The sequence below is a fragment of the Mixophyes fleayi genome, chromosome 2 (genome assembly GCF_038048845.1).
Source record: "Mixophyes fleayi isolate aMixFle1 chromosome 2, aMixFle1.hap1, whole genome shotgun sequence".
Lineage (NCBI taxonomy): Eukaryota > Metazoa > Chordata > Amphibia > Anura > Limnodynastidae > Mixophyes > Mixophyes fleayi.
This window is the reverse complement of record NC_134403.1, coordinates 76,252,441-76,396,619: the sequence shown is the minus strand read 5'-3', so window position 1 is coordinate 76,396,619 and position 144,179 is coordinate 76,252,441. Positions and strand designations below refer to the sequence as shown.

General features: G+C 42.3%; 1 protein-coding gene across 4 annotated transcripts; it reads right to left on the bottom strand.

The window, feature by feature from the left end:
- Positions 1-62,420: 62,420 nt before the first annotated feature.
- On the bottom strand, positions 62,421-116,508 carry POU6F1 (POU class 6 homeobox 1). Of its 4 annotated transcripts, none has more exons than XM_075199315.1 (12): positions 116,140-116,508; positions 97,622-97,729; positions 95,697-95,790; positions 94,877-95,057; positions 92,351-92,460; positions 90,559-90,784; positions 83,121-83,371; positions 78,803-78,931; positions 78,016-78,234; positions 75,582-75,714; positions 66,424-66,592; positions 62,421-65,041 (listed from the first exon to the last, which is right to left on the bottom strand). In XM_075199315.1, exons 3-12 carry the CDS (start codon positions 95,748-95,750, stop codon positions 64,696-64,698), a joined length of 1,818 nt encoding a protein of 605 aa, XP_075055416.1. In that variant the 5' UTR covers positions 95,751-95,790; positions 97,622-97,729; positions 116,140-116,508; the 3' UTR covers positions 62,421-64,695. The 4 variants fall into 4 exon arrangements, with proteins under 4 accessions (XP_075055416.1, XP_075055415.1, XP_075055419.1 ...); XM_075199314.1 differs by having other exon boundaries at positions 97,622-97,710; XM_075199318.1 differs by having other exon boundaries at positions 83,121-83,368; positions 97,622-97,710.
- Between the last annotated feature and the right edge of the window lie 27,671 nt (positions 116,509-144,179).

Here is a 144,179-nt window from a genome sequence, read left to right as displayed (position 1 = left end):
AATTACTCTATTCAATTCAGGTGTAAAGGAAAATGTGGAAACCTTGGAGCTTGGAAAAAGTGTGAGGGGCTATTGTCTGAGTAGTATTACGTCCGTAAGTACGTTGACCCCATAGTTGAAGAGAGGTACATCCAGCAATGCCAGTCCAGTAATATTCGGACTTGAGCAGGCATCCTTGATAATGATTATCATTCTTGGGTGGGTAAGGTTTTAGACCAAACAAATAGCTGAGCGTGCTCTCACGTGCCTCAGTGATTATATCGAGTAGGACTAGTTCTCTTTCCACTAAATTATTATTATTATCATTTATTTGTTAGGCGCCACAAGGTATCCGCAGCGCCGCACACAGTACTAACAGTAGACTATACAGGGTGAAACCATACAGAACAATGAACAAAAAGTACCAATACTTCAGAAACTCCGGCCAGTCATATGCAGTAAAGACGGAGTGGAAGAACAGGTATGGAGACAGGAGGGGAGGGGGCCCTGCTCATACGAGCTTACATCCTAAGGGAGGGTAAACAGACCAGGCACAAGAGGAGCCAGTTGAAAATATTCTTGAGGTACCCGAATTATGGGTGGGAGGTCACTAGGGGAAAAGTACAACACCTAGGTCCCTTAGTCTGGAGTCTCCCAATATTTTGCAAGCCGATCACTGTTTCACGTACAAAGAAACCTGAGTATTTGGAGACTGGGAAGAACGAGCAGACAATAGCCCGCCCCACAAGTGTTAAAGAAAGGAAATGTTGATATTATTGGAATGTATATTGTAACTCAGGTTTATGATGTTATTGGTGAACATGAAATGTTTAAATGTTGTCGGAGCTTAAAGACATGCTTTGGTCGGATGAACTTGTCAGACATGAAGAACTGTAGTAGAGTATTCTGTATAACTGATACATGTTCTATTGTACTCTGTGCCCCTCCAAATAATGTATTACATGTTTGATTGTACCCTTGAGGGGCATACAAAAAAAGGTTATCTCCAAGCTCCAGAGGTATACGGTCTATAGTAAAAGAAGAAATTGTTTTGAAGATTAAGACTCTCACTTATGATAACTTGTTTAGATCTACAGACAGCGTGGTCATACACCAAGGGGGACTTGCATTACAGAGCAATGAAACGTGGTACTGAGATCCTGTATATAAAATCTTTAAGGTGATAGTTTATTATACTATCAAAGGGTGGAACTGTCGAAGACGTATAATTGGATGAACGAAAGTATATTGGTTAACATTGTTTTATCATGCGATTGCACTCAGTACGCTACACGTGGCATACTGCGATCGCACGGTAAAATACGCATGCACACACTCGCATTACAACATTTAGTTATTTATATAATTCATATTCATATTGGTTCGGTTATACAGTGATTTATGAGCAGATAGTATTTAGTTTATTATTAGTTTATATATTATGATTATATATATACACTTTAGTGTTATTTAAGGTTCAGGTTATAGGAAAGGTGTCATGTCTGGTATCATATTAATCCCCTATTCATTAGCAGTTGTCCGGTTCATTCGCCAAAGAGATCGCACATTGTATACTCTAGTTAGTGATGTTAGGGAATAAATACTTGAAGTAATACTGACTATAAAATGCTAATAGACTAGTTGAAACTGGTGCCTTAGGCGGGAACAGTCAGAGCACAACCCCTGGAGAGATGACCCCCACCTTTGGATATTTTGGTTTGAACTGGCCCATAACCTGCAGCACTCTGGACCTTCCTGATACCTGGACCAATAGAAGCAGGCCACACCATCTCCATTGTTCTCACTGTAACACTGAGTGTATATAATAACAGCTCTCACTGGCCCTCCTTAGTCTCTTCTGACCACAGTATTCTGGAGTGAAATACTGTGTGCTGGTGCCAGTGGGAGCACAGTGCGAGTGCAAGCGAGCACGGTATGTATGTATCTTTTGGTATTGGCTGTACTGTATTATAATCATGTATTGAATTGTTAAATTTTGCATCTGCTAAAATAAATTACTTTGTGCCTTGGAAACACAACACAATTGCTTGGGCAATGTTTATTTGAAAACGATAGAATTACTTTAATACAGGTGAAGTGGATGGAGATGATGGAGTCCACAGAGGAGTGGTATAAATACAGGCACAACAATTATATAGGCTGATGGTCAGCAGCCAATGAGTCACTAGGAGAATAGGTGCTCTGTGGTATACAACGAGAGGACAGAGGCTGTCACTATGAAGTACTCTGGAGATGGTAATGGAAGTACTGGAGCAGCAATAGTTCAACACAGCCAGAGGCTGAAGGCTGACTGGAGTGGTGGAGGTAACTCATAGTAACAGCTGATGAGTCACAGAAAGAGTAACGGCTCTGAGCGGTAGCGATGAGAGAACTGAAGCTGTCACAATGAAGTACACTGGAGATGGTAATAGAGGTACTTGATCAGCGATAGTTCAACACGGCCGCAGGCTGAGGCAAACTGGAGTAGTGGAGGTAACTCGTAGTAACAGCTGATGAGTCACAGATGTAGTAGCGGCTCTGAGTGGTATAGATGTGAGAACTGAAGCTGTCACAATGAAGTACACTGGAGATGGTAAGTGAGGTACTGGAGCAGTGAAGGGTTCAACACGGCCAGAGACTGAGAGCAGACTGGAGTAGCGAAGGTAACCGTGGTAACAGCTGATGCAGGGCCCTCTTAACAACATTTTGGGCCCCCGGGCAAAGCAGTGCACCGGGGCCCCTATATATATATATATATATATATATATATATAGGCCCTGCAGCCCAGGGGGCCCGTCAGAGGCAGCGAAAAAAAAAATCCTGAAGAAAATACTTACCTTGCGGTCAGCTGACGATCCGGCTCCCTCCCTGGTCTCCTCCATGCTGCGCTCCACAATGGATGTCGGGCGGGCGTGATGACGTCACGCCCGACATGCACTGCGAGCGCAGCACAGAGGAGGAGACCAGGGAGGGAGCCGGATCGCCAGCTGACCGCAAGGTAATTATTTTCTTCAGGATTTTTTTTTTCGCTGCCTCTGACGGGCCCCCGGGCACCTGCCCATTGTGCCCAGTGGGAGAGACGACCCTGAGCTGATGAGTCACAGATGTATTAGCGGCTCTGAGTGGTAGCGATGAGAGAACCAGAGCTGTCACGATGAAGTACACTGGAGATGGTAAGAGAGGTACTGGAGCAACGATGGTTTAGCACAGAGCACGAACTGAGAGCAGACTGGAACACAGGCAAACCACAAGGAGAACAGGAACCAGAACCACAGGCTGCAGGAAGTGAGCTTGAAGAACAGGCATCAGACAGGTGAATCCAGGAGGTTTAAATAGTGCTCCAGAAGTGCTTAGCCAATGAAAAAGAGGGAGGAGGTCCTGAAGTGCAATAGGCTTGCACCTGCACAGATCTGAAAGTAGCTGAATGAATGAACCGGAGAATGTCTGATGCTGGGACATGGCAGTTTCCAGATGAATGGACTGCAGGTAACGAGACAGGTACTATCTGTGGGACCGGAGCGTTACACATGCTGAGTGTAATGTAAGCTCTAAAAGCCATCCCTAAAATTAGCGTATTTATACCTGTAAAAAGGTGCTATTTCTGGAGTCTGTTATTGCTCTCTGTTAGCACTGAGGATCCAGTGGTGAGGTAAATATGCTAAAGTTCATTGAATAACGAGTCTCATTGATTTCCACTCATAACGGGTAGTTTCCAGTTTAAACCCAGCTGTATTTCAATATCCGCTCAATATACTCTGATACACATAGTATAATACAGGGAATAATGATAATCACATCATGAAAGATTTTCCACAGTCTCCTTTAAGAAAATATGTATTCTTATTAACAATAGGTATTTTCATTAACAGTCGGCCTTCACTATGTGTGTATCTCAGATTTCCCAGATTTCATTGTGTGCGATATAGTTACAATTCCCGTGTTATCTAGATTATTTCAGACCACCACCAGTGTACAACTCCTATAAGGAAAGCTCATGGCCCAATGGTGGCCATTTTTAACAAAATACATGCCCCAATTGTTTATCAAAACAAATCCACAGATTATGCACTATTTGGCACAGTATCTATACTGAATGGATCAGTCCTAATTGCCTGTGTTATCTCAATACGATTCCTATCAGACCTCAAGGTATGTGGATTGAGTACACTGTATACAGTATTTTAAATGCAGTACAAATACAGTACTAATCTGTTAAATGAGTACAGTATACCATTAAACCTTATAGACAACCATGTAACAAGCATATTACACAATACAGTCCGTATTAAACTATACAACCAGTATTAGAAATATTAATATTAAAACTAAGCATACAGTGCAACCTTTGTAACTATAGCAACAATTCTTACTACACTTCAAGAATACAAGTATACTAAAGTCCCATTAAACTATATTTCATCTCTACAAAACATAACAGACTTAAGTAATAAGCACCATAATGAACTTCTAAAATCAATAATAGTACAGTACTTACAAGTCCACAGCCCACAGCGTGCCTTTAACATCCCTTTATGGAGTAGGGGAGGGGAGTTTCTATACACCTTTGCAAAACTACATATTGTGCATAATCCACACACATTATATACACAGTCAAACTCCTAATTCCAAAGTACAATATAACTATCAAAATCTTTTTTTCCCAAGTCACCGTTTCTGCACAAACTATTTACAACTCTATTACTAAATTCCATTACAATTAACAATTTACCACAAAACACTGTTCGTCTTACACATATTTAACCATTATAAATCTCCACATGATCTAATAATTCTACAGCCCAGAATGGCTTATGATGGCTTATGAACATCATGGACAATGGTCCATGATGTTGAATGAGAGTGAATGTGTGTATGTCTGTGTCCAGACAGATTCTTAAGGAAGTGACCAACAAAAGGAGATTCAGAATCTGTTGTAAGAGATGTTAATTACAAATGTCTCTGTATGGATATAGCCCATGTACAGGATGTGTGCTAGACCTATTCAAATGTACCCAAAAGAACTTGTTAAACAACTCTGTTTGAATAAAGCTTAGATATAAGGTGGGGACGAGAGTAATGTCCAGGGCCTTTGTGTGAATGGAAAATTAAATGCTGGAGCCACTACTTTTTAATATATTTATTAATGACCTTGGTGATAATTTAGAGAGCGAAGTTTCCATTTTTGCAGATGATGCCAAACTTTGTAAGATAATATAATCAGAGCAAGATGCAGTTTCTCTGCATAGGGACTTGAATAAACTGAAGGATTGGGCAGCCAAATGGCAGATGAAGTTTAACATAGTTAAATGTAAGGGTATGCATTTAGGGATCAAAAACAAGCACGCAATCTTAAATGGCATAAATTTAGGAGAATCTAAAATGGAAAAGGATTTGGAAGTGCTAGTAGACAGTAGACTTAGCAATAGTGCTGCTCAATGTCAAGCAACAGCTGCAAAGTCCAATAAAGTATTGGCATGCATAAAAAGGGGCATAGATTCAGGGGAAGACAGTGTAATTTTGCCACTATATAAATTGTTGGTAAGACCTCATCTTGAAAACAGAGTATAGTTCTTGGCACCACTCTATAAAATTTACATTTTGGAACTAGAAAGGGTTTAGAGAAGGCCGACAAAATTGATAAAGTGTATGAAGTCAGTAAGTTATAAAAAAAAAGGGTTCGTGTCAGACACTGTCCCTGCAAGCACACTATGTGCCAAAGATGGCTGCATTCCTTCTCCCACAAGCGCATTGAGTTGCTCTTTCTGTTTTCGGCCCAGCAGCGTGGGCGCATGCTCAGAACGATCATATCTCCGTAGCTAGGCAACCGAGACGCCTGCTGCCTCTTCCTGGTGGCGGTCAGCTGTTCCTTACCACCGATTCCATTGTCACCAATTAGGAGTCACCTTACACTATATAAAGTCGGCTCTGGCACTGCACCATTAGGGTGCCAGAGAGTATCTAGGTCTCCCTATGCTCCGGCGCAACTGTTTGCTTCCCAGCATTCTGCTTAACTTCCTGGATTTTGACTTGGTTCTGCCTGACTGTGCTTTATGATCTACCTATGGTTGCATACATCTGCTGGTTTTGACCACTGGCATCTGACTCCTCTTCTGCCTGCTCCTTCTGTGCCTTTATTGCCCACACGGTTTGACCTCAACAACATTTATTCACCTACTACTTCAATGGTAGCTAACTGGGAGGGTCGTGACCTGCATGGCTGTTGCAGCGAACCCCAAATTCCCTTGCGGGAGTCTTTGGCGAAGACCAGAGGCGTGTTAGAGTCCGTCCTCCTAGCTTAGCAGCGCTAATACCAGCAGGTAAGATCTTCAGTGCTAACAAATCCGTGACAGTAAGCCAGTTTAGGAATGTTTACTTTGGAAAAGAGGCGTTTAAGAGGGGATATGATTACTTTGTACAAATACATACAAGGGTCAATACAGAGAACTTTCTTTGGAACTATTTACTGTAAGGACTGTACACAGGACACGTGGTCACCCTCTAAGTTTAGGGGAGAGAAAGTTTCACAGGCAGCAAAGGAAAGGGTTCTTTACGGCAAGGGCGTCAAGATATAGAATTCACTGTGATGGCAGATTCAATTTATATGTTGCAAGAAAGGATTAGACAATTTTTTAACAGAGAAGGGTATCCAGGGTTACGACCATTAATTACAATGAAGGACAGTAATGGATCCAGGGGAGATAGGATTGAAATATTGGGTCAGGAGGGATTTTAAGAGAGGAGAGCCAAAATAAATTGAACTTCATGGACTGGTGTGTATATATATATATATATATATATATATATATATATATACACATACACACACAGTTGTGCCCTTATATTAAGGTTGCATCTAATAAATGACATTCTGCCATTATAAATCTGTGAGAGGGGGGCATTGTGCATTTTAAAAAGTATTAAAGCTATTAAACTGAAATTTGGTGTGCGAATGAAGAACTGTCCATAGGTGTTGCATGCCAAATTTCAGAAAAGAAGAAGAAAAAATGACAAATAAGAAATAATCTAAAGTTCAAAATATTGCTGTTTTTTTTCCACTTCCTGTTTTGCAAAAGCCACAGTTTTTCTGGTTTTTTTGGGAGAGCGTAACTCGGTGTACAGGGTGTTTAAAGACCTGGGGTTTGTTTTGTAAGAAAGCTATTATGACTGAGGAGTGCCTTTGAGGGTTTAAAATTTTAAGAGAGTTATAGTTTTTTTACAATTTGGTAAAATATGCCACATTTTAAAGATAGGGGATTTCATAACGTTGCGCATGTCTGTTAGAGGTGTGTGCTGGGTGTACTCAGACTGACTTCACTTGAGAGCACAAACATGGCTGAGTCTCTGGCTAAGAGATTTTCATCTCTGAGCTGAAGAAATTACCCACATTTGCTAGCCACAGGGGGGCTGGTTAGTGTTTTGGGGATATGGGAGGGGCACCCTGTAGTACTATTACCCCAGGCACTGCTCTCAATTGAGAGTTTAATCTCTCCCTGTGGTGCCAGAGACGGCTGTTAGTGAATCCATTGTAAACCTCCATCCCCTCAGCCAATCAGTTAATTTATTCACTGCACTGAGTTGGATGCGGAAAATTCAAAAGTGCTATGTGGTACTTGTTCAAATATATTATTTTGTAGTTTTTTTATGAAGTTATTCCACTGTCCCTTTCTAAGACACAGAGACCCTAAACTACGATAAAGATAAACTAAGAAACTGTACTACTACTGTATGTGTGTATTCCAGTGAACACACAAATCTGTGAATTAGCAGTTCCACCATTTTGTGAGTGACAGCAATCTCACTCCATGATAGTGCAGAATCTGCAGCTAACCACAGGATGTGATGACATACCATGTCTGTATTGCGCAAGGAACTCGTACATTAAGGTTTCTGCCTTAATCGTCATAATTTCATTGCTTTTTGTAGTTTGACTTGAAAAATTTCAATCATTTTCTTACATTGCAGTTTGTGTATAAGGAACCTTAATCGGACATGTTAAACCGTAAGGTTTTTTGTCTATAGAATATATATATATATATATATATATATATATATATAAAATTTATATATACTGTCGAAGTCAGCAAATTGGATAAAGTCATTTTTAATTAAAGTCTAACAAACCTGGTTGTCTTTGTCTGAAAAGATGCGTACGGTACACTATGACGTACAAGAGCACGCTGCGGCGTGAAAGGGCGTACGCATCCACTGCACGTGGCAGCAACAGTAATTGGTCTTTTACCATACATTCGCACAAACACGCATACTTATAAAATAGTACACATTAATGGTAGTTGCAACACATAGTCAGTTATGTCGAAATATAGTAGTATTTATATGTTATATCAGAGTTACATGCATATTAGTGAAATACACGGAACGGGTTAAAGGAATAACCTCATGAGTGGTATCATAATGAACCTTGTTACATATCCTACTGTTTGGTTCACTCTGCGAGGGAATAGCAGAGTGCATACGCAAGTTATGAATGATAGGGAATTATGAATTACTTAAGTCTAAGGAATCCTGGCGGGAAGAGCAGAGCATACCCCCTGCAGAGATGACCCCCTCCTTTGGATTCCTTAGGATGAACCAGCCAATGATTGACGACCCCTTGGACATTCCTGAGACCCGGACCAATAGATGCAAGCTATACCATCTTCATTGTATTACTGTATTTGATTGTGTATATAAGCAGCAGCTTGTGATCCAGAGTGCAGACATCTTGTCCCCAGACTTCAGGATTGAATGACTGTACTGGGTCCAGAGCACCTGCGATAAGTAACGGCTGTATTTACTATTACTTCGCTTGAGCATATTATTCCACTTATTGCGAATAAATCTTTGTGCTTTGGAAACACAAATCGAGGTTCGACAATCGTTATTGGTTAGCGACAATACGCACATAACAATTTGGGGGCTCGTGAGCTTTGGAGGTTTCGTTGCCGATGATACGCAAGACCAACGGATTTCGGTTCCTCAACAAAGGGTGGAGACGCGTCATAAACGGGTAAGAACGCATTGTGTTCAAAACCTGAATTTTACTCTGTGTTGTGAAACCGAATGTCCGTTTTGCATTATCTAGGGCACGCTAACTAGAACCTAGGGACAAAAGAGAAAACTGTTTCTTTTTTCTGTCATTGTGCGTTTTAACTGTATTGCATTGCTTAGCGTATGTGTATTTCCTGCTGTGCGTGCGTGAACTTCCGGTAGACTTGCCACGTGGTTAAACAATCGTTTTGATAGTTATTGTACATGTATAGTATAATTACTTGTGAAAGCCTCTGAGATATTATTACTGTTGTTGGGAACTTTTGATTTTCTGCACAGAAAAGGTGTATAGTGTGTGATGTTGTAACGTAGATACACTGTTTTGTTGTGGATTGTGCTCAGTTGCTGTCTGACGAGGCGGATTGCCCAACTGAAGGACGGTATACAGGGCAGGTATACTGAATGCGAAAACCGGGTTTTCGCAAAGCGCTACCAATAGATCGCAAGGTTTGCTAATAATTAGTATTGGTAGGCAGTGCGATCCGATCGCACCGTTAGTGCGAATTGGTGAAGCAGCTAGGAGGAATTATACTGGAAAGGCAGGTTGATTGTATTAACTTGCGCTCCCAGCGATAATAAACTCAGCAGATTTTTGTGGTTGAGCCAGGGTATCGAGGAGCTGATAGCCCTTGGGGCCCACAGTGATATTTCTGTATTAGGGATCCTCGCCAGGGGCGAGAAAAGCGAGTGAACGCGGCTAAAGGAAATACGTTCACCGAGTATTATAGATCTCTAGCGGTGAGTATAGCAACAGAGTTGAAATTATTAGGTGGAAAGAACAGAGCATTGCGGTGTGTCTGTGTTTCACATTTGGCCGGAAGGAACAGAGCATTGCGGTGTGTCTGTGTTCCGGGTAGAAGGTATATTGTTCAACATGGGTGCTAAGCATACGCTAGAGAAGGTCAGTGTACTGCCTAAGGAAGGCCCTATTGGTTCAGCGAAGTTTCTCATGTGTAAGAAATATGGTGCATGCGCAACTGTGTATTGTGACACGTGGGTCAAGATGACCAAAACTTGTGATAGGCCTTTCCCAACAATAGGAAGTCTTAATGCAGAGGTACTAAATACCGTAAAAGATAAAGTATGGTTGATTACCTCAACGAAAGTGAGGAATAAACATAATGATTGTTTAAAATTGTGGCAAATGGAAAGTAACACGTGGCAGAGCAGCGAATGCAAACCGGAAGTAGGCGTGACGAAAAGCGCGCGCAAGGCGGATGTACCCGTTGCGAAGCGTGGCGAACTCAGCGCAAGCGCACCCCCGCCACCTTATGTGGCGGGAGGGGTAAGTACAGCCGTTGTTAAAACTGAAAATAGGAAAATTGCTAAGTTGTATCCTGTTTTAAACCAGTTTAAATCAAGTGTATCTGAAAGTGAAGATGAACCCACTGTGATTTCGGCCATTGCCCATGCCGTTAGTGTACTAGAGGCTCAGCGCAAGTATGAGAAAATGGCTGAGATAGGTGAAAGTAGCGTGATCACTAGGAGTGAAAGCGTTCTAAATCTAGGACCAGTAAATCCTGTAGTGTCTCCTGAAGTCAGTGCACCAGAGGGTGCGTTCCCGGTCCGCACAATATCAGTTCCCAATGGGAAACCGGATAAGGATGGTGTAGTTCCTTTAAGAAATGCTACAATGCATTGTCCCTGGACTAGATCAGAATTACCTTCCATTATGACTGAATTCCCAGATCCTAGAAAAGAGTTAGCTAAATGTCAGAAATTTGTTAAAGATTTAGGAAATGCTCACGAACCAACCAGTAAGGATTGGCGGGTAGTGTTGAGGGCGTGTCTTCCTCCCAATACTAACATACAAAAATTTATTGAAGATTGTTTGTTGGAGGAAGATGAAACCTTGACTGATGAGATTAACCAACGGAATATAGAACAAATTGTCAAACACTTAGCCATCTGTTTTCCAGTAGTAGTAAATTGGAGTAAGATTTTCACCATTAAACAAAAGGATAGTGAAACTGCCTCAGATTACTTTGCTAGAGCTATAACAGTGATCGCACGATTTACTGGGATATCCAACATAAGTGAGGACCCACATCACAGAGAGGTAGCTGTAGGAGTACTGATGGATGGCCTTAGAGAAAATTTAGAGACGAGAGTACAAACCACATTACCTAATTAGAGAGGCGTCACGGTAGACTCTCTTAGGGAGTCTGCTGTGGAGCATGACAAAAACCTTTTTAGAAAAAGGGAGGAGAAAAGTGATAGGTTAATGATGGTAAGTATACAGGCTCTAGAAAAGGTGCATACACGACCACCAGCATACAACCCATATAATAGGAAACCTAAAGTGATCAGGTGTTTCAACTGTAACGAGGAAGGACATTACGCTAGAGAGTGTAAAAAGGAAAGACTCAATACACAGAAAGGTGGGTCACATAGATATCCTCCAAGGAGGGATTCACATAGACTAGAAGACTCACATCTACCCGCGCATATTACAGCAGCAAATGCTGCGCGGGAAATCAATAGTCAGCGGTAGGGGTCAGGTCATACCTGTAGTCTACAGCCAGTGAGGTTAACTGAGAGTCAGAGTGAAGAACCAACAATGATAGTTGACATAGCTGGTAGGAAACAAACTTTTCTTGTAGATACAGGGGCGGCCAGATCTGTGATAACCTCTCCTTTCAACCTACAGGTGACCAGTAAAACTATTCCAGCTATGGGGGTAACGGGAAAAGTGTTACATTATCCTCTAACTAAACCCGCCGAAGTTACTATCGGGCCTCTGCATACTAAGCATTCGTTTCTCTTGGCTGCAGCGGCCCCTACTAACTTGCTAGGGAGAGACTTGTTATGTAAAATGGGATGTGTCATATACTGTACTTCTGATGGTGTGTTCTTAGATATGCCGGAGAAGGTCGCACATGAGGTACAGGATATATTGGACACCCCTCAAAGGTTAATGTTACACTCTACTGTTATAGAACAAAGTCCATCTCAAGTAAAGGTGATGTTGCTGGGAATACCAGGTTCCCTATGGACCAGAGATGGACAGGACACTGGACTGATGGCAAACGTAGCCCCTGTCATGGTCAATCTAAAAAGTGGTAGGATAGCTCCAAAAATCCCACAGTATCCATTAAAACCGGAGGTGGAACTAGGGGTATATCCTGTTATTGAGAGGCTGTTACAACAAGGGATTTTAATTCGTACAGCCAGTACAGCAAATAGTCCCATTTTCCCTGTGAAGAAGAGTGGGGGGAGGGGCTATAGATTAGTCCAGGACTTAAGGGGAATTAACAAAGTTGTTGAGAGCCAATTCCCCGTAGTGCCGTCATCCTCATGCAGATTCCACTGTCTGCCAGTCATTTTACTGTCATTGATCTATGTTCTGCTTTCTTCTCAGTCCCTCTTCACCCTGACTGCCAATACCTTTTTGCATTCTCCTACAGGGGAGTGCAATACACATGGACCAGACTACCCCTGGGGTTCATTGACAGCCCCAGTATTTTCTCCCAAGCCTTACATGACTGTTTGCAATCCTTTCAACCCCACAATGGGTCTGTTCTAATTCAATATGTGGACGATTTGTTGTTGTGCTCTGATTCTTTTATGTCATGTTTGCATGATACTAAATTGTTGTTGCTTCATCTTTCACAAACAGGGCACAAGGTGGCAAAGGATAAATTACAGCCATGTCAGACTAAGGTCAAATACTTAGGACACTGCCTCACTAAGGGGCTAAGACACCTGACAACCGACAGAATTGAGGCCATACAACACATGACCCTGCCGCAGAGCCAGAAGCAAATTCGTACTTTCTTGGGGATGTGTGGATACTGTAGGTCCTGGATCCCAGGTTTTTCTATTCTGGCATTACCATTGCAGGAGCTAGTCTCTTCCTCAAAACCAGAGCGTGTTGTGCACACAGAAGAGTCAGAGCAAGCGTTCTTTAATCTTAAAGATAGTCTGACAAAAGCAACTGCATTGGGAATACCTGATTATGAAAAGCCTTTTGAGCTATTTTGTACAGAAGCTGATGGCTGTGCAGCAGGTGTCCTCGCACAGAAACATGGTGACGCTAGCAGACCGGTAGCATACTACAGTGCACAATTAGACAATGTCGCAAGGTCACTCCCAACATGTCTCAGAAGTGTAGCAGCAACGGCCCTTTTAGTAAGTAAGAGCGAAGATGTAGTATTAGGTCATAATTCAACCATCTATACACCCCATGCTGTATCAGCTCTGTTAAATTCAGCCCAAACCAGACATGTTTCTTCAGCTAGATTCACAAAATGGGAACTAGCCCTGATGGCACCCTCAAACATCACCATCAAACGATGTAACACCTTAAATCCAGCTACATACCTTCCGTATGTGTCTCAAGAGACACAAAGGGTGGGAGGTGAGGAGACCCTGGTTGATGATGAGTTAGGCAAGAATACTGACACGCATGACTGTATGGAACACCTGAATCAGACCTTTACTGCAAGGCCCGACATACGTGACACCCCCTTAGAAAAAGTAGATTTTACGTTTTATACAGACGGAAGTTGCCATAGACAGACAGAGACAGGAGAGCTATGTACTGGTTACGCTGTTGTAGACGATCAGGATGTGGTAGAAGCTGAACCCCTTGGTCCACCTCACTCAGCCCAGGTGGCGGAACTAGTAGCACTAAGGAGAGCGTGTGAATTGGCAGAGGGTAAATCAGCCAATATATATACTGACTCTAGGTACGCCTTCGGGGTAGTGCACGATTTTGGGGCCCTTTGGCATCTTAGAAACTTTACGACAGCAGCAGGTACACCAGTAGCACACTCACAACACATAAAAGGACTTCTGACAGCGATACAGTTACCCAGAACAGTAGCCGTCATAAAGTGCAAAGCCCATACCTTTGAAGAAGACCCAGTGTCATTGGGCAACAACAGGGCAGACGAAGCTGCTAAATGGGCAGCAGGGCAACCTATGACTGTATCGACCGAGACTATGATGGTTTTTCAGACATTAGACACGCAGAAATTAATTGAAATGCAAGATTTGTGTTCCCTGCAGGAGAAGGCGGTCTGGAAGGCGAAGGGATGTGGTCAAGAGTCCTCAGGACTCTGGAGGGATGGACAAGGTAAGCCTGTAGCTCCCCGAACATACTATCCAAGCCTGGCTGAAGCAGCACACGGCCTGACTCACCTGGGTAAAGAAGGTATGTGCAAACTGGTGAGAGCATACTGGTGTGCTCCCGGATTTTCCTCTCAAGCTGGTAAGAAAGCAATGTCATGTCTTACTTGTTTGAGGAAAAATGTTGGGAAAACTATTCCAACTGAGCCATCCCACATCCCTCCTACAGACGGACCTTTTCAGGTAATACAAATTGACTATATCCAATTACCACCGTGCAGGAATCTAAAGTATGTGTTAGTGTGTACTGATGTGTTTTCCGGTTGGGTAGAAGCATATCCGGCAGCCACTAATACTGCTGTGTTCACTGCAAAGAAAATTGTACAAGACTTTGTGTGTAGGTTCGGTATCCCTAGAATCATTGAAAGTGATAGGGGTACCCATTTTACTGGTGATATCTTCCAAAATATGTGTAAACTCATGGGAATCAGTAGCAGACTTCACACCCCTTACCGACCACAAGCCAGTGGTAAGGTGGAGAGAGTAAACGGTACTATCAAGAACAAACTAAGTAAGATAATGGCTGAAACTGGGTTGGCATGGCCTGAGGCTTTGCCGTTGGTCCTCCACAGCATTCGAACCACTCCTAGACCTCCTCTTAATCTGTCCCCCTTTGAGATACTGTTCGGACGACAACCTCATTTGATCGTGAGTCCACATGACTACTTAAAGTGTAATAATGAAGTGACTGTACAATATCTTATAAGAATGAGTAGACAGCTGAAACAACAACAACAAAAACTAAAAATGCCAGAGACGAACTGGCAAACCTGGTATGCCAGAGACGAACTGTCATGATGTTGAACCTGGAGACTATGTTATGATCCGCAATTTCTTACGTTCAGGTTGTTTAACAGACCGTTGGGAAGGCCCGTACCAAGTGCTGCTGACCAGTACTACATCACTGAAGGTTGCAGAGAGAGACACTTGGGTCCATTCCACCCACTGCAGGAGAGTCCATAATCCGGAGAAAGTGCAAGACAAGACTCAGACCGACGACATAGAGCTGTCACTCGTAAGCCTGTTCCGGGAGACCTAAAGCCTGCAGTTGAGACACCTGAACCAGAGACGTTGCCTCAGAACTACCTTTCCAGCGATGGAGTGGCGGTTTTTGTTTTTCTTTTCTTCCAGGATTTTCCTTGTTTTTACTTTTTCTAGGACATTCTATTTTTGTGAAGGAGGATGGAGGACGGAGGAGAGTTCTGGGAGTGATACGGATGAAATGGAGGCCGAAGAAAAGTTAATAGGATATCCTGAACAGCCCATTATCAAACTTGGTCCAGGGGTTATGAAAAGGTCTGCTAGCTCAGGAACTCGGAGGCAGTGTGAGGGACTATTGTCTGATGAGTATTGTATCTGCAAGTTCTGCAACTCCCTAGTTGAAGAGAGATGCATCCAACGATGCCAGTCCCCCAGTACTCTGAATATAGGCGGACATCCTTTGGAGGATTATCACTCCCTGGTGGGTAAGGTGCTAAACCAAACCGAGTGTTGGGTGTGCTCTCACGTGCCTCAAGGGCAGCATAACATAGGACCAGTGCCATTCCCTCTAAACATATCCGAAGTACTCGAATTAAGGGGTGGGAGGCCCATATAAGGGAGGTACAATAACACTAGGTCCCCTAGTCTGACGCTTCGACAATACTCCATAGGCAGATCTTTGCTGTGCCTAAACATATCTCATGCAAAGCGCCTGGAGAATTGGGAGGCTGACCTATCAGATCAGACAATGGCTCGCCACACTCATTTTAGAGAGAGACTCACAAGGTCACTACTAGGCAGGAATATTGATGGAAGTCACAAGTTAGGGCGTATAACCAAACATAAGAAGGTATCCATTGGAAAAGTCTCTACCGATAAATGTGAAAATGTCATTAATGCCGACACATGTCTAGAGCAGATGGAGACACTAGGCATGGGTAGTTTTATCAAAACTCTGTGTGACATAATTCATGGGCATACCATCCCTTATGTTCTCCCTGAGGATGTGTACTTTGTTTGTGGAAGAAAAGCTTATTCCTGGGTGACTCCGAGTTCCAAAGGCTTGTGTTTCTTAGCTAAACTGGTTCCTGAAATCATGACTATTACTCATGAAGAAATGGTTGATATTCACAAGACTACATCACCACCATACATACACACACAGTATGAACACCGTGGCAAAAGAAATATGATTCCTGGTGAGGAACCCATAGCTACAAAATTGATTAGCGAAACTACTGGTTTCCAAGTTATGGTTGCTCTAGATCTCACCAGGACCGCTCGGGGAGCATTAAACTTTAAATATATCCAAGACCTAGCTAAATTAATAGATAATATCACCGAGATGTATGATGACACTTTCAGGTATACTGGAAGGGAGCTACAAGCGTACAAAAAGGAGTTGGTGCAACATAGACTGGTACTAAATTATCTCACCTCTATTACTGGTGGGTACTGTGTGACACTGGCCACCCAGTTCGGTGTCAAATGTTGCACGTACATTACTAATAATACTGATGACCCTAAAGAGGTTATAGACTGGAAGATGGATGAAATTTTGCAGCTGAAATGGGAATTTCGAAAGAGCCATAATTCTTCGTTATATGAGGTCGGGGAAAAGGTGGCGGGTTGGTTCTCATGGTTGAACCCAGCAAAATGGTTCTCCGGTCTGGGGGAGTGGGTACAGGAAATGATTGCGAGTGTAGGTAAGCTCCTTCTCCTTATACTGGGTGTCATCTTAGCAATTGGTTTAGTTGTCAAATGTGTTCCTACTGTGTTGAAGTGTGGAAAACGGTCTCATGGGAGTAACACTAAGAAAGAGACTGAAAGGGTGGTACCAGATACTGAGATCATGGTCTGTGAAGAAGTATTGTATAATCCTGAACTTGAAACGGTGATTGGGTGATAGTTTATTACACTATCAAAGGGTGGAACTGTCGAAGTCAGCAAATTGGATAAAGTCATTTCAATTAAAGTCTAACAAACCTGGTTGTCTTTGTCTGAAAAGATGCGTACGGTACGCTATGACGTACAAGGGCACGCTGCGGCGTGAAAGGGCGTACGCATCCACTGCACGTGGCAGCAACAGTAATTGGTCTTTTACCATACATTCGCACAAACACGCATACTTATAAAATAGTACACATTAATGGTAGTTGCAACACATAGTCAGTTATGTCGAAATATAGTAGTATTTATATGTTATATCAGAGTTACATGCATATTAGTGAAATACACGGAACGGGTTAAAGGAATAACCTCATGAGTGGTATCATAATGAACCTTGTTACATATCCTACTGTTTGGTTCACTCTGCGAGGGAATCGCAGAGTGCATACGCAAGTTATGAATGATAGGGAATTATGAACTACTTAAGACTAAGGAATCCTGGCGGGAAGAGCAGAGCATACCCCCTGCAGAGATTACCCCCTCCTTTGGATTCCTTAGGATGAACCAGCCAATGATTGACGACCCCTTGGACATTCCTGAGACCCGGACCAATAGATGCAAGCTATAGCATCTTCATTGTATTACTGTATTTGATTGTGTATATAAGCAGCAGCTTGTGATCCAGAGTGCAGACATCTTGTCCCCAGACTTCAGGATTGAATGACTGCACTGGATCCAGAGCGCCTGCGATAAGTAACGGCTGTATTTACTATTACTTCGCTTGAGCATATTATTCCACTTATTGCGAATAAATCTTTGTGCTTTGGAAACACAAATCGAGGTTCGACAATCGTTATTGGTTAGCGACAATACGCACATAACAATACATATTGTATATTTACAGTATAGTTATATTATACTCTTTTTCAATATACATATGCTGAGTCAGAGGCATCTCAAGATGCATTCATCTCTGCACCTGTATCAAACGTGCCAGGTTTCCGTCATGATTACATACATTATAACGACAGCCAGGGCATAAGCACAAGAATGGTTTAATATTTGTTTTGATTGCGAAAAACACATTCGCTAGTAGCCTTGATATAATACAGCAGATACAATATTCCTTCTCACAAACGATTGAAAGTAGCAAAAAAAACTATTTTTAAAATACGCCCACAAAATCCTGAAATGTATGCATGATCTATTAAGAAAGCACCTCTCAGCTTCAGAGGAGAATTCACAGCCAATCAGAAGTGGCTAGCTAATGGTGGTGACCTTCATCATCATCAGCCCTCTAGCAGATGCAAAGATAAAGTTCCTGACCGGCGTACATGTGTTGCCATGCTAGGCTTCCTCAGCTGCATTTGCATGAACAATTCTGTGTTTGCTCTCTTTCTGGATATGCCCTGTCCAAATTTTTTTAATTTCCTTACACAAATTGGTGTACAACTCAGCATCAAGCAGTGACATGCTTTGCACATACACTGGTCATTGTCCAAAAATCCAAGCAGATGCCAATATGAAAGAAAATGGGTATGGACGTATAGAATCAAATGGGGATTTTTTTGCATGCGCTGCTCTTGCATTAAAGATGTAAGTCTGACCCGCATTTAAACACTAGGGGGGTGACCTCACTTAATTAGCCAAACATGAAATGCAGTATAAAATAAAGATGTATCCAATAATATTAATAATTATTATTATTATTATCATTTATTTGTTAGGCGCCACAAGGTTTCCGCGGTGCCGTACACAGTACAAACAGAAGACCATACAGGGTGACATAGTACAGAAAAATAAACTCAAAGTAGTAGTAATAATAATAATAAACATAAGTAATTGTTGTGTGTGCTTATAACCTTGGATTTGTATCACATGGCTGTGTTGTGATTATTCTACAGAACTGTGAGTTGCATGAGTACACTTCACTTCATTTACAGAGACTGAATAGAATAGGTAACAGTACCATGCATAAAATATTTTTCTAAGGTGTGAGTTTCGGATAACAAGTAACAAATGTATTTTAATGTTGCACTAACAAATGGCTTGATGTGTATTGCCTCAATAACCACAAAAGACTTGGGGTTATATACACTAAGCAAAAGTTCAGACAAAATGTCGATTAGCGGCGGTTTGTCGGAATTTTATAGAATGGCAATTTCTTAAACACAAAGCTCATCGTGTTTTGTCCTTAATAATATTGTCGTTTAAAAAAAAATTATGGCACACCGCTGCTTAGTAAATATACCGCTTGATGTGTTTTTCGCAATCAATATTATCCATGCTTGTTGGATTGCAATTACCCTTGTATGGTGGAGTTGTAGTGTCCCTCATTTGTTTTCTGTTATCAACTTTACACTCATTTTCCTTTCAAGGAAGTTACATACTAAGAACTGAGGGGCTCATTTAGAATTGGACGTATGTCTGTTTTATTAGTGTAATATAAGCATATATGCAGCTGCTGATCTAATCAAATGATCGGGGGTAACCTCCCCAACTATTGTTTCACATGGCTATCTTCTATTTGGAGCAGCACATGTGGCTTAGTAGTTAGCACTTCTGTCTTACAGCACCGGGGTCGTGAGTTCGATTCCTGACCATGGCCTTATTTGTGTGGACTTTGTATGTTCTCCCCATGTTTGTGTGGGTTTCCTCTAAGTGCTCCGGTTTCCTCCCACAATCCAAAAACATACTAGTAGGTTAATTGCCTGCTATCAAATTAACCCTAGTCTGTGTTTCTGTGTGTGTGTATGTTAGGGAATTTAGACTGTAAGCTCCAATGGGGCAGGGACTGATGTGAGTGCGCTCTCTGTACAGCGCTGCGGAAATAGTGGTGCTATATAAATAAATGATGATGATGCTGATGATGATTTGGTGTATTAAATTAGATGCACCAAGCCTGTAGCCAGAATTCAGCTTAGGAAGGTACAGGGACATAGCTGTTACAGAAAGAAAGTTTGCATGCAAGTGACATCAAGGATGGTCACTATAGGCTACTCCAGCATTTCTTAAACCTGGTCCTCAGGACCTCTAGCAGTGCATGCTTTCCATATCTCCTTCCTTTTAGAACAGGTGTATTCATTACTGTCTGACACATTGTAACAGATCCACAGGTGGTATAATTATTTCCTTTGTCACCTGGAAAACATGCACTGTTAGGGGTCCTGAGGACCTGGCTCGAGAAACACTGGGCTACTCCATACTTGTTGAGTAATCATGTCATGGAGGTCCCCATCCTACCCACTTTACTAGGAAGTAGGCAGGATGCAGAAGAATAGCTCGTTCTCCCAGGACACCTAACCGAAATTCAGGAGTCTCCCGGAATTTCCAGGAGATTGGACAAGTATGCAGGGCCTGATTAAGGGTTCCAGGTGCCCTAGGCTAACACACCCTTTGCCGCCCCCCCCCCCCCCCCAACCAAAATTAACGCACATTTTGAACTGTAAATCTGCAATTATGTCTAGATTTAGTACAAATTCAAATAATGATTGCTGGTACAAATTGTATTTTTATTTCAATTATATTTACTGCTTGCAGTAAATTAGAAATATCAAAGAATGGCAACAGTAGAAAATTATAAATAATTATAAATTAAACAGTCAAACTCTCCAAATCTACAAATTAACGCACAAGGTAATGTTTTCTATAGCACATAAAACGGCTAACAGGCTACAAAAGTGTATACAAGAATTTAAACAAAACTTTTTTCATGTACAAAAGTGCAAAGAATTGTTGTAAATTGAAGTATCATTTTACATCAAGCTCCTTTTTCTTGCTTTAGAAGTGGCAAACTTTTCTATTATATCCTCAAACTTCAAGTTCTGCAAGAAGTCACTTTCAATGAATAACAGAGCAAGAGCTGTGAGCTTTTCTTGATGTAAAGTTGACTGCAAGTAGTTTTTTACCCTCTTTAAAGCAGAAAAAGATCGTTCTCCACTACAGTTAGTGACTGCCATACTTAAAAAGAGGCGCAGTACTATTTCTACGTTTGGAAACATTGATTTTACATTACAGTTTTTTAGCAATGTCAAGAGTCTTGAGGCTTCTGAGCTACGTTTACTACTTTCTTGATGGTCGCTTTTATGACCTTTCATAAAAGAGGCTAAATGGACACACTCCTCAGGAAGTACATTGTCCAATTCCGATTTGTATATTTGTAAGAGTTGGTTTGCTTTATCTCGAATTTCGTCATTTTGCATATCACTTAAGTGCCATAAAAATCCAAACAGATTAAGTACCTCTGTATAAATTTCTCTCCTTTTCTCCAAATTAACCTTAAGTGCATCTATTGCGACATAATATTTCTCTACAATGAACGACTGCCTTCCATCAAATTCTGTGTTCCCACCAATACTTTCGTCAAATGGAACTTTCAGCTTCTTTTTCCTTCTCACATCTTTGTTGTACACATTTGACTCACATATTTGTATTGCCTCTATTTCAAACCTCTTAAACTCCTCTTCATCACGAAGCATGATCAAAAAGGCGTCTAATGAATTATACAACCCAACAACTCTTGCCAAATCTGTACTTCTTCCTTGGATTTTTTCACTTACATCTTGAAACTTCCCCAAGACACTGTTCCAAAAACAGATCATTATTGCCATTTCAAGGCTTTTAACTTTCTCCACCATTAGGTTAGCTTAATTTCGGACATCCTTTACTTGCCCTTCATCATTGCCTATCTCTTTTAATGCAGTAACGACTTCATGGTAGGATTTATGCAGAGCTTTACTTACATCAGCACGGGCATTCCAACGTGTTTTGGACAGTGTTTTCAAAACAATCGAATCTTCTTTGAATTTGGCTAACAAAATCTCCCATCTGTGAGTTGAGGATGAAAAAAAATTGTAGAGCTGTTGTTGTAGTGCAAAGAAGGCAACTGACTCATTACTGCTTTCTGCAGCTGCGGAGCCCACAAGGTTTAAAGAATGTCCAGCACAAGGAATATAATTTGCTAAAGGATTCAGCTGTTTTATTCTAGATTGCAGTCCCTTATATGGTCCCGACATGTTATTGGCATTATCATAACTTTGGCCCCGACAATCACTCAAATTAAGGTGTAGTGATTCTATTGTAGACAGAACTGCTTTTTCCATTTCCTCACCTTTGTGGCCACAATTAGGTATGAATGTAATGAAACGTTCAACTGGGGTGCTATCTGGCAAAACATATCGAACAACAAATGTTAGTTGGTCAGTGTGCGATACATCCGGTGTTGAATCAACGATTATGGAATAATATTTGGCCTGTTGTATCTCTGCAACGATATTAGTTTTAACTTGCTCCGATAGTTGCAGAATAAACTCATCAACAATTGTGGAAGATAAGTAAGAAGTTACCCCTCTTCCCTTTTTCCCAAATCTAGCCAGATGATCAGCCATGAATGAATCAAATTTAGCTATCAATTCAAGACAACCCAGAAAATTTCCATTCTTTGAAGAACCAATAATCTCATTCTCTCCATGAAAAGGTCGTCCTCTGGAGGCTAAGAATTTAACTGTTTCAACAACACGTAGAAGTACATTGCGCCAATAGCTTACTTCTTCGTTGTATTGTTTAAATAACTGGATGTCCACTCTTTCGGAAAATTTACCTCTGTCAACATATTTTGCAAGACATTCTCGGTGTTCAGAAAGATTGTCATGGTCAGATATAGCATTACTGTTTTTCCAGTCATTAAATCCACTGGTAGCTAATAAAGTTGTGCCTCCATAAAGTTTGCAAGGAGCACAGAATACATGACCAGTTGATATTGAATACACCAGCCAAGGTCGCTTAACAGTCTCGCCATTAGTTAGTTTTTTAGAAAAATCGTTTCTGATTTAAATATTTCCTTTCAGATTTGGAAAAGTCTGCCTGATCGTTCTGCTTTATTCCATTGTGAGCAATAAAATCTCGTAGTTCATCACTCACCACCCAGAATGCTGGGTCATCAGAAGGATCAGAGAGCTTTAGAGCAGTTTCTGCTTGTTGAATATTAGTTACTGGGATGGGTGTCAGTGACTCACTTGGTGCACTGGAGCTGGAACCACAATAACTAGCTGAACTAGTTGAAGGTACTGACTGTGCAACAGCATCACCACCACATTTATCACCAATACTTAAATCTTCAGCCACCTTTCCTGCAGAACGCCGGAAAAAAGAATCAAGTTTGGGAATCTTTTTCAATAAAGAACCCTCTCGTTCATCTCTCTCCTTTGCTCTTTTTCTAAACTCAGCTCCACTTGGCTTTTTAAATGGTTCACGGAAATCTTTGTCAGTCATTTTGTTGTTACTAAAATCCCTAAAAAATTGATTAAGGGAGGCATAAATTTACCAAACTTACGTATATCAGGAGCAAAGATGTACAAGACAAACAGATATAGCTATATCCTATGCTGTAAAATGAATTATTAAACTTATTGCAATCAATAAATGATAATCCTTCAATGCTGCTGTTCACAGAAGCATTGCATACTACTCCATAAACTATACCAAAGAAACCACTAGAACCAACACCGCTGTGAAAATACTCCAGATATGACTCAATACACAACTATAGATATAGCTACACATATATACACATAATATCTATCTCTCTCTCTCTCTCTCTCTCTCTCTCTCTATATATATATATATATATATATACACACACAGTTCTAAACTATTGATTAATACATTAAACACCCAGACTCTAAGTCATTAAGGAAAGGAAAGCCAAAAAGATAGTAACTTTGCACCTGGCCAGAACCATGTTGCATTGGAGGTATATTTAAAATTTGGGGACATGTTTATTATTAGGGTAGGGCATGTCATAGATCAACTTTAAATTTCAGTGTAAACATAAAGCTAGCAAGTATTTGTGTGTAACATTAAAAAACAGCCAGTATTTAACTTATTTTCAAAATAATAACTAATATGTACCCCTTGCATTGTAACATGGTTTTCTCCATATGAAAACTTCATTTCTTTTTAAATTCCTTACATTAATGAATCAGGCCAACACTAGTTACAAAAAAAACATTAAAATGTCACTAAAGTAAAAATCCACATTCATTGTTAGACAGATTTCGCTGTTCTCTCTTACCTAATCTTGCAGTGTAGACCACCAGATGTTTACTCTTGTTTGTTCTTGAAGTATTATTGTCAGTTGGCTTCTGGAACCTTGGGGTCCTAGATTGCAAATGTGCAAAAATGCTAAATGTTAACAAACCCAGAATGATTCAAACACAACACTCCATTATGACCAAATAAAACAACCCCTTAGTACAGGCATATATAGATAATAAAATACATGAAAATTATTTATAATCATATACTAACATCTACCAACCACTGACAGTCAGTTAATTAACCCCCCAGCCCTTGGCCAATTTATAATTTTTAGGCCTCCTGCAGCTTATTCCCCCACCGAGTCATGATCGCACCTCTGGCCCCATATAGAGAAAAATATTTATCCCCCTGCAGCTTACCCCCCCTGCATCATGATATGTGCCACTGCCCCACCCATAGAGAATAATAAGTAAAGCCACTGAGCCTATTATCCCACCCCCAGTCATGATCTGTGCCACTGCTCCGCCATTAATTATTTGTGCCTAAAAATATGATAATCCTTCAATGCTGCCAGCGCCAGTCCCCGCCCCCCCCCCCCCCCATTGTGCCATAAAATGCCAGGTTCTCATCCCCCATATTATAGATCAAAATGCTCTCCTGCTCCCCCCCCCATATTATAGATCAAAATACTCTCCTGCTCCCCCCCATATTATAGATCAAAATGCTCTCCTGCTCCCCCCCCATATTATAGATCAAAATGCTCTCCTGCTCCCCCCCCCATATTATAGATCAAAATGCTCCCCTGCTCCCCCCCCATATTATAGATCAAAATGCTCTCCTGCTCCCCCCCATATTATAGATCAAAATGCTCTCCTGCTCCCCCCCATATTATAGATCAAAATGCTCTCCTGCTCCTCTTTTTCTGGTATAATGGGGAAAGTTGTAAATATATTTTTGTTCTGTATACATACTAAGGGCGAATTAAAGGCATTTAGGGACATCGTCCAAGGCCGAAAGATGTACAAGGGACATTTACATTAAGTGGAGCAATCTGACCTTTATAAGATAGACTAAAGGGCTTGCTGTAGGCCTATGAACTTGGACAAATATTCTTACTGCTTATGGAGTACGATACTTGCTGTGTATATAAATATATTTAAGCTGCTTATTCTAATAATAATAATATAAACTGAAGATTTTTTCATCATGCATATTAAAGAATTATGGGGGTTTCAGAGGGTGATCATCAGGGCCTGATTAATGCTCCAGCCGCCCTAGGCTAATACACGTGCATCGCCCTTCCTATATAGGAATACTCTGTAATATAAATATTCGGAGTATTCTCCAGCATTCAAATTTAGACAGATTGTGTCGTTCTCTTTTACCTGTTCTTGTAGCTGTCAATACCCGCTGTTATCTCTTTCCTGTTCTTGTAGCTCTCACTACCAGCTGTTCTCTCTTACCTGTTCTTGTAGCTCTCACTACCAGCTGTTCTCTCTTACCTGTTCTTGTAGCTCTCACTACCCGCTGTCCTCTCTTACCTGTTCTTGTAGCTCTCACTACCCGCTGTTCTCTCTTACCTGTTCTTGTAGCTCTCACTACCAGCTGTTCTCTCTTACCTGTTCTTGTAGCTCTCACTACCCGCTGTTCTCTCTTAACCTGTTCTTGTAGCTCTCACTACCCGCTGTTCTCTCTTACCTGTTCTTGTAGCTCTCACTACCCGCTGTTCTCTCTTACCTGTTCTTGTAGCTCTCACTACCCGCTGTTCTCTTTTACTTGTTCTTGCAGCTTTGTTGTTAGACTGGTGTCAGGCGCCGTCTCCGTCATACTCCCTATCGGCGGTGATGGACGCCTGTCACAACCGCTCTGCCCGGACCGAATAGCCGCGCCTCCCAACCCTGTCGGGCGCCTGCGCAGTAGCTCGTCCCGTTGCTAGGCAACGGAGCGCTTTCCCCGACACTTCCTGTGCCTATTCCACGGAGCCTATCAGCTGCCTTCTGCCTCTATTTAAACCTGGCTCTGGCACCATTAGGGTGCCAGAGTAACAGGTTCCTGCCTCTAGCTCTTACTGTGTTCGTGCCTCGTGTTGGACCCGGCTTCTACGACCATTCTCTAGTCTCTGCATTCCTGTTGTGACCCGGCTGGCTGACCATTCTCTATTCTGTGTGACCCATCGTGTTCCTGCGACCTTGGCCTGTTTGACATTGCTTTTGGATTCTCCTTCTGTACCTCGTATACCGATTGGCTTGACCCGGACCGTCTGACTCCTCTTCACTACACCAGTAACTGTCTGATAGGACCGCGACCTGCATACCCTGTGCAGCAAAGCCCATACCTCCTTGCGGGGGTCCCTGGTGAAAACCAGGGGTACGTTAGACTCCGCAACTATCTGCTCAGTAGTGCTAATACTGGTTAGTGTTCCTCTCTAATCCGTGCCTGACAACTGGCTTCTAAAAAGCTGATGTCCTATTTTGAAAATATGAAAAATGGCATTTTAATGTAAAATCTTAAACCCTGAATGATTAGGCTATTTACATCAAACACCCAGTCATAGCCAGATAAAACTGTCCCACAGCACAGCCAGCCCCATCTACTATTTATTGTTCTAGTGTCTGCAGAGACCACAGAGAGCATCCTTGTAACTGCCACGTAATACAGAGATCATGCCCCCATCAAATGCCACCCTCAGCTGTTTCATTATTCCCCTTTAGCCACTTCATCAGTTCCCCCCCCCTCAGCCACATCATTGACCCTCCCATCCTTCCTCAGCTATTTCATTAACTTCCCAATCGGCCATTTCACCTACAACATCACCCCAGCAATTTCATTGACACCCCCTGGACATCCATACTCCCTTACCTGGTCACGTTTAGGCACAGCAATCTTCATCGCTATACATGACAGGCAGCCTGCCAGCGAATCCAATTGCTGTTAGCTTCCTGTAAGTGCGGCCAAAAACAGTTCTTAGTCTGGTCTCGTGAGGTGTGGTAATCCTTATCTCGCGAGACCATACTAACAACTGCGGCCCAGAGCCGTAACGAGGCCGGTGCGGGCGGTGCCGCCGCCCCGGGCGCAGTCCCTAGGGGGCGCAGTGGCCGCCCGCACCGACTTCTGTGTGAGGAGTGAAAAGAAAAAAAAAAAATTAAACAGACCTCAGATTCAGACTGCCGGCCGCCCGGCGCATCCAAGATGGCGGCCGGCACCCGGCTCCACCCCCTTCTGAACTCTGCCCTCTGCCTCAGCGTCTGATGTCATGACGTTGCTAGGCAGCAGAGGAGCAGAGAAGCAGAGAGGAGCCAGGCAGCGACGGCTGGACAGGAGGTAAGTTTCAAAGCAGGGGAAGGGGGATGTAAGCTGCAATTATGGAGGGGATGTAAGCTGCAATTATGGAGGGGATGTAAGCTGCAATTATGGAGGAGATGTAAGCTGCAATTATGGAGGGGAGGGGGGGATGTAAGCTGCAATTATGGATGGAGGCAAGAGGGGGGGAATGTAAGCTGCAATTATGGATGGTGGCAAGGGGAGGGGGGAATGTAAGCTGCAATTATGGATGGAGGCAAGGGGGGGGGGATGTAAGCTGCAATTATGGATGGAGGCAAGAGGGGGGGAATGTAAGCTGCAATTATGGATGGTGGCAAGGGGAGGGGGGAATGTAAGCTGCAATTATGGATGGAGGCAAGGGGGGGGGAATGTAAGCTGCAATTATGGATGGAGGCAAGAGGGGGGGAATGTAAGCTGCAATTATGGATGGTGGCAAGGGGAGGGGGGAATGTAAGCTGCAATTATGGATGGAGGCAAGGGGGGGGGATGTAAGCTGCAATTATGGATGGAGGCAAGAGGGGGGGAATGTAAGCTGCAATTATGGATGGTGGCAAGGAGAGGGGGGAATGTAAGCTGCAATTATGGATGGAGGCAAGGGGGGGGGAATGTAAGCTGAAATTATGGAGGGAGGCAGGGGGGGAATGTAAGCTGCAATTATGGAGGGGGGGAGGGGATGTATGCTGCTATTAGGGAGGGGGGAATGTGTGCTGCTATTAGGGAGGGGGGGAATGTGTGCTGCTATTAGGGAGGGGAGGAATGTGTGCTGCATCTTGCTATTATGGAGGGGGGGGATGCTGCTATGCTTTATGAGGGATGGGGGGGTATGCTGCCCTAATGTGTGAGGGAAGGGGGGTATGTATTAATATAATGTGTGATATGAGGGTAGGGAGGTTGGGTGTCTTAGTACATGGGTGGGAGGTAGGCTATTAATTTAATGGTGACGTTTAGGCGGGGCTAATTATTTAATGGGTACTAGTTTATTTGTGGGGTGCTGGTGGGTCAATTTAATTTATTGATGGGGCTTTTTAATTTAATGGTGGGGTCTATTAATTTCAGGTGAGGTATTTATCTGTATTGCAGTCACAAGAATGCTCTCTGTATAGTATGGTGATCACAGGAATGCTCTCTGTATAGTATGGTGATCATAGGAATCCTCTCTGTATAGTATGGTGGTCACAGGAATGCTCTCTGTATTGTATGGTGATCATAGGAATCCTCTCTGTATAGTATGGCGGTCACAGGAATGCTCTCTGTATAGTATGGTGGTCACAGGAATGCTCTCTGTATAGTATGGTGGTCACAGAAATGCTCTCTGTATTGTATGGCGATCATAGGAATCCTCTCTGTATAGTATGGCGGTCACAGGAATGCTCTCTGTATAGTATGGTGGTCATAGGAATGCTCTCTGTATAGTATGGTGATCATAGGAATCCTCTCTGTATAGTATGGCGGTCACAGGAATGCTCTCTGTATAGTATGGCGGTCACAGGAATGCTCTCTGTATAGTATGGCGGTCACAGGAATGCTCTCTGTAAGGTATGGCGGTCACAGGAATGCTCTCTGTAAGGTACGGCGGACACTAGGAGGCTCTTTATATTGTATGTGTGTGTGTACATGTGTGTGTATATATATATATATATATATATATTTTTTATGTAAGTGCACATCCACATTATTTATGTAATAAATGTATTGCTATACAGCATTACACTATGTGAGTTTCTTCCTCTCCATTATCCTGAATACTACTGAGTATATATGAAGTGCCAGTTCTGGAACCTTTCAACATTGTATGAAGCATCTGCTATTCCCATGGGGTAATAAGGCTCAACTTGATTGGTGAAGATACCGGTTATACCTACAGATAAGCTTTAAAGATCTTTTATCTGGTACGCATATTATATTGGCACGGCGCTGGTGTTCTAGAGTGGTTCCTCATTTCCTTCTTCCTGTTGATCCACTATTATTACCTGAGTGTCTATACCTATTTAGTGGTTAAGATTCTGACTTTTGGTACACCTTTCTGTATTTTTATATACAGTATTATACTATTTGGCGTCCCCTCCCATTTGTTTTGTGTTATATATATTATATTTAGTGTGATGGTGACAAGGGGGCACAATGATAGAGATGGCTCCATGGCACGGTGTGATAAAGGAGAAACTGTTATGGAGAGCACAGTGGGATGAAGGGGCAGTGTGATACAGATGGTACCATTACATTTATGTTTTAATTTGTTTCAGTGAGTTTTATTTCAATAACCAATTAATTTTTTTATACAGCTAGCATGTGATAGCTGCATTTAAAGTACTTTGATTCTATGGAGGCTTATTACATAAAGATCCTTACAAAGCCAGACCAAGAATAATGGAGAGGGAGGTGGTTTCAGTGCGGTCTAGAACTTGTAAAGTGCTAGCCACGCCCCCACAGTAGGTTGACCACACCCACCCGACAATTGACACTCCCACTTAGATGGGGGCGCCGGTTCCCTGTCTCGCCCAGGGCACTAAAATGGCTAGTTACGGCACTGCTGCGGCCACACTGAAAGACAGCTTACAGCAATCGGATTTGCTGGCTGTTATGCAATAGTGCGAGTCAGGGCTGCCACTGTTAGACTAGCTGTAGCCCCAATTATTCCAGGCAGCCTCGCCACCATGAAAATAATGCGAAGAAGAAAAAATATAGTAAATTCCGGCGATACTGCGCCCCTCCCAGGCTCCAGCACCCTAGGCTGCAGCCTGATCAGCCTATTGGTTGATCAGTCCCTGGTGATCATGTAAACATATGTGGAGTATGGACCTTCTAGGGTCCATGATAATTTTAGTCTCCCACTATATTACACATATACGAATGTAATATTTCACTAATGTGGTATACTTTAAACAAATGCAATGTATCTAGGCATTATAGTTTATTTAGTTAGAGATAGCAATGATATGAGTGTACTTAAAATTGTTGATTTCCTGATGCCCAAGAAATTGTATTTTGTTCTTTCTCCTATTGTGGATATCTGATTCTGGTAATACAATGTTAGGGGCAGGCGCGGGCTGGCAGGTTTCAGACCGGGGGATGGGGGGGGGGGGTGTAGGTGGCCGCATCCACGGGTGGAAGATGGGGTAGGCGGCCGGCCCGAACAGCCGTTCGACTGAGCGGCCCGGGTGCCCGCTGCCCCCCTGTCCAGCCCGCCCCTGGTTAGGGGTTTGGCCTTATTAGTATATGTATTAGTTTTAGAAGGTGTAATAGATGACATTATTGGCTTGAAGTGATGAGAGTCAAGCTAACATACATTCCACTTACATTAAAAGGACCTAAAACATTAAACAATTATATTTTTTAGCTGGGGTCTGGCATTCCACCTGGTCCGATGGGTCACCTGATATCTGCTAGTAGTGTGATGCTGATCAGCAACATATTACCTGTATGGAACAGCCCACCTTGACGGAGAATCACTGAATAAGAGCGGGGACATGCTGGATCTGCTGTACAATCTGACCCCGGTAACAATTTAGATTTATGTTTACCTTATGGAATTCCCCTGAAAGCTTAGAGTTGAAGTACCGACCACCTTAAGGGTACTGACTATGCAACAATGAAACAGAAATACTTGCTGGAGACCCTTGTTCGAATAACATCAACAAGTTACTTTTTCTCCCTGGGTCAAAATAAGCTCTGTTCTCAGAACCAATAATGGTAAGGTAAATATTTATTTGGCACATATCTAAATAACTTTAACATGTTATAAAAGAGTCAGCAACAGTCTATACCTTTCTGTACATGTCAGGTTCTTAATGTTGTGGTACACACAGTGGGTCTCCTGTACAAAGCACAAGATGGCTAAGCTGCAGTGCAAAATACTCTTTGGTGACTTTATGTGCTTTGATTTTCATTGGTGCGCTTGGTTCTATGCAACAAGAAGGTGACGTAGGAGAAGTTTGCATTGGCCAATGGGAGGAGTTTGACAGAGTGAGGACATTCCTTATTAAATACAAATTGGGCATATAAGTGCACGATTCAAGCTTAATGTGTTATGCAGTGCTCTAGGAGTGTGCTTTGTAATGTCCTCTAATATGTGTCCTTGTGTTTACATACCCACCAGCACTTTCACCAGTTAAATGAATAGCAAGCAAGGTAAAGCTGTCTAAATTCTAACGCTTTGATTGCATCCAACACTGATGGAGATAGACCTGCAACTTTCTGATGACCTCAGTATAAATACTAGAGTATTTGCATAGTTTTTATGGCAGGTGTATAGTGCAAATAGAGGAAGTCAGGTCAGTGAGTTATTAGAGATAAAGAGTACCAAGGTCCTTGTGACAATGATGTGTTAGTGAAGTACCAGAGGGACACAAACCATAAGCATACATACCATGGTAGCGAAAAAAGAATCAAGCAATCAAATACATTAATTACATTTATAATACTACATACAGTAGGTATTTTCAAGTCTTTTAAGCATTTATCTGCAAATGCCAAACCTATAGATAGAAGCAAAAGAAGACAGAAACGCCACACATAGTGTGAAAACTATTTTCATAAAGTGACAAAGAATCAAGGTGTTATGTACTTGCCCTTAGATTTGCCCTCATTCAAGATGGCCGTGATTGCCTCATGAAGTTTCCATCTTGGATCTCTGTTATGAACTTGCCCTTACAATAGCCCTTATCCAAGATGACCGGGACTGTCTCATGAAGATTCCATCTCGGATCCCAGTTCCTGTTTGGGCCTAGAAAAGGAACTTCCTGTTATGAAGCCTTTGCACGAGTATTGTGTTTGTATCTGGCCCAGATGCTTCCACAGAACCTTGCTTCCTTGTGATTTGGACTACAAGTACTTTATACTTCCACCAGACCTTTATCCTCTTGTGACTTTGGACACTGGAGATTTATTTATATACCAAAATAAATCCTGTTTATTTCAGAAATACCTGGCTATTGGGTTCCGTTTGTCATACCAGAAGGGTGACACAAGGGGTGTAAAGTAGCCTTGTACCAAAATATAGAATATATATGGAATATATCTTCCTTGTCAGCTTTAATATATCACAATAGTGGATCCAGATGATAACTGTAACTGAAAGGGAGAACAGGATAGAGTAATACATTCCTAAATATGAACCCATTCACTAAGGTCTTACAAATGCATATGTATGATCTCAAACTTAAAAACAATCTCAAACTTAAAAATCCAAACATCAATCAGGTTGGCAGTTCCAAAACTTTTAATAACAATGATTAAACTTCATAAAAGCATGAAATAGATTGTACATTAAAAATACACAAAAAAAGACTTGTCTGAATTCCCCCAACCATGCAGATGTAGCAGTGGAAGTGGAAGTCCCAAACGCAGGTTAAGAGGAAGAGAATATTCACATCTAACAGTGCTCGGTGCGTTTCTATTAGAAACCTATTATCAGGACACTTGTGCTGTTTTATGTAACAGGTGTCAGCGGCGTTGGTGGTAGATGTTAAACCACAAGAAGCTTTTAGACTTAACCAATTTGTTGGTTTTATTTCAGAACTTGTAACAGATGATATATTCATATATACATGCAGCTCCAGTTATCACGTCTTTTAGGGTTCAACTGTCACTTGAAGAACAGCTGAGAGCCTAACTTCCTATCTGTGGATGCTCAATAGAGCGATGCAGAAGGCTGGAGGCTGCCCCACTTCCTGTCCTTACTAGATCACTCCACTATCAAGATGGGAGACGAAGTGCTACATATTAACAGTTTTGTCAGACTTTTTCAAGGGGTCAACATACATTGCATAGTAGCCAGCAGATTGGGGTCTACATTGCATAGTAGCCACAATATTGAGATATGTATTGCATAGCAGCCACCAGAGTGGGGTTTGTACTGTATAGTGACCATGAGATTGGAGGTTGCATTATAGACATCAAATGGGGGTCTATATTGCATGGTGGACATTTGATCAGTGTCTGTAGTGTATTAGCCACTAACAATGTAGGGGCTATATTGTATTGCATCAACTAGATTAGGGGTCTGTATTGTATAGTAGTAAACAGAATTGGTAGTGAATTGTAAATTGGTTAATGGAATGCTACCTGCATTGTACGTTGGTCATTGGAATTTACATTCAATTTCTTTTCCTTAAAAATAATATTTTTTAGACAGATTCACATGCTTCAAACAACTTTTGTGAATTTGGCATAATTTAGTGGAGTAAGTTCAAATTTAACATACACATTTTAGCATTATTTGATGTTACCATTTCGTAAACTGATCTTATTTTACATATTTATCCTTCATATAAACTAAAATCAAGATTCAAGTACTGGGTTTTTGTTACGAACCACTGGAATAAATGGATATTTTACCTGCTAATAATTGGGTAAGGAGGCGCAGAGTCTAACACACCGCTGGTATTCACTAGGACCCTGACAAGAAGGTTTTGTTTTAGCTGCATAGGACGTGCTGTTGATGGCCCTCAGAGCCAGTCGCTAACAAGGTTGCTGGAGTCACAAGTAAAGCTGAACTGCTGCTCTACTGACTGAGCTTTTCTGGCTGCTGGACAGTTCCTTGGCTTTATCCTGAGTTCTAGATCAGGCCCAGTGATCTCCTGATGTTCCAGCATGCCTTAGCTCCACTCCCTGACTTCCTATAAAAGCCTAGCCAGTTCCTGTCTCCAGTGCCTGATTATTGTACTCCTTGCCTGTGATCTAGCTCCTGTTCCTGTTGCTTTTCCTATCTGCGGACCTCTACTACTTGTGTGCCGACCTCGACTTGCCCTCAACTTCACTTCTTCCCTAATCATTGGAACTTATTGCCTCTATGTGTACCGTACCCGGCTACATTTGACCATTCTTATAATCTAATCTCCTGTTGGTCAGCCTTCGGCCCTGCCACTGGGCTCCCATCCAGTCTCCGGATCGTGACAGTAGGCCACCAGTAATATCTAGAAATCAGAGAGATCATCTTTTTAACTCCTGTTTTCCTGCTAACCTTGAGCCATATTCCCAATTAAGCACTCTAGGAAGGAACATGGATCTGGAGTGGTGCTGAGATGAATAGGTCTAGAAGAGTAGTTCCTGATAAAGCCAGATAATGCTGACAGGGAGGCCACATGTCGAATTAAGCTTCACAGTTTAAAATAGTACAGTTCATACATCCAGCTGGGTCTGCGCACAGTGTAGCAATATGAAGTAAGCAGGGTTCCATGGGTTTAAACATGTCATGTGCAAGCTAATTTTTAGGCATAAATCTGCAAATATATGTTTGTGAATTACTTCCTAGAAATAGTGGGACATGGTTCTCTTAGAAGCTGTTAGATCAAGGGGTTTTGTGTATGTTAAACCACCCAGGGGGGCTGGTAGATAAGGGTAGCACCTTATGCCATTTATGGCAGGACGCAAATGTGAAAGCCTTTGAACAAATCTCTTGCAAGACAATGAAATCTCACACATGTTTGGGAGGCCCCAGACATGCCGACTGCAGAGACTGGGTTGTATGTAAATGACAGATTCAAGCTGAATAAGGTGAGGGGGGGCTGTGGGCCCTGTAGCTGGGTTTTAAAACTGTACTGAAAATGTAACTCCTGGTTCTTCTTCTGAGGGAGTTTAATTGAAGAGGTTCCATTTTTTCCTGCTCCTCCCGGCACCACAAACTTGATTCTAAGTGAGGTATCAATTCTGTGTTTTATCCTTTTAATTTTATAGGAAACAATTGCACTATATTTGTATGTCATTTTATTATCTTTTTATCTTAAGCATTGTGGATGTGTCTTCCATATTAAATTACACTTAATAAGTTCTAGTCTCTGTGTTCTTATGAATTCACGCGACAGTTTGGTCCAGACGCTACCTAATTGAAACTGTGCAAACCTTGTGGTTTAAGTGAACTCTGATTAAAGTAAATTGTGTTGGATTAATGCTAGGGAGAACCGAAGGCTTCCTAAATAAGAGTGTCAGCTCTTATCCGAAAAAACCTTGGTGGTGGTAATGTAAGGAACTTACCTTGTTCCCGTTCCGCTGCGCTGTCAGCGTGATCTGACAGCGGTGTCCGATCTGTTCAGCGCTTCTTCTGTTAGCGCTGCCGCACTTCCGGGTTCTCCCTGCTGCCGATCATGTGACTCCTGGGCGGGGAATTCAAACTCCTATATCTCCCCTGCTCTGACACGCTGCCTGTGTCAGAGCAATGTGTTTCCTGTTCCTGGCTACAGTTCCTGTGTCCTGACTCCTGTGAACCTGCTCCCTGTGTATCCCTCTATTCCTCCTACTCCTGTGTACCTACCTGGCTGTGACCTGACTATTCTTTGGCTTATCCCTGGCACTACGCAACTGGACTATCTCCTGTGTACCGACTCGGCTGTGTTACCAACTATTCTCTGGATCTCCCTCTGGCACCGTATACCTGATACCTTCTGTGTACCGACTCGGCTGTGTTACCAACTATTCTCTGGATTTCTCTCTGGTACCGTATATCTGATATCACCAGTGTACTGACCCGGTCGTCTCTCTGGACCCAAATCCTGCCACGCACCCATTGGCTCCGTGCATCTACCGGTTACTGTTCCAGACCTACCACGCCTGGAATTAACGGTTATTGCCTGTACTTGCACCGCATTGTCTATTTTCTTGTCTGCCTGCCATCACTTAGAACTTTCTCCCTTACGTCAGTAGGCTAATCTGGGGGCCGCGACCTGCGGTTCTTCGGCAGCAAAGTCCACACTACCTTGCGGTGGTTCTTGGTGAAGACCGGAAGGCCGTTAGACTCCGCGCCCTAGGTAAGCCTGTGCTAATACTGACTAAGGCATCAAAATCGTAACAGTTTGCTCTGACCCCCTTATCTAACTGATGGAAGCGACAGGGAATCCCACTGCGAGAGTACTACTGGATAACTTAGCGGCTCAGGTTGAAGAACAGGGGAAAAATCAAAAACAGTTATTACAGATTCTGCAGACTCTGTCTAACAGGTTGGATACGCTCCAAGCAGCTCAGGTGGCAGCTCCTAATCCTCCACCTGCTCCGGCCCCACAACCTGCCCCTGCTCCAAGCAGTTCGGCTGTATCTGCTCCCACAACCTCTCAACTCCACATACCTAACCCACCCAAGTTCAATGGGGATCCCAAGGAATGCCGAGGCTTCTTGAACCAGTGTGCTATTCAATTTGAACTTTTGCCTGGAAACTTTCCTACACAGAAAACTAAAGTCGCATATATTATTTCCTTATTGTCTGGTCAAGCGCTTGCCTGGGCTTCTCCTCCCTGGGAACATGATGACCCCATCCTCCATAATTGTGCCACTTTCCTGGAAACCTTCAGACGCATCTTTGATGAACCCGGACGAGTCTTCAGTGCAGCTTCTGGACTCCTCCGTCTGCGCCAGGGTACCCTTACTCTGGGCCAGTACGCCCTTTAATCTCGCACTATGGCGGCCGAACTTCGTTGGAACAATGAAGCTTTAGTGGCCACATTTTGGCAAGGCTTGTCCGATCGTATTAAGGACGAGCTAGCGGCCCGAGAGTTACCCACTACCCTGGATGGTTTGATCTCTCTCTGTAACCAGATTGATATACGTTTCCGTGAACGCACTCAGGAGAGAGAGAGTTCCCGTCGATCTACTTTCGGTTTGGCTCCTCGCTTCCAAAGTCCTATTACACCAGAGGAAAGCCTATGCAGTTGGGAAGAGCACGTTTATCCCAGGAGGAAAGAGAGAGGCGGTTCAAAAATCGTTTATGCCTTTATTGCGGGGAACCCGGTCATGCCCTGAGTCAATGTGGGAAGCGGCCGGGAAACGATCGGACCTAACTGATGACGGAGAGACTAAGTTAGGTATGAACATTCTCTCTCCTATGGATTCTAGTTTTTCTATCCAAGTTCTTCTGCAATATACTGATAAACAATTGTCTCTTCCAGCGCTTATTGACTCCGGTGCAGCGGGGAACTTTTTACGAGCTGACATTGTAGAGCGGTTGTCATTGCCTAGGCAACCCTTAGATCCACCTATTGCCATTACAGCTATAGATGGCAGTCGTATCATTGGAGGATCCATTAAGAACAGAACTGTCAACATTTCTCTACGCATTGGAGCCCTACACACTGAGGAAATCTCCTTCCTAGTCATTCCAGAGGCTATCAACCCGTTGATCTTAGGCTTACCTTGGCTCAGACTTCACTCCCCCACTTTAGATTGGCAGAAACCGGAAGTCCTTGCATGGGGTTCAGAGTGTCATTCCCGATGTCTTCCCAGGATTCATAGACCCGCTATGGGCTGTCTTCCAACATCCTCCGGTATTCCTCCTCAATATCATTCGTTTTCTGACGTCTTTTGTGAAAAGGAGGCTTCCAAGTTACCCCCTCATAGACCTTGGGATTGCTCCATTGAATTGTTGCCGGATAAGATACCACCCAGAGGACGGGTATTTCCATTATCTCTACCCGAATCAGATGCCATGTCCCTATATATTAAGGAGAATTTAAACAGGGGTTTTATCCGGAAATCCTCGTCACCAGCAGGAGCAGGTTTCTTTTTCATAAAAAAGAAGGACGGCGGATTGCGTCCTTGCATAGACTACCGTGGCCTCAACGCCGTAACGAAAAAGAATAGGTACCCCTTACCATTGATCTCTGAACTCTTTGATAGGATCAAGGGAGCTTCAATTTTTTCTAAACTGGATTTGAAAGGGGCCTACAACCTTATCCGTATTAAACAAGTGTACCGACTCAGCTGTGTTACCGACTATTCTCTGGATCTCCCTCTGGCACCGTATACCTGATCTTCTGTGTACCGACTCGGCTGTGTTAGCAACTATTCTCTGGATTTCCCTCTGGTACCGTATATCTGATATCACCAGTGTACTGACCCGGTCGTCTCTCTGGACCCAAATCCTGCCACGTACCCATTGGCTCCGTGCATCTACCGGTTACTGTTCCAGACCTACCACGCCTGGAATTAACGGCTAGTTCCTGTACTTGCACCGCATTGTCTATTTTCTTGTCTGCCTGCCATCACTTAGAACTTTCTCCCTTACGTCAGTAGGCTAATCTGGGGGCCGCGACCTGCGGTTCTTCGGCAGCAAAGTCCACACTACCTTGCGGTGGTTCTTGGTGATGACCGGAAGGCCGTTAGACTCTGTCTATTTTCTTGTCTGCCTGCCATCACTTAGAACTTTCTCCCTTACGTCAGTAGGCTAATCTGGGGGCCGCGACCTGCGGTTCTTCGGCAGCAAAGTCCACACTACCTTGCGGTGGTTCTTGGTGAAGACCGGAAGGCCGTTAGACTCCGCGCCCTAGGTAAGCCTGTGCTAATACTGACTAAGGCATCAAAATCGTAACAGGTAATTAGTATCGCAAAGCTAGTGTGTGGCATAGATAGGGAAGTATTTAATCATTTTAGACATACCAAGTGGTTGTTGTGTGGTTAACCCTGTGTCACATAAGCGTCACGCAGACTCAGGTGAGTGCTGTTCGTGACAAATTGGTGGCAAGCTTGTGGGATATATTTTTAATTTTTTTTTAAGAACTTAAGTGAATTAGGGTTGTGTGATCCCTAAGAGAGGAAATACAGACTAATTCACCAGAGACTGAACTCAATGCTTAAAACATTATAAGACATACAGCAATTGTTTCTTTCCCTCCCCTTCTCTTTTTTTTCTTATCTTTTTTTATTTGGCATTAAACTGAGGAAATGGCTGCTGCATAATAAACGTTTGACAAAGGAGGCGCTGATTTCAGATTGTGAGGATGCAGGAATTCCCACCAGTGGCAAAAGTAAGGAGCAATTGATTGAAGCTCTTGTACAGAGGGATGAACATCAACTCACAGTTGTGTCCGAGGAAGAGCATAGCCAGGACTCAGGAGCGGACCTGACTGTGGATATTCCTCAAAACCAGGGACGGTTAATTTCGGATGATTCTAATGGTTCATGTGTGGACACTGCTATGGACGTTTATATGCAAACCGCCCTGAAATATTTGGGCCCAGCGGACATTACAACTAAAATGCAACTTATACAGCAGTTCCAGGAGAAGGAAGCTGCTGACCATCAGGAGAGAGAGAGACACGCTGCTATGGAGGCAGCAGAGAGGCACGCTGCTATGGAGGCAGCAGAGAGGCACGCTGCTATGGAGGCAGCAGAGAGGCGCGCTGCTATGGAGGCAGCAGAGAGGCGCGCTGCTATGGAGGCAGCAGAGAGGCGCGCTGCTATGGAGGCAGCGGAGCGCCAAGCAGAGCGACAGGCAGAAAGAGAATCTGCCGAGCGAGAGGCAGATAGGAGATATGAGCTGGAGCTTGCCAAGCTCAAACGCCAGCCAGAAGCCAAAGACACTGGTATTAGCAGACCCCGCCCTGAGAATTTCCCTGTATTGGAAAAAGACGGGGATGTAGATGCTTTTTTGCGAGGATTTGAAAAGACGTGCCGACAGTATGGACTGGCCAAAGATCAGTGGGCACAATATCTAACCCCTGGTTTGCGAGGTAAAGGCCTTTGCAGATCTTCCACCTGAGATGGACAGAAATTATGAGGCAATCAAAAGTGCCCTGTTGCAACGTTTTAACATCACCCCAGAGGCGCATAGGCAGAAATTCAGAGATTTAAAACGCAGTGCCTCTGACACATATTCAGGACTGGTGGCCCAGCTGTGTGCTTCCTTCAAACAGTGGGTTGGAGGGCTACAGATCACCACCTTTGATGCTCTACAAGATTTGATGATCCAGGAGCAGTTTCTGACTTTGTGCCCAGCTGATGTGAAGGAATGGGTAGTGGATCGGGACCCTGCATCATCTGCGGAAGCAGCTAGACTGGCTGACAAGTACACTGTCACCCGGGCCCCTGCAGCTAAAAGAGGAACTTTTGTGCCAGGACAGTCTGCCTGGAAAGGGGAGCGGCCCGGAGGAGCACCTTCACCTGCTGTTGTTTCTTTATCTTTTGGGAGGGTGGGGGCCAAGCCTGTTCAGGGAGATACCCGCCGTTGTTTTATTTGCTACAGGACAGGGCACCTCAGTGCCGCCTGTCCAGACCGAAAGACATCTACAGCCTCCACTGTGGCACCACCTCCTCCCCGGTCTGCTCCAGCTGTCCTGTGTGTTGCGGGATCCCAAGTGAGCCGGAATGACAATCTGCAAAAGGTCACTGTCGGTGACAAGGTAACTGTGGGGTTAAGAGATACGGGTGCTGATGTTACCCTGGTGTGTTCAGAGTTGGTGGGGTCATCGGATATAATTCCAGGGAAAACTATTGCTGTGCGCGGGGTGGGAGGAATACACCCTGCTGTGCCTATGGCCCGGGTCTATCTGGACTGGGGTGCTGGAAGAGGTCTAAGGGAAGTCGGGGTATCGGACAATATTCCTACAAATGTTTTGCTTGGAACTGATTTAGGCAGGATGTTATCTCGTTATGTTGCTAGTAGTGATGTTGTGGACTCTGAACTTAACCATGTTTTTTCCCAGGTATCAGGATGTGACAGGGAAAATGTTTGTTCAGTTGTATCTGAAGTCTGTAAACTAGGATGTGAGAAGGAAAATGATTGCTCAATTGTATCCGACCTAGGTCAACTGTCTGTATCCAAGGAGGTAGGGGATGTAACTATTTCCTTAGTGTCAGTGGTCACACGTAGGCAAGCAGAGAAGGATAGGTCCTCACAATTAACTCCTGAGAGAGAGGTAGAAAGTCCCTCTGACCCAGAAATTCCCCCTCTAACCCCCCTCCCTCCAGCACCTGCAGCTACAGACGCCTTACCTTTATCACCAGACACTGAGCAGCAAGTGAGAAGCGAGGCTTTTCAACAAGCACAGCACACTGACACTACACTAGAAACACTGAGGTGCCTAGCAGGCAGTCCTCCCACTGAGTCTGATAAAGAAAGAGTGTTTTGGGAACAGGGAAGGTTGTATAAGGAAAGTGTAGCCAGAGATGTACCTGAGGCGGGGGTGATGGAGAAACGGCTAGTGGTACCCCTTATGTATCGGGAAGGGTTACTCAGGGTAGCTCATGAGGTCCCGCTGGCAGGGCATTTAGGAATAAAGAAAACTAAGTCTCGCTTAAAGCAAAAGTTTTACTGGCCAGAAATGGGCAAAGATATTGCCATGTATTGTCGATCTTGTCATGCCTGTCAGATGGTGGGGAAGCCTGGTGATGTGGGACACGCCCCTCTAGTGCCCCTGCCAATAATAGCAGAACCCTTTGAGCGGGTAGCTGTGGACATTATAGGACCCCTTGCCATTCCCAGCAGCTCTGGAAAACAATTTATTCTCACTGTGGTGGACTATGCCACACGGTACCCCGAAGCGGTGGCCCTCTCCTCCATACGGGCTGACAAGGTGGCCGATGCCCTCATATCCATTTTCTCCAGGGTAGGATTCCCCAAGGAAATGTTAACTGATCAGGGCACACAGTTTATGTCTAATTTAATGCAAAGCCTTTGCAAAAAGATGCACGTGGAACACCTCATAGCCAGCCCCTACCACCCACAGACTAATGGCCTGTGTGAGCGTTTTAATGGTACTCTCAAACAGATGCTCAGAACCTTTGTGGAGTCCCAGGGGAGAGACTGGGAGAGGTTTCTGCCGCACCTCCTGTTTGCGTACAGGGAGGTGCCGCAGGAATCCACTGGCTTCTCCCCCTTTGAACTCCTGTATGGGCGCAGGGTGCGCGGTCCCTTAGATCTGATCAAAGTGGATTGGGAAGGGAAATTTATCACCCCCGAAACCTCCGTGGTCCACTATGTGGTGCAGTTCAGGGAGAGGATGCAATCCCTAATGGGGATGGTGCATAGTAATCTGAAGGCTGCCCAGACTAAGCAGAAGCAATGGTATGACCGCAGTGCTAGGGAGCGTATCTTTGAAGTGGGTCAGAAAGTTCTGGTATTGGTTCCTATGCGGCAGAATAAGTTACAGGCTGCTTGGGAGGGCCCCTTCTTGATAGTTCAACGCATCAATGATGTCAATTATGTGGTAGCCAGGGATGAGGGACGGAAGAGGCACAAGGTATATCATGTGAACATGATCAAGGCCTACCACGAAAGGGGGGTCTCTGTATTAGCTGTATGTAGCTTACCTGAAGAGGACCAGGAGCCAGACCCCTTGTTAGACTTAGTAGCCTCTGCCAAGAGTGGGAGATCATTAGAGACCACCCAGCGTAGTGAGAGCTTGACAGAAGTACAGATAGATCAGCTGTTTGTGACATTGAAGCCCTATCAGAATCATTTTACAGGGAAGCCAGGACAAACACATCTAGTTGTTCATCATGTAAACACAGGCGATCAGCCTCCCCTCAGACAGACAGCTTATCGAGTTTCCCTGGAAGTGCAGACAGATATGAAAAGGGAGATTGAAGAAATGTTGGAGTTAGGGGTAATTAGAAAGTCCCACAGCTCCTGGGCTGCACCAGTAGTGCTGATCCCCAAAAAATGTGGTGGAACCCGGTTCTGTGTGGATTATAGAAGGTTAAATGAGGCTACTGTGTTTGATGCCTATCCCATGCCCAGGATAGATGAATTGCTAGAACGGTTAGCCCATGCTCGCTATATAACTATTATGGATCTGAGTAGGGGTTATTGGCAGATCCCTCTGACGCCTGAGGCTCAGGAGCGGTCCGCATTTATCACCCCGTTTGGTCTGTATGAGTACCTGGTCATGCCCTTTGGGATGAAAAATGCCCCTGCCTCCTTCCAGGTACTTGTTGATAGCCTGCTAGAGGGGCAAGAGAGGTATGCGGTAGCCTACCTAGATGACATTGCTGTGTTTAGCCAGACCTGGGAAGAACATTTGATCCACTTGAGCAGTGTGCTAGCTAAAATAGCGGGGGCGGGTTTAACAATAAAACCTGAGAAATGTCAGATTGGTATGAATGAGGTGCAGTACTTGGGGCACCGAGTAGGAGGAGGTACCCTGCGTCCTGAGCCAACTAAGGTAGATGCTATTGCTGCATGGCCCACCCCTAAGACCAAGAAACAGGTTATGTCCTTTTTGGGGACCGCTGGATATTACCGAAAATTCGTGCCCCAATATAGCTCCTTAGCTAAACCCCTAACTGACCTTACAAAAAAGAGGTTGCCCCAAGTGGTGACTTGGACCCCAGACTGTGAAGAGGCATTCACCGCATTGAAGTCTGCACTTACCCAATCCCCAGTATTGCAGGCTCCTGATTTTGACCAGAGGTTTACAGTGCAAACGGATGCCTCCAACTATGGGCTGGGAGCTGTACTCAGCCAAGTGAATGAACAAGGGGAAGAGCACCCCATCCTATAGCTTAGTCGGAAGCTGCTTCCCAGGGAGGTGGCCTACGCCGTTGTGTAAAAAGAGTGTTTAGCTATAGTGTGGGCCTTGCAAAACTTGCAGTCCTACCTGTATGGACGGGACTTTACGGTAATCACAGATCACAACCCTCTCAGCTGGTTGCACAGGGTGGCTGGGGACAATGGGAAGTTGCTCCGGTGGAGTTTGACCCTCCAGCAATACACTTTCACTGTTCAGCACCGAAAAGGGAGCCACCATGGTAATGCAGATGGATTATCCCGTCAGAACGAAAGCCTTGTGTCAGGTGAGCAGGGAAAATCATCTTGTAGGTAACAATTTCCCTGCCACCCTCTAGAACGGGGAGGTGTCATGTGCAAGCTAATTTTTAGGCATAAATCTGCAAATATATGTTTGTGAATTACTTCCTAGAAATAGTGGGACATGGTTCTCTTAGAAGCTGTTAGATCAAGGGGTTTTGTGTATGTTAAACCACCCAGGGGGGCTGGTAGATAAGGGTAGCACCTTATGCCATTTATGGCAGGACGCAAATGTGAAAGCCTTTGAACAAATCTCTTGCAAGACAATGAAATCTCACACATGTTTGGGAGGCCCCAGACATGCCGACTGCAGAGACTGGGTTGTATGTAAATGACAGATTCAAGCTGAATAAGGTGAGGGGGGGCTGTGGGCCCTGTAGCTGGGTTTTAAAACTGTACTGAAAATGTAACTCTTGGTTCTTCTTCTGAGGGAGTTTAATTGAAGAGGTTCCATTTTTTCCTGCTCCTCCCGGCACCACAAACTTGATTCTAAGTGAGGTATCAATTCTGTGTTTTATCCTTTTTATTTTATAAGAAACAATTGCACTATATTTGTATGTCATTTTATTATCTTTTTATCTTAAGCATTGTGGATGTGTCTTCCATATTAAATTACACTTAATAAGTTCTAGTCTCTGTGTTCTTATGAATTCACGCGACAGTTTGGTCCAGACGCTACCTAATTGAAACTGTGCAAACCTTGTGGTTTAAGTGAACTCTGATTAAAGTAAATTGTGTTGGATTAATGCTAGGGAGAACCGAAGGCTTCCTAAATAAGAGTGTCAGCTCTTATCCGAAAAAACCTTGGTGGTGGTAATTAGTATCGCAAAGCTAGTGTGTGGCATAGATAGGGAAGTATTTAATCATTTTAGACATACCAAGTGGTTGTTGTGTGGTTAACCCTGTGTCACATAAGCGTCACGCAGACTCAGGTGAGTGCTGTTCGTGACAAAACAGTAGAGACTTCAATAGTCCAGAGCCAAGTCGGTACACAGCATAGTGGTATTAAGTTAGTGAGCTTTCAAGGGGTTAAATAGTAGTGAGTCCAGTAAGTTCAAAAGTCAAATTAATACACAGAAATATGTCACAATACAGAGACTGGATAAACGGAACTCAATTACCTAGCAATGTTTGCATGAAGATAATTTTCCAACTCACATTTCTTTTATTAATAAGACTAAGAGATTTAAAACATAAAGGTAAACCTTTATTAAGGATATTTATGGTTCAGGTTCTAAGAAATGTATTTGTGTTTTGTCTTATATTAATCCACATTTCACCAACAGGCAAACAGTATCATCATAGCAGCGATCACACATTGCAATCACTAGTTATGATTAATATAAGATACTCTGTTAATGGGTCAGTTTAAAACAGATTTTCGGCGATTCCCTGAGGCAAGACACTTACACAGTTGTTGGAGTGAGTTGCCCCCACCTTTCAGGAAGAATCGTTTGAACTGAGTTATGACCGGCATTGTACTAGACCATCATAAACCCTGAACCAATGAAGAACTCTTTTATTGTTTACTGTTTTTTTCAAACCAAACTGTATATAAATAGGCCACTGGTACAGTAACAGTCTCTTTCACAACAGACTTCAGGATTGATGAGCTGTTACCAGTGTACTGGTAACAGCTCATCAGAGCTGTTACAAGTGCATAATCTGGTAACAGATGATGCACTGCCATCCTCTGGTAACATCTGTGTGACTGGATCACTTATAAGTAGAGATGGGCGGGTCCAGTTCCCCGAGAACCGAACCCACCCGAACTTTGGTATCCGAGTACCGAGCTGAGCAGCTCGGTACTCTCCCGCCCGTTCCGAATCCAAATCAAGGCCGAACGTCTTCGTGACGTCGTCGGATCTCGGGGCTCAGTTCTCGCGATACTTCAACATTATAAATACACGCCTCCACAGCAATCCATCGCCATTTGACAGAGGGAGAGAGCAGGGTGTAGTCACAGGCTGATTAGAGCAGGGACAGAGATTCCAATATTCTTCTTGCAATTGCTCTAACAAAAATCGCTAGAGAAGAGAGGAGGATAGAAGTTTATTATTTTTTGTTAATATTTGGCACTCCCCAGTGCTTTTGGGGTGTCCCCCATAATTGTGCATAAATATTTCTGGCTGTCAAAAGTCCTATCTGTCAGCAGTATCTACCAACTAATTGTTAGCACTCCCCAGTGCTTTTGGGGTGTCCCCCATAATTGTGCATAAATATTTCTGGCTGTCAAAAGTCATATCTGTCAGCAGCATCTTACCAAATAATTTTTACCACTACAAGTGCTTTGCGCTCAGAATGGATTCAAAGCAGTCCACATATGATAAGAATGAGCAACCAGGTTCTGTCACCAGTCCTGATGTTAGTGTTCCCAGTACGTCATCTGGCCAAGGCGATGTCAAACAACAGAGTGTTTCCAAATCAGTGCAAAAACCCCCCAGAAAATTTACTGTGTTGAAGCGAAAAAAAAGTGTTACTGAGCAAAAGTTAAGTGGCGATAAAAAAAAAATTGCCAACATGCCATTCTACACACGCAGTGGCAAAGAGAGAATGAGGCCTTCACCTTTGGCTATTAGTGGCAGATCCAAAAATGTTACCGACCCTACAAGTGGTGCACAACTACTGTTACGCGTCAAAGCCGAGCTGCAAGATAACAGTAAGGCATTGGAGAATTATGTTTGCTCTGAATCACAAATGACACCGATCCCTGTGGAGAGTCCATCCAACAGTGGTATGTCTAATTGTGAGCATTCTGTTAGTGTACCCATAAAGAAGGGCCCTTTCAGCAGTTCTGCTGATGTGTACCTGAACAGCCCGAGTGTAGCCGCTGATACACAAATTGAGGATGCCACTTTGGAAATAGAAGAGGATGAGGGGGGAGATTTATGGAGGTGACGAGGGCGCTAATGAGGATGTTGATTATGATGCAGACAGATACCAAATTGCCTTTCTCAATTTTTATTTATATTCTAGATTATACAATGGCTGAATAGTTTTCTATTTTATTCCTAGTGGAGAGGGGATCTGATGCAGACAGATACCAAACTGCCTTTGTCCATTTCTTTGTATATTCAAATTTCTAGTTCTACAATCTATGCAGGCTGCTTTTTTTATATTCAACTACAAGTGGAGGGCGGGGGGGGGGGCTTAGATATCCACCAAAGTACCGTGGTCCATTTAATTCTACTTTCTAGCTCCACAGTCTGTGCAGACTGCTTTTTTTATATTCAACTACAAGTGGAGGGCGGGGGGGGGCTTAGATATCCACCAAAGTACCGTGGTCCATTTAATTCTACTTTCTAGCTCCACAGTCTGTGCAGACTGCTTTTTTTATATTCAACTACAAGTGTAGGGTCTAATATACACCCAAAGATGATGGCTACATTGCCAATAATCAAAGATGGAGGAGGTAGACAACCAGGTTTGGCTGTATAATTTGCAGACAAGTGTTCGCATTAAGGACGGCCTACCAGGGATTCAACTGTTTTTTCATAATTTATTAGCTTTAGAATTACCTCACTTATCTAAGAAACTCTAAGAAGCACTAAATTAGGTTATTTTAGACCCAAAAAATTGTATTTTTTTCAAAAATAGCAAAACAAAACCAAACAAAACCAAAACCAAAACCAAAACACGCAAGGGCGGTTTTGCAAAACCAAAACCAAAACACGAAGGTAATCCAGATCCAAAACCGAATACAAAACCAAAACACGGGGGTCAGTGACCATCTCTACTTATAAGTAACTTATGGTACAAATGTATTTAAAGGTAATAGCGCAGGGCACTTATTTATATAATTGCAGACGCACTTATTTTTGAGATTGTGTATATTTTGGTATAGGAAATCTTATTTCTGAGACCAGGGGAGAAAAGTTTTTTTCTGTTTTAATCTTGTTAGAGAAAATGCATTATTTCTGATATATATCTGTTACAATAAGCCTTTGTTTAGAAAGTCTTTTGTATATCTTGGTGTAAGGAAATGCCTGGTTTGGGGTTTGCAACTTTTCTTGGGGAATTCTTTTCTTTGGAGGACATGTGTATTCTGGAACTGTTGAAAGAAAGCACACATGCTAATCTCATGTTGATTAGACCTTTTGATGTGAGTGTCCAATACCCTTTAAGGGAAAGGAAGGGCTAATTAGACTTGCTGTGAGATGTACACCGTGTCCAAAATAAAATTCAGGGAATCACAGCAAGGTTTTAGGATAATCATAGATATGCGGAAATATTGTTAGCTTTGCATTGCATGTAAATCCATGTTTGGGTAAACAAATTGCATCCTGATTCTAAAAATAGCCTGTGAGGCTGTGTCTAAAACTGTATAAAAGAGAGCCCTTGTAAACTGAATGTATCATTCTGATGTTCCATCTGACCGGACCACTGATACCTTTAATCAGTGGAACTGTCCTTGTGAGGACACTTGAGCAAAATAAACATCACTCTCTGCTTCAAGACCCTGCTTGACAACTTCTTTAATATTGTTGTAATCCTGTGACCTACAGATTAGATCGTAAATCTAATCCGTCCTTCGGCTGTTTCTGAGGTTTGGACCGAGCTTTCCAGAGCTCTGGCCAGTGTGATTGTCCAGGGGGGATCCATCCACAGCACCCTGATCCATAGTAAGCGGTCAGGGGTACTAGCCCAATTGTACCAGCATGGGAGTACACTAACAGTGACAGTTAACCAGAAGGAATGTGGTTCTGAATGCTATAAAGGAGTCCAGCGGTGGCAGCAGGCTCCTCCTAATGCGGCAGGAGGGGCGTATTCGCAATAACAAAAGGGGACGGTGGCAAAGTAAGCTCAGCGGGTTCCCAGCAACAACAGACAGGGTGACATAGTCGGTCCATCCTGCCACAATCTGGTTACTCATCTGGTAAAAGATCCAGTGCACACGCATATGTAACGGTTATACTTTGTTATATTTTTGCTATTAAATCTCTTTGTGTTTTGAAACCACGCTAATCGCATCAGACCCTCTTTATTGATCTTTATTGATATTAACTGACATTAAAGGGTTGCTAGCCAACGCAGTTACTGGTCACGACTTCCGTCAAAGAGCCTGAACAAGACAGATGAAGTCAGAAGAATGGTAGTGAAGGGCAAGCCATGACTCCTGACCGGAGCAGGGATGGTCATGGCGCTGCTGCAGGCACCACTGGCCCTGACACTTAGGACCTCCCTCATCTGCTTATGATGGTTGTACAGATCCGTACAAAAACTCAAAATGTTGTCCAGATAAATGACTACAGAGTGGTACAAGAGGTCTTGAAAAATCTCATTCAGAAATCCCTGGAAGGCTGCTAGATATTCTCAGTGACTGCCTTGCGTGTTGAAGGCAGTCTTCCATTCATCTCTCAAATGAATTTGAATGAGATTATAAGCACCTTGTAAATTTAATTTAGTAAAGATTTTGACCCTGCATATCCAGTCAGAGTTTGGAAATAAGAAGCTACGGGTAACTGGTCTATACAGTTATGACATAGATGGTAATCTATACAGGATCTAAGACATCCATCCTTTTTAACAAAAAAGAAACCATCTCCCACCATTTTCTGAAATGTAATCAATCGTTGCCTGGGTCTCAGGTAATGAAAGCAGGTAGACACAAACTGGAATTAGGTCTATGGTACAGTCCCAAGGACAGTGTGGTGGCAATTTTTCTGACGCAGCTTGGTATGAGGTGCAGAAAGGTGGCATAGAAGAACTGGAGGGCTCAGTATGGCAAACAGCTCTAATAGATCCCATGATAACTGATTGGAGGCAGTTCTCGGAACAAAACTACACCAGGATATAACTTGTGCTAAAATCCGATCAAATTGAGAAGAGTGAGTTTGGAACCATGGTAAGCCTAAAATGACGTGGTTAATAGCATGTACTAGAATTAGTAGGCTGATCCATTCCGAGTGGAGTCATCATACCTGGAGACGTATAGGGAGGGTACATTTGGAGATGGTCTCGTCCCATTAAGGACTTGGTTACTATCTACAGCAGTTAAATACAAAGGTTGCTTCAAGAGTTTGGTAGGTAATTGAAGGTCTGCAGTCAGGAGGGCTGAAATAAAATTACCAACAGAACCGGAGTCTACAAAGGCAGAGAGAGAAATGGGACAGCTTGGAGTGGACAGTGGACAGTGACTGGCATGAGAAAGTCTGAACTATTCTTGACTAAGGGAAACTGATTCCCGGCTCCTAGTTCAGCCTCCCTAGTACCAGGTTAGGTTTTGGTGTTTTCCGGTCTCTTTGGACAATTCACCAAAATGTGTCCGGATTCCGTGCAAAATAGGCACAAGTTATTCTTACATCTCTTCTCATGTTCCTCCTGTGAAAGATGGGAGCAACCCATTTGCATGGGATCCAAAGAGTTTTATGGGGACTCTGGAATTTGGGTGCAAGTCGAGCAAATGAGCAACGTAATTATTCCTTTCACTGGGTCTGCTCCCTAAAGCGGATGTCAATCCTGATGAAGAGAGAGATTAACTTGTCAAGGTCAGAAGGAAGTTCCCTTGAAGCCATTTCATCCTTAACATGATCAGTCAAGCTTTGTCAAAAGGCTGCCACTAAGGCCTCATTGTTCCCAATGAATCACAGAGGTGAGTGTGCAGAATTGCACATCATATTGACCCACAGACTTGGAGCCTTGCTGGAGTTCAAGAAGACTGGAGGCAGCTGATGATGATGATACTCTCCCAGGCTCATCGAAAATCTTCCGGAAGGCCTCAATAAACCCTCTGGAAATTGCAGAATCTGCATAAATGCGCTCCCAGAGATATGATGCCCAAGTGAGAGCCTGATCAGTCAGCAAGAAAATCATGTACATACTCTTCCCTGGGGAGAGCTTGAACTGGATTACCCCCACATTTCTTAGGATTTTCATCAAATTTGTCTGGAGTAGGACTGTGTAAATTGGAGGGTGATGAAACTACTCCAGCTAGTGCCGACAAAACAGGTCCCGGTACTGGAGAAGTCAGAGAAGCCTGAATGGTGTCTAGTTGAGTTGCCAGCTCTTGCAGACTGTGAGGACACAGGGGTTGGAACCATAGTTCTTTAAATATCCAGCCTTCTAGGTTCACGGATCACAGAGGCAAGAGAGAGATAATAACCTCTTGATTTATCAAATGTGTACACACAGATAAAATGCAACACTGCTCCCCACTGAGAAACGTATTCACCCACCAAATATAACCAAGTATCAGTAAATTCACCAGTGTCAGTAAAAAACTCAACAAAGTCCCCAGCACTTTACCTCTCAGCTCAGAGTCCCAACAGGCACAAATTCACGGTAACACAGTGTAACGATACTGGTGTTATCATCTGAAGCCCAAAAGCCGAGTAGATATCCAGCGAGTAGTCAGACATTTGCCATTTCGGTACACAAGAGGGTAGTCAGACATTTGCCGGCTTGGTACACAAGCAGGTAGTCACAGATGCAAGGAAGAGTAGCAGGAGCTGAGCAAGCAGAATACTCAAGCACATGTCTGATGTAGGAAGTGCCTATTATAGGCCCAAACAGGAAACAGGATCCAAAATGGTTTCTCCTTGATGCCATTCTGGCCATCTTGGATAAGGGCATATCTAAGGGCAAGTTACAAACACAGAGACCTCTAGTGGTTGGAGGTGCAAATATCAGAGTAATTCCTTACACAGTTCACAAGTGAACAATTCAAGAGGGCCAGTAGGCCAGGGGTTCTGATTCGGTTGGTGGGTATGTATGTCTTACTAATCCTGGCCGCTTGGCCAATTCTCCTCTGGCTTGGTGGGACTCTGGGTATCAGGATCCCTACTGATGTAGGTTCAGAAATTCCCCAGAATCTGTGAGTATCTCCCGATGCCGTTATGACAAAACAGTCCGGGTTCAAACAATCCTCTTGCACTGATAGAGTATGACTACACAGCAACCCAAGTCCTCTCTGTCCAAGTTCCCAGCAACAACAACTCTTCCCCAGAGTTTCCCTTTTTGTCCAAATCCCCCAATCCTTGCCCCCTCCTTGGGCCATAACCCCAGCTAATGATCCATTTTTATTTGTAGTGGATGGAATCTTGGTGGTAACAGGGGTGGAGGTATAATATGACCTCAGCAGTAGCCCACCTGCTGTTTCCCTGCCATCAAGTCTGGTTTGGGGCGTGCTAGGACAATGGTCAGTCAATAGTCAAAATCCTACCTCCTAATCTTTAATAGAGTCTAGACCCTCATGTTCTTAACCCCTTTCACTGCTTTGTAATGGTACAGGGTCCCCAGCTGCTTCATACTTTCTGTGGGCTCCAACCCCCTCCCTCTTAGTCACCAAAATAATGCTGGATCTGTACACCGGGCGGCATTGAATAACTGGATAACCCAATGTCGCTCAATTGGCCCACTGACTGGTAGACCGGGTTGGCCCGATATTCCCACTTGATGCCTGGTCTCATCACACAGACACTGAAGGAGCTGAGCCTGGTTTGCTTTTGGCTGATCTACTTGAATCACTGGATGCTGAAGCAAGTCATGAGGAGACAGATCTCCAGTGGTATCTATGCTGTTTGGCCAGAGTATTCTGTCCTGAACCACTGGAAAAAAATTATGTTTTACCTGCTAGTAGTTGATACTACTAGGCAAGGAGGCGCAAAGTCACAAGTGACCCCACAATGAGGTTGGGTCTTAGCTGTATGGCATATGTAGGTCACGGACCTCATAGCGAGTCACTAGTGAGATGTCACGACCTGCATCCTGCAGGTCCTGTCTGCAGGTACTTTGTTGAATCTTTGTATATATTTGTATCCTGCCTGTAGTACCACTGTCCACCAAAAGGGCCACTGTGGTACTTAGACTGCTCTTACCTGCCTCATTATTGCTGGAAGCTTAAACACCTGCTTCTGTCCTATATAAGCCTGCCTGTCCCAAGCAACATTTGCCAGATCATCTGTTGCAATTACCTGTATTGCTGTGCCTGTTTCCTGGCTCCTGTTTGCTGCCTGTTCTCTGAGTTTCCAGCACATCTATCTGCAGATCATCTCAGCCACTGTGTCTACTTCAGTATCCTGTGGTAACGCTCTGCAGATTATTGCTACCTGTTGTCTGATTCTCCAGTACATCTATCTGCAGATCATCTCAGCCACTGTGTCTACTTCAGTATCCTGTGGTAACACTCTGCAGATTATTGCTACCTGTTCTCTGAATCTCCAGTGCCTTGCTCCACAGATCTTCGTACTTTGTGTGCCATCTCCACTACTTTGTGGTAAAATCCTGGGACCACTGCATTCTGCATCTGTTATCCACTGTGTTCTTTAGCTATTTCTGCCATACTCTACCATACTGCAACCTGAAACGTGTGTAACCGGTGTTTATAAAAACAACTTCATTTGACTACATTCTCTCTGTGGTTTTTATTGGGAATTCTGACACGAAGTATCTGGAGTCACAAATAAAATGTGTACTAATCGGGTCAGTAACTGAGCCAGCAATGGAAGTGCAGCATTCATAACAGCTTAATAGCTCCTTTGGTGACAGTTTGATGTGAAGGGTTGTGAAGATACCGGGTTTATCTGGCCCAATGCTACCCACTTCACGCTGGCTGGCCACCCACGGGTGCCTTCCTATGCCATGGAAGTCTACCCAGTACCTTCTAGGATTCGTCTTGTCACTCAGACAAATGCAATTATAAAAATACAACAGTATATTTATTGTCATACAAACAACACTAGAATATTATGTATACACAGTAAATAAATGCCAGGCAGGTTTACCACATCATCTCTCCCTTACCCCACTAGTTTAAAGAGTTATAGTCACCTGACTGTCCAGACTTCACGACCCATGGATCTCTCTCAGCTGCATATTTAGACTGTAGTAGAGAACGACAACTCAAAACCAGTCTTGCACTCTTCATCAATGAAATCCCAGAATGAACACCCCAACCCCCCAGGAGTGGATCCTTATATCTCAGGTCTAATTTCCACAGTCTTTCTCCTCCCTAGGCAAACCCCTGGGTCTATTCTTCTTAACCATTGGTCAGTGCTGGACTAGGGGAGGGGGGGGGGTTGGAGAGGGCAGTGAAGATGAGCTTTCCTTCCACAGAAGCCCCCTGCTGGGATGCAGACAGAATGTCTGGACTAGTCCTAAGAAGAGCAATTGATACTAATTGGCTTCCCCTACCTCCAAGGATAAGGTAGCAGTGAGCCCCTCCTAAAATTAACCCCTTACACTACTTGTCATGTCAAAGGGTCCCCAGCTGTTCCATGCTCCCTTTAGAGGAATGGGGGGGGGGAGAATAAATGCAGCTCCAGCCCTCTCACCTGTATCCTGGACACCACCTGATCTTTACCCATAACCCTCCTGGCTTCAGTTTAAGGACAATGAATAACATTACTGCAAGTCATCAATATATAATACACAATATACCTATTTACATTGAACTACAATGTCCCCTTAACCACATGTAATTGGACAATGTAGTTACAGTCTGATGAGCTGGGGAACAAAAGCAAGGGCTATAAAAAGTACTATAATCCACATTATGTGAGAAACGAGAAACAGAATGGTCACAGGGTTATCACACTCTTTCGTCACAAGGGTCAACGCTTCTCCCCTGTCACATAGAAACAGATTAAGGTTAGAAGATCATGTATGTAATGTTTTCTGAGCCGCCTCGTTCACGTTTGTGGGTAGAGTGTTCTTTCTGCGCTTGGCCGCTTATAAATGGTGTGCTTCTCTAGCTGTTAATGTACAATGCTAAAGTGCACACTTGTGCCTCCAACCATAGAAGTAACAAAAAAATCTTGATTGAACCTGTCACAAAACTCTTGATCTGACATAATCTATATATGTAAATAATCACCACCGACCTGAGTGTTGTTTCTTATCCTACCCATCCTCTGCCTCTTTTGCTGTATTCCATCTTCTGTCCTCTGCTTCTTTCTTGACAGTAGGTTGGCGCATACTCTCAAAGGATCCATACAAGTTAACGATTGTAATTCATTATGACTCCTGCGATTGGCTGTAATTCTACCATGCAGCTCAATAACCAGACCCAATGACATCCTATCACCCCCCTACCAACATACAATAGATGGTCATGTTGTAGCAGATCTACAATCTGTCTATAATCAGGTTGACCACTTCAATTTAACTCATTTGGCTTTTTCCAAACATTAACCTGGTGAAATATATAAAATAGGTAAATGACTCATTAAACCACTTTTTTTTCCATTGCTCAGGGTCCAGGTTTGGCCTTATTACATTAGATATATGTGGTTACATGTGTAGTAGAATGCTTTCTATCTGTAATTCAGGTACCTTAGAATACTTTTTGTTAGGTCTTTCCATTATGTTGTTTTGTCTGAGATTTTTAAGCTTTATAACCACTGAAAATGTTTTTAATGGTAATAAATACACATTCATTCTTCAGTCTTTTTTTTTTCCAAGCAGCAAAAACTGTTTCCAAGTTCAATTTATTGTGCTTTGCTGATGATCATGCATGACAAGTTATAAAACAATCAGCTGACAGTCTGTGGTAACTAGGACAAGTTGTTTTTAGCTTTGAACATAGTTTTCCCAGACTACCAGCTTAAATGTTTGCTGCATGATCTATCTATAGACGGATATACGTTTGTGGTTGTATGTAAGGGTAAACTTACATTAGTTTAGCTCATCATTATAATATAGGAAAGTGTGTGTGTGTGCGTATATATTTTATATATATATATATATATATATATATATATATATATATATATATATATATATATATATATATATCCTCCGGTGGATGTGATTACCACTAGTGGCTTATTCTGGTTCAAGGACTCTTTTGCCTCTCGCCTGCTGGCTTCTACTGCTTTTGTGTGCTCTCTGCTGCTCTTATCCCTTCTGCTTCATTGCTGAAGTTATGTAAGGCGAAGGGGGGGTTAAAGCGAAAGAAGTTAGGGTGCACTGGTTAGTTACAGTTAAGGTATGTGAGTGAAGGTTGGCTTGTAGGGGGGGAGAGGGGTTTTGGAGACTGGAGTGGTTAGGATTATGCTGCAGTGGTGGGAGCAGCACAATAGGTTGCATGGTGATGGTTAGTATAATGCATGCGTGCCGTTGCACCACCCCAACCCCTCCTCCAACAGTTGTCCAAGGCCGATATGAAGGAAAGAGTGGTAAAGTGCTGTTTGGTCCTCCATATTTGCTTTGATATGTAGACCCCTAAATTACTAAATGAGGTCACTAATTATGTATTTGTTTTGTTTGGGATGTACCGTGTACATTGCCTATCTCGTATGCCTCTGCATGACTAAACAGCATTGCACGGAAAGCAGTAGCTTTAAAATAAACTACTGTACTGTTTTTTAGCTGATTTAAATATATTTCACAAACTTAGTCTTCGACTTGGTGTTTTTACCCATCATCCACAGTAAAAATATCCGCTTTCACATAAAAGCAATGTTCCTGAGAAAAGCCATGCCTAGTAGTAAAAGCACATGCAATACCAGCCATACTATATCACAACAGAGGAAAAACAGCTTGAGAGCTTTATAGTGACATTCAGTTGTAATTGGCTACGTAAAATGAATGCACTCTGTCTCCAGAGTACCCTTTACATTCTATTACATGTTAAGAGCAGCATTATCAACAACACACTACATATGCTGCCCTCCTCACACACACTACATTCATATACTGGCCCCCTCACACATACACACACTACATTCATTTACTGACCCCCTCACACATACACACACTACATTCATTTACTGACCCCCTCACACATACACACACTACATTCATTTACTGACCCCCTCACACATACACACACTACATTCATATAATGGCCCCCTCACACACTACATTCATATACTGTCCCCCTCACACACACTATTCATATGCTGCCCCCTTACACACACTATTCATATGCTGCCCCCTTACACACACTATATTCATATACTGTCCCCCTCACACACACTACATTCATATAATGGCCCCCTCAAACACACTACATTCATATACTGGCACCCTCACACATACACACTACATTCATATACTGGCCCCCTCACACATACACACTACATTCATATACTGGCCCCCTCACACATCATCATCATCATCATCATCATCATTTATTTATATAGCGCCACTAAATCCGCAGCGCTGAACAGAGAACACATTCACATCAGAGTCCCTGCCCCATTGGAGCTTACAGTCTAAATTCCCTAATATAGACACACACAGACAGACAGACACTTACCTGGTTCCATCCACGCGCCGTGCAGATTCTTCATCTCTTCTTTGCACACAGGACAGCACCAGTCACGTGGTGCGCTTCCTATGTGATACCAACAGAGCAGTACACAGAGTGGAAGGGAGGGAGGAGGGACAAATCGTAAGGATCCGTGGCCAATGGGAGCAGGTGGCACCAAGTCAAACTATAGGGGCAGGCCCAAATTAATCTTTTTTGGGCCGGCCCGGGGGGCATATGCCTCCCAGCACCCCTGTTTTTTTTGGCACCGTTATGCAAATAAAGATACTTTTTCATTCAAAAATATAAGGTCTGTTTGAATAGGAGTAGCCATTCAGGGCCACGGAATAGTGGAAGACATTTATGGGGGACTGGTCAAAAGGGTAACAGTGTTGTCCAGATGTTTGATTTCATTTTCTAAACAGCACTATTGAAAAGAGAGAATCTGATTAGTGTTATAGGCAGCCCCACCTCTTTTCCTTTGGACCACTTTTCATATATCCCCTCTAGTGTATTTTGGCTTAGCCAACTCCTGCATGTTTGAAGTGAGAGAGTCTAGGCTAAGATGTAGCCAAATTTGAGTATCTGAATGGTAACAGCACTCAGTAGTTGTAATGGCATACTTGCCAACTGTCCCGGAATATCCGGGAGACTCACTAAATCTGGGTCAGTCTCCCGGACTCCCGGGAGTGAGGGCAATTCTTCCAATTCCCGACGGCTGTGGGAAAGTAAATGGAGGGGGCAGGGCTTAATGGCGTCATGGGCACATATGCATCTTTGACAATTTCAAACAGTGCAATACCTGAAATAATTTATTGTTGAGGAGTCATCACCCAAATATTATATAATAATATAGTAAAATAAAAACAGTCTAAGAATATTGTTATTTATGTTGTCTTTATTAACAGCAACCTTATGATACAGTCTGTAAACTATATAATGTGATTTCTGAGGTAAAATACCATTACAATATCTATTTCAGATGTTAATGGGCAATGAGAAACCAAACTTGCTATAAACATCTGTTAAAGGTCTCATTCACTCTGTACATCTGGGTCTGTTTCCAAAATACCTGCAGTTACTTTACACATAATAACCCCTGGTTTGTAGTTACACATACACTATCTAAATCACTACTACAGTTATGTAAAAAAGCAGAATGGCGCAGACACTGAATCTGGGGACTCAGACATCCATTTGGGGCTGTTCACACTTTGTCCCCTTGACCAGTTGTATGTTAAACAGAGCTTTTCACTTTGGCAATTCTACACACACAGGACATGATTCATATTTGGAAGTCAGTCCCTTTGCCTGCGGTATCTTGCGTAAAATAGCCCTGAGCATGCTCAAATGTACCTTACGCCAGTGAATGCAATTGCATCCAAACACAAATCACACTTCTGACTTAAAGGGTGTAACTGGGGGTGCGGGAAGTGGCGGACGCACGTAGGCAACGTACAGTAAGTGCGTGCTGAGGTCCAGCGCACTCACATTCATCTAATTCAAGCTCTGGGCATCTCCTAGGTACATTTTTTAGCTGTATCATGTACACCAACAACAGGGCAGGTGTAAGTGCCGACTGATAGTGATGACTACATATACGCATGCCAGAAAATGTGTTTGCAAGAAAGAGAAACTATAAAAATGCATTTTATGTACAGTATCCAGTAACAACTTCTGATTTATGTATTTCATTTTGAAAAAACTATTTTTTTTTTACATATATGTGTAATAATGATGATCGTATTAATAGTTTTCTTAAAAAAAATTGTTACATGCTTTTTGTTGTGTCTTGATATTGCCCATTGTGAGTATCCTGCAGGGTGTTCTGTCTGTCTGCACACAGCCAGTAACATACAGACAGAGCATACTTATACCCAGATTCAAATGGGAACGTATCTTGAGATCCGCTTTTACTTGAATGCAGGCGTATGTGCGCTCAAGTTACATCTGTTTTCTTTAAACACAAGTTGCGTCCACGTTTCAGTCCAAGATGAATCAGGCCCACAGTGTATATAAATGCAATTGTGCATGTAATAGACAGATAAATGACACCTATTCAACTTGTGCAAAGTGCAACAAACACGAACTTTGAAGATTGTCTTACATCTTGTCTTATTATTCTGTCCAGTCATATTAATGTTTTTCTATACTGCATCTACTTGCTGGGTTCCCTTACAATGCATACTGTATCTTAGTGATACAACACATTCACACATAGTTACAGCAGAGACCATTTACTTACGTAGGTACAAAAACTCAGCAACTTCATCAACATTAGTGCAAAAAATATATTTAGGTAAATCATAAAATGGAAACATAGATCTACATTAAATTATGTAATATAGCAATATAAATGTATATTTTATTTTCGTCTATGGATACTTATTATTACATATATGTATCACAAGTGCACCCATATTTCAATTTAATTTATCACGCTCTATGAGGTCATTGAATTGTTTTGAAGTGGACATTTATTGCATCACACATTAACCCCTTGGTATCCATAGCTTTTACACTACTTCTTAACCACACCAACTCTCAAGTCATACCTGCCTACTTTTTAACCTCCAGGACCTCCCAGATGGAAGGCTCAAGGGGCAAGAACAGTTAAGGAAGTGATGGCGCGGCTTGCGCCATCATAGATCAGCCCCATACTGCGCAACTTCAAGATTTGTGTGCCATGATTCATGTCATCATGCAGCTGGCCCATGGTGTTGAACTTGGCAGCAAGAAAATCAGTTGGGATCCAGGAAGGTGGTTAAATCCTCTGGGAGGACAACCAAAAGTCTACTGGACATTCCGAGAAAGTAAGTAGGTATGTATCAAGTATTTGTGGCATCTCAAATACCTTTTTATTGCTTTGTGTTTTTAGTTCTCCAAGCTAATGGATACAACTACTATTAAATCAAGATTGCAGTGAAGTTATTAGTGCTGGAGTGAAACATAAATCTGACCTAAGTCCCCCTGCATCTCACCAGTCCTTTCATCACGTAGCTGTAAATTTGGTGAAGCCATGCTTTAGAAGTACATAGTCCTCGGTTTGAACTCAACTAAAGAAAATCTTTCTGGTCCCTCTCAAGGAACCTCCAGGCTGTAATTGTTGAGCATATGGTTGCTTTTACCGTTCTCCATTTATTTACATAGTGTGACTGCTATATCAACAAGTGATTATCAGCAAGAGGTTACAGAGCCGCCCAGGGCGCAAGGCCTAGTGGGGGCGCAACACCCGCCCGCTACATTCCATCCCTCCCAATGAAGCGCCAATCTAGTCCACTATTTTGCCCATTGAAGACAGCCAGCGCAAGGAGGAGGGTGCCAGCATCCTGCTCCGATAGCGTCCTGATGTACAAATAATGACATCAGGACACTGTCAGAACAGAGGCGACGAGCAGCTGGCACAAAAGGAAGAAGGACGCAGGAAAAATGTGACGCAGGAGTGAGGATTCTGGTGAGGAGAGTGTCTGGAGTGAAGGTGAGGGTCTGGAGAGAAGGAGTGAGGGGTCTGGAGTGAATGGGAGGGCCTGGCCTGGAGAGAAGGAGGGGTCTGTGAGGAGGTTATTTGGAGTGAATGGGGGACTAGGTCTGAAGAGCAGGAGTGAGGGGTCTGGTGTGGAGGGTGTCTGGAATGAATGGGAGAGTTTTGAGAGGAGTGAGGGGTCTGGAGAGGAGGGTGTCTGGGGTGAATGGGGGGGGGGGGGTCTGGAGAGGAGTGAGGGGTCTGGAGTGAATGGGGGTGTCTGGAGAGAAGTGAGGGGTCTGGTGTTGAGGGTGTCTGTAGTGAATGGGGGTGTCTGGAGAGAAGTGAGGGGTCTGGTGTTGAGGGTGTCTGTAGTGAATAAGGGTGTCTGGAAAGGAGGAGTGAGGGGTCTGGTGAGGAGGGTGTCTGGAGTGAATAGGGGGTCTGGAGAGAAGCAGTGAGGGGTCTGGTGAGGAGGGTGTCAGAAGAGGAGTGAGGGGTCTGGTGAGGAGGGTGTCTGGAGTGAATGGGGGGTCTGGAGAGGAGGAGTGAGGGGTCTGGTGAGGAGGGTGTCTGGAGAGGAGTGAGGGGTCTGGTGAGGAGGGTGTCTGGAGAGGAGTGAGGGGTCTGGTGAGGAGGGTGTCTGGAGTGAATGGGGGTGTCTGGAGAGAAGTGAGGGGTCTGGTGTTGAGGGTGTCTGTAGTGAATAAGGGTGTCTGGAGAGGAGGAGTGAGGGGTCTGGTGAGGAGGGTGTCTGGAGAGGAGTGAGGGGTCTGGTGAGGAGGGTGTCTGGAGTGAATAGGGGGTCTGGAGAGAAGCAGTGAGGGGTCTGGTGAGGAGGGTGTCAGAAGAGGAGTGAGGGGTCTGGTGAGGAGGGTGTCTGGAGTGAATGGGGGGTCTGGAGAGGAGGAGTGAGGGGTCTGGTGAGAATAGAGGGAAATGCAGGGGTTTGGAGTACATAAATATATGATGTATACTATGAAAACATAACTAATGTAAAAAAAATCTGTAAAATATTATATAATAAATATATTAATTATATAATAATAATTACTATTAAATATGGGGGAATTTGTAAGCCATAATTTAATTGTGGGGCTGGTGGGGGAAATAGGCATTTGTATTAAATGGAAATGTTAATAATTTTATGTTGGGGCTGGTGAGAGTCTGTTTGTTAAATATGGAGGCTTTTAACTAAATGTTGGGCATGGTGACGAATAATTTGGTTTACTAAATGGGAATGCTATTAATTTAATGGTGGGGGCTGGTGAGGGGTGAAGTATGTCTATTAATTAGATGGGACCTAATTTAATATATGGGCTGATGCGTGGGGTATGTTTGTTTATTAAATGGGAATGTTATTAATTTAATGTCAGGACTCGGGGAGGCTTATTTATTAAAACATGGGTGCTGTTAATTTGATGTCGGGGCTATATGGAGGGAAATAGACATTAACTGTAAATGCTATTAATTCAATTCTGGAGCTGATTGGGTGAAAGGAGGCCTGTTTTAAACAGAAAAAGTTACTGATTTAATGTCTGTGTGGTTCTGGGGAGGGAGAACTAGATTCTTCACTCAGAGCTCAATTTTCCAGAAGGTGAGTAATAACAATCTCTTTTCTACACAGTAGCCCAATATTCCAGGATCTGTCTAAACAGCAATGGAGCATAAGGCACCAGCTGAGAACTGCTGAGAGGCAGCATCTACTCCCATAAAGGTAGGGGGGGCACCAGTGTTCTGTTTCGCCCAGGGCACTAAAATGTCGTTACGGCTCTAGAGGTTAAGAACATCTTAATAATGGAAATTAGCTGTAATCCAAAGCATCAAGTTACTTGAGTTCATTAAAAAACAATCTTACAACATGGATGTATCACTCATAAACCTTTAATGATTAATAATAAAAAAATAAATAAGTGCATGTAGCTGAAGAACAATCAAACGAAAATGGATGTCCTAAAAAGTTTGTATAACAATGAAACTATCTGATAACTAAAATTTGCTCTAATACAGGAGGCAAATCAATTAACCGCAAGGTTCCGAAACGGCCACTAGTGTTTTGTTTCCATCCGATTTATAGGTAATTATCTTCATTCATTTCTGAACACACCTCATAGACGTGCAAGCAAAAAATAGCAATTTTATCATTGCCATATTTGCTGTAATTTGCACAGAAACATAACGTGTTAGGCTATTCCAGAACCTTGTGGCTAATTGAATCGCCCCCATAGTCTTTTATCGGAATGAACTAGAGTGTTTGCAGACCAGTAAAACATATGAAAGCACTTTTGATGGAAATGTAATAAAAATAAGATACATATGCACAATTTCAGTGACATAGATCACTGGTGTATGCCAGGCAATGTAGTTTATAAGATTCAGATATTAGACATGGTCTGGTCCTAATTAGGAGGCACAATTCTTTCATCTCATCTGTATACTATATTATATATATATTTGCCTAATTATACTAATTTGTTTAGGAAATCTCATTTCTTTAATTTTTAAATATATTATCCTCTGATGTTTTTCTTGTAAGAAAACCTGTTACCGCTTTTAGTGATCTCTCTATGTTTGATAGACAGCAGTTATTTACAATTCATTTTGCAGCAGTTTCTTTTTCATTAAAAAGAAACTGTAAAGTAATGTGATTGGCTGCTATGAGTTACAGCACGCCAATGCTGTTTGCACCATGTTAATAAAAAAGCCATGAAGGCTCTTTTACAATTTCTCACAGATATTTATTCTAATCTGAGCCAATTAGCTGCAAGCCCTTCATATAATAACCATTTATTTATGTATTTATATATTTATTATCTGTGACCTAATGCATTATATTGGAGAGAAGTTTTGGCCCCTAATATGTGGATAAGTGAACACCCGCCACCATGTAAACACAACTAAGTTGGCTGGGTACACACTACAGAATTTTCCGATCAATGTGTTATCTACAGCGACTGAAAAAAAAAGAAAAAGAAGTCACGTTCAGCAGGCCGATTCATGCGTACACACTATACGTGTTTTAAAAGATTCACCTCAGATCTGTGCTCTTCATCTGTCATAACAGTCGGTTGAAAAGATCATGACTCTGTAAACTCTATGGAGATCCTGATCGTGAGTGCATACACACTGCAGGATTGGAAGGAAGTTGTTCCATAGCTGAACGAGATTTATAGTTCTGCTGAACAATGAAATGAAACGATGATCTGTGCTTTGGAATGATCCTCATGTATTGCTGGAGTAATGCAATATCGTGCTAAATGGTTGTTTATCGTTTGATTGACCCAAATACTCGGCTAAAAACACTGTAGTGTGTATCCAGCCTTATTGTAGTGGAAATGTCAGGATTTCAGATATAAACAACTAACACTAATTTTGGAGACTTGCCTTATAATAAATGGTTGAGGGATACTTTATATATTCTAAATTGCAATAGTTAAAAAAAACATAAAGGTCTTCAAAAAAGCAGAAAAACTGAAAAACAAAACCCAAGTCAAATCAGGCCATAATTAATATAATATTACAAACATGTATTTGATACCAAGACTTAAAAAGGTGAATACTCTACTGATATAATATACCAGAGCTGGGGCAGATGTATACAAAAGCAATGTAAAATAAATATGTTCAGGTGGACAGAAAATAACACAGGTGAAAGATAAACCATCAATTTCAAGGCTGAGAGATGTGAATTAGGACTACAATGTAAAACATTAAAAGGGAGCTTTCTGGTAGAAAAAAAAATTGCTTATCTCACATAGACATCACAAGAGTTAAATGTGGCACTCCACATAATCACTACTGAATTCTTCTGACAATAATAACCCATAATTGTTGCTGAAGTCCAATATTTTTATCCCGCCATAGAGGGAAATCCATTTGGCTCCATGGACACAGAGTAGGCAAAACGTGTATAACAAAGCCACCGTAGAGATCCGGCTGTAATGGCTATTGACCTTGTACCCCAGTAGGCTTCTGTCATATAAAAACATGAGGGATTGGGTATAAGCAACAGCTGAATATTGTATGGATAAAGCAGAATTTCAGCCACAAAGTGCTTTCACAGACGAATGTCACAGGGCATTACCACTGGTAGATGGGGAGAGGTTCTCGGGAACTATGTGAACAGAGACTTTCTTGTCTTCCCTAAGGAATCTGAAAGATATTGAGCTTGCTGGTATTTTTAAGAGTTTGGCGTCTGTTACAAAACCATACTCTCACTACCTCACGGTCATAGTTCAGTTCCTTAGCAATATCTGTAATCTCCTGCCCAGTGGGCAGAGCATTCTTCTCAAAGTAAGTGTTCAGGGCCTCCACAGCCTGGGGGGTGAAAGAGGTACGTCTTTTCCGCTTCTTTGATGGCTCCCCACCTACAAACTCCATCAAATTCTGTTGTCCTTCTTGGTTCCTCATTTCTGCTTCATTTAGCCATTTCTCCAGCACAGGTTTCAGCTTCTGAGCACTTTTTGGTGTTATATCTAACTTCTCAAACCTGTTGCAGAAATAAAAGTACATCAACTGATCATAGCTATCTGTAACTGTGTGTGTTCCTTTCATTTCCATGTACTGAACACTCAAATACGGCATTTCAAAACATTTGTTTGATTTTTAGTACATTTACAAACAGCTGAAATACACCCAACTTAAAATTCCTATACTGAAACACACCATGATTGTTTTCAGAACTGGATTAGACGTCACAAAGTAACCTACAGATTTTAAAGTGTCTGAACTGTATTATACACAGCCTGCTTAACCTGTGGAATATATTTATGGAACATTTAATGTTCCCAGCAGACTTGTAAAATCAATTACCGCCTAAAGGTAAAAAACCCTGCAGGTAGGATTTGCGTGTAGTTGCATACACGTGACCATGTTGTCAGTCTTAAACTAATAGGAAACGTAAAGCATTTTGCATGGGTTCTACACAGGGGTCAATGTCTATTTAGACACCACTTCCATACGTTATAGTGTGTATATGTGGAGGCAATGGAACACAATCCAGCACATATTCTTTTCATCACGTGGCAGATAATACCATTTATCTAATCACCATAGTGAATATTTACCACTATATGATACAGTTTCTTAGTGTTATAATAGAACAAATGTGTTGTTATCCCAAAAAAATGAATCAGACATTAGCTGTCCTTTGTCTAAATTGCAGTAGACTGGTCAGAGCCTATTCACGATTGGCTACTATGGGATACTGCACAATGATACAGTTTATATCATGCTATTAAATTACATATTTACCAATTACATGTGAAATACATGTACACTGGAAATGTGGCATCCCCGATCCTTCAGACTGCAAGGATCCTGAGATCTGCCTCAGCTAATTATCTGATACTTCTTTTGTATTTATAAATATAAATATTGTTCCCAAAATATGTGCAGTGATAAAAAGTTTGCACTTGAGAGGCACAACTATATGTATAACAGACATCACATGGAAAACACTAGTTAAAGTGTAAATTAGTGTATATATAGAGTACAGGTGTATCCATTAAATTCTTGAAAACCAAAGACAAAAAAGTGATTAATTGCTGCAGTCTGGTGATCCTGTCATACAGACAGACATTATCACAGAGCCTTTATTCCCACAATCACTGTGAAGAGCACTGCTAAACATTTATGGAGTAGGGACATGTCAGTTTTGGGAAGCATAGGGGTCATTTCAGATGTAATTTAATATATTTAACGGAAAAAAAATCTTTATACAGAAAACCAAGGCAACCTGGATTATAGATCCCATACCTGCATATATAAAGAACATGTGTGTTTTAAATTGTATCTAACCCGTGCTTACCAATACATGCAGACATCTAAATTATACATCTATAAAAGTTGTTGTCTGACTATGCGTCTTACCTACAAATGGCAGACTGGCTGTACGCTGGTCCTTCTGTGGCAGTCAGTGCCTGACCCACCTGCGTCTGTGTCAGACCCAAAGACAAACGGCGAATTTTAAAATCCTTGGCAAACTCACGTATCTCTTCTAGGTTTATTCCATCGTCATCATAACCTCCAGAATGTGTCTCTAAATAAAAAAATATATGTGTAACGGTTGTGCTGATGTAAAACATACAGGGTCTGAATTATCAAGCAACGTAAGTACACAGAGACAAACCATACACTAGAGAACGCAGCAATATCCAATTCATCTTCCAGTGCAATAGACACAGGAACTGGGCGTACGCACATAGTCAATGTACAGTACAATAAGTTTGTGCCAAGCTCAAGCACACGCAGCAGCTTCTGATTCAAGCTTTGGGCATCTCTAAGGTATGTGATTTTCAGTTGTATCATTAGCACCAGCTACAGGTCTGGTGTAAGTGCAGATTGATATAGATGACAGCCGTGTATATATGTTAGAACATGTGTTTGCAATCAGGAGCAACTTTAAAAATTATTTTATGTACAGTAGACATTAATAACACCTTAATAAATGTATTTTATGGGGGAGAAGGGGAAAAAACACTTTTTTTAATGTGTTATCATTGGCGATAATGGGCTTGATTCATTAAGGAAAGTAAGGCAAAAAAATGAGTAACTTTGAACCTTGGCAAAAAAATGTTACAATGCAAGGGGTGCAAATTAGTTTATTATTTAGCATATAAGGAAAATGCAAATACTTGATAGCTTTATTTTCACACTGACATTAAAAGTTGAACTAGGACATGTTCTACCCCAATTATAAATCTGTCTTCACATTTTAAATTTCCTCCTCCCTTTCCAATGCAACATGGTTTTGCCAAGGTTCAAAGTAACTAATCTTTTTTTGCTTTCCTTTCCTTAATGAATTAAGGCTCTATATTATTAACAAGTAACATTAATTGAATAGTTTTGTTTTTGTTCTGTGCTTTCTTTTGTGACTTGATATTCCACATATGTATTGGACAATAAGTATCCTACAGTGTCTTGTCTGTTAGAGCAGAGTGGCTCTAGACCCATATTCATCAACAGACGCATCTTCAGATCCACTCCTTGTTGAATACGTACGTGGGTATTCCTGATGTATGTGCGTTTTTAAATAAATGCACATTACGTTCGTTTTGCGTTTCTTAATGAATGAAGCCCACAATATTTATGGTCGGTTTTTATAGACTGCACAGGTGCATCTGTGGATTTCCATATTTCTATATCCCAAGGATTTACAACCGCTTGAGCAAGGATCCAAATTATGTCTGCTAATTTGTTGTGAAACACACTGTTCAGTTTTTAATTAATAATGTACTTTTTTATGTTATATACAGTACATTTTCTACACACTTTATTAACAATACAATGAATAGGAAATTAGGGACTTGTACAAAATAAAAAAAACTTAATTGGTAGTTGCAGTAGGGATATGGTGTTCCGCCGTAATAATAATACAATGCCTTTGGTCTTATTAATAACTAATCTCAATAATTATTGGGATATAATGCAATTTGCGACTTAACACATACCCGTTACATCTCAGATGTACTTAAAAGGCATTGTTTTATACAACCTATTTAAAATATTCGCCTTGTACCCAGTCAACCCTAAACAAGGAATCCCAGTTGTAATGCTTACAGATCCTAACTAGAAATCCATAAGAACGACTTATGTGCTTCCTTTGTTTGACCAGGCTTTACACCGCATAAATATTACACATCTACAATATGTGTTAATCACTAAATAAATACCAATCTATCATTCACTTCACTATATTGCATTATCTATATAAACAAATCCTTCATACATCCTTTCTCTCAGTTACCTAAATATACAAACAGAACGAAGGGTACAAAATCTTTAACTTTACAAAGATAACTTTGAGATCAAGTATACAGTGCATAACATACAATACAGATAATATATTATAGTTTCAGTAGACATGATTAATATACATTTTACTACTTCAGAAGTGAGTTTATAATCCAAATCTTATTTGTTATCCTATTCTATTGTTGTGCTAACTTTATATCTCTGTAATCCTCATTTGTGTATTTAAATTTAACTTCAGGGGTTTCTATATATATGTGTGTGTGTGTGTGTGTGTGTGTGTGTGTGTGTGTGTGTGTGTGTGTGTGTGTGTGTATACTTGCATTCCTAAGCTTGTGGGGAAAATGACCTGTTTACACACCAACACTGTGGGAACCTTAGTTTAGTGGGGACAAAAAAAATGAGGTCCCCAGAAAGCTTCCCAAGGCTATTAAATGAGGGGACCTTGCTGATATGATCGGCATAAAAAACTGGCATGTCCCCCCACGAAACTCAAAAATGTTCATGTGTCCAATGTAGAGGGGAGAATGTGTGTGCGCACCACTGCTAGAGGTCATACGTAATCAGGTATGTGTATCATTCTCATACTTTTTACAATTCGATGGGGATAAAGACATGGTTGCATCCATCTGCTGCTGAAAGTAGAGTGGGGAAGGTGGAGTATGACAGAGCCAACTGGAGGCTCAGATTATAGCCTCAAGAGCAGTGTAGATGAGTGTAGCCCTGACACTTCAGAGGAGAGTGGTTCAGACACCAGCGGTGATGCCCCATTGCCCACCAGTGGAGCAAAGTGCAGGTACCCAGAGATGTGTTCTATGAATGACATGACCATTCTCATGCTGGAGAGACGAGAGTTGTCTATCCCAAAGCTATCCAGAAACAATGATGGCTCCAGGGTGTTGTATAACAAAAAGCACTACTACCTGTACTATGAGAAGCCCCTCTCAAAAATAGCCCAGCATATGGAGCATGTTCACAACAATGAGACTAGCCTGGGCCATGTAAGTCAGCCAACTCTTACTGTATTGTAAAGTTGTAAATTATAGGAACATACCACTGGTATTTATCTGATGGTAATAAAACACACGCCAAAGTTGTTTATATCACATTAACTTATCCTACTAGAGAATCCCCAAGCACTCAAAAGAAAGGTGCAAGCAATTGGTACATCTTTGCAATAAGGGCAAATATGCATACAATGCTGAGGCGAAGAGGACAGGACATGGCATTCTGGTCTCGTGCATACTCCCAGACAAAAAGATGGATGCCGAAGACTTCATGCACTGTGCAGCCTTGCAAGAAAAACAACTGTGGCGACACATGAAGAGATCTAAGCTAAACCGAAATGGGCAACAAGCCCACATCTGGCAAAAACCAGTCAGTGTGCACTTTTGCTCAGCCTGTTCCACCTGACATCAATGGTGGCTTTTGGAAGCTCTTGAGCGAAATGACCCCAGAAGAAGTCTTACTCGCAGTCAAAAATGATTGATGGATCATGCAGATGGGGCAGTATCTCTTCAACAGGTCAGTTCAGATTTTGGCAGGCACGAGTACATCCCTCAGAAGCTTAGAGAAATGGGCATTCTACTGATACAGGCTTTTGGACTTTCTGCACATAGTAGATGCTCAGAGACTGGTAGCTGGCTGTGACGAGGAGACAGGTACATTTAAGAAACTCTCGCTGGCACTCAAGGTCGAGAATGGCCTGTAAAAGATAGCTAGCATTGTGGAGTGCTGAGCCATGATGGCAGGCTGCACTGCTGTGCTTGAAAACACACGCAACTTCAGAAAGATATATGAGGCAAGATGGAACAGGTTGATCGCGTCGGCTCTTACCTTTCACAGAAGATGTGAAAAAGATGCACTTGTACCTTGATGAGAAACAGCAAGGCTACCAAAGTGGTCTATCCACCGAGCCTACGCTTAACCACTGGGCACTGCTTGCCAAAGTCACCCTAGAACAGGTGATCTTGTTCAATCGAAGAAGGGAATGGGAAGTTTCCAAGATTTTGCTGACTAGCTTCTCCTAAAGAGATACTTTGAATCTCCATGAAGATGTGGCCCTAGCGCTTTCCGAGGTTGAGAGGAAGTTCTGCCAGCACTTCACTTACATTGAAATCCGGAGAAAAACGAGGAAGCGTGAAGAATGTGGAGTGGATAAGCAAAATGTCTACATGTTTGCCAGACCAGCTGCCTTGTCACACTTCTAAGGCTCCGATTGCATACAACTGTTGGCCGGGAATGTGGGGCCAAACATCTCCACATGCTGTCTTTCACGATGCTTCAAAAGCACGTTGGCAAAGATCATCAACCCAAACAGCACAGAATTGGATCAATTGGCGGACTTCTTTGGGCACAACTTTAGGGTGCACTGGCAGTATTACCCTCCAGCTCGCCAAGATCAGCAAACTGTTAATGTCTCTCAAGAGTGGCAGACTGGCTGAATTCAAAGGCAAGAATTGGATGAGATGCACATTGATCCGGACGGTAAGTTGGAAATCTTGTGTCTGATGTATACTTTTGACTTTTATCTCAATCATTTATATATCTGTCTTTTCAGAACCAATTCAGCTACAGAGTGACAGGTTGGATGAGAAGCAATCTCCTGTTGAAAGAGGGACAAGTGGTCAAGCGTTCGGTCAACACTTCTGTGTCAGAAGAGAGGCGGCGTAGGGACCCAACAACAACGTCACCAGTGCCCAGCCAAGGCTTCCACAGGTTGGTATAGCACACAGTTTTGTTAAGCAAAAGCACTTTGCCTTCATTGTACAGTCATGGCCAAAAGTTTTGAGAATGGCACAAATATTGTTTTTCACAAAGTTTGCTGCTTCAGTGTTTTTAGACCTTTTTGTCAGATGTTGCTATGGTATACTGAAGTAAAATAACAAGCATTTCATAAGTTTCAAAAGCATTTATTGACAATTACATTAAGTTTATGCAAAGAGTCAATATTTGCAGTGTTGACACTTCTTTTTAAAGGCCTCTGCAATTCACCCCGGCATGCTGTCAATCAACTTCTGGGCCACAATCTGACTGATGGCTGCCCATTCTTGTCTAATCAATGTTTGGAGTTTGTCAGAATTTGTGGGTTTTTGTTTGTCCACCCGCCTCTTGAGGATTGACCACAAGTACTCAATGGGATTAAGGTCTGGGGAGTTTCCTGGCCATGGACCCAACATTTCGATGTTTTGATCCCAGAGCCACTTATTACTTTTGCCTTATGGCAAGATGCTCCATCATGTTGGAAAAGGCATTGTTCATCACCAAACGGTTCTTGGATGGTTGGGAAAAGTTTCCTTGGAGGATGCTTTGGTACCATTCTGTCACACACCGCACTCCAGGTATCTCTACCAGAGCATCGGCACACCTGCCATCATCTTAAATCTCTTCGTGATGCATACTGTCAGCAGCAGTCTGCAACTGTGCTATGCTTCACCTGTGTCATCTGGCCTATCTAGCCATTGGTCAGTACTACTTTATAAGGCTTCTGCCCTCACCTTTTCACTGCTGGTTCTTCGAGTCTTCACCTGGCCTGAAACAGCTTCCTTCTGTCAGGCGTCATCCCCGCTGATTACCTGTCAGTCAGGGACGAACGCCTTTCCTTCCGGGCAGCAGCACGTCTGCTCCTCTAATCAGTCTCCTTGCCTGCACTATTTAAACCTGGCTCTGGCGCCATTAGGGTGCCAGAGTAAAAGGTCCTGTTCCTTGTAATCCTGGTTCTCCTGTTCCCTTCTCCTGATTAGTGCCACTTCTGTTCCTGCTCTCCGTTGTGACCCGACTTGGCGACTACCCCTTGATCTGTGTGACCCATATTGTTCTGCGACCTCGGCTTGTTGACTACCCCTTCGGATTCTCCCTGGTACCGTACATTCCCAATTGGCTCGACCCGGACCGTCTGACCCTTCTACACTATACCGGCAACTGGCTAGTAGGACCGCGACCTGCGTACCCTGTGCAGCGAAGTCCAAACCTCCTTGCGGGGGTCCCTGGCGAACACCATGAGTACGTTAGACTCCGCACCTGTTAGTTCAGTGGCGCTAATACCGGTTAGTATTTTGCTCCGTCGTACTCCTCAGAAGGCCTACGGCCTGACACCTTCTCTCCATTGTATGTACCCCTGCTATCTACTCTGCATGCACCGCTGACCTTCGCTGATCCGTTCCACCTCCATGTAGTAATAGCTGTGGTTCATCGTCTGCTGCATACCTACCCTGTACACCATTGATCTCTGCCTACATGTTCTACTCCTCAGTGGTAATCACTATGATCATCATCTGCTATCTACTTTACATGTACTGTTGACCTTGCTGATCCGTCCACCCTCCAAGTGGTAATAGCTGTGGTTCATCGTCTACTGTATCTATTATATCTCTGATATCTGCCTAGACACCTCATCGTGAATTACCCTTTTCAGGCTCATCATCTCCTCCTTTCTAGTGTTTTACAAAGGACTCATGTATCTGCCCTTCACTGGGTTTACTCTTCAGTGTCAAGTTGCCTCTTAAAGCCACCTCTCTGTTCTGTCTCACTGGGAACTTCCCTAGAGGGCCGCGACCTGCAGGGTGGAAGCCGCTGAAGCCCAAATCTCTTTACGGGGATCCCTGGTGAATACCTTCCACTCTGTTAGACTCCGCGCCTCTGGGCGAGTCTAGCAAATACCAGCTAAGACAGCAGGATCTCACTCATCCTTCGCGTGCAAACCTGACACATTCTTTATTTAAGGCTGTGTTCTTAGGCAAAATTGTGAGAAATATAATACAAATAATAAAAAACAATATACAGGATCAGGTTTAGTACAACTGAACAAGTTTAGTTGTTTTGAAATGAAACTGTCTAGCACAGTGATAAGCAATCTGATACACTTCAAGGGCAGCATTCGCAACCCTCTAACTTTCAAAAAGGGCCACACATGTGTTAAAACAATATAGTTAATCAAAGAAAGACACCATGGGGTAAATGTATCAAGCTCCGATTTTGAAAATCTCGCTAGAGTCCCGACTGTTTGCCACTCTAGTTATACAAGTCTCCAAATGTATGAAGCTGCGATTAAGCAAACTCTCCTCAGTTTGCTGTAAATATCGATAGATACAAAACACTGCTTCTTCCTAGCTGCGAGATAACACATCACTGTAACACTGGTCTACCTATACAGCCGCAGTTCCTGGTGGCTGTCAAAAGTTTAAAAATAGATAAATGTTCAGAAAAAAAATGCGTGGGGTTCCCATATACCACTCAAACCCAGAACTTAACCCTCAGATCTCTCACAATGCCCACTCATTCAAAACACTCCAATTTGTCCTTTACAGCCCTATTTACCCCAAAATACCTCTCAAACCTCCCACTTTCCCTAAAATACACCACAGCCTTCCCACTCGCTTACCTAATAAAATCTGGCACCGGTGAAGCTTTGTGGAGCACAGTGCAGAGAATAACAGCTCAGGCTGATGGGTCATACAGCAGGAAAGCAGAGCTTACCTGGTTCCAGCTTGCTCTGTTATGTAGTGAACTTTTAATTTCACTAAGCTATTCATAAATCTATTATATTTCTAGTGGAGTGGAGTGGAATATAAGTGGAAGGTGAACTGTAAAAATGGAGACTGGTTATGAATATTTCAATACTACGGAAGTTAACCCTTACAAGTAATTCTATTCTTGCTGCAGAAAAGAGATTTTAGAAGCAAGATTCAATAGATCATTCAATGTAGTTCTCCATGAATATTTCTAGAAACGTCTATAGGACTTCTTAAATACATAGAGAGGATAGATCATACTATTACTTTATTATGTCTTATCCCTTATACTTGACATGTATCATTCACCGTGATGGGTAGCACTGCTGCAGCCAATAACTTTATGTAATGATGTTGACTATTTCACAACTAGCATTGTTAATTTAGATTTTTTTCTTGCTTCATGCCTCTCATCACCAATTTAGATTGTAAGCTCTTTGTGACAGGTGCCCTTTCCTTAATATTCTTTTGTTTATTACACTTGTTGCTCACATTATATGTTGCTTTTACACAAGTAAACATACTGCAAATATAATGCTTGCAGATGCCATAATTATGAAAGATAACGTATGTCCTGACTATAAGAATTCACAACAGTCAATAATATTAAGGCATTACAGAAAGATAAAGTTGATTGGGGGACACAATTATTTAATTGAGCGATGGGAGCAAATAACTTGTTAAATCACTATGAGGAATAAGATTGAATCTAATCAAATGAAATCTGTTTACAGTTCAAAATGGTGACACCACCTCAATAAATGTAGAATACTCTATAGGGTCTCTATTAAAGTAGAGAAACATGGCATTCAAGTTTGTGTATGTATTGCAGAGAAGGTGATATCTATGTTATTGACTCCTTGTAGCAGCTTAAGAAGACGGCCACCTGTAGCATTGTGTGGTTCTAAACCTGAAAGAGGGCTGTCTGTGGCAATCCCAGGCTGATGTGGCCTGGAACCATTACTTTCAGCTCCTGGCCACCTGAATGCTGCACAGAGATCCCAGTGAATGCTGTGTACAGCTCACTGCAGAGGATTTATTTACTGGTACAGGAAGCTCCGGGGAGACATGTATCAGCACTGATAGAAAGGTATAACCTGGAGTTGAAGCTGGCCACACACAAGCTGATCCTGCTACTCAGCCAGAGTATTGAGTAACGGCATCAATGTCCAATTTGGTCACACATGTGAGTGGCCACATTGGACGAGATCAGCCCTCTGGGCTAAGTGGTCGGATCACTTCATTAGGGTTTGGTTGGAAGATAATTACACACACAAGCTGGTTTATTGTTATGCTTGTTGTGGGCCACATATGCTGCAATATCATGCGGTGTTCAACATATCACCTGCCGTTACATACAGGTTATAAAGACTATATTAACGAGAGACCAAAGGTATAAAAGAAATAAAATGTAAACATAAACTATCACAATTGTTTATGGGTCCAATAACTGAGTTCAAACTTGTTCTACGTTAACTATTTGGTGTTACTACACTCAGGAGTTGCTGATTATTTTTGGACCTACTTTCAGGGTTTATCCTGTGTGTAGCACTTAAAATAAGATTATAACATAATAACAATTTTAATATACTACAAACAAAGCCATATCTGTACCTTATAAAATCTTTGCTTACCTGACACAGTGATACGATCTGGTTCAGACATATAAAATAGGGGGATAACTAAGATCACATCTTCTCCTATCAATGAATTACTTCATGTTACAACCAAAAACGCAATTTCAAATGTTAGGACAGATTGACTTACTTGACACAAGTTGGCCCACGGTTGGGGGCTCTGAACAGCTGACATGGACTTGAGTAGAAGCTGATGTGTTGACTGGAGATGCATTTGCTACAACCACCGAGGGTTGTGGTACAGATGGAGCAGGCTGGATTTGCTGAATTGGATAGATTTCAGCATAAAGGAAGGAACAAAAGAAACTAGTTGATCAATGTGCAAGATCCAATTTCCTTTTTTTTTTTTAAAAAAAACCCAAACTTTACATTTTCAAGAATAGTATAATTACAGATGCCAGTAATCACAGTGATAGCGGTTGTACAAGCAGGAAGGCAAATTACACAATGAGATACAGATAGAAAATACTTTTTTATTTTTACTATCTGACATGTTGCTAAAATAGTGTTCCACTTTAAATATGAATTTTACTAAATACCTGACTACAAGAATTTTTGTGTCAACACTATTACAGATATTGGCCCGTGTGAGCTGCAGTCAGCGGGGTATTTTCCTGGCCTTCATATTGATGTGTCTTATTGAGGGTGGATGTTCCCCTTTTTGGAATACATTGGAATAGAACTCTAACAATTTGGGTGCCATCTACGGACACTGAGCCTTGTATCACTTTGCAATAAGCCCATCCAACTCTGCAGGTTTACAGGTTGGAAGCAAGGAATATGGCTGCAGTAACCGCTGTCTGTGTAATCTCTTCCTCTAGTGCTGATGCAGAATCAGGTGCAATAGTTACCTGTGAAATATCTCCCTAATAAAATTCAAAGTCTGTTTATGAGGTGTTCAGGAAAGATGGGTACAATTTTTCATTAATTAATCAAAATAGGTTTGGTCATCAACAGCTCATTATCTCTCAGCTCTGTAAGTGCTGTATTTAGGTGTCGCTCTCTGGAGAGGAATGTTCAGCTCAGTCCTCACTCTCAAACCAGCTGTGCCTGGCTTAGAACAGATATTTTTGCATCTTCTCTAAAATAACCAACTAATCAAGTAACTCTTCAATGCTTACAGTGGGCCCAATTCATGCTTGGACGCAACCTGCATCTGTGTAGCTTTTAAAACAAAGACTATGTTGCATCAGTCATCACTGACATCTGCCCTGTAGCTGGTGCAAGGGATACGGCTGAAACCAGATCTACTTACAAGAAACACAGAACTTGAATAGTCTGCATCTGCGTCGTCACACCCTTGCTGTAGATGGCCTACGTTCATCAGTCTCTGCTCTCCTCTCAAGTCGTAGGCAGTCATTTGTGTTCAGACATGAATTGCATGAAATTGTGGTCATTGGCGTAAGGTCTGTTTCTGACCATGCGCAAAGCTATTTCACTCAAGATACGCCACGCAAACAGACTTATATCTGAACATGAATCATACCCAGTGTGTACAATGTGTATTGAAAACAATCTTCAATGCATAGTTTTTCTGTACTAGCTACTGAGACGCATGCCTGAAAGTAAATATAGACAAGCTTTTACCATACCTCTGAAACAGAAAATAAATGGTGTCACAATCATCCAATCAGAATTGGAGAGGTAATGGCGTGTTACTCATTACTATTATCTGGCATTTACATCTGCCCTGTAGCAGGTGCAAAAGATACGACTAAAAACAAGCGTACTTACCGTAAACTCAGCACTTGAATTAGCTGCAACTGAGTGAATACTCCCTTTCTGTACATTGCTTATGTTAGTCTGCGCCTTTCCTCCCCTGTTCCGCCTCTTAAGTTGCAAGCGGTTGTAAGTGTCTAATGCTGTTGGATATTAATTCCATAAGTTTTGTGCCAATTTACCCAAGCGATGCTACACAAACGTCCAGGCTTGAATCAGGCCCTGTGTGTTTTGGAAAAAGGGAAGTCTACATATTCTTTATCTATACTTTTAATGGTAAGCTCTGCTTAAATTATTTTTTATTATTTGTATTATATAGAGCTATTTGTGCAATCACGTTACCCCTAATAGAAGCCTTAAAGGCATCCCATAACATTATATTTGAGGTTGTAGTTTTATTAGTATCAAGGAAAGGTTATATCTCTGCTTTATGCTTGTCTGCTATATATGGAAGCTTTAACCATTTAGGAGGAAATCTCCAAACTATACTAGGGGACTAACTCAAGGCCTCCCTAACTGATTTTTGATTTATGTATTCAATGTATGATATAACACTGAAATGTTACTGCGTCATACAATATAAAGTGAAATGTTTGTGAAACACTAATATAAAAATTGAGGCTTCTATCTTGCACATATTTTGTGTTATTCACAACAGGCTCTGGTATTACCAAAATGTCTACAGTATGTTTAGAATCAGTGTTTCTATTCTGCCTCTGCTGACTAAATTGACGCCTAAAGCATAAAACAACATTTATAGGAAAATATCAGAGTACCAGTGGGGGTTTAATGTTTGCATAGTACATAGTCATTTTTGGTCATTCTGTCTATAGATATAGTATTACCTGCTGATCTGCCTTAGCTGGGATGTCCTGGGAAGCTTGTTTCCGTATAGCTGCTGGCTGGATGGCGTTGCTAGCCAGAGTGGCAATAATTTGTCCTTGAGCGTTTAATAGAAGTTGGGGCGTCACAGTCTGGAGCACATTCGGAGCCGAGACAGCAGCTGTTGCAGCACCTGCTGTGATTCCTGGCGAGTTCAGCAACCATGGGAGAGTGCCAATAACCTGCAGAGCAGATGAGTGCTCTGGGTTTAGAGTAAGGATATATTTCATTCAAGTCAATTAATGCGATTTTTCATATTGGGCACTTGTCTCAACTTACTAAAGTAAAAAGTCTGGAATAGATATAGGCAGTAAACATTAAATGGGAATTATGGGATATTGTACAGACTTTAAAGTGTTTTCTTAATGCCATATGTTGAGCGTGCACCAGCTCACCAATATAATTTCCCATCACTCCTTTACAGAATGACATATATACAAGCGGATTATCTTGCTTCCAGTGTAGAAAGCTCCAAGGTTAGCAAGTTAAATAGTAAACACAGCAAATATACCCTCAAACATAAAATACAGTTTATTGCCACAATAGGCTAACAAATTAAGGATTGGGACACACAGAATGTATTGTATCTAACATTGTTCCATACAATAGGACTCTTGGAAGTAACATGTGGATTGCATTGTACATAGGTGACTATAAACAACAAAACAAAATCTAAAGTTGAAAAGTACAAGAAGGGCAATTCTAATCACAATAATGTTCTTTATATTAGCAGGATCTTCAAGCACTTACCTGACCCTGTGCATTGGTTATTATCTGGCTTGTGATACCCTGCACTCCAGGAATAGCATTGGCAATAATGGGGGCAGCGGCCAGTGAGCTCAGTAACTGTGTGTGACCTCCTAGAGATGCTGCACTAATCTGAAAGAGGACAAATATCACAGGTAGTTGGAAAAGCAACAATATATAACATGTGTAGCTCACAAGCCATGCACTTTTCTTTTCTAATTTCTGGTTTTATGTAGTATTCCTATCAAATATTCAATATCAACTCAAATAAATATTGATATGTGTAACCATGTTGTTGCATTGTATACCTTCTCTGCAGTTTACATTCTATAAAATATAAGTAACACTGATGCATTATACCTATCCTCTCCACAAAAAAACATATTGCAGTCTTTAAATCCTGAAACGAGAATGTGTCTAGTTGCCATAAAAAGGATATTTTATTTAAACTTTTTTTTTATTACATTCTGCGTTACAGAGGTTCTCATTCTTGGTAGACCACAAACAATACTACTACTACTTTCTTTCTGCTTACCATCCACTAGTGAAGAGAATTCAATTAAGGACATGGGGAAAACATGGCCAATGAAAGAGTATAATGAGATATTTTTAACCAGAAATAAAAAAAAGAGTTAGACAAAAATAGAATTATTGGCCCAACATTGTGAATAACATCTTTAATGTCAGTTATTAACACAGTTGGAATGGCAACACTACTGTGGTGAAGCTTACTTTTAATGTGAAAGCAGGTGTCAGTGGATGAACTACTCAATGCTAAAAAGAACAAAACAAGCCCACACATCCTGTAGTAAGAAAACTACACTGAAAGGAAATTACAGACAGTTGAAAAACAAAAAAGTTACCCAAAATATTATTGCAAGTATGCAGTGCCACGTCATTATGTTATCTCAAGTGATTATTTCCAGATCTATCAACTTCACAGCATACCAGACCAAGATATAATGTTAATTCAATATGGAAACAGTTTTAACTCTCCAGTAACAGGTCTTTGGCTCATGCATGGTTTTGAGGTGAAGACCAAAACAGGAATTCTAAATGGTAAAAATGTCTGAAACAACGCCTATACAAGGTGAGATCATCACAATGTAACTATATGAAGGGCTACTTTTATGTAAATAACTTTTTTACTCAGAAATGTACTGATACATGCGTCATATTTTGATAACATCGCTGCACATGCCCAGAAACGGACTATACGCCAGCCAATGCAAGAACATCTAATTGATCTTCGAGCACAAAGGACCCTTACGACAGCCTATACTTTCATGGGTGGAACGGGGAAGGGGAATGGGCGTACGCAAGTAGTCCATGTACAGTAAGGACACACTAAGCTCAAGTGCACACAGAAGCGTCCGAATCAACCTTTTGACATCTCTAAGGTACGTGTTTTTCTGTCGTATCACTTGCACCAGCTACAGCTCAGGTGTAAGTGTGCAGTGATAGTGAAGATGGCTGTATGTGCATGCTACAACATATGTTTGCAATCAACAGCAACTGTAAAAATGCATTTTATGCATAGGATACATTAATGACATCCTGATGAATGTATTTCATGGGAAATAAAAATAAAAAAACACTTTTTATTATGTTTTTTCATCAATGACTATATTATTAACAGGTGACAATATTTGAATACTTTTTTTCTGTGTGTTTTGCTGCGATTTTATGTTCCACATATGTATTGGACGTATCCTGCAGTGTATTGTGTCTGTTAGAGCAGAGCGCACCTAGACCCGTATTCAACAAGAGACGTTCCTTCAGATCCGCTTGTAGTTGAATACGGACGTGTCTATGCCCTATGATTTATGTGGGTTTAAAAAAAATTTTTTAAAACCATTACATTTCATTTGCATTCCTTAATGAATCAGTTCAATTGTGTTTTACTTTCTGTGTGCTGTGACAAACTGTCTACTTTTACATGATACACTTTAAACATACATAAGATTTGTAACCTCACCAGTGAATTAAGTTTGCAGTAAAAAACATTTTATTCTAAACTTAAGAATCAATGCAAATATTGGAGCATTGGAGGACTCTGTTACTGTATTTCCTTAAAGGACAGGATTATCATAGCATCCAAGGCCATTTTACATCAGGAACCTCTGCCAAACTTCACGTTCACCTGTATTGCACTTGTTTCATCCAGACAATGCTCTAAAGCACCATAATTACTGGAAGAGATTTCCAGTAATGGTTCTGGGCTTATCAATGGACAAAACCTACTCTTCCTTCATGAAAAACAAGGGTGAAGTGGATGCAAGCAAACAGCACTGGCATTAAAGCCATCACCTGAAATAAGGACTTACAGGTACTGTACTGTAGTTACACTGGGCTGTAATTGATTAATAACCGAAAAAAGTATCAATATCACTGAAGGCACCTTTATGTCAGCACCTTACTTAGCTGCAGTATGTCTGTGTGTGGTATCAGTGACTTCTTCATTGTTAGCGACAAAACAGCATGGCTTTGACTTAATATACATAAGTTTTACTGTATTCCATGCTTATGGAACACAAATTGTGTGGTAATCAAGTCTTGCAAGTAATTGCACATGGCTTTATTGCAAGCAATTTGTTGGAATGTGGAGGCAGTCACTTTTGTTGCTGCAAAACCCCCCCCCCCCCCCCCATTTTCTTTTCTATATCCTTTCCATTAAGTGTATTGCACTGGATGTAGAAGTAACAATTCCTAGAACTTGGTTGCAAAACAGGAAAACCATGACCAGTTTCAGCATAATGCAATGTCAATCCACATTATCATGACAGATGCTTCATAAATGAGACTTTAGCTGGATGCAGACTATGGGAGAGATGGGATATCATGAGTTTAGCAGAAACTGTAAATGACAAAGATTCCTTTGAAGCTTTATATGTGTATTTATTGTAATATATATTTAATACTTGAGTAAAAAGGATACAATGGTCAATATGGTATTACCAAGGTGTAAAATTGTGCCTTCCAGATGGATTTAGTCATAACTCTAAATGAGGCTCAATATATTCATCACTTGTAATTTGGTATTCAGATACGCAATCAGTGACCTTACTCCAGTGTACCATGTGATGAATGATATTAGGTTGATGCTGTGCACTCACTTAAGACATTTTAATGCTATGTAAGCTACTTCAAGATATATTTTGTTAAAAATAAGGATTATTAGTTCCTGCAATAGCAATACATGCTAAGCTTACCAATTCCCAACAAAGTCTTCTCCTTCTGGCCCTACATTCAAATTAAAAATGAATTCAATCAGAATTAATACTTCTAAAAGGGTTTAATCTGACCTGTAGGCATCTTTTCAAGGCAAGTACTCCCCAAGCAATAGCAGCTTTACTGATCCTCAAGAAAATCACATGATGCAAGCTGCAGAAGATGTTAAACTCCCTGTTTTCATACAGAGTGTGTTTTGAAGTAGCTATAATGGCATCAAAAGGTGAGTATGGAGGATCAATTTCTTCTTGTTTGTAGTAGTTGTGGTAAACACAACATATCCCTATTTTTGTTATGCTCAAGCTGGTCAGGTTTTTTCTAAGGTTTTTGTAATAATGACAATGGAATCTTTTCCGCATTCATACTACTCTGAAAATCCTTACACACTATACCTATTGTATTTTAATATATTCTGCATTTATTATCTAGTCAACGTAACACACTGACACATTGAATGCCATGCTCCATTTTCTGTGTGATTTCATTGATACTGCTCTAGTGAACACATTTGTTATTTGTATTTCTGTCCTCCTGCCTAACAAACTTTGCATTATGTATTATTTACTGTGCTTTTTCCTTCTCCCTCAGACATACTGCATGCTTTAGGTGTGTACATTAAAAAAAAAATGTTAAGACACAAACAGCCACCACTTAGATTAAAGGGAACAAGTGCTTGTTTAACTCCTGCTGTATTTGTCAGTGGTTGAGAAAAGAGAAAAAAATGAAGTTCCCCTTTAATTACAGTGTAAAACCAAATATGTAATTGTTCCCCATTAAGTATCAACAGTATAATGCCTACATGTGAATTTCCATTTAAACAAACAAACTCAAGTTTTGTCATTTATGGGTTCTCCACCTCTGGTAAATCCGTCTCCATAATCAGTGTTTTCTCACATACTGTATAGGAGAAAGGTGGGGACCCTTTCATTGGGATCCCACCATTACACTAAATGAAACAGTTGCGTATTCCCAGAAAGTAGCGGGCATGAAAGTGCCTGCTGGAAAAGGGAAGATAATTGTAAACTGATGTGACGTAGGCGGATCAGGATGTGGGTGTGGCAATGTAGCTGTAACACGTGCAGATACTTACAATGGCTGGGTTAAAGGTAAAGCTTGCTGGCTGTACAGTGAACTGTGTCTGAGGTTCTGCTTTGGGTACTGTACTTGACATCATGGCTGTTTGGGCCTGTAGAGTTGGAGGAGCATGCAGTGTTGCCTGTGGCTGGACAGTCGCCTGAAGTGCCCCTTGGGCCTGAACTGTTGGCTGTGCCTGGTAAACTGTTTGGATGGCTGAAGCTGCCTGCAAAGGGGTCTGTATGGCAGTGTTCAAAACTGAAGCTGCTGTAAAAAAAAACAGAAATCATGATCTGGCACAATCACAGCTGCTACAATTATGTAATGATAAAGTTTAGTATACATACATGTCATACACAGGCACAAACTCATTTTAGTAAATAGTGATTACAATTTTAACAATATGCAGCATCACATTAGTGAACTGACTGTGTGTATATTTGTGTGTCAATTTATGTACCTAAGTAGCTGCAGTCCTGATATGTACCACATGCTAATCTTTATTTAACATGTCTTGGTATTACCAAATCAATAAATCTGTCTGCAGTCATGAACAGATTGTTCCATCATTAGATGTCCTGTCTCCACCGTGTGTTACATGTCTAGTAATTACATCTATTTCTGGAGCACGTACCAACCTGATTTATCAACATAACATGGACTTGAAAGTGATGTGCTGTAAAAATATACACTAAAGACAGACAGATACTGATCCACAGAACTGTGCACATACAGTCTGGACCGGAGCAACTCTCTTAATGAGAAGATGATATTACTATTTTATGGAGATTAATAAATAAATACATTAGCAATAAGTAAGCACTCTATAAGAAACTATGTGACTACAACATACTTTTTAATGTACCTTCATTATGTGACTACAAATAAAAATCATATACTTGCATGTAATTTCCAAATATTTGTACAAAACTTGCATGGGTTAAGCTCTTTGGTAAGGACATGCTGGTAAAGAGAAGAGAGGTCATGCAGGGGAGATATTACAGCAGAAATAGAAAACTAGATTTGGGGTACAAATTTGGCCCTGATTCTTTCAAAGTACCACGTATCCCATTTTTTAAAATGACTGAAAATCTCTTGGGTGCAATGATCCTTCAATGCTTTTACTGTGAGCCACTGGCCTCTGGGTCTTCACTAGGGTGCCCCAGTGCTGAATTGCCAGTACATGAGGAATATACTGCTGGTCACTACTAGAATCCAATTAGAAATCTCTAGGGGAGTAATACCACAGGTGACTCCCCCACTTCCCCTTAATCAAACCACTCTGACTTACATCATGTGTCTGAGGGAGGAAGAGAATTAAAAAAAAATATAAAAAAAATTAAGCACTAGTTTCTGTCATTACACCAACTTAAAGCCCCAGGCAGCAGGTGAAGTGAAGACCATAGCTGGCTTGCAGGCACGAAAACAGCAGTCAGGGGAGAAGCCGGAGAGAAAAGGAAGCTGAAGTAAGCAGCAGGAGGGTAAAGAGAAAGCCCAAGGAAACACAGGGAGAAGGATGAGAGGCATAGGCACAGGATTATTATTATTATCCTTTATTAGCCGCCACAAGATTTCCACAGCACCGCACAGATTACAAACAATAGACCTTAAAAGGTATAACAACACAGATCAAGAAAACAAGAACTTCTAAGACTCCAAAAACTCCAAGCAAGGCTAGTACCAGTGTAGCTGGAGCAGAACGTATTGAGTACATATAAGAGACAGGAGGGAAGAGGGCCTTGCTAGCAAGGTTACAGTAGTGAAGACAGGAAATGATAACTGCAAGGATAATGGTTTTGATTTCATCATTGGATAGGAAGGGCTAGATGTGAGCAATTTTACATGGTTGGATGTGTCAGAATTGGGCGAGTGATTGAATGTGGGGGGCAAAGGAAAGGGAGGAATTTAAGGTGATTCCCAGGCAGCGGAGTTGGGCAACAGAAGAGATGGTGGTATTGTTAACAGTGATAGAGAGGTCAAGGATGAAGATCTAGAAGGAGGGAAGAGGAGTTCAGTTTTGGCAATATTATTTTAAGAAATTGCAAGGACATGTAGGAGAAGGTGGCGGAGAGGCAATCGGATACATGACAGCGGAGGGGAGGGGAAAGATCAGGAGAATAGAGGTAGATTTGAATGACATCTGCATGTAGGTGATACTGGAGGCCAAAGGAAGAGATGAGTTCACTCAGGGAGGTAGTGTTCAGAGAGTAGAGCAGAGGGCCAAGAACAGAACTCCTATGGGGAGGGATGAAGGGGCGGAGGAGGAGCCAGAAGTGGAAACAGAGAAGGAGCAGTAGGCGAGGTATGAGGTGAACCATGCAAGGACGGAGCCAGAGAGCCCAATATAGAAAGAAGGGTGTGCAGCAGCAGGAGGGGGTAGTCCATGGTGTTGAAGGCTGCAGAGAGGTTCAGGATGTTGAGCATGAAAAAGTGGCCCATGAATTTAGCCAAGAGAAGAACGTTGGTGACTTTGGCCAGGGCAGTTTCAGTGGAGTTTAGGGGGTGAAAGCCAGATTGGAGAGGATCAAGGAGGAAGTTGTCCAAAAGAAACCTGGTGAGGCGGTTGCAGACAATCAGCTCAAGTAGTTTAGAGACAGAGGGAAGGAGCAAAATGGTGTGGTAGTTGGAGAGTGAGGTGGGATCAAGATTTTTTTTTTAGATTAGGAGAGATAACAGAGTGTTTAAAAAGGATGATGAGACAATGGAGAGTGGAGAGTGTGCGAGGTAGTAGTAGGCAGTGGGGGAGAGAGAGCAAAGGAGGTGAGAGAGGATGGGATCCAGGTGGCAGGTAGACGGGGGACAGGATAATATGAGGGAGTGGACATCCTCCCCCAACGCAGGACGGAAGGAGCACCAGTAGTTTGTGGCTGGAGATAATGGAAAAGCGGTGCGGGTGGCAGGAGAATGCTGGCAGGAGGAGATATTGAGCCTTATGGATAGATATCTCCCATAGGATGACTAATATGCAGTAGTGCATGTTCAATGTGGAGGCAGTGTATTATGTCTGTTTAACACAGTATGCAGTTACATTGTGAGTTTACTACAAGATACAGGCAAGTGCAGTGTGCTTTAGTCATCATCATCAACATTTATTTATATAGCGCCAGCAAATTCCGTAGCGCTTTACAAATGGGAACAAACATTGATAAGACAATACTGGGTAATACATACAGACAGAGAGGTAAGAGAACCCTGCTCGAAAGCTTACAATCTATGGGACAATGGGAGTTAGAAACACAAGGGCATGTGCTACATCATATTGCACAATGGACCAGCTAGACTGCAAAGGTAAAAGTATTGAGTGTGCTGTGTGTGTGGCAATGTTGGTCAGAGGGTTGTTGTCTTGCGTTAGCAGTGTAGAGGATAGTAATAGGGTAATCTAGAGAAATTAAGATGATGGTTGAGGAATATCATAACCTTGTCTGAAGAGGTGGGTTTTCAGTGAACGCTTGAAGGTTTGAAGACTAGAGGAAAGTCTTACTGTGCGTGGGAGGGAATTCCACAAAGTGGGTGCAGCCCGGAAAAATTCATGTAACCGAGAATGGGAGGATGTGATGAGAGTGGAGGAGAGACGTAGATCTTGTGCAGAACGGAGGTGTCGAGTAGGGAGATATTTCGAGACAAGTGAGGAAATGTATGTCGGTGCAATTTTGTTGATGGCCTTGTATGTTAGTAGAAGAATTTTATATTGGATTCGTTGAAATACAGGCAGCCAATGTAGAGACTGACAGAGAGGCTCAGCAGAGGAATAACGGTTTCTGAGGAAAATCAATATAGCCGCTGCGTGCAAAATAGATTGTAGGGGTTCAAGTCTGACTTTGGGAAGACCAGTAAGGAGGGAATTGCAATAGTCGATGCGGGAGATGATGAGTGCATGAATTATTGTTTTTGCAGTGTCTTGTGTCAGATATGTGCGTATTCTGTAAATGTTCTTTAGGTGTATGTAACATGATTTAGATATAGAGTTGATGTGGGGAATAAACGACAGTTGTGAATCAAGGATTACACCTAGGCAACAAGCTTGCGGGGTGGGATTTATGGTCATGTTATCAACAGAAATAGAAGTGTCAGGCAGGAAGCTTCTGTTTTTGGGTGGGAATATTATTAATTCAGTTTTTGAAAGATTGAGTTTGAGTTGGCGAGAAGACATCCAAGATGAAATGGCAGAAAGACAGTCAGTAACGCGAGACAACACAGATGGTAAAAGATCAGGTGAGGATAGATAAATTTGTGTATCATCCGCATAGAGATGATACTGAAATCCAAAGGAGCTTATTAGTTTTCCAAGAGAAGTGGTGTAGATAGAGAATAGCAGAGGACCTAGGACTGAGCCTTGTGGTACTCCAACTGATAAAGGAAGCGGAGCAGAGGTGGATCCAGAGAAATTAACACTGAAAGAGCGATTAGATAGGTAGGATGAGAACCAGGATAGGACAGTGCCTTCAAGACCTAGGGATTGTAGCGTTTGTATGAGGAGAGAGTGGTCAACAGTGTCAAATGCAGCAGAGAGATCCAGGAGAATTAGAAGAGAGTAATGGTTATTATTTTTTGCTGTGATCAAATCATTGACAACTTTGGTCTTTGACTGAAGCGGATTCAATAGGCTGTTTGCTGTAAGAAAGTGTGTGAGGCGAGTGTAGGCAATTCTCTCGAGAAGCTTGGAGGGGCATGGGAGCTGGGAGATGGGGCGGTAATTTACGAGAGAGTTAGGGTCAGAATTCTGTTTTTTTAAAATGGGAGTAATCACTGCATGCTTGAATAGTAATGGAAAAATACCAGTAGAAAAAGATAAATTACAGATTTTAATTAGAGGGGGAATGAGAACAGGAGACAGGGACATACCAATTTGTGAGGGAATGGGATCAAGAGGACAGGAGGTAGAGTAGGAAGATGAGAAGAGAGTAGAAACTTCCTCTTCATTTGTGGGATCAAATGAAGAGAGAGTGTCAAAGGGTGCTACAAAGGAATTGAGCTGATTGCTTGTCAAGGGAGATGATACCATTTCAAGTCTGATCTTATCAATTTTGTCCTTGAAATAGGAAGCAAGATCCTGTGCACTGATGTTAGTTGGAGGATTTGGAGCAGGAGGATTCAGAAGAGAGTTAAATGTGTTAAAGAGGCGTTTGGGATTAGAAGCCTGAGCATAGATGAGAGATTGGAAGTAGGTTTGTTTAGCAGTGTCCAGAGCATTTCTATAGGAGTGGTAGATATCAGTATATGTGATGAAATCATTAGAGGCACAAGATTTACGCCAGTGACGTTCTGCTTTACGAGAAAGTTTTTGTAGAGTTTGTGTTACTGTAGTGTGCCACGGTTGGCAACGAATTCTACGCGAAGTATGTAGTGTCGCTGGAGCCACTTGATCCAGGGCAGTTGCTAGGGTTTGATGAAAATGGGGTACTGCCCGATCAGGGGAGGAGAATGTAGAAATTGGGGAGAGAAGGTGTTGGAGAGAGGTGGAAAACTGTTGAAAATCAATAGAGTTGAAATTCCTGCGGTTGTGAGGAGGTTTGGAAGAGTTTGACACTAGGGAGAGTAAAGAACTGGGGGTGAGCGAGTAGCTAATAAGGTAATGATCCGAGAGGGGGAAAGGAGTGTTAAGGAAACCAGAAACTGAGCATAGTCTAGAGAAAACAAGATCAAGACAGTGGCCATCCTGATGAGTAGCGGATTCAATCCACTGGGAGAGGTCAAGTGAGGAGGTTAGAGAGAGTAGTTTGAAAGCAGCATTGGAACGTGGATTAGAAATAGGGATGTTGAAATCACCCATGATGATGGTGGGGATATCAGTAGATAAGAAGTGAGGGAGCCATGCAGAGAAGTGTTCAAGAAAGTGTTGGTGTGGAACAGGGGGGCGATAGATGACAGCAACACGCATAGAGAATGGGTTAAAAATCCTAACAGCGTGTACTTCAAAAGATGTGAACGTGAGTGATGGGACACTTGGTAGAACTGTGAATGTGCACTGTGGGGAGAGAAGTAGTCCAACCCCCCCTCCTTGTCTGCCTCCTGGTCTGGGGGCGTGGGTGAAATGGAGACCACCATGTGAAACGGCTGCAGGTGAGGCAGTGTCTGAATGCGTGAGCCATGTCTGTTATTGCTAGAAGGTTGAGGTTGTTTGAGATGAAGAGATCGTGTACGGAGGTAAGTTTGTTACAAACAGAGCGTGCATTCCAAAGGGCACATTTAAAGGACTTTGGAAGAGAGGGGAGACAGGTTAAGTGTTTGAGGTTTGCCGGATTTCTGTAGTGTTCAGATATATGCGTGTGGGAGAATTGAGGGGGACCTGGATTAGGTGATATATCACCAGCTAATAGAAGCAGGGAGGAAGAAAGGTAGGAAAGATGATTGTAAGATGTGTGTCTTTTTAGTTTCTGGCAGCAGGGTGAGGCTGTTAAAGTTATTGAATTTAAATAGGAAAACAGTTCATGAGTGTTCACTAGAGGTGAGTGAAGTAATGAAGGGGCAATGTGGATAGAGGTGTGTGTTGCAGGATGGGTGAGGGATGATATAGTCTTAAAGATAATGCCATGAAAAGAGAGAAAGAAAAATATTTTGGCAAGCATTGGGATTATGAGTCAAATAGCAAAATGAGGAATTAAAGGAATTGCCTAATTGCAACATCCAGTGTAATCAGATAAGTAGTGCAGAGCTATGCTGCAGCAAATATAGTGTATTCCTGAATGTCTGGATAGTATAAAGTAATTATGTGGGAAGCCATGTGGGGGAGTGGGTGGAAGTGTTGAATGGAGAGTAATAAAGAGCAGGTAATTGAGTAGCTGAGATTTTGCAGAGTCATGAGAGAGGAGAGTGGTTGAAAGACAGTATCATTTCTTCCTACTTGTGATGGGAGAAAAAGCTTAAATAGAATTGAAGTACAGTGCTGAGATAGGGGACTGAAATAACTGTAGCATGGGTAGGGAGTGGTTGTGCAAGTAGTGTTATGTGTTTTGTTCAGTTTATATAAAGTTTAGAGTGTATGTGGTTTAGTGTAGTGTACACTTGTATGAAGAAGTACTATGGTGTATGAGACAACTATCATGTGCCCTTGTGTTATATATTGGTAGTTTATCCTCTCACTGACTGTTATTTATCTGTAAATGCAGGCTATATTTGAGCACCCCTTGATGGGATCATGTGTATAATTATGGTACTGTAAAAAAAACTGATATGTTTTTCAACTATTAATATTAGAAATAGAATTTCTGTCAAAAAGTAATTTTATATGTAACTATTTAACATCACAAAGAGAGGCATGTCTTCCAGCATTGCATAAAATGCAAAATGTCCGTCCCCCCCTTCACTGATTCCTGTAGATGTAACTACCAATGTAGCAGAGGATGCAGCAGCGATGCGGCTGGTAGGTCCACCACCCCTGTCCAAGCCTTATGTTTGCATGTGTTTATTCATCCTTCTTATACATTTTATATAAGAATCTTTAGATGTAGTCTTACCTTGCAGGTTTGTAAGAGGCAGTTTGAACATTCCTCCAGCAGTGGGTGCCGTTGTTAATCCTGGAAGAGTGGCTAGTGTAGCAGTGGGAAAGTTCCATACAGCCAGGCCCTGCTGGCCTGCCACTTGACCGGGAATTGTGATGGGAATAAGAACAGGTTGAGTAACTGCCCCTGTGGGAGCCATTACTCCTGTAACAAGTGTAGCTAAGTTTTCCTGAGTCAAGACCTGCAAAACCAAACATGTTTGTTGATTCTGCAGTGTGATATGTTTCATTTACACAAATCGGTTGCTAATTTTCTATAAGGCCACCTATGAATTCACTCAATGCCTACACATATTTATTCAAATGTATAAATGGTTAAATACTTCCCCTGCTGGACAGACACCCAGTACTTCCAGAAAAAGTGTTGCACTTTCTTGTGAATGTTATTGTAAATTCAAAGCATCCTACATTACTGATCACTGCAAAATATGAAGGGATTCTCTGCTCCAAAACTATATAAACAAATTCCAATTGCAATTTTCTGCAATGATGTGCACTATGCACTCTGCTAAGTTAAGGTTATGGAATAAATTTACATTGCATGTTAAGGAGAAAGACAATATCAATTATGTAAATTACAGGAAAAGGAGGATATACTGTTACTTTTACAAAAAGTCTGTACAAATATTAGTGTACAGCTAGTGAACAAAAAATGGAAACACCAATATAAATGTACTTAATATGACACAGGAGGGATGCAGCATCTTTCTTCTTCCACAATTTCCTGCTCTGTAGAGTTTTCGTTGGACCTTTATTTATAAAACTGTCTGTTTTTACCTCTGGGTGAAATATGTAGTTGATTGTTCTAGGGCTGCTCGCATGTTTTGCCTTGCAGTTTAAATTAATACACAGATAATACAATCCTGAAGTATGTACTTCCTTCCACTGTTGCACTTTCTGTTTTTTTTCCCTTTTGTCACTGCAATATCGGATGAGATAATAAAACTCCGGGCCTAGAACATCTTCATGAGGTCTTCACCTATAGCAGCCTACTTCCCAAGGTATGCAATATGTTTCAAAGTTCTCGTTACCCACAGGTATTAACTCGTAGTAGTAGCGGCTTATTAAATAAAATATTGCTAACTGGGGTGGACAGGATACAGAAGGACGCAGTGGGTGACAAAAATAAAGCAGACTGAAGTCAGAAAGGCAGATGAATAGCAAGGGCAAAACCCAATACATAAGCCTAGGTCTGGGAGGGTAAAGATTAATAGTGTTACGAATAATCAGGCTGGCAGAGTTCAATAGTGTACCCAAAAACAAGCAGAGGTCAAGGGCAAAAGAAAGCAGAAAAGTCCAATAAAAAGTCTGGTGATGTCTGTTCACTGAAGCTCCTGCCAAATTTGCCCCAACAATCACCCCTCTTGTAAAGTCACCAAGGACTCTTTTTGCAGCCACGCTAGCCATAATACACTAAAAGCGTGTGGTTACACAAATGAGGCACATGCAGACCTGTTACGAGGCACTGCACCTGCTAAAGGGCATATCACAAACCAGGAGCAAATACGCACGGTTCTGCATATGGCCAGGAACATGCTTGTTTTCCGTGACCTTTTTTTAAGAGTAAGCTACTTCCGTTTTGCATCCAAGTCTGAATCAGGCCCTAACTCTTTACCATAAATATAAAAACATATGTTGTGACCTTGTAGACATACTCATTACGGTTCTATAGTTGACGAACATAAAAAAAAAATCTCAAAATTATAACCACTAAAAGTTAAACAGGAGTATCATAGTCAAAGTCTCACCTGCGGTGCAGTCTGTAATGCAAAAGAAGTAAAAGTGGGCTGTGGCTGGTTGGAGGCATGAGTGAAGAGTGTTGGGATAGACGGAGAAACTAGTCCAGGTGATGACTTCACTTCACATCGAGAGGGGGGGGGGGGGGGTCATGAAAATAGAATGTATAACATCATTAATTGGGTGAGGAACGGTCAGTCGTACATTGTAAACATAAGCTCTGCTGGTCATGGCTCGGCAACCTCAGAATTTAAACTCTCACGGAAAGTGTACATTATAGAAGTTATGCAACTTATTATGGAAAATGTAACTCAGAAACAGTTTACTTACAGAAGATTATCCATAAATTCTTTAGTAGAACTGAAGCGTTTAATGTGCCTTCCAAAAATATGTGTGAGCAAACAAACCTGTACACTCACTTCCTGAAAAGCATTCACTTTGCTTTCGTCAATTTCCTGCAGCGTTCAAAAGTGTATGCAATGGATGAAGGGAACACAAATTAAGTACAAAGTACACTATGCGAAAGCTTGGAGGACACACTTCTAATGCTCTGTCTACACTTTTAAGTAGTGCTGTTTTTCAACAACTATATGTGACAGATATATATGTGCAAGGTGCACTTTTCATTAGATCTCTTATTGTGTTGCTCCCTTTCAATGCTCTCACGCAGAAAAGTGTGTAACAATCTACAATGTTGAATATAAGACAAAGACAACTTGAGTAAACACAAAATACAGTTTTTAAATGGTCATTTCATTTATTGAAGGGAAAAAAAGTGTGAAATAGTAAGTGTCCCCTTAGTTACTCATTCAACCAATGAACCAAATTGAATTGATAATTGGGTTCAAGTAGACTAGACACAATCAGGCTTGATTACTGCCAGCCCAGTTAAATCTACCCTTTTGAATCTAAACATTTCTAAGGTTCTGGTATGCACTGTGGTTCTACAGCGAACCACAGTGACAGCTATTATCTCCAAATGAAACTGTGGTGAATCTTCCCAAAAGTAGTTGGCCTACCAAAATTCCTCCAAAAGCACATCGATGACTCATCCAGGAAGCCACATAAGAACCCAGACTAACATCTAAGGAACTGCAAGCCATTTGAAAGACTGGGCAAAAATGTCATCCATGGGAAAATTACAGGGCAAAAACCACTGCTAACAAAGAGGAACATTAAGGATCTCACACTTGCCAAAAAACACATTGATGACCACCAAGCCTTTTGGGTTAATGTTTTATGGACTGATGAGTCAAAAATTTTACTTTTTGGAAGACATGGGTCCTTTTACAGACATAAAGATGACGCAGCATTCCACAATAAGAACACCACAGCAACAGTCAAATGTGGTGGTGGCAGTGTGATGGTGTGGGGGTCACGACTTGGGTGACTTGCCATAATTGATGGAATCATGAAAGTCCAGTCATCAGTCCGTGACCTGAAAGCTCAAGAGCAATTGGGTTATGCAGATAACGAACCGAAACACAAGAGCAAGTCCACCTCTCAATGGCCCAAAAGAAAGAATGTTTTGGAGTTGCCCAATACAAGTCCTAACTTGAATCCAATTGAGATGATGTGACAGGACCTTACACGGGCAGTTCATGCTCGAAAATCCTCCAGTATGGCTGAATTCTGCAAAGAAGAGTGGGCCAAAATTCCTCCACAGTGATCTGAAAGACTGATCTCCAGCTATCGGTAGCATTTGGCAGCAGTTGTTGTTGGTAAAGGTGGCACAGTCAGTGGTTAAGTCTATGGGGGAAATTCATTTTTCACTTGGGTGCTGGATAACTTTTTTCCTTCAATAAATGAAATGACCATTTAAAAACTGTATTTTGAGTTGTCTTTGGCTTATATTCAATTTTGTTTGAAGATCTGAAATAAGTGAGTGTGACAAATACGTGAATATAGAAGAAACCAGGAAGGGGCAAAAACTTTTTCACACCACTGTACTTATATACACTAAATAATAAATATCAGTACAGGTCATCTACAGACAGCAGAGGCAACTATTTTGTGGTTGAACAAATATTCTGTGCGCCTTATGTCTCCATATTGTACCCAGTTCCCAGTGAATCAACGCATTCTCATGTAAAGAGATATACCCCACACAATGGCTACCTCCATTGGAGCAGTATGGGCACAGTGGTTAGCATTACTGGCTCACAGTGCTGGGGTCACAGGTTTGGTTCCTACCATTGCCCTAGTTGTGTGGAGTTTCATTGTCCTTCCTGTGTTTGTGTGGGTATCCTCCAGACTCCTCTCACACAGTCCAAAAAACATACTAGTAGGATAATTGGCTAGATATTCCTAATAGATTACCAAGAGGTTACTAGTTTTAGTGGACCATTAAATATCAAAGAATGGTATAATATAAAAAATACAAACACTATGCTTTGGAAGATGTATGCATATAAATTAATGTTTTTACTTCGTCTATTCTTGTTAGAATCCTACATGTACTCTATTATATTAACAACAGGTTAAATGTCTTACATTCAGTCGTGTAATGAAATCTTTTTATCTGGATGAATTCATACCTACGGACTTGGCACTCGCATTTTCCATATGGCAGAGCACTGTCTCTCTCATCAAGTCATTAGTAACTGCAGGCTCAGGAACTGGAGGATCAAAAGCCTTTCCAGCCTCCTCTGGTTGTGCTGGTGCATCCACACCTACTTCAAGAACCCGAATAGTCTCGTGCCCAGACATCACAATTACCTACATGGCCAGAAGATGTATGTAGAGTGATACACCCATACTGTACATAAGTATACAATTTATAAGATGTAAACATGAGGAGAACATCCAGAGACATGATGTACCAGCTATCTCAGGCATGTATCAGAATAAAAATTACATTAAACAACTACATTGTTTGTCTAGTTTGGTGTTAGATCTAATAATTGAAATAATTACATTATTTATAAAAAAAGTGCTATGTTAATTTATGTAAGGGGTAAGAGGGTCATATCCTTTCAGTTGCCCCACAGAGAGCAGTACGACTAGATACATCCTTAGTCTAAAGCTTAATATCATCAATAGTAGTAGTAAATGGCAATGCTCACACATCCTGCATTCTCCACCTGCTATTAAACTAAAAATTCCACCCTCATTTCCTAGCAACTAACACCTGGATTATGCTTTGGAGGGAAAAAGAAGCTGAAATATTTGTCATTAAATATATATATATTTGCAGCAATAAAAAAACACACGTGTTCAGTATAACTATTTATACTGTTCTTATTCCTGGCTCCACACTACAGTTATAGAAGGGGCTTTAACAGACTGCAGAGCTCTCAGAGGGCTGAAATATCTCCTAATATTTTTATCTATTTTGCTGACAATGAAAATAAATACCTGTTCATTGACTGTGAGGGGCGAATCATGTTGTTGGAGGGTACCAGCTTCCATAGTGCTTAATGGAGTAGAAGCCCCTCACGCCTCCTGCATGCTGGGAAACAAAATAATCTCACATGTAGTTTATGTATGTATCAAGAACTGATCAATAAATCATGTTGATTAGTCTTGTGCCAATGTTCTTCATTGTACTGTCAGCAAAATGTAAGGAAATAGATCACCTTTATTTATTTGCTTTTACTTTACCCCCATTAGCAGTAAGGAGACTCAGAGGTATGCTTTATAGTGATGCACTGATGCCAGAGAGTTCTAAAGAAAATAAAGGTCATCTATTTCTGCTAGTTGGAGGTACGGAAGATATTACAAATATTACTAGGGATACAGTAGTAGCTATAGAAAAATAGTAAAAAAGAAAATACAGCCACAGAATTCAAAGCACAGTGTATATATATATATATATATATATATATATATATATATATATATAATATCCACACATGTAAAGAATTCAAACCATAGATGTCCATAATTTAAGTTCTGTGTAATAATGTGAAATGACACAGGGAAAAAGTATTGAACACTCCTTCCGAAAAAATTTTAATACTTTGTACAAAAGTCTTTGTTGGTAATGACAGCTTCAAGACGCCTCCTGTATGGAGAAATTAGTCGCATGCATTGCTCAGGTGTGAATTTGCCTCATTCTTCAACACAAATAGTCTTTCCCTGTGTCATTTCACATTATTACACAAAAAACTTAATTTATGGGCATCTATGGTTTGATTTCTTTGCATGTGTGGATTGCAAGGGTCGTTGCTGATATTTGGATTAAATTTCATTATAATAGCCACATTAAATAGATATTTACTTTACTGAGAAAAATGTTGATGTGTGCAATACCTATTTCACCCGCTGTATGTATATATATATATATATATATATATATATATATATATATATATATATATATAGATTACTTTTGAGTTGAATTTATGCTATAGCTATCACCCAAGAGGGCCAGATTGTGGAGGATGACCCATTTTGATACATATATTTAATGTTCATGAAATAAATTTCACAGAAAAGTGAGTAATAGCACGGACTGGCATAGGGACTAGGATTATGCTTGTCAAGGAAAGATTTACACACTGGGGTTGATTTCCCAAGACTATTTAATTGAAGGAGAAACTAAAAACTATTCATATTTGAAGGGAAACAACTTTGTAGAAGCTATAATAACAAAGAAAATTAAATTATAATACCCACTGCCTCCAAGTCGCATCACTACGGGATTTCGATGTCTGGACCCCCTCACTGTTCGTGAGATAGTAGCTCACCAGCATTGGATGAATGGCCACTTGTGTTAAGAAGAAAGAGAATTTTGAATTTCAGCCCTCGGACACATCTTGTGTGGAAGGCTCAATCATCCACTTACTGGTCCGTATAGCAGATAGTGCCAAGGTGTCAGGATGCTTGAATTTTAAATTTCTCCTATCTACTCCAGTAGGGCAACCAACCATTAATCAAGTGCCAGCAGGATATTGACTTGGGGAAGGATAGTGTTACTGCATAATTTTAATTCTTGGAAATTATTTTTTAAGGGGCAAAACAAATTTGTTACATATTGTATAAATATTGCTCAGAAATATTCTTATACTCTACATGACAAGCTTACACTTTTGAGTGGCATTGGGGACATGTCTCATAAGGATATAGGTTTCAAAGTGAATTTTTCAATAAAAATTAAATGTTAAAAAAGCAAGGAAATAAGTAATGTTCCAGAAAAGATGCAATATCTGGCAAACATATTACATCACATAAAATGGCTCAATGTGCATTTTTTTTTTCTTCTGGGAACATTGAAAAATTGTACAGCTGCAGTTATTCATATTTGTTCATCACAAATAATCAAGTGAACTGAGACTCACCTAGTGACTGTTGTTGGTAGATTTAACTTGTCTTTGTCGATACACAAATTCTGTAACTTCCATTTCAGCTCACAGATAAAGGTATTCCGCTACGACAATAAACAACATCTAAATAAATATTCCAAGATATAATACAATTATATGACAAATTTCCATGAAACAAATTGTAATGTAAAACTGATATTAAAACACATAAAAATATTCTAAACACAAGATCCAAAAATACTTAGTAGGAATGTATTCAGCTGAGAGGAAATACATACAGAAATCAAGTGAAGCCAGGCAGACAAGAAGAAACACACCTAGTACTTCCACATCTTTAGATTTGGTATTATAATAATATAATGGTCATTATATAAAAAGTCCTAAAATTGATCACATCTAACATCACTTAAATGAGGCTGGATAAAATGTATAGGGCCAAGAAAATATCAACACCACTTCATTCCAAATTTGTCCGTTAACACATGCAAGCAAATCTAAGGAACTGAATATCATGAAAGCTGCATATTGAAAAAGGGAGTAAAATATAACGATTAAAAATAAATAGGGAAGATTAGAATATATGTGACAATTCTAAGCTAGCATGGGTATAAACAGTTGAAAAAAAGAGACTGGTGTAGACTTAGCACTTTCATTAAGCCATTCTATTCCAATATTAATTAACTTTAGTTACAAACAATATATGACCACTAGTAACAAACATCAGGGGGTAAATGTATGAAACGTTGATCTCTGCAAGTCACTTTGCAGGGGAAATTTAAAGTGGTGATGGCTTGTAAAGGCAAGTTTGCCTTTACAATGGCTGATAACAGTAAAGGGGTCTTTACACAAATGCGCCTCATGTAGACCTGCCAAAAAAACACGCATATAGGCCTGTTAGGAGGTGTAACATTTGTATCTGCTACAGAGATACTCTCTTATGATGATGACTTATCATAAACCAGGTGCATATGCTGCTGACACAGAATCTCGAGATGTGTACGACTCTGCATATAGGCGGAAATAGTAAGAGTAAGTTACTCCTATTTTACGGCCAACTCTGCATTTTCCCCATAATGTCAGTCCTTAATGCATGCTCAGTGTCAAAGTACTCAGAAGTTACTTTTTTTTTAATTATAAAAATATCACCATTTGGTTCAATCCACATTACTGTCAATTGGATTTAGTGGGAGTATTGAAATCCTTTATAATACAAAAAATAACTTCTGATAACAATGACACTGAGCATACCTAACTACACAATATCAGGGTACATTGGGGACGTCACAAGCAACCATAACAGGCGAGAATGCTCAGAACAAACAATGCAAAGCACCTTTCTCCCAAAACAGGCATCCCCGGTAGTAAACACATGGAACTTGTAGAATCTGCTAAAAGTGTGAACCGAGAACCAGGTAGCCTCCCGACACTGCTGATTCGAGGTACCATGCATGCTGTCTCAACCAGGAGGCACTCGCCGACCTGGCAGAGTGAGCCTTAAGATTCTACTATAAGACTGATGGATTACTGCCATAATCCATCTAGCAATGGTAACTTTACAGTCTGGCCAGATCCTCTTGTGCGCGTCATAGAGGATCCAGCACATGTCTTGAATCCTAGGCACATAAGTTCGCAAAGCTCTGACCACATCTAGAGAATGAAGAGAGCGCCCTTCCTCAAAGACCTACTCTTGTCCAGACTCCAAATTAATCAAGACATTTTTTCATTCTGGATCTGGCCACCACCTTAGGGTGGAAGGAAGGTTTGGTCTGAAGAACCACCCTATCCGCATGAAAAACTAAAAGAAGACTTGCATGAAAAGGCTGCTAGTTCTGAAACTAAATAGTCAAAAGGAATATAGTCTTCAGTTAAGTAATTTTAAATCAACATAGTCCAATGGGTATATTTACTAAACCTTTTGTGTAGAAGCTGGTGTAGTATTGTGGATAAAGGCATTTTGGCTTTTGTAGATTTGGCTCCTTTTGAGTAGATATCTTTATCTGTTTGGGAGAGACTGGGGGGTATACTCACTAAACTGCGGGTTTGAAAAAGTGGAGATGTTGCTCATAGCAACCAATCGGTTTCTATCTGTCATTTTGTACAATGTACTAAATAAATGATAACTAGAATCTGATCAGTTGCTATGGGCAACATCTCCAATTTTTCAAACCCGCAGTTTAGTAAATATGGCCACAAGGGTTCAAAAGGGGAATGTTGCAAAATATTCAACACCAGGTTCAGATCCCAAGCAGCCACTGGTGGAACATAAGGAGGTTATACATGAAGTACACCTTGCAAGATTGTCTGCACGTCAGGCATTAGAGCCAGACTTTTTGACAGAAAGAGCTGACACCTGAACCTTAAGAGAACTTATGAAGAAACCTGCGTCCTTCCACTCCTGTAAATACATAAGTAACCTGGGTAAACGAAAAGCGGTAGGGAACCCCTTCCTTTCACACCAGGCATATACATTCTCCAGACTCTAATTTTTGTCCGAACCTGGCTTCCGAGCCCAAAGCATGGTTTACAACACATGCTCAAACAGCTAGTCTTTTGCTCCAAGGATCATGGCTTCAACAGCCATGCCGTTTAAGCCAGCCATTCTAAACTGTGAAGTAGAAACGGACCTTGACTAAGCAGGTCTGTTCTGAGCAGCAGACGCAAGATTGTGCGCCACCAGAATGACCGGGACGTCTTCTCTTTTTCCCTTCTTCAAGACCCTCGGCAGCATGGCCACTGGAGAGAACAAATAAACCAGGAAATGGACAGGATCTCTTGCCCTAGAACAGAAGAACTCCATCTTGTGGTACAACCAATATGCCATTATGTTGACGTCTGGTAGACCGCACCTGTCCACAATCTCGCAAAACACTTCTGATGCAGAGATCACTCACCAAGGTGAACAGTCTACCTGCTCAAAAGTTGGCCAACCAGTTTTCCTCCCCTGGAATGAAGACCGCTTTCTCTATTCCCCTTCTTCAAGACCCTCGACAGCATGGCCACTGGAGAGAACAGATAAACCAGGGAACAGACAGGATCTCTTGCCCTAGAACAGAAGAACTCCATCCTGTGGTACAACCAATATGCCATTATGTTGACGTCTGGTAGACCGCACCTGTCCACAATCTCACAAAACACTTCTGAATGCAGAGACCACTCACCAGTGTGAACAGTCAGCCTGCTCATAAGTTGGTCTTCCAGTTTTCCTCCACCTGGGATGGAAAACATATGGCGTGAATTTGTATTTTGGGCAATAAAATATCTTGCGTATAGAATAAAAGATATTATAATATTAGCACTGACAATCACAGTGCTGCCCTCTGTTTTCTGGCTTCTGATCCGTAAAGCCGGAAATCAAACAATGTTCATAAAATTCGAAAATAGAGATGGCGAAGAGGATCAACAATCTTATACTTAAAAAGAATATATACTAAAAAAGTGTAATAAATGTGAACTAAAATCAAAGAAAAGTATTGAAACTACAAAAACAGCAGAACATCTATAATATCCAAAATGTACAACCATCTCAGATTTCGTGTAGCCTAATTTCTAAAAAAATCCAACAAAATGTCCGTGACATCAATTTTTCTTAAATCTTCCTCCCACGTGATATAGATATGAAAAATAAAATCGAAAAAAAACAACAACAGAGTTGCCCACTTCACTAAGAAGTGGGCAGATCAGGGAGATTGCCACAATCTCCCGGGAGTCCGGGAGACTCTCGCGAAATGCATATTATATATATATATATATATATATATATATATATATATATATATATATATATATATATAAATATATATATATATATATAGGGCCCCCCTTAACTTACCTTTCAATCGTCTAAGTTTCGACCCAATTTATGGAAGAGAGGACCAGAGAGGGAACCGGATCGTGACCACAAAAGAAGGTTTTTTTTTTCATCCCCCTGGGCCCCCAGGCACCTGCCCATCGTGCCCAGTCGGAAAGATGGCCCTGGTTCATGGGGGGGGGGGGGCTGTGTCTGCTTCATTGTACTGGGCCCCACGATTTCTGATGGCAGCCCTGGCGATACCTGTATCGTCTCTGCACTTATTAAATAGGTTTCCCTTTGCAAGGCTCTTTGCCGGCAATAACCCATTGATAGCTATGAGTGTTTTCGATGCACAAATGTGTTTTCTCTTCTTGGCAAATAGACCTGCAAGTAATGTGGTCACAGTTCTGTAAACCCTTTTTTCGACCCACCTACCACTATTAAACAACAACTTATTTATCTAGTCATTTGTAACATATGTTTTATTATGCACACTGTTATTAAAAACTTCCAGACATTAAATGTAAGTCACTATTTGGATTAAACACCATGGAGAATTTTGGAGCATTATAGTGTATAGTAAAATAACTGCTATAGACTATATAAAATGTTCCGTTTTCCACAGTCTTTACCTTTAAGATAATGATTTAGCCGCATGCAAGATAAAATGCACATCTAATATCTCCAGCAACTAGAAAAAAGGCCAAAATAAGGTATATATTGCCAATATTGGACCTTCAGACATAAAACAACTGTATTGTTACTGATTAGCTCAGCTTTTTCTCTGTGAAGCTATCAAAACTGTTAATTCCATTAGTGTGCAATTGTGTTGTTTTTATTTCATTGCCATCCTGAATCAACAGCTTGGATAACATTCAGATCCTAATTATTTAAAGCATACATTTCATCTATTGTATATTTTACCAGAATATGTAAGACGTTACCTTGGAAATGGATCTAAAGGATGCTGTTTTCCTAGTACATACCAGAGTAATGTGCATATCTTCTATTATATTAGCAATGTGCAGAACAGGAATATGCCATCTGTTAATGTCTGCCCAAATATGATTCTCTGAAAGTTTAATTTATACTGTATATATTACAAGTATATGGAAAAATTATTATCATATTTACCATATTTTACTTTTCATGGACATTCTTCGGGGCATATTCAATTAGCTTTACCTGCGCAATATTGCCGGTAATACGGTACCGCAATAACGCGGATTTTCGTACGCAACCCTATGGGCTGCGAACGAAAATCCACATTATTGCGGTACCGCGGATTGACTTTGCGGCCCGTTCCGGCGCGATCCTGCAAACCGGAAAGCTAATTGAACATGCCCCTTCATGTCTACTCTTACCTCTGGGTATAGCACCCATTTCCCCTGATAGGGCAGAAACTCCCTTCCTAATTAAAAATAAGGCACCCCACCCCTACCCCTAGTTCATAATTCTGCTTACTTAAGAGACATTGGCTGACATGGTGAATGGCCTTTATGTTACTAGCTTGGTAATGAAATGCCACACAAAAAATAGCATTCTAAACATAAGTCAATAACTAATCATCTGTTTATATTTCATGACTTTGGGCCTGATACATTAAGGAAAGTAAGGCAAAAAAATGAGTAAGTTTTCTCCTGACAAAATCATGTTACAATGCAAGGGGTGCAAATTAGTTTATTATAAGTTATATACTGGCTGTTTTTTCATGTAGCACACAAATACTTGATAGCTTTATTTGTACAATGAAATTTAAAAGTTGATCTAGTATATACCCTACCCCAGTGCCATAACTAGACATTTTAGTGCCCTGGGAGAGACAGGGCACCGGCACCCCCCATCTAAGTGGGTGTGGCCAACCTAATGCGGGGGCGTTGCTAGTACTTTTGAATATTTTGTCACATTCCGAGAGAGAGAGAGAGAAAGAGAGAGACATTATCCATTGGTATTTAAACGCTGCGTCCGATTTCTATATTTTAATGAAGTGCAAAGCATGTGGGCGTATATTAACATAAAGTCATTATATTCAATGCGTCCATACGCACTTGCACTTACATTGTGTGCAATGAGAACAAAACAAAAAGAAATTAACAGCGCACTAAAAAGTCAATCAATAATCCTCTCATATACTGAACACAGATAGCAGAAAACACTCCCACTGAATGAGTAACCGATACACCGCGCTTGTTACCTCTATATTGAATGTGTTTTACACATGAAGCTGAAACTAAATCTATTTGCAAGTTTCCTCGTTTAATAACAGATCCTTTATCCAAATTACATACTGAACTCCGTGCAGCATAACAAAACCTTGCCTGTCTCACCTTTGCTTGTTGCCTTAAGGTACAACCTGAGACCTTTGGAGATTTCCCATGGCTTATTGCGATATTGTCAGAAATAACTTCCGCAGTTCCACTGACAGGAAGTTCGGCATTTGGAACGCAAACTTGCGTTCCAAATGCAGAATTCCTGTCAGTGGAAGTTAATGGCTGAGTTTACAGAGGTAGATAGCGGGCGGCTGAGGTGCCCCCTTGGGCTTGCGCCTTTGGTGATGGCACCGCCCGCACCACCCTAGTTACGGCTCTGCCCTACCCCAATTATAAACCTGCCATCACATTTTAAATTTACGTCCCCCTCCAATGCAACATGGTTTTGCCAAGATGCAAAGTTACTCATTTATTTTGTTTTCCTTTCCTTGACGAATCAGGCCCTTTGTGTCCAAACTGGGCTCCTTCAATTGACTTAACATCCAGGCAACAATATTTACAGAAAGTGTATACTAAAGACCAGGCTGCCATTTTGTAGATCACCTCTGAAGAAACACTGGATTCCACAAGCTGTGTATAATCCTTCTATCCCTCTGGAGGATGCATGCCCAGAGAAAAGTATTCTTTTCAGATGCTTGTACTATCCATATATTTATTGTTTAACTAGAAGTTGCTTAACCTCTTTCTTGTCCTTGTGACAGTATGAATAGTCTATTTGTGGTTCTGACTAGCTCAGACGCCTCTATATTTATTTTGAGACATATAGCCACATCACGTATATGCCACATCATCATCATCATCACCATTTATTTATATAGCGCCACTAATTCCGCAGTGCTGTACAGAGAACTCACATCAGTCCCTGCCCCATTGGGGCTTACAGTCTAAATTCCCTAACACACACACAGATACAGACAGACAGACACAGACTAGGGTCAATTTGTTTGCAGCCAATTAACCTACCAGTATGTTTTTGGAGTGCGGGAGGAAACCGGAGCACCCGGAGGAAACCCACGCAAACACGGGGAGAACATACAAACTCCTAACAGATAGGGCCATGGTCGGGAATTGAACTCATGACCCAGTGCTGTAAGGCAGAAGTGCTAACCACTACGCCACCGTGCTGCCCTGTTCACATCTGCTCCTGTTCATCCCACGGTTCTGGGGACAATACTGGCAAAGCAATCTCTTGATTGAGATGGAAAGATGTCATTATTTTAAAGAAGAATTCTTTAGCGGTTTCATTACTAGAGAAAATGTAACTGCTGGAGAATGACACAGAAGTGCTTGAAGTCACAGACTCTTCTAGCCGAGGGGATAGCTAATAAAAAGACAGGTTTATTGTCAGATTCCACAGATTGGCATTGTGCAATTGGCTCTAAAAGTTCCTTTATTTTGCCATTAGGGCTAAAGGCAAGTTCAATGAGGGAATGAACATTTTAACAGGACGTCTCAAACCAAGATTGAAGACAAAAATCGTATGACCATTAGGTGTTTTGCCTACTGGACCCCTAAAATGGCAGAAAAGGCAGAGTCACAAACTTTTAAAGTTCTGTATTTACAGCCTTTTCCCAATACTTCTTGAAAAAACTAAGGATGTCTGACACAAGTGGCTCTTGCAAAAAAAAACATTTTTTTGGGCTGCCTATTTTGCAACTCTCTTCCACACTCTAGAATAAATTATGTACGTGGATGATTTTCTACTTTTTAGCAAAATTTCCACTACTGCAGCATCCAACCCCTGACCCCTGCTTTAATAAAGTTTTCCACTCAATCTCCAGGAAGCGAGGGCTCACCATTTTGGCTACTAGATGTTGGATTAGACGTTGGACCATGATGTCTGGAAGTCGTAGCAGCTTCTGTGGTCTTTCCATCACCATATTCTCAAGCTTTGCATACCACAGTATCCTGGCCAATATGATACTAAAATTATTACTTCTGTAATAACCCCGTCACTGTGTGGGTGGTCCTGGGGTGCAGATGTGGGTAATGCACTTTCTCACATGCACTTTCCTCTGCCCTGGCTAGCTCTCTGGCATGGATATAAATGACCAGAGGGTCTCTGCACATACAGGTTCTCAGCAATGTTTCTTTATGGTGTTGGGAAACAGGTGTGAAAACTTATGGTGCAGTGAAAACAGATGTCTCAATGATTTGGGTGCTAAATCACCTCTATAAAAATAAACTTTATTTACACTTCTTTTCACAGCACAATACTTGAGCTACAAATAACACTAAAATAAATATGTACATCTCCTTTTTCACTCCAGCACAATTAAGCACCTGTCATCTGTGGGGGCTTTATCCCTTAGGCTATAACACATGCTCGCTGTGCTCTTTCTGCCCCTCCTGTGATTCTCACACACACTCGATTTTGCGCAGGTTCTGACACTCTCTCCATTCTCGTTCACTCTCAACACTACATGGTAGATCTGACAAACTCACCAGTGTCCTCCTGCAGCCTCTTCACTCACCACTTTGGCCAACACCCTCTCTGGTGTCTTCTTTGCCCCTCTGGGTTACATTACAAACTGCTACACTTCGTGTAGATTAAAATTTGGGTTGTCTGTGCTTCCTGAAAGAGTGGTAGTTCTGTCACTAGATGGAACCGATTGAGTTATACAGGGAGGTCCCTACCCTCGAAGGGTTAGATAGATAGAAACAGAAATAAAGTATGGTTCCTGGGTGCAATTGTTATCTCTCTCTCTCTCTCTCTGTATATATATATATATATATATATATATATATATATATATATATATGTACACACACATATACTTCTATACTATCTCTATATCTTTGTGCCAAATATATAAACTTTGGGTGGTAAAACAAGGGTGAAATTTTATTCATTAAATAAGTTTAAAATAAACAATTGTTCCAGCCAGAGCATAAATGTATTAGCAGATGATGCAGCTACATCTTAAACATTGGCACAAAGCATGATGCTACGTACATACATACATTTAACCATGGTTAACAGAGGAAGAACAATGATTTCAAGTACCAGCCTCCTTTTAAAGCTTCCAGTCTGTTATTCTAACTTAATCAGCATGACAGAGTGATCTCCAGTCTTGTCCTCGTCAACACTCTCACCTGTGTTAACGAGAGAATCACTGACTTGATGTCAGCTGGTCCTTTTGTGGCAGGGCTGAAATGCAGCGGAAATGTTGTTTTGGGGGTAAAGTTCATTGTCATGGCAAAGAGGGACTTTGAAATTAATTGCAATTCATCTGATCACTCTTCATGACATTCTGGAATATACGCAAATTGGCATCATAAAAACTTAGGCAGTAGTCTTTGTGAAAAATAATATTTGTGTAATTCTCAAAACTTTTGTCTATGAACGTACAAAGAAAATGTGGAGTATCATTGTTATTGGTCTTATTATATACACAATAAAAATTATTAGATTAATAAATTCACAGATTAACAGATTAAATGACCATAGGCAAATCCCCCTGTGGGGATAGATTCCAGTGGGGAGAAGTCAAGGGGGGAAGGGGGGACACATTCCCCCCTGACACTAGCAAGTGTAAAGAGGTGTTAATCCCTCCAGGCTGAATTACGTGCAGGCTGCATGAATCAGCTTGGTTTGGTTAAAGGGGCAGGAGGCTGGATTAATTTCTCCCTGGTTATATGTTCAAAACTGTAAAAAAAGAGCCCTGTTTGACCATTTTCTATATAATTTCATCTATACTTCTGGATGATCCCTAGCAACTCAAGCTAGTGTATAAAAGTCCTTGTCAGGAGTCTTGAGCAATAAAACATCACTGATTGAATATTCTGCCTGAGACTATTACTTGCTGTACCCTGTGATCAACAGATAAGATCTTATGTTCTAATCTGTTCCCTGGTTGCCCTATGTTGAACCCAGCGTCTTTGTGTCAACGCTCTGATCGCTACCCATATATTACTACCACAAAAAAATCAGCAGTGTACTCTATTTCATAGTGGAGAAAATAAATAATGAAATTACTCCATCTGTTGAAAATTTCAGACACATTGGAAATTACTAACACTGAACGCGTTCACCGCTGTAACGGACTGATGGGATCCTTGTGCTAAACTAGATTTGCACTGGCAAAGAACTCCCGCAAGGCAGAATGGGCTTAGCTGCTGAGGGCTCGCTGGTCGCGGTCCACTGGTCTGCCTCTTGAGGTAGCACTGCCAGAGAAATGACAGAAGGCCACCGAGGAATGCAGACGGGTAAGGAACACTGACTAGAAGGTAAGTGCAAGGAATATCCATGGACACAAAGTCTGAACACGCCGGATTTGCTACACTGTCTGATGAATAGAAACAGAATCAGCAGGCAATAGCGTAGTCAGGATTTGCCGGGGTCTGGTACACAATCTGATGGAGAGAGCAGAATCAGCAAGCAGGTACGTAGTCAGGACACACCTGTGCACGATAATCACAGAAGGCAGAAACCAATACACACAAGAAGAGTCTGGACGCCAGGTACGGTACACAGGAGCAGGAGAGCCGGGATGGTCAGACAAGCAACACTGGAACACGGAGAAACAGAGGAAACAGGGAAAGCACGAGCCAGGATACACACAAGTTGCTCTGACGCTGGACAAGTGTCAGAGCGAGGTTTATGTACACTGCAGATTCAAACTCCCCGCCTCGGCATGCGTTCATGTGAGCGCCGATACCCGGAAGCGCCGACCTGATGCAGAAGCAAGCACGGCGCTGGAGGGAGGGGAGGTAAGTGTAACAACTGCATCTTCATAGAGGTGGACAGTGTAAATAGCAGACCTCGGTCTGTAATTGCCAAGTACTTAGATTACACTACTAAGGAAGCTATACTGAGGGCTTATAAGAAGATCAAGCAACTAATTTTACATGGGACAAAATCTTAATTTTTCAGGACTTCTCGGAGGCAGTGACACAAAAGAGAAAAGAGTTCTCTGCAGTTTGTAAATATTTAGTCGAGCATAACAAGCAATTTACTTTTATGTATCATGCAAAACTTAGGGTCACTGACAATGGCAAAACATTTATTTTTGATGACTGCGTCACAGGACTTTCTGCACACTTCATCACACTCAGCATCACTACTCAGTCCACCTAGGTCTCCACATTGTTGACCACGTGGGTTTACTTGTAATTGTAAATGTTATACTGTGCTTGTTACTACAACTTGTACCCTTGATCAGCACATGCATCTTCTTAAATTTCCCTTGTTTGGTGAGGGTGGTCTTCGCAACACGACTATGGACAAATTACAGGCTTTAAAAGATAAATGTATTTACTCTTGGAAAACTACTGGACTTACTTATCTTGGGATCCAAATAACTCCTCATCTAGACTTATTTATAGAACATAATTTCTCTCTACTATATCAACAACTATTGAACCTTATAGGGTTGTGGATGTGCTTCGAGGTCTCTTGGTTAGGCAGGATCTCCCTAAATTAATGTACCTATTCCGCATGCTCCCGTTTTGCCTTCCCCTGGGGTTGCTAGCCAAATTGACCTCCCTGTTGAAAGTTACCAACATTTTGACAAGTACACCAACGTTAACTAGTCACAAGCTATCTAATATTGACAGGATTGTGGTTATTGTATGAAATCACTGTTGATTTATATTATTACACTGGAGCATGGAGTGCGTTGTGGGAGAGTTTAGGCACTAGTGCATGTATGTGTAGTGGCATTCTGGATGTTTTATTTATCTTGCTTGTCCAGTGTCCTTGTCCATTTTACTGCTGACTATTACAAATCTCACCTGCCATTCTGTCCAGAATTACCAATACTGCAGTTTTTCTTGACTACCGCTACCGTTTTGCTTGCTTGGCGTTCCTTTTTGAGGACATTTAGCCGGTAGTTGCTGCGTATGTGCAAACCCCGCAATTTCAAACTTCTCCTGGATTCACATTGGCTGACCGTAGGTCAGTTCACCTTCTGTTGTCAGATCTTCAGGTCTCACCTCATGTGAGGACGCAGTTCTCTCTGACTCTTATCTTCTATTCGTATCGTTTGTACTCAAGTTACCTGTTCCACAATCAAGACCTGTGGCTCACCTGCAGAACATTGTGCATCATCATCGATCCAGCTTCCAGGCCATACTGTCCACCAGGATCTCAGCGCTCTTGTACTCTGCAGCTCATCGCCTCATTCTCCAATGGGGCAGGGACTGATGTGAATGAGTTCTCTGTACAGCGCTGCGGAATTAGTGGCGCTATATAAATAACTGATGATGATGATACTGTTAAGAGTTCATAACTTATGTTTAACTTTTTTTTGCGTTCGTATGTGAGATTTTATTGTACATACACATTTGCGTATCCTGCAATCTTTTCTGTGTGTCTATGTACGGCAGAGTATACTTACACCTAGATTCAAATCGAAACAGATCTTCAAATACACTTGGATTTGAACACGGTTAGAGTTGCATGTATGTTAGAGCACAACACTTGTGTGTAAATTGCTTTTGGATTTGTATCAGGCCCACAGTATCTACATCCTAATTAGTCAATTTTGGCTTTCATTATATCTGTCCATCAATATGGAAGCAGTCGGTCACTGTTATACCAGTGTTCAATGTTAGGAGTCTTTTGCTTTGGTCACCAGCAGTCAGATTGCTGCACATAGCTTTTCACTACAGAGCTTTAGGATCTCACCCATGTCACTACTCAGAGGTTTTTATGGCTGATATGGTTTTAGTAGAGTTTGCATTTTTGAGCCAGGTTAGTGAAGTCATTAGTGGTAATAGAATCAACATTTACCTAGGGCAATTGTTGACCAACCATGATATATAATAGAGAACACATATGGTGTTACGAGCTTCAGCTCTCCTGCTTGCCACAAGGTGCGCTCTGGCTGTTGCCAGGGCTACTCTCATGCTCACCGCTGCATCCCGGCAAAAGCTGACAGCCGAGTGCATGTGCTACAGGGTCCCTCCTAATTATTTCAGCCTCTTGTGGCTAACTGCAATTGCGGTTGCCCTAAATTCCTGATTGACTATTTTCACTATTTAAAACACGGAGGGCTTAACCTCGCTGCCAGTTATAGTGTTCAGTGTGCTCACATTGCTGACCAGTTCCAGTCCTGTGGCTACTCTGCTACTTATTACCGATTCCCTTTGTGGCCCCTGCTTGTATTTGGACACTGTTTGAACTCTGATTGTCCCTGACTTTGGCTTTGTTATTTGGATTCTCTTAGTCTGCTACCAGCCCTGACCTCTGGCCTGTTCTCGATTATTCTGTTTGCTACGGACCCTCGACCCTTGGAACGTCCCTGGATTGCCTCCTGTACTCCGGTTATTCCTCCTACTTCCTGAGCCATGGTATCTGAACATAAGCTCCTACTATGCAAGTGTTAAGTCCTGGGGCATCCAAGTACCTGTGAGCATAACTAGCTCTACGGGAAAGGCAGCTGCTAAAGGTAAAGACCTCTACCGCATACATGCCAACTTTCAGGGGGTAGGAGGGGGCATGGTGACGTTGTCGTGTCACCATAGCCCCACACCCACTATAAAATGAAGAAATTCACGGCATTGACTAGCGGGAGTGGGGCTTAATAACGTGATTACACCACTCAATGCTGTGAATTTCAGCGAATCCGGTAGAGGTTTGTCTACTCTTCCAGGAGTACGGGAGCTTCCAGGAGTACGGGAGCCTCCCGGGAATTCCGGGAGAGTAAGCAAATAAGTTCTACCGCCTGTTCTAGGAATTCATGTCAGAGCCGTCAACCGTAACATATGGTACATAAAAATTTTAGAAGTTGCAGAATAAATTAATTGGTATATTTTGAGTTAAATTAAATGTGTGAAAGTGAGAAATCATGGAAATGGTGTTTGTCTTGCAGTTCAATCTAATCAGATGTTTAGACTAAAGTAACCATAACAAAATTGCTGGAATTGTGAGCATGACAGAGACAAATAACAGAGGATATTTTAACTTTTCAATGAAGGCAATTACTTGAAACATACAACATATAAGACAAAATAATGGGAGGGCAAAGATTTGTTGAGTAATTGCAGAGAAGGGACTGTCAAGTGCATATAAGTAAGATAAGGAGACTTTTCCTTAACTGTCTCACTAACATTGGCCAAAACTGCACCTCAAGAAGCAAATTTTATATAGTTTTGTTTCGGGACAGATTGTTGTTTTTTTTTTTATTTAGGATTATTATACAAGGACACAAAGAAGAGGAAACAATTTCAAAAAAGATTTTTCTCTAAACTACTTTCATGAAATGAATTCAACCCAAGAAATAAACCCCTTATTTAATTATGCCATTACATTTACAATGATAATAAATGTGTATATACACTATATGGACAAAAGTATTTGGCCACATTTGTTAATCATTGTATTCAGTCTTTTCAATCAGACCTGTATAAAATCAAGCACCAAGCCATGCAGTCTCCATTTGCAAACATTTATGAAACAAAATGGGTGGTTCTGAAGAACTCAGTGACTTCAAGCATGGTACCGTGATAGGATGCCATGTTTGCAATAAGACAGTTCGTGAAATTTTATCCCTGCTGGATATTTAGGGTATTTAGACTGTAAGCTCCAATGGGGCAGGGACTAACGTGACTGAGTTCTCTGAAGAGCACTGCGGAATAAGTGGCGCTATATAAATAGCCGATAATTATAATATTCCACAACCAATTGAGATACTATTAGAAAGTGGAAGTGTTTAGGAACAACAGCAACTCAGCCACGAAGCAGAAGACCAGGTAAAATCACTAAACGAGGTCAACGACTGCGAAGGCGCATGGTGCGTAAAAAAGTTGGCAACGCTCTGCTGATTCCATAGCTGAAGAGTTACAAACGTCCTCTGGCATTAATGTAAGCACGAAAACTGTGTGGCGGGAGCTAATGGAATGGGTTCCCATGGCCAAGCAGCTGCATGCAAGATTCACATCACCAGGACCAATACCAAGCATTGACTGGAGTGGTGTAAAGCACACCGACACTGGATTGTGGAGCAGTGGAAACGTGCTCTGTGGAGTGACAAATCGCGCTTCTGTTTGGCAGATGGGAGAGTCTGGGTTTGGAGAATCCAGGGAGAACATTACCTGAATGACTGCATTATGCTAACTGTGAATTTTGGTGGAGGAATAATGGTATACGGCTGTTTTTCAGGGTTTGGGCTAGGCCCCTTATCGCCAGTGAAGGGAAATCTTAATGTGTCAGCATAGCAAGTCATGTTGGACTATCCTAAGCTTCCAACTTTGTGGCAATAGTTTAAAGAAGGCCCTTTTCTATTCCAACATGACTGTGCCCCATTGCACAAAGCAAGGACTACAAAGACATGGTTTGATGAGTTTGGTGTGGAAGAACTTGACTGGCCCGCAAAGAGCCCTGACCTCAACCCCATTAAATGCCTTTGAGATGAACTGGAATGGAGATTGCGAACCAAGCCTTCTTGTTCCAACATCAGTGCCTGACGTCATAAATGCTCTACAGAATAAGTGGGCACAAATACCCACAGAAACACTCCATCTTGTGGAAAGCCTTCCAAGAACAGTGGAAACTGTTATCGTTGCAAATGGGGGACCAACTCCATATTAAAGAATATATATTTGAAAACAATGTCATTATAGTCCCTTTGGTGTAATGGTCAAGCCTCCGAATACTTTCGTCCATATACTGTATAATGAATGGGATGTACACAAACAATACATGAAAAATAAGGTGGGCTCAGGCAAAACCGTCACTGACAGTGCTGAGTGAATGTTTAATTGAATAACTTCTTGAGGGATTTTCCTTCCAAACTGAGCACTAGCAAATGTTACTTATTAAAGATGTCTGGTAAAAGTATAACAAACCTCCTTCTGCTTTGGGCAGCACGGTGGCTTAGTGGTTAGCACTTCTGCCTCACAGTGCTGGAGTCATGAATTCAAGTCCCGACCATGTCCTTACATGTGTGGAGTTTGTATGTCCTCCCTGTGTTTGCGTGGGTTTCCTCCCAAAATCATACTAGTAAGCTAATTGGCTACTATTAAATTGACCCTTGTCTGTGTGTATGTTAGGCAATTTAGACTGTAAGCATCAATGGGGCAGGAGCGGATGTGTTCTCTGTACAGAATTAGTGGCACTATATGGATGATGATTGTCCGATGAGTCTTGCATGCCCAGAGGGTTGCTACTGCCACTGTTAAAAGTTTCTACCTCACATCAGTCACCTCTAAGATTGATCTTGCAAGACTATTTTTGGATGGAGCATGTCCATGACGAGTTCCTAAAGAAGTACAAGTAATTGATCTGTTATTTTCATTTCCTTTGTTCTGGAGAGGTAAACCGAAATTGCCCCGACAAGATCTAGGGGTATATTTACTAAACTGCCGGATTCAAAAATTGGACATGTTGCCTATAGCAACCAATCACATTTTAGCTGTCATTTTGTAGAATGTACTAAATAAATGACAGCTAGAATTTGATTGGTTTTTTCTTTATTTTGCTTGATCTTATTCTTCTTAGTATTATCTGGAAATTATTCTTTGACAGAAATATAATTGAAAAAAAATATATAAAAATATTCTTTTCCCTTGGATTTATGTGTATTATTGCAAACAACTTGCAAAGTATTTCTGTCCTGACCTAAATACTTATTACATTATTTTGATCCAACTACTTATAAAACAGTACTGCTCGTTAATTATTTTGGAGGGGTGCCTTAAAAAAATTATGGAGACTCTAAGGGTGCCGCGAATTGAAAAAGTTTGGGAACCACTGCCTTAAGGTCTAACTTGCACCAGAACAAAGTCAATAGTCATGACTCCTAAAAGTCCTAATTTTATCAGGACAATACAACTTTACCATTTTCAATAGGAAAAAGGGCCTACCAATTTAAAACATGGTCAAGTTAGACAGGCAATGAAGAATCACTGGTCTGAAGGATTGAGACGTATTAATTTGCTCTACTTTTTTTTTTTAATAGAAATGTCAACAGGTGTAATTGGTTACTACTGCACACATAGGGGGCAATTTAATTCCCCCCGGAAAGTAGCGCAGCGGTAAACTTATTTCCGTTATTACATTAAATTTAAACCGGATATTTGTGCCCAACATTGAATCTTCCATAATAATGGTATTTAAGCGCACTATTACCATAATAATGGTAATAGTGCGCAGGCCGCATTATTTTTTACAGTAACATGGCCAATTGAATCCACCCCCTTATGGGCCAATTCGATTCGGCCACGTTATTCTAGGAATAACATGTCCTGCGCCTTATTACTGTTAATATGGTAAAAATGCACAGAATTACCATTAGTACGGTAATTTTAACACTGAATTTTGCTCACACCTCTTGGGGCCGCGACTAAAAATCCAGGGTAAAATTACCGGTGATACTGCTAACGCCTTGTTAATCCTAAAGTGGTCAAAATGAATCTGCCCCTTACAGCAACACCAGCAATTCTGAAATAACAATTTTGAAATGGTCAGATACATATACAAATGTGTAATTTAAGAAGTCACAAAGCAGTTTATATAGAGTTAAGTGGAACCCAGAATAATCCTCCCAAATCTTGTAGACATAGTAATGACGTGTTTGTTTTTGCACTTGTCTTGACAATTGTAAAGAAAACAAAAGCCTAAAGTACTTTATTGCACCCTAAAGAAACGTAATCCAAAAGGATATACACAACTTCTAGTATACAGGAGATCTGAACTTTAATTGAAACTGGACTAGAAGACAATCTCCTGAACCGCGCAGACAGGAGCATGAAGTGGACTTGTTTTGCGATTTTGGGAAACACAAATCCATCATAATTACAGCAACTCAAGACCATTATATTGTGGACATCGCGCACATCAACATTTTATCCATCAGACTCCAGGATGTCTGTCAAGCGCGGCTACAATGTAAGCAGCATGCTAATGATAGCTCAGCCCTTCAGGAATACATAATCAGACCTCTAGCAGCCGGTCTGCTCTCACCCTCCCGCCCAGGAGCACATAATTTATAGCACACATTGCAGACCTCTCCCCACTCCCTCCACCACTCCTCCTCCTCAGCCCTAACCCCTGTTCTCCAGCACTACGTTCCTCACGCATCACGGTGACGGGGAGAGCTGACCCCTCCGCCTGAGCCGGCGCTACACGGACACCTCACAGACACCGGCCGGGAGAGAGAACAGAGCAGGCGGCAAATCCCCCATTTCAGAATCCCTCCGCATAGCAGCTGCCGGGCGTTATTTTATCCCCCCCCCCTCCCTTCTCATCCTCTACATAAATCCGCCCCTTTGCCTCATCACACATCCCCCGTGTCCTGCGGCTGTAGTCATAACACAACACATGCAGAACGGCGGCCTGCGCTGGCGGCCTGCGCTGGCTGCCCGCCCTCCTGGCTTTATCATAAATATATAAATTATGCTAATTATGGACATTGCATATTAACAAAACAAGACACAAAAAAACCAATCTCCTTTATTCTCCCATGCAGAGCTTTCATTTTATTTCCACCCACATACACCCGCCGTAGCTCAGTATAACTGTTACTCACCGGTAACCAGGCTACGGCCGCCCGTCTTTGTGGTGGTGTCACAGCTCCGGTGCCGGTGACCCGGGGCGGCTCATTATAAATTCACCTCACAGCTGACTTGTAGCCGGGGCTCCGCACAAAGGGGGCATTTGCATGAATAAAGAGGGTTCCTGGTAAAGCAGGGACACCTCTTATTAATATTTAATCATCTCCCTCTTCTGCGGGCACAGGGTTGGCGTCTGTTGGAGGCTCATGGAGTGCAATGTTAGCAAAAGGAAATACACAAATCCGCCGTCTCCGCTTATAAAGTTGAATGCAGTTTTTACATGAACATTTTTTTGCAGCTGCGTCATGAACATAATATATGCAGGACGAGCGCTGCATACTGAGGCTGAATATGGAGTGAGGGAGCTAGAGGGAGTGCTTGCTCTCTTAAAGAGCCATAACACTCTTTTTAAATGTTGGAACTAGTGGGGAGCACAATTTAAGAGTAATAAATGAAATGCAATAAGTATATGATTTAAATGTGGAATAATGTATGTGTCTTATTTATTATGTGTCAACATCTACCTCTGTACTGTACAATTGCTTTATGGCAACTATGTAATGTTATTGTCATTTATGCAAATACAATTAGAACCCTGCAGAACACATGGCTTCTGACAAAGTGGAACCTAGTCTGTGTGAGTGGTATGGGAACTTAGATTGTTAGTTCCAATGGGGCAGTGACTGATGTGAATGATTATATATTCTCTGTACAGTGCTGCGGAATATGATTGGCGCTATATAAATAAACTAATTACACAGATTTACATAAGAAAGGCACACAATTATCCTACAACCTCTTATTTAGGTGATAACGTATCTCACATAGCAAATAATTACACATAAGATATTTTTTTATAACCGTGTCTTTTCTTACAAGCCAAATGTTTATTTTTTTTTACAATGTGGTTACATGTATAAAACTAACCTGTACACACTACCGATATTACAGCAGTGTATACTCTGCAATGATGAATAATCATCATTCCAAAGCCCATTGTATCATTGACGAGATTTTTAAACTGAAGTAAAAATCTTGCTCAACTATGAAATAATGTCATTCCAATTCTGCAGTGTTTATAGACTCTTAGTTATAAGTAGGAAGCAGCATTGGACTTGGGCTCATATTTGACACCTACTGTGTATACTGTACAACGTTTAACAGCACCCTTTCACCAAACAGAATACATTAGGATGTTTGACATCCATAGCCATCCTCCAGTGCTACCGTTTAGGGGCGATAGTGGGGGGATAGTGCGTGTGTTCCTGGGATATTATCATACTTGCCAACTTTTCCTCATTGGCTTCAGGGAGATCCTGGGGGAGGTGGGCGTGCGGGTGGGACAATTTTGACCAATTACAGCAGGGGGCTGTAATTGGGGGTTAAGATGATGTGATATTTGCGTCATTAAGCCCTCACCACCACTTATCTAATGCGGGGGCAAGAACCGGGAGGTTGCCCTGCTCTCCTGGGAGATCTAGAAATGCGGAAGTCACCAATAGGCAAATATGCGTTAAAGAAAAGCAGCTAATGATCTCTAGAGACTGAAGTGTCTTTTACATTTCTGTCTCCATTATTGAAGTAATGTTGTCTTACCTGTCAGTCTTTGATTAAATCTTTGTCTCCATGAAAATGGCCACCTCCATGGGCATCAATACATGGACATAGGACACAATTTCTGAACTGTGTCATCATGCCACAGATGGCGAAGCAAACCACGTCTTGTACTGGCTCAGCATTAAGAAGAATGCCAGACTCTTCAGGGAGTGAGGGAGATCACCTCTATTTCAGGGAGTCTCCCTGACATTCAGGGAGAGTTGGCAAGTATGGATATTGGTTGTGGTGTGCTTATTCGGCCAATCGGCTGTCGCCTGGGCTTGTTTGGATTTAAATGTCTTATTATACCACTTTCATACTGCCGCCCCTGCAACATCCCAGGTTTTTGAAGCCGGGTTTTTGCAGGGGCTCGGAGCGTCCCAGCTCAGAAACACCATTCATACTGCACCTTGGACCCGGGAATTTCCTGGGTTGACCCCATTCATACTGCACAAGTCTGTGCCCTGGCAATTTGTGGGAGTCATCACCAGAGCACTTTTCATTGGCTGAAAGCTGGAATATGGAAGAAAAAAAAAAAAAATCTCAATCTCTCTCTCTGTTTCTGTGTCAGAGCCGTAACGAGGGTGGTGCAGCCGGTGCGACCGCCCAGGGCGCAAAGCCAAGGGGGCACCACGGCCGCCCACAACTTGTACTGTGCAGCTAGCTAGGTTTCCCTCTCCAAATCGCCCCCCTCTCCTCCGTTTTTTTCTATACAATTGGCCGCATGCTGCCTGTTCCTGCATAGAGGCAGCATGCGACCACTCTGATTATACAGGGGGCGTGGCCTCTTCATGTGCTCACTGCACAGGCTTGACCCCTGACCTCTCTGCTCCTGGTCACATGATGCAGGTACCTGCAAAGATTCCCCTGCTGTCTGCTAGCTTCCCCCCTCCCCCCTCACTTATCACTGTTTCTGTCTGCCTGTCTCTTCTCCCCTCTTGTGTTTTCCTGCTATTTTGTATGTGGGACTCTGCTTCCCCCCTCTTTCTGTGTCTGTGTATCTTTGTGTCTGTCTCTTTGTTACCCCACTTTGTGACTCTCTTTAATTTTGTTGAACTCTGTGTGTCCCCTGTTGTGTTTTCCTCTCTCTCTGCAGTTTTGCATCTCTGTCTTATCTGTCTGTGCCTGTGCATATCTTACCCCCACTTTGTGTATGTCTTTTAATTTTATGCAACTCTGTCTCCCCCTGTGTTTCTTTGCCCACCCTTTGTTTTATCTATCTCCCCACCTTCTACCATTTGCCCCAACACCCACTTTTCCCCTGTGCCCCTTACAGCTACCCCTTCTTCTCCTCTCTTACCTTCTTCCTCCTCTTCTGCTGATGTCGATGGACTTCTGGTGGCTGCCGATTGGAAGAGCTGCGGACAAACTTGAGTATGGCAGGTAAGCACAATCTTCTTATTTTAATAATTTTTTCATACATTATGGGGCTAGATTGAATTACACGCGATGTTCTGAGGAACATCACAGCTCTGCATTTTTATCGTTACTATGGTAAATTATCCGCTGACTTTTCCTTACACCTCAATGGGGTGCGAGGAAAAATCAGTGGAGATTTCTTGTAAAAATTCTGCAGCCGCGATGTTCTGAACAACATGGCAGCTAAATGAATCTGCCGATAGGGTTCTATTCATTAAGATCTTAACCCCATTAGCACATGCACTTTTAAGACAGGGATTCCTTATTGAAGTTGCATGTACTAAATGGCAGATTTATTAAAGGATGAAAAACTCTATTACCAGCGAAAATGGGAATTTTCGCCAGTGATAGTTTTTTTCCGTTTCACACTATACATCTAAGGTTTATTGCCAGAGATAAACCTGACGGTGATAAGTTGCGCCAAATTTTAACATAATTTTTTAGATTAGCAGACTAGCTGCTGTATTGATACATTTTATCTGATTTAAAAACACAAATAATCAATAAACATTGTTTTAAGTGTTGTTTTTGTAACATGGGTATTTTTTAATATAGTGAGAGACCTTAAAACATCAGTTTTGTGATTACATAGCATATTTACTTTGTATAACGATACAAGCTTCCCACATGAATGGACTACACTCCCCTGCACTGCTCCGGAGCAGCTACAGAGGAGAAGCGGACAGGCCAGAATACCAGCTGCAAGGTAAGTGGGCCTTCAGTCAATTATTTTAATAGGTGCCTCTGGCTCTTCAGTGTTGTGGAACTACAAAGCTCAGCATGCCCTACCAGAGGACAAGCTGGAACTTGTTGTTCGACAAACACTGGAGAACCATAGTTTATACTGTATCCAGCCAGCCACATAATACACTTGTGAAACTGTCATCACAGAGATGAGATGCTGGTTGTACAGGGTTGTTTTGTGATTGCTAACATTATTATTTATTAGAACGTTTTTTGTTTTATTCTGGTTTTGTTTTTATTTATTATACAAATTGGGTTTATAACTAGGGCAGCGTGACCTCCCGGGGCGCAATGCCGAGCTTTCGTTATGGCTGGAAGAGACCACCTACACCTACCAAGGTAAGTGGGGGGGGGGGGGGGGGCGCCAGTGCTCTTTCTCGCCCAGGGCACTAGATTTTCTAGTTACGGCACTGCTCTGTGTGTCTCTCTCTGTGCTCTCTCTGTGTGTCTCTCTCTGTGTGTCTCTCTCTGTGTGTCTCTCTCTGTGTGTCTCTCTCTGTGTGTCTCTCTCTGTGTGTCTCTCTCTGTGTGTCTCTCTCTGTGTGTCTCTCTCTGTGTGTCTCTCTCTGTGTGTCTCTCACTCTGTGTCTCTCTCTCTGTGTCTCTCTCTGTGTCTCTCTCTCTGTGTCTCTCTCTCTGTGTTTCTCTCTCTGTGTCTCTCACTGTCTCTCTCACTGTCTCTCTCTCTGTCTCTCTTCCCCCCCTATGCAAAAACCCTCTCTCCCCTATGCAACTATGCAAAAACCCGGGTTTTTCCATTCATAGTGCAGGCAACCCGGGTCCGACCCGGGAATTACCCCTCAATAAATCCCGGGTTGAAGACCAGGGTTTTTAGACCCGGGATTTTTCACTTGTACCATTCATACTGCACCAAGACCCGGGTCGTTTGAGCTTGACCCAGGAAAAACCCGGGATTTTGGTGCAGTATGAATGGGGTATAAGTAGTGCTGGGGACTGACATAGGGCAGCCTACAGTAGCTGAGACACGAGGACTCTGTGAGCCATGGTGAATATGTCCCAGTGTCTGGATGACTTGTCCCAGTGTCTGGATGACTTGTCCCTGAGCACCCACTGGCTCGCAGCTCCCCCAAACCTGTACAGCGAGGTCCAGTGCCTGGTGCCTGGCACTGGAGAAGCTGGTGTCTGGGGGTCCGGAGGCACTTTGAGGGTTCCTGCGGGAAGAGTGGGTTCCAGGGTTTCTGTCTGATCTGGAAAAAAAATAATTATAACCAAATTTGCAAAACCAATCCAGCAGTATAAGTCCATTGGTACTGCAATATTACCAAGTTCACACATTCTGCAGTATCTTGTGCTACATTTAATGGAGACCAAAAATTTGGAGGATAAAGTAGGGAAAGATCAAGACCCACTTCCTCCTAATGCTGAAGCTGCAGCCACTAGTCATGACATAGACGATGAAATGCCATCAACGTCGTCTTCCAAGCCCGATGCCCAATCTCGTAGTACCGGGCATGTAAAATCCAAAAAGCCCAAGTTAAGAAAAAGTAGCAAAAAGAGAAACTTAAAATCATCTGAGGAGAAATGTAAAGTTGCCAATATGCCATTTACGACACGGAGTGGCAAGGAACGGCTTAGGCCCTGGCCCGTGTTCATGACTAGTGGTTCAGCTTCACCCACGGATCTTAGCCCTCCTCCTCCTCCCCCCCCCTACAAAAAATTGAAGAGAGTTATGCTGTCAGCAACAAAACAGCAAACAACTCTGCCTTCTAAAGAGAAATTATCACAAATCCCCAAGGCGAGTCCAAGGGTGTTGGTGGTTGTCAAGCCTGACCTTCCCATCACTGTACGGGAAGAGGTGGCTCGGGAGGAGCCTATTGATGATGTAGCTGGCGCTGTGGAGGAACTTGATGATGAGGATGGTGATGTGGTTATTGTAAATGAGGCACCAGGGGGGGAAACAGCTGATGTCCATGGGATGAAAAAGCCCATCGTCATGCCTGGTCAGAAGACCAAAAAATGCACCTCTTCGGTCTGGAGTTATTTTTATCCAAATCCAGACAACCAATGTATGGCCATATGTAGCTTATGTAAAGCTCAAATAAGCAGGGGTAAGGATCTTGCCCACCTAGGAACATCCTCCCTTATACGTCACCTGAATAACCTTCATAGTTCAGTGGTTAGTTCAGGAACTGGGGCTAGGACCCTCATCGGTACAGACACACCTAAATCCCGTGGTCCAGTTGGATACACACCAGCAACACCCTCCTCGTCAACTTCCTCCACAATCTCCATCAGATTCAGTCCTGCAGCCCAAGTCAGCAGCCAGACTGAGTCCTCCTCAATACGGGATTCATCCAAGGAATCCTGCAGCGGTACGCCTACTACTGCCACTGCTGCTGTTAGTCGGTCATCTTCCCAGAGGGGAAGTCGTAAGACCGCTAAGTCTTTCACAAAACAATTGACCGTCCAACAGTCGTTTGCCATGACCACAAAATACGATAGTAGTCACCCTATTGCAAAGCGTATAACTGCGGCTGTAACTGCAATGTTGGTGTTAGACGTGCGCCCGGTGTCCGCCATCAGTGGAGTGGGATTTAGAGGGTTGATGGAGGTATTGTGTCCCTGGTACCAAATCCCGTCGAGATTCCACTTCACTAGGCAGGCGATACCAAAAATGTACAGAGAAGTACAATCAAGTGTCCTCAGTGCTCTAAAAAATGCGGTTGTACCCACTGTCCACTTAACCATGGACATGTGGACAAGTGGTTCTGGGCAAACGAAGGACTATATGACTGTGACAGCCCACTGGGTAGATGCATCCCCTTCCGCAGCAACAGCTGCATCAGTAGCAGCATCTACAAAATGGCTGCTCGTGCAAAGGCAGGCAACATTGTGTATTACAGGCTTTAATAAGAGGCACAACGCTGACAACATATTAGAGAACATGAGGGAAATTATCTCCCAGTGGCTTACCCCACTTAGACTCTCATGGGGATTTGTGGTGTCAGACAATGCCAGTAACATTGTGCGGGCATTAAATATGGGCAATTTCCATCACGTCCCATGTTTTGCCCACACCATTAATTTGGTGGTGCAGCATTACCTCAAGAGTGACAGGGGTGTGCAGGAGATGCTTGCGGTGGCGCGCAAAATTTATGGACACTATCGGCATTCAGCCAGTGCCTACCGCAGACTAGAGGCACATCAAAAAAGCATGAACCTGCCCTGCCATCACCTCAAACAAGAGGTTGTGATGCGCTGGAACTCCACCCTCTATATGCTGCAGAGGATGGAGGAGCAGCAAAAGGCCATTTGGGCCTACACAGCCACCTACGACATAGGCAAAGGAGTGGGGATGCGCCTCAGTCAAGCGCAGTGGAGACTGATTTCCGTGTTGTGCAAGGTTCTGCAGCCATTTGAACTTGCCACACGAGAAGTCAGTTCCGACACTGCCAGCTTGAGTCAGGTCATTCCCCTGATCAGGCTGTTGCAGAAGCAGCTGGAGAAAGTGAGGGAGGAGCTGGTAAGCCATTGCGATTACACAAAGCATGTAGCTCTTGTGGATGAAGCCCTTCGTACGCTTTGCCAGGATCTGAGGGTGGTCACTCTTTTAAAGTCAGAGGAATACATTCTGGCCACCGTGCTCGATCCTCGGTTTAAAGCGTATGTTGTGTCTCTGTTTCCGGCGGACACAAGTCTACAGCGGTGCAAAGACCTGCTGGTCAGGAGATTGTCCTCTGAAGAGGACGGTGACATGCCAACAGCTTCACCCTCATTTTCTTCCACATCTATGGCTGCGAGGAAAAAGCTCAGTTTTCCTAAAAGAGGCGCTGGCGGGGATGCTGAGAACATCTGGTCCGGACTGTATGACCTGCCAACCATTGCAGACATGTCTACTGTCGCTGCATTGGATGCTGTCACAATAGAAAAAATTGTGGATGATTACTTTGCTGACACCATCCAAGTAGACATGTCAGACAGTCCATATTGTTACTGGCAGGAAAAAAAGGCAGTTTGGAAGCCCCTGTACAAACTGGCTCTATTTTACCTGAGTTGTCCCCCCTCCAGTGTGTACTCGGAAAGAGTTTTTAGTGCAGCGGGGAACCTGGTCAGTGAGCGGCGAAGGAGGTTGCTTCCTCATAACGTTGAAAAAATGATGTTTATGAAAATGAATAATCAATTCCTCAATGAAGTACAGCACTGCCCTCCAGACAGTACAGAGGGACTGTGGTTGTGGAGTCCAGCGGGGACGAATTGATAATGTGTGATGAGGAGGAAGTACACACTGTAGGGGGAGAGGAATCAGAGGTTGAGGATGAGGACGACATCTTGCCTCAGTAGAGCCTGTTTAGTCTGTACAGGGAGAGATGAATAGCTTTTTTGGTGTGGGGGCCCAAACAAACCAATCATTTCAGCCAAAGTTGTTTGGTAGGCCCTGTCGCTGAAATGATTGGTTTGGTAAAGTGTGCATGTCCTATTTCAACAACATAAGGGTGGGTGTGAGGGCCCAAGGACAATTCCATCTTGGAACTTTTTTTTTTGCATTATATGACCAATCAACAGTCGTTTGCCATGTTCAAAAAGTAAAACCAAATTTAAACAAATTCAAGAAATTAAACCAAAAGTAAAATGCCCTGTCATAATTTAAAACAAGAGGTATTGACGTGCTCTAAAACTACTGTATTGTTGTTTATATTTTATAAACACTACACTTGAAAGCTTGAGTCTTTCAATGAAAAAGTAACTGTCCATTGCACGAATATTTGCAACAGGGACAATTTTAGGGTTAAGAAAGTCAACAAATAACACTTCAACGCTGTCTGTCTTTATAAACACTACACTTGGAAGTTGGAGGAGGTATTGTGGCCCCGGCACCAAATTTACTACCGGGGCCACTCCACTGTGCAGTCCATATTTAGGTGTATCAGATATTAAACAACGGTGACAGTTGATGCCCAATTTTTTAATTATATTGTTGGCGCTGTAAAAAATTGTGTTCCGGGCACACCACACTACGCAGTCTATACCCTTTTTTGGTGGAATTCTGACCCGTGGAGGGTTTTTTAATTATATTGTGGCCTCGGTACCAAATTGTGTACCGGGGCCACCACACTACGCAGTCAAGAAAGATAGATGCGTATCATAGATAAAGTACATTCAGTGTTGTGGGGCAAATTGAAAAATATTCAAAATGCACTAACATTATCAAAAACAAGAGGTTTTCACACGCTGAAACTCCAACATGTATATGATGGAGAGGATGGAGGAGCAGCCGTATGTGCAGTGTAATGCAGACCTGTTGAAGGTTTTTTTATATATTTTATTGTGGTGCCCAGTGCCCACTACTCTACGCAGTCCAGATACTACTTTTGGGTGTAATTCAGACTTGTTGAAGGTTTTCTATATATTTTTTATAGTGGTGCCCAGTGCCCACTACTCTACGCAGTCCAGATATTATTTTTTGGGTGTAATTCTGACCTGTTGAAGGTTTTCTATATATTATATTGTGGTGGCCAGTGGCCAGTCCTCTACGCAGTCCAGATACTATTTTTGGGTGTAATGCAGACCTGTTGAAGGTTTTCTATATATTATATTGTGGTGGCCAGTGGCCAGTCCTCTACGCAGTCCAGATACTATTTTTGGGTGTAATTCAGACCTGTTGAAGGTTTTCTATATATTTTTTATTGTGCTGCCCAGTGCCCACTACTCTACGCAGTCCAGTTACTATTTTTGGGTGTAATTCAGACCTGTTGAAGGTTTTCTATATATTTTTTATTGTGGTGCCCAGTGCCCACTACTCTACGCAGTCCAGATACTATTTTTGGGTGTAATTCAGACCTGTTGAAGGTTTTCTATATATTATATTGTGGTGGCCAGTGGCCAGTCCTCTACGCAGTCCAGATACTATTTTTGGGTGTAATTCAGACCAGTTAATGGGTTTTTAATTATATTGTGGGGAACACTCCTCTACACAGTCCAGAAAGATACCTTGTTGCAACGTTTTGTACTAAAAAAAATAAATTATTGTGAGGTGTTAGGTGTTCAGAATAGCCTTTAAATTAGTGGAAATTATTGTTATTGAATGTTATTGAGGTTAATAATAGCGTAGGAGTGAAAATAAGCCCAAAAACTTGATTTTTACACTCTTTAGTTTTTTTTCAAAAAAAATCCGAATCCAAAACCTTAAATCCGAACCAAAACCTTTCGGCAGGTGTTTTGCGAAACAAATCCGAACCCAAAACATCGAGAAAATCCGGATCCAAAACACGAGACCTCAAAAGTCGCCGGTGCACATCCCTAGCATGTACCCAGCCTTACTGAGCAGAAGCACTTGAATTTTGTACCAGTCCTGATCTTGGTGAGATTAGGCCTTGTTTTTTAATGAATTGCATTTTGCCGAACGAAAGCATTGTGTAAAATTTTAATTGGGACAAAACCCGACTCTACTAACATTGCTTTGCATAGTACATCAGACTAATAACTAGTACATTCTGTGCATACTGTGTAGTCTTGTACCCAGCATGTCATCATCATCATCATCAGCAGGGAGCTTGTGATTTCCTATTGATCCATGTGATCACACACCCCTAAGCTGTGCCCACATCACTGGGTTTTGCAGAGGGGACAAGAAGTTGCTGCATCAGTATCAGAACACCCTCACAGAGTATGTGCATACTAATCTTATTTTTCCCTTTTAAATATTCTTTCTCCAAAGGGAATAATTGGAAATGTATTAATAAAAAAAAAATCTAGTGTCTATGACTGTGTTACTAAGACTTTTTCTGGAAGGTCTCCTTTCAGTATTATTCTGTGATAATCCCATACAACTGTCCTAGTAACAGGAGTGGATCTGATTTAAGTGGAGGTGAGGTATAAGATAATTTGCATGGAGGTACGGTCTGCCCATCAAATTTTTCAGACAGTAAGAGACCCAAGATGTACCTTTATGCGTTGCAACGTCAACTAATGAGTGGGGAAGAACTGATAATATGCAACTGCAGGAGGTGGAGAAAGAAGAGGAGTGGTGGCAGCAGCAGGATGAAGGTTGGTGGGGGAGCAGTGTATATTGGAAACAGCATGGAGAAGTAAGATGAAAAATAGAGGAGAAGGAACAGAGCATGTTGAGAACAGGGTAGTGAGACAAAGTAGCGATGCATGTTGGAAGCAGCATATATAGAGGCAGATAAGTAGTGGGATGGTGGGAACAGTATGTGGAACCACTTACAACCAGCATCTATGTTTATCTTTTGCCAAAATGATCCAATTCCCTGCTATTCTAATTATGTTATCTTTCATCTTATATTGTACCTACTACAGCACTTATTTTACTATCTATGACAGTTAATCCACTCAATTTAGCTTCAGTATAGTTTGCTCATATTTGCAGCCCCATCATGGATGATCCAGTCCTTCATTACAGTAGGACGGCATTTTTCCATCCTACCACGATTAACAGCTGATTTGTTTTTGGTGCATCTCATACACAGGCATATGCGGTGGTTTGCGGAAGTATATTATGTTCAGTATTGTATGCTAAAATATTACTAGGCAATGTTTAGATACTGTATACCGCTTTCATATTGCCGCCCCGGCAATATCCCGGGTTTTTCAAGCCGGGTTTTTGCAGGGGCTCGGAGCGTCCCAGCTCAGAAACACCATTCATACTGCACCTCGGACCCGGGAATTTCCCGGGTTGACCCCATTCATACTGCACAAGTCTGTGCCCTGGCAATTTGTGGGAGTCATCACCAGAGCAGTTTTCATTGGCTGAAAAATGGTGATGTCATTGAGAGCAGCTCACGCACCTCTTCCTCCATCCAGTGTGTCATAATTGCTGTTAATACACACTTTTTCAGTGAAATAAAAGCAATTTTCTCCAACAAACTCAGATTCTGCTTCAGCTTGATCTGCACTCCACCATCCACCATTTCTCCTAAACTCCTTCTCGAATCTTCCACGGGCTCCCACCGATGACATCATCCTCCAGAGACAGGCAGACAGCCAATCAGCTTGTTTTCTGTGCAAACCGGGTTCAAAAACCCGGGTTGCACCATTCATAGTGCAGGCAACCTGGGTTCGACCCGGGAATTACCCCTTGATAAATCCCGGGTTGAAGACTTGTACCATTCATACTGCACCAAGACCCGGGTCGTTTGAGCTCGCCCCGGCAAAAACCCGGGATTTTGGTGCCGTATGAATGGGGTATAAGGATATTGCTGGTTTTGTTGCCTTCCTGTGATGCCCTCTATCCATTTTATACTATACGTGCTGGGAGATGTCAGTGCTTTTATGCAATGTGAGAAATGGTTGTTTAAATTTTGGAGAAGATATCAGTAAAAATGTGAAGATGATATGTCATTCAGTTGTCAGCACAGTGGTTAGGATTTATGGCTCACAGTGCTGGGATCATCGTACAATTCCAAGCAGGGTCCTATCTGTGTATGTTCCTTCTGTGTTTCCGTGGGTTTCCAATGGGACAGGGGATAAAGACGGGTGTCTTAGAGAGAACCGTGTAGGGGTGGTGAATTGTTTTTTGGAGATAACCAGGAGGAGGGAGCAGGGGTAATGCTAGAGGCTTGGAGAGCAATTTGGATTGAGAGAACTCTCAGACAATCAATAGTAAGAACATATATTTGATAACAATTAAATTAACATTAAAACATTTCTACAGTATAAATTATTCTCATACATTGATGCTAGTTACAATGTAGCTACAGCAAACTGTTATAACAGGGCAGTGAGTCTTCTTTCCTTCCACCCCTTCCAATGGATGGTCATATCCCCTCTTGCAACTGACCACACCCCCACCTGCAGCTGGCTACACTTCTTCAACAGTGCATCTACACTTTGCAGTGGTGCACACCTTATAACATGGGCCCCTACCATTGCATTCTCCTGGTGGGCCGTTCATGCCCCAGTCCAACACTGAATGTAAATGTAAAAAGCAATGCTCATGTGAACGAGCCCTTTGAAGCATGGTATTCCAAGTGTTTCTAATGAATACTGAAGTGATTTCAGTTTATTCTTAAAATATCCTTATAATCTGCAGTATTAGATTATTTAAAAAAAAATTATGAAATGTAACAGTTTTTTTGCACCAAACACTGAATTAGTGACCACACAACCCATTAATTTTAAGTATGAAATCACCACTCTGGTTGAACAACATCATTTATGCTAATTAACACAATGCTTCAATTTTTTTATGTACTACACATGAATGAGAAATACAATCATCATCAATATCATCATTTATTTATAAAGCACAACAAAAAACTTTGCACCTTTTGAATAATCGATACAACAAATCATACATAGAAACAGAACAAGGATATACGATTTTTGACAGTTCCAGATTTTTTCTGTGTAGATGTTTGCACCTAAAGATGTCCTTTATTTTAAATATTGACCAATAGCCCATTGCTACTTGTACAAGTTGCTGGATGCACCTTACAGCATCTATTTTATTATATTATTTTATCATATAAGTTATAAGGAAAGTAATTAAATATATCATAAAATATAATCAAATGAGCCATATATCCTTGTCAGCTCACTCTAAGGCAGTGTTGGCTAACCTGTGACATCATTATCATCATCACCATTTATTTATATACCGCCACTTATTCCGCAGCGCTGTACAGAGAACTCACTCACGTCAGTCCCTGCCCCATTGGAGCTTACAGTCTAAATTCCCTAACGCACACACACAGATACAGACAGACAGACAGACACAGACTAGGGTCAATTTTGTTAGCAACCAATTAACCTACCAGTATGTTTTTTGAGTGTGGGAAACCAGAGCACCCGGAGGAAACCCACGCAAACACGGGGAGAACATACAAACTCCTCACAGATAAGGCCATGGTTGGGAATTGAACTCATGACCCCAGTACTGTAAGGTAGAAGTGCTAACCACTATGCCACATGTTGTAAAACTACAAGTCCCAGCATGCTTTGCCAATATAAAGCAGCTTATTGCTGCTTTATATTGCCTTGCCCACCTTCGTTCTATACTTAATGCGGCTGCGAGGCTTATCTTCCTTTCTCGCCGCTCCTCTTCTGCATCCCCTCTCTGCCTTGCCCTACACTGGCCCCCCTTCCCTTACAGAATCCTCTTCAAACTTCTTACCCTCACCTACAAGGCTCTCTCCCATTCCACTGCCCCTTATATCTCCAATCTCCTCTCCATCCACACTCCCGCCCGGTCCCTGCGATCGGCCAATGACCGTCGCCTCTCCTCCTCTCTGATCACCTCATCCCATTCCAGAATTCAAGACTTCTCCCGAGCTGCCCCCCTGCACTGAAATGACCTCCCACGCTCCGTCCGTTTGTCCCCTAACCTGTGCTCTTTCAAACGGGCACTCAAAACTCATCTCTTCCTCAAAGCTTACCAGCTTTCCACCTAACCCTCTCTCCACCCTCACTCTCTTCACTTCGCTCCTCCTCAGTAGTGGGGAGCACTTGCTCCCCTCCTCCGACTCCCTTTGTGCCTGCCGTCTGTCTACCCTCCCTATAGGATGTAAGCTCGTATGAGCAGGGCCCTCCTCCCTCCTGTCTCGCTACCTTATCTTCTGCTCCACTTCAATATATTTGCCTTGCCTGGAGCCTCTGAAGTCTTGGTACTACTCGTTTATTGTTTTGTACTGTTATTCCCTGTACGGTCCATTGTTTGTACTGTGTACGGGGCTACGGAAACCTTGTGGCGCCTTATAAATAAACGATAATAATAATAATTGCTGGAAAGGTATGCTGACACTTGTAGTTTCACAACACCTGGAGTGTCACAGGTTAGCTAACACTGCTCTAAGGTGTGTGGCAGCTCAAGCACTCCTTGATTTTAGAAACTCAGCATACTAGAAAGATCCTTCCATGCAGTCTGTCATTTGGTATTACAGTATCTGCACATGCAGAGGCTTTTGCTATCAGCTTGAAAATTTGCAACACACCCATGCAGAAAGATTCAGCCTCTGATATGTGCTAAAGATATGACTTGCTGGGTACGGTCAGCTATTTATTTGCTGTGTGTAATAAAACTGGTCATTTGCTGGATCTGTGAATGCTGTTCATTTGCTGCTCGTTTGCGAATTATCCACTTACGCTGATTGGTAATTTCTTTGTCATATGGGCAAATATTGTGCTTTCCTGTGCATGTTTAACTAGAAAATGTTTATTTTTTTTCCCTAAAATGATAGGCGGAGTTGTATCTGCTGTATTAGAGATGTTTTAGCAGTTTTATTGATGCTTAATCATGAATACATTTGTTGCAAATAAAATAAATGGATAAAAACCATGGGTGTAAGTGAGACATAAGTGTACTTGACAGATGGATGGCGTAAATTGGGGGCACATGCTATTGTTGTTAACTGCCACCTACTTTATGATAGTTGCCACTTTGCATATGGTTGCAATTGCAGCTTTTTTAAATCGTGCCTGAGATTTGGGGTGCAAATGCGATCAACTCTGCATCATGTCCAATGTGTCTATTTATTTTTTGCGCATTCTTTATTTGTGAGTTGCATAATAATTAACAGTAGTCAACAATAACAGTTCCAGAGAACCAGCAAAGCAATTCAGAAACAATTTTATTTTTTTTCATGTACAAAAGAAACATATACCGACACTGGGAGGGGGGGAGGGGTGACGGACAGACAAGGGGTCTATGTGTCTACCATTTAACTTGTTTTCTGGAGGAGGCCGAAGGCACTGGCACAGGGGGTAGTAAGTACAGTGATGAGAAAGGAATATCGAATCGCAAGAGCATGCGGATAAAACGGCAGCAGTATATGCAGGAAGCAGCAAACCAACACACATTCTTTCCAACATTGATCTGACGTATTTGGATAGAGGCTATGCCAGTGTTGGCTAACCTGTGACACTCCAGGTGTTTGTGAAACTACAAGTCCCAGAATGCTTTGCCAATATATAGCAGCTTATTGCTGAAGGGTATGCTGGTACTTGTAGTTTCACAACACCTGGAGTGTCACAGGTTAGCCAACACAGGGCTATGCAATCTGGTGGGAACATTATACCACCTATAAAGGAGTATGCGTTCTCTTTTATTTTGATGCAAATCAAGCTGCTGGAAATGTTTTTAATCTCAGCCATGTCTTCTTGGCCTAATATCTACCCCATATCTGCCTCCTATTTCAGTCCCTGGGGCTCCTTTTAAGCCATTCCCAGCACAGTGAGTTCTACAAATAGAGTTGAGGTTAGGCCTTTTGAGGAAGCATGTCAAAGGCAAAGGGACTAATATATGTAACCTCCCACTTTGAGAGTCTTCACAGTGGTAGTTACCAATCAGCGCTTGCTATGATTATAAGTCAGAATAATATGCCACAAGTACGTCACAATGGAGGTCTTTTATGAATGGTAAATTGGCTGCACTGCTGTACAAAAGCAGCTTGGGACCCATAACCTGCCTTCATTTGTGCAAATGCGTTTAGGTCTATGGAGCAAGCCGGATGCATTAAATAGGTGCCTCTGACATGGAGCTTTAAAATTAGCATTTCTAAGAGGGTTTTTTGTTAACTTTACTTCCAGTTCAACACATTTTAATGATAAAACAGCACCACTATCTACTCTCTGTGTAAATGATGGAAAAATTGTACATATATTTTTGTTGACTCATAGTATCTGGGAGACAGAGTGAATGTACAGAGAATAAGTGTGGGGAACAAATAAAGGCAGATGAGAAATGGAAAGCTGACATGAATGTGTTATATAGGAAACATGTATGATAAAGCACCCAGTCTGTCACCTATTATCCTGGTTTAAATGTTCATCAATGTCAGTGTATTTAACAAATACAGTGAAGGGCAAGTCAATTATATTTAGAATGCAAACATTTTCTGCAGCAATATGGTAGAAGAAGAGTAAACAGTAAAACATTTAAGGGAGAAAGACAGAAAGGTATAGAAGACTCTGATATCTACTGTGTGTGGAACAGAGTAGGCATGTTAACAACTAAAACTGAATAAGTTAATGCATTATTATTATTATCTTTTAATTTACAAAGGGTCCGCAGCACCGTACATGACATATACAGAAAACAGTGACCCATGACACAGCATGATACATAAAGAACAATATATGAAGAACAAAAATATATAAATACACAAACACACACACACGTAACATGATAATGCAAATTAAATTATTTCTGGGACAATAAGTGAAACTGATAGTAGAAATCAGCGAGAAGTAGGCCGAAGCTTAAGAAAACAGGGCTAGGGAAGCAGGCCAAGAGGTACAGAAGGTGATGGAATAGTAGAAGGAGCACACAAGGAAAGAGGGCCCTGCTCCTGTGAGCTTACACCTTAAAGGGAAAGGGGAGACACAAATAGGGTGGTACTAACTGGTGGGGAGAGATGGGACAAGGGAGATAGGAGGAGGACTGATAGACTTGAATAAAAAAATGAGTCTTAAGGGCACGCTTGAAGCCTTTGAGAGTAGATGCTAACCTGATGGACTGTGGAAGATCGTTCCACGGCTGGGGAGCAGTCCGGTCTATAATCTCACTTTAGATTTAGATGTAAATTCTTAAGTATCGGAAAATATGAATTCAACTTTAAAACTTTAAATGCCCCCCTCTATCACACGGTCCCCCTCATCATATTGTTCTATTCTACTTCCTATGCTCTCCTTTTCTTCTGTCTTTTTCTTTTTCCCGTTAAACTGCTCCTCTCAGTGCAGCTCCTCACTTACAGCACCGGAACGTGATGATGGCATCCCGCCCAACAGTCAGTGAGGGCGCAGGGTGCGGTTACCCCCTCCCCTGGATCCGCCCCTGAACTAATCTGACCACCACCTTTAAAATTTTGCAGCACATCACCTCTCAATTTATATAGTAAAAGAATCTCCCTAGCATCAGATTAGAAACTTCCTCATCTTAATCCAAGGGCATCATTTACTCCCTTTTACCCCCTTTGAAGCTCAGGATTCCACTGAGCTTCAACGGGAAGTAGATTTTGGAGAGTCTTTGACAGTGTTGGAGTGGGAGGCTACTAAAGCTAATTAGCGCTAATCTGACCAAATCTTCAATTTGTGTCAGAACAAAAGCAAATTTTGACCTCTTTGGTACCACTGCACCATTCCTTTCCCTGGCTCCCTATTCCCTTCCAGAATTAAATTCAAGTTCCTCACCCTCACTCATGCACCCTAATGTACATTGCTGATATTGTGACAAGATAAACCGCACCTCAATCTCTCTGTCCCTCCTCTGACCTACGTCTCTCCTCCCCTCTAATCATCACTTCTCACTGCTGCCTATAAAACTTTTCAGGAATGCTCCCCACCTATGGAGCTCCCTGTCTCACACTACCATACTTTCCCCCAATCCCCAATCTTTCAAGCATTCTCTCAAAACCCACCTCTTCTCCTGGATCACTCTGCTGCATTTGACACTGTTGACCACTCTCTCCTCATACAAACGCTACAATCCCTAGGTCTTGAAGGCACTGTCCTATCCTGGTTCTCATCCTACCTATCTAATCACTCTTTCAGTGTTAATTTCTCTAGATCCATCTTTGCTCCACTTCCTTTATCAGTTGGAGTACCACAAGGCTCAGTGCTAAGTCCTCTGCTATTCTCTATCTACACCACTTCTCTTGGAAAACTAATACGCTCAGTGGCGCACGCAGGGGGGGTTTCTGAGTCTCCAGAAACCCCCCCCCCCGCGCTAACTAAGTGGCCGCTATAGCTGCACTGTCCTATACAGCAGCCGCGGCGCTGTCAAAGAAGCGTCCGCGGCGGTGCTGTAGTGTATACAGCACCGCCGCGGACGCTTCTTAGACAGCGCCGCGGCTGCTGTATAGGACAGCGCTGAAGAAACGGAGCTGCTGCGCATGCGCAGCAGCTCTCGCGGGGGGTGTTCGCCCCTGACGCTCCTTTCAATATCATCTCTATACAGATGATACACAAATCTATCTATCCTCTCCTGATCTCTTACCTTCTGTGTTGTCTTGCATTACTGACTGTCTGTCACGGTCGTCTGAATTTCTTGATCCGATTCGGGACCCTTGGGACTAGCTGGAGCAGGAGTGAAACAGAACGTAGCAGCCTGGATGATCTTCTTGCTCATGTTCTTACTGATTGTAGAATATAGCAGGGGAATGAGCAGTCTGGAAATGTAGACAGGAGCACTGCACTTGTAATGCAGTCATGAACACTGCACTTGTAATGCAGTCATGAACACTGCACTTGTAATGCAGTCAGCAACACTGCACTTGTAATGCAGTCAGGAACACTGGAGCCAAGAACTATCCTCTGGAGAGAAGTGTGTTGTTCTGGCAATGAACAGATCACAGCAGCAGGTTTAAATAGGGTGTTCCAAACAACTATTGGCTGATCAGTTCATGTGATCACAGCTGCAGAATCTGGTTGGTCTGGAATGATCACCTGACTGCATCCAAGATGGCCACGCCCATGCAGCAGAACAAACAGTATGTGTTTGTTTACAAACGGAGGTGTGGAGGATGGGAATGCTGCAGACGACCAGAAGGGACCCAGGTAGCCGTGATATGACAGCGGCGGATGTGGTAAGTGCGGCTAAGATCCCGATTTGTGACAGTACCCCCTCCCTTACGAGTGGCCACTGGACACTTAGATTGGGGTTTAGTTGGAAACTTGCGGTGAAATTTTTTGATGAGAGATGAAGCATGGACATCAGAAGCTTTGATCCAGGCCCTCTCTTCTGGACCATAGCCCTTCCAGTCGACTAGATATTGTAATGTCTTCTGTCGAAACCGAGAGTCCAAGACCTCTTTAATTTCATATTCATCACTATGTTCAGTCTGCACTTCAGGAGAAACCAGTTTGGGTGTATAAAACCGATTTAGCACCAGTGGTTTTAAGAGAGAAATATGGAAGGAGTTGGGTACCTTGAGGTAAGATGGTAAATGTAATTTGTAGGACACTGGATTGATGACCCGGGAGATGTTAAACGGTCCAATACAGCGGGGAGAGAATTTCATAGATGGAACTCTGAGGCGTAGATTGCGAGTAGACAGCCATACTCTGTCTCCCGGTTTCAAGCTTGGAATGGCTCGTCGCTTTTTGTCGGCCTGAATTTTGTAGCGTTGGGACGCTTTAAGTAGAGATTCCCGTACCTGGCACCAGTGGCCTGCAAAATTCTTTAGGAAAACTTCAGAGGCAGGTACTGAGGCTTTAGGAAGTGGAGTAAACAAGGGTACCCTGGGGTGTAGGCCATAGACCGTATGAAATGGAGTGGAAGCAGAAGATTCATGATAATGATTATTATGAGCAAATTCTACCCAAGGAAGCAGATCTACCCAGTCGTCTTGAGAAGAAGATATGTACAAACGGAGAAATGTTTCTAGGTCCTGATTGACTCTTTCCGTTTGCCCGTTGGTTTGTGGATGATAGGCCGAAGAGAAGTTTAGTTTGATCTGTAGTGCTTGGCATAAGGATCTCCAGAATTTCGCCACAAACTGAACTCCTCTATCTGAGACGATTTCTTCAGGACACCCATGCAAACGGAAGATCTCCTTTATAAATTGCTGAGCCAGTATAGGTGCTGATGGGAGGCCACGGAGAGGAACAAAATGCGCCATTTTAGAGAATCGGTCAACGATGACCCAGATGGTATTGAAATTATTAGAATTTGGCAAATCAGAAACAAAGTCCATAGAAATATGGGTCCAGGGTTTGGTGGGAATAGGCAGAGGCAAATGTTCACCAGCTGAAGATTGTCTTGAACTTTTATGTTGGGCAAAGCTGCCACATGCGGAAACAAATTGCTGAACATCCTGATGAAGAGTAGGCCACCAGTAGCTTCTCGATATGAAAGATTGAGTTTTGCGGATGCCCGCATGACCGGCAAATCTGGAACAATGTGCCCATTGGAGCAATTTTTTACGCAGATTCTCAGGAACAAAAGTTTTTCCCTGGGGAAGTGTATTGTCGGGTCTACTGACTGCGATGCTGAGTGGGCTGATAATAGGCCGTGGATCCACAGTGATGGAATCTTCCTCTTTCACCATAGAACGTGACAGAGCATCGGCCTTGCGATTTTTGGAACCGGGACGGAAGGTGACATGGATATCAAATCGAGAAAAGAATAGTGCCCATCGGGCCTGTCGTGGATTCATGCACTGTGCAGTTTTAAGGTAGAGCAGATTCTTGTGATCCGTGTATATTGTGACAGGATAATGAGCTCCCTCAAGTAAATGCCTCCACTCTTCAAGCGCCAATTTGATGGCAAGCAGTTCTTTGTCCCCTATGGCATAATTTCGTTCAGCTGGTAAAAGTTTCCTGGAGAAGAACCCGCAGGGATGCCATTGCTCATCAGCTGGTTTTTGGGAAAGAACTGCCCCTACTCCGACAGATGAGGCATCAACTTCCAAGTAGAATGGACAGGTTAAATCTGGTTGTCTGAGTATGGGAGCAGAAATAAATGCTTGTTTCAGAAGTTGAAAAGCTGTTTGGGCTTCTTCAGACCACTTGGCAGGATTAGCTCCTTTTCTGGTGAGGGCGGTGAGTGGTGCTACCACAGTAGAGTAGCCACGAATAAATTTTCGATAATAGTTTGCGAATCCCAGAAATCGCTGTACTGCCTTTAGTGTAGATGGTTGAGGCCAGTTAAGAATAGCTTGCACCTTCTCTGGGTCCATATGGAGACCAGTACCTGAGATGATATACCCCAAGAATGGAATGGATTCAACTTCGAAGGTGCATTTTTCAAGCTTGCAATACAGTTTATTCCTTCTGAGACGGCTGAGGACCTCTTTAACATGTCTGCTATGGAACTGGATATCAGAGGAGAAAACGAGGATATCATCCAAATATACCACAATAGTATGGTACAGTAAGTCCCGAAAGATTTCATTTATGAAATTCTGAAAAACTGCTGGGGCATTGCTCAGACCGAATGGCATGACTAGATATTCGTAGTGCCCATCCCTGGTGTTAAAGGCGGTTTTCCATTCGTCGCCACGCCTAATGCGAATCAAATTGTAGGCCCCACGGAGATCCAACTTTGTGAATATTTGGGCACCTTTGACTCTGTCAAATAACTCTGTGATTAGGGGCAGAGGATACCGGTTCTTGATGGTAATGTCATTGAGATCTCGGTAATCGATGCAGGGACGTAATCCACCATCCTTTTGCTTTACAAAAAAGAACCCGGCTCCTGCTGGTGAAGAGGATGGACGAATGAAGCCCCTTTCCAAGTTCTGTTTTATATATTCAGACATAGAGTTTGTCTCAGGGATAGAAAGAGGGTAGTCTCTGTCACGTGGTGGGGTTTTACCTGGAACAAGATCAATGGGACAGTCCCAATCCCGATGAGGTGGTAGAGTTTCAGCAGCCTGCTTACTGAAAACGTCTGTGAACTCTTGGTAGGCAGAAGGAACTGTCAAAACTTCTTTATCAGAGGTGGAGCAATGTGGAAGAACACGTTGTAAACAGGACCCGAAACAAGTTGGAGCCCACGCTAAGATTTGTGGAGTCGACCAGTCGATATGGGGGTTATGCAATTGAAGCCATGGAAACCCGAGAACCACAGGACTAGTGGCTTCTGGGATGACCAAAAAGGTAAGCGATTCAGAATGCAGAACTCCTATTTGGAGCGTCACTGGAGAAGTCTGATGCGTAATGGTACCCCCTGGAATACGGCTACCATCAACCGCAGAGAGAAAGATGGTCACTGGAATTTTCACTAGTGGAATGGCTAGTTCAGCAGCTAATTTGGCAGACATGAAATTCCCAGCTGCTCCTGAATCCAGCAGGGCTGAAATGTATTGGGAGCCTTGAGCGTGTTTCAGGGTGACTGGGATAATACAGTCCTTGCCTTGTGGGCAGAGCCGGATTTACACCTCATGGGGCCCTAGGCAAGATATCGGTTTGGGCCCCCCCCCTTCACACACACAGTGGCCCTTCACACACACACAGTGGCCCCTCACATACACACACAGTGGCCCTTCACACACACAATACACGCACGCAGTGGCCCCTCACACACGCATAATACACGCACGCAGTGGGGACACACACACACATAATACACGGACGCAGTGGGGACACACACACAAATAATACACGGACGCAGTGGGGACACACACACATAATACACGGACGCAGTGGGGACACACACACACACAATACCAGGACGCAGTGGGGACACACACGCACAATACCAGGACGCAGTGGGGACACACACGCACAATACCAGGACGCAGTGGGGACACACACGCACAATACCAGGACGCAGTGGGGACACACACGCACAATACCAGGACGCAGTGGGGACACACACACACTTAATATACTGCCCCACCCCTCCCCCAACTTACCTTTTCCTTGTAGCAGCTGTGGAGTATTCATCCCCTTCACACATGGGACGGCACTTGTGATGTAGTGCATGTCCCATGTGACACACAGAGGAGGGAGGAGACCAGCCACCACACTAGCCCCATGTGGCCCCTCCCCCGACTCGCGGCACACGACCCCCCCCCTCCCCCGATTTGCGGCACCCCCTCCCCCCGCACGAGTCGCGGGAGGGGGGGGGTGCCGCGAGTCGGGGGAGGGGCCAATTTTTTTTTTATTTATTTATTTTAAAATTGCTCCTGTCCCCCCCCCAACTGTGCCCCCCGAGAGCCGCTAGGCCCTAGGCAGGTGCCTAGGTTGCATAGCGGTAAATCCGGCCCTGCTTGTGGGGAGCGAAGGGCCACTCCTAGGCTCACCTCCTCATAGTCAGCTAGGAGGGTATGTTTACCCGGTTTGCGAGGACAATAATGTAGCAGATGTCCGGAACTGGCAAGTATAAGCATAGTTTCTCTCTAACTCGCCGTTGTCGCTCGGTGGGTGAAAGACATGCTTTGCCTAGTTGCATGGGTCCTTCAGGGAAAGGAGACAATGCATGGACCCATTGAATAGGGAGGAACTTGGGGTGTTTCAGCCTCCTCTTTTCTAGAGCTCTCTCTCTGAACCGAAGATCAACCCGATTGCAGATGGTAATCAATTGGTCTAGCGTTGTAGGTAAATCCTGAGACGCTAATACATCTTTAATGTGGTCAGACAGGCCCTGCCAGAAGACTGCAACAAGAGCATCGTTATTCCAAGACAGCTCAGAGGAAAGTGTTTGAAATTGAACGGCATACTGGCCCACGGTCTGCTGCCCTTGCCGAAGCCGCAGAATATCTAAAGCGGCTGACGCTGTTCTTCCAGGCTCATCGAATATTCTGCGGAAGGTAGACAGGAAGCTATCAATATCAGATAAAATTGGGTCAGATTTTTCCCAGAGCGGTGATGTCCATGCCAGAGCTTGCCCTGATAGTAGCGAAACAATATAAGCAGTTTTGGTACGTGCAGTAGGGAAATTCCCGGGTTGTAATTCAAAGTGTATACTACACTGGTTGAGAAACCCGCGGCAATTCTTCGGATCGCCATTGTATTTAGCTGGCGTGGGAAAATGGAGTCCAGATGAAGTAGGTAGTGAAGCAGGTATTACTGGCTCAGGCGGAGTATGGGATGGTTGACTGCGGAATAACTGCAAGGTATCCATACGTGTAGAAACATCCTGCAGCAATCTCAAAATTTGCCCCATGTTAGTTTCTTGTCTCTCAATGCGTTCAGCTAATATTTGGACAGAGTCCTCCCTTGGGGTATGTTCCCCTAGCGGATCCATTGGGCCAGAACAAACTGTCACGGTCGTCTGAATTTCTTGATCCGATTCGGGACCCTTGGGACTAGCTGGAGCAGGAGTGAAACAGAACTTAGCAGCCTGGATGATCTTCTAGCTCATGTTCTTGCTGATTGTAGAATATAGCAGGGGAATGAGCAGTCTGGAAATGTAGACAGGAACACTGCACTTGTAATGCAGTCAGGAACACTGCACTTGTAATGCAGTCAGGAACACTGCACTTGTAATGCAGTCAGGAACACTGCACTTGTAATGCAGTCAGGAACACTGCACTTGTAATGCAGTCAGGAACACTGCACTTAGGAGTGCAGTCAGGATTACTGCACTTGTAATGCAGTCAGGAACACTGGAGCCAAGAACTATCCTCTGGAGAGAAGTGTGTTGTTCTGACAATGAACAGATCACAGCAGCAGGTTTAAATAGGGTGTCCCAAACAACGATTGGCTGATTAGTTCATGTGATCACAGCTGCAGAATCTGGTTGGTCTGGAATGATCACCTGACTGCATCCAAGATGGCCGCGCCCATGCAGCAGAACAAACAGTATGTGTTTGTTTACAAACAGAGGTGTGGAGGATGGGAATGCTGCAGATGACCAGAAGGGACCCAGGTAGCCGTGATATGACAGCGGCAGATGAGGTAAGTGCGGCTAAGATCCCGATTTGTGACACTGTCTTTCTGCCATGACCATAAATCCCACCCCGCAAGCTCGCTGCCTAGGTGCAATCTTTGACTCACAACTATCCTTTGTTCCCCACATCGACTCTATATCTAAATCATGTTACATACATCTAAAGAACATTTCCAAAATATGCACATATCTCACACAAGACACTGCAGAAACCTTAATTCACATAATCATCATCTCCTGCATCGACTATTGCAATTCCCTCCTTACTGGTCTTCCCCAAATCAGACTTTAACCCCTACAATCTATTTTGCACGCAGCGGCTAGATTGATTTTCCTTACAAAGCGTTCTTCCTCTGCTGAGCCACTCTGTCAGTCTCTACATTGGTTGCCTGTTTTTCAATGAATCCAATATAAAATTCTTCTACTAACATACAAGGCCGTCAATAAACTTGCACCAACATACATATCCTCACTTATCTCAAAATATCTCCCAACTCGACACCCCCGTTCTGCACAAGATCTGCGTCTCTCTTCCACTCTCATCACATCCTCCCATTTCCGGTTACTTTCACTTCGTGAAATTCCCTCCCTCGCACAATAACACTTTTTTCTAGTCTTCAAACCTTCAAGCGTTCTCTGAAAACCCACCTCTTCAGACAAGCTTATGATATTCCTCAACCAGCATCTTAGTCTCCCTAGGTTATCCTATTATCACCCTCTACACAGTTAACACAAAACAACAACCCTCTGACCAACATTGCTGTGTGACTGATCACACAGCCCACTCAATACTTTTTACCTTTGCATTTTAGCTGGTCCAATGTGCAATATGATGTAGCACATGCCCTTGTGTTTCAAACTCGGTGGCGCACGCAGGGGGGGTTTCTGAGTCTCCAGAAACCCCCCTACCTGCGCTAACTCAGTGCCCACCATATCGGCACTGTCCTATACAGCAGCCGCGGCGCTGTCAAAGAAGCGTCCGCGGCGGTGCTGTATTGTATACAGCACCGCCGCGGCTGCTGTATAGGACAGCGCTGCCGAAACGAAGCTGCGCGGGCGCATGCGCAGCAGCTCTCTCTCTGGGTTTTGACAATCCTGGGTGCGCCCCTGAAACTCCCATTGTCCCATAGATTGTAAGCTTGCGAGCAGGGCCCTATTACCTCTATGTCTGTCTGTATTACCCAATATTGTTTTATTAATGTTTGTTCCCAATTGTAAAGCGCTACGGAATTTGCTGGGCAATATAAATAAATGTTGATGACGATGATGATGAATTGAGTTCTCTGTACAGCGCTGTTAAATTAGTGGTGCTATATAAATAGCTGATGATGACAGCTTCTGTAAACTATATCATAAGTTAAACTACTACAATAAAATACAACTTTTTCATGTTACTGTATCCCACTAATTTGCACTGAAACAACTTTAATAAAATGTTTTACAATTAAAAAATAAAAATAAAACCTGCCTACTATTACTTTTGGACCTTTCACTTAATACATTTTCATTTTTAGCTTTTATGTTACCCTAAATACTTCTTGTTTGAGCTTTATTTATGTCTTAAATGGAGTAATGGGGACATTGGGACTTTTTTTATTGAATGTGTTATTAATGTAATGGTACTAGCACACTGAGATTTGTCAACATAAATATGTACTTTTCTGCATGCATTGCATTTGGTTGGTGCAAAAGTGTAAACTAACACATTTTCAAACATGCCTGAAATAAACATATACATGTAACCACATCAGGAGCTTATCAAAAAATGTACTATTGTGAAGTTTTGATAGGAAGAGACATTTTCCTGGACTTAATCCTCTAAGTAGACCTACATGTGATATTAAGCATTTGATATTCATTTTAATGCACATAGATTACTCCTTAGCCCAGTTAATAAAAATAAATGTTAGTTAAATAGGAGATATAGCTATTCCTACCTTATCTTGTTCCATCTATTTCATCCATCTGTTCCATGTATTGCATTAAATAACTGAATATGTATATGCTGATCTGTCACAGTGATTGCCAAAACAAAGCGTACGTCTTCCATTATGCTCTTGGGTAAAGGAATTATGTATGAAATGCAAAGCTACTATAGCAGAGGCAGCAAAGTTGAGGAGAATACTTGTGACAAAGTGATGTCTGGTACCATTTAATTCTTCTGGATGTCATAAAAATGTTTAGTTAAATTTTCCTGCAAAATTTCAACTTAGTACTTCAATTTATTGGCCTGTATATGTATATATCACTGCCGCGGCAAGACTACAGTTCTTCAAATATCTCTCAAGATGCTCACAGTGTTTTATCACATGTAAATGCTATTGGTTTATCAAGCAGAAAATAATTATTTTTTGGATTAAATTGACACTACATACAAAATAAATAAAATCATGACATGCATGCTCATTATACAGTCATCATGTTATGACTAAATTCCACACAATCCAATGTTGTGCAAGTACTGTGGATTAATTTCAGTTACAAAGAGATCAGGACATTTGTTAGATATTATACCTGTCAGTGATTGATAGAAACAGCAAGGTAATGTTTAGTACAGAGAGAAAGCAGGAGAACAGTCTTGTAAGAGGTAGAGGTTGTGTCACGTATTTCACAAGAATATCACTGACTGGTATTTGTGCTACTAACCTGAGAGGCGTGGAGTCTAACACACCATCGGTGTTCACCAGGGACACCCGCAAGGAGGTTTGGGCTTTGCTGCGTGTGATGTGCAGGTCGCGGTTCTCCCAGGAAGTCACCAGTGCAGTGAATGGAGGGTAGTCAGACAGGCCGAGTCGAAACCAGAGAAGCGAGGTACCACGAAGAGAAGACAAGAGTAGTCAGGGACGGTCCAAAGGTCAATACCAGTGCGGGCAGCGAAGTACAAGAGAGATCCGGGAGAGAGGTCAAACAAGCCAAGGAGTCAATTCACAGGAGATCAGGAACAGTAATAATAATGATAATGCTGGAGCTGGATAGAACCAGTACTCTGGCACCCTAATGGTG

Coding starts and splice junctions, on each gene's coding strand:
- POU6F1 (XM_075199315.1), bottom strand. CDS start 95,750: ATGGAAGCTGGTACCCTCCAACAACATGATTCGCCCCTCACAGTCAAT. Junction 92,461..94,876: donor TGCGAGTGCCAAGTCCGTAG/GTATGAATTCAT, acceptor CTCGATGTGAAG/TGAAGTCATCACCTGGACTA. Junction 90,785..92,350: donor CATTACAGACTGCACCGCAG/GTGAGACTTTGA, acceptor TTGGTTTTGCAG/GTCTTGACTCAGGAAAACTT.